The sequence below is a fragment of the Musca autumnalis genome, unplaced genomic scaffold (assembly GCF_047663935.1).
Source record: "Musca autumnalis isolate F117 unplaced genomic scaffold, ASM4766393v1 scaffold_1, whole genome shotgun sequence".
NCBI classification, from domain to species: domain Eukaryota; kingdom Metazoa; phylum Arthropoda; class Insecta; order Diptera; family Muscidae; genus Musca; species Musca autumnalis.
Window position 1 is genome coordinate 220,336,194 of NW_027411644.1, and position 144,179 is coordinate 220,480,372.

General features: G+C 38.6%; 3 protein-coding genes across 3 annotated transcripts; 1 reads left to right on the plus strand and 2 right to left on the minus strand.

Annotated features, from left to right (window-relative positions):
- The first annotated feature begins 14,789 nt into the window (after positions 1–14,789).
- Positions 14,790–15,985, plus strand: LOC141390558 (alpha-tocopherol transfer protein-like). The gene is made up of 3 exons (XM_073963509.1): positions 14,790–15,079; positions 15,136–15,508; positions 15,574–15,985. The coding sequence occupies exons 1-3, from the start codon at positions 14,790–14,792 to the stop codon at positions 15,826–15,828; spliced, it is 918 nt and encodes a 305-aa protein (XP_073819610.1). The 3' UTR covers positions 15,829–15,985.
- Positions 15,986–32,331: 16,346 nt separating this feature from the next.
- LOC141390817 (alpha-tocopherol transfer protein) lies at positions 32,332–38,340 on the minus strand. Its single transcript, XM_073963780.1, has 3 exons — positions 38,108–38,340; positions 32,668–33,040; positions 32,332–32,592 (listed from the first exon to the last, which is right to left on the minus strand). The coding sequence occupies exons 1-3, from the start codon at positions 38,338–38,340 to the stop codon at positions 32,332–32,334; spliced, it is 867 nt and encodes a 288-aa protein (XP_073819881.1).
- Positions 38,341–43,063: 4,723 nt separating this feature from the next.
- On the minus strand, positions 43,064–116,424 carry nau (myogenic-determination protein nautilus). The gene is made up of 5 exons (XM_073964015.1): positions 115,591–116,424; positions 101,893–102,015; positions 101,680–101,754; positions 55,577–55,646; positions 43,064–43,661 (listed from the first exon to the last, which is right to left on the minus strand). Exons 1-5 carry the CDS (start codon positions 116,248–116,250, stop codon positions 43,204–43,206), a joined length of 1,386 nt encoding a protein of 461 aa, XP_073820116.1. The 5' UTR covers positions 116,251–116,424; the 3' UTR covers positions 43,064–43,203.
- Positions 116,425–144,179: the final 27,755 nt, after the last annotated feature.

Sequence of the window (144,179 nt, forward strand, 5' to 3'; positions counted from 1 at the left end):
CCTGAGGATGGTTTTTTCTATAGAAAAAGTCTCCTCAGATCCCTGAGGATGGTTTTTTTCTGTAGAAAATATCTCCTCGGACTCCCGAATATTGTTTTTTATATAGGAAACATTTCTTCAAACCCCCAATGATGGTTTTTACTATAGAAAACATTTCGTCAGACCTCCTGAGGATGTTCTTTTCTATAAAAAGTCTCTTCAGACCCCTGAGGATGGTTTTTTCTATAGAAAACTTCTCCTCAGACCCCTGAAGATGTTTTTTTCTATAGAAAATCTCTTCATAACTCTGAGGAGGTTTTTTTCTATAAGAAATCTTCTAAGACCCCTGAGGATTGTTTTTTCTATAGAAAATAATCTCCTCAGACCCCTGAGCATGGTTTTTTCAATAGAAAAATCTCTTCAGACGCCTGAGGATGGTTTTTTCAATAGAAAAACATCTCCCCAGACCCCTGAGGATGGTTTTTTTCAATAGAAAAAATCTGCTCATACCCCTGAGGATGGTTTTTCCAATAGAAAAATCTCTTCAGACCCATGAGGATGATTTTTTCAATAGAAAAAAATCCCCCCAGACCCCTGAGGATGGTTTTTTCAATAGAAAAAAATCTGCTCAGACCCTTGAGGATGGTTTTTCCAATAGAAAAAATCTCCTCAGACTCCTGAAGATGGTTTTTTAATAGAAAAAATCTCGTCAGACTCCTCGGGTTGGTTTTTTTTTTATAGAAAAAATCTCTTCGGCCCCTGAGAATGGTTTTTTTTATAGAAAGCATTTCCTTCGACCCCCTGAGGATTGTTTTTTTTCTATAGAAAAATCACCTCAGACAGCTGAGTATGGTTTTTCTCTATAGAAAACATCTACTCAGACCCCCGAAGATGGTTTTTTATACAGAAGGTATTTCCTCCGACCACCTGAGGAGGTTTTTTTCTATAAGAAATCTCCTAAGACCCCTGAGGATTGTTTTTTCTATAGAAAATAATCTCTCTCCATGGTTTTTTCAATAGAAAAATCTCTTCAGACCCCTGAGGATGGTTTTTTCAATAGAAAAAAATCTCCCCAGACCCCTGAAGATGGTTTTTTCAATAGAAAAAATCTGCTCAGACCCCTGAGGATGGTTTTTCCAATAGAAAAAATCTTCTCAGACTCCTGAAGATGGTTTTTTTCAATAGAAAAAATCTCTTCAGACCCCTCGGGATGGTTTTTTTTATAGAAAAATCTCTTCGGCCCCTTAGGATGTTTTTTTTTATAGAAAGTATTTCCTTCGACCACCTGAGGATTGTTTTTTCTATAGAAAAATCACCTCAGACCCCTGAGTATGGTTTTTCTCTATAGAAACCATCTACTCAGACCCTCGAAGATGGTTTTTTCTATAGAAAGTATTTCCTCCGACCACCTGAGTATGGTTTTTTTTTATAGAAAAAATCTCTTCAGACCCCTGAGGATGGTTTTTTCAATAGAAAAAATCTCCTCAGACCCCTGAAGATGGGTTTTTCAATAGAAGTAATCTCTTCAAACCCCTGATGATGGCTTTTCTATAGAAAGCATTTCCTCCTACTCCTTGAGAATAGTTTTTTCTACCGAAAAAATCACTTCAGACCTCCTGAGGATGGTTTCTTCTATAAAAAATCTAATCATATCACTGAGTAGGTTTTTTTTCTATAAGAAATCCTCTTAGACCCCTGAGGATTGTTTTTTTCTGTAGAAAAAATCTCCTCAGATCCCTAAGCATGGTTCTTTCTATAGAAAAAATCTCCTCAGATCCCTGAGTATGGTTTTTCCCTATAGAAAACACCCGAAGATGGTATTTCTATAGAAAGCATTTCCTCCGACCCCCTGAGTACGGTGTGTTCTATAGAAGATATCAAACCCCCGAGGATGTTTTTTATAGAAAACATTTCCTCAAACGATTGAGTGTTTTTTATTATTATCTTAGTATGAGAGCAGTAAACTTGAATTCTTTGGAAGATACCCATGGTACCTGTGTGCAGATTTCGCTACTGTTCCTACAGTAGATTGTCATTACGCTGATATGCTATCTTTATGTGTATATATGTGTGTATGTTATGTTAAATTTGTCACATCAATGTATTGATCTGAAACGTTAATAGCCACTCGGCTAACATTTTTAATCTTTAAAAAAATTAAACTCCATCAAAATCAAAATTTCCTAAACCACTATTTCCGGTTACAAGAGTATCATGGGCGGCATTTTTAATTCATTCCGTATGAAAAATTGATTTTCATAATGGTTTAGAAGAGAAAAATTCTTAAATGGATTTTCCCACTTATCCCCGTCGTCTTGACACATACTTCAACTACATGTTTGAAAAAAAAAAAAACAGAAACAAAAAACATTTTATAATCTTGTTCTCCATTTAAATGGCAATGTTTTTGACTTACCCCACCCTTTCTTCGTTAAGCCATACTAATGAGTAGCTATTAATATTAAATACTGGCTGTCATGTCATATTCAAAATTTCATGAAACTAAAAAAAACGACAGTCAAAAACATGACACAACAACTCATCACCAGACAACAAGGCAAGGCAAACCAGTCAGTCCGCCAGCTTGCCAGCCAGCCACTAAACTACAACCCTTCTTCTTAGAGAGTTGAAATGTGATCGTGAAATTGTTGTGAAGGCACTCATTCGCCCATGATCAGCATCATCGTCATATGGGGGAGTGAATGAATTTGAAAAGTGGGGACTTGAAATTTGTAAAAGTTGTCATCGAGATCAAAGAAACAAAAATAAATAACGAAAAATATTATTTACGAAATATGAACATCGATTCATACTTGGATTGATGCGGACAGACAGAATACTACTACAAATACTACAAAGTACATTAATTCGTACATGTACATAAAGATATGGCTTCTGGAATACGCATGGCAACTAATATTCACACTTTTGAATTATAAATTGGAGATTATAAAATTTGATAAATTCGTATCTTCCTGTCACAGTAAAAGATTTTTATACCCTCCACCATAGTAAATCTAGAAATGTTATACCATCCACCATAATAAATCTAGCGTACGCAATAATTGGGCTAGAACGTTATATTTTTGGACCCGAGTATTTCTTCCATAGGCAAGTCAATTTCGAAGATGGCCTACATTGGCCCACGCTTCGGTATAACGTCCATATAACGGTACTTCCCGGTATTTTGAGGATTTTAGCTACATTTTTGGACCGAACTACCTAAAACTTAACACTTGAGTTTCCCAGATGTCACAAAATATCTCTACCAAAAATTGTCAACATAGGTCCATGTATTGGTATATCCCCCACCAGGAATGAACGTAGAAACTCATTTCGGGGGCCCACTAGTAAAAATATGTCATGCCCCCTCCCCCCTTTTGCGTACGTCCCTGGTCCCACACAAAGGTATCTCCTGATTTTCGGTAGGTTGAAGATTTTAGATACCCTTTTTGACGAAAGTACCTGCAATTTGACTTTTGAGATTCCCAGTCGTCACAAAACTACTCCACCAAAAATCGCCAACAAAACTTCTACACCAAAAATTGTCAACATAGGTCCCTGTTTCGGTATAGCTCCCATATAACGGTACCTCCGATTTTCGATATTTTGTGGATTTTAGCTAAATTTTTTGACCGAACTTAATGTAATTTTACATTTGAGCCTCCCAGGTTCATGTTTCGGTATAGTCCCATATAACGACACCTCTCGATTTTCGACATTTTTATGGTTTAGCTACATTTTTTGACCTGTAAAAAACATTTGAGCCTCCCAATGGTCAAAAAAACATCTCCAATTTTTAGTCAACATAGGTCCATGTTTAGGTATAGTCCCCATATAACAGTACCTCCCGATTTTCGGTATTTTTAAGTACCTGTAATTTGACGTGTCACAAAACTACTCAACCAAAAATGTTCAATATATGTTCATATTTATATCTTTGTAGAATTTTAGCTACTTTTTTACGGAACTATCTGTTATTTGACATTTGAGGTTCCCAGGGCTCACAAATCTTCTCCATCAAAAAATGTCGGGATCAATTTAAAGTTCAGAATGTCTTAATTATTATAGGTCACTTTTGTTGAAATGCACCCAACCAAATGGTACAACAACCTGGGACCTGCAGCTTGATTAAAAAAAATGGAAAAATGGGATGCATTACCGACTATTGTGATATCTCCGGTGTTTGACCACCTACGCAAACCTACTTTGCATTGATGTAAAAGTGATATTTTCTTCTTTCATTGGCAACCTTTGCTTTTGGAATACTCTACTATAAGCGGAGACATTCACATAAGAATAAAAGCTTGTATTTTCCCCACATAAGTTTTGTGCTCATTCGACCCCTGAATATTATACGACCGTCATCAAAATCAAAAGACTACTTCCCCTCTGAGACTCCCATCAACACACAAAATTCCGTGACGATCCGATCAAATTTGATTTTGGAAGGCTACCAACCAAAGCCCACCTACTCCAACCCTCTTTACATCGTTGTAAAGGTGATATTTTATACAATCATTAACAAGTTTTTTTCTTTTGGTATCCCCTTATGGAAGCATAAATATTCGCTTTAGAATAAAACGCTGACTTTTTCTCCAAATAAGTTTTTTGCCCATTTCGACCCCTGATTATAATCCGACCATCATCAAAATCAATAGACTTTTTCCCATCCGGGACGATCCGATACAAATTGCGACCTGTAGCGTGATTATAAGGTTTAAATCGACAGACGGACGGATACACATAGCCACATCGACTCAGCTGGTCGAAACATTCATTTTGGTGGTATATACATATGTATAAGTTTAGGTGTACGACCATTATTTCGATGTTACAAACAAACTTTTTGGCCAAACCAACTTATAGTATCCTCTCTACATAATGGTGTAGGGTAAAAAAACGATAACAACTTGGAGTTTGGGAGGGTTTAGCATTTCCGAAGGTGACGAAATGTGTTTTAGAAGTTTCAACTGACAGATCCAATCAACAGAGTCTATTTATTATTATTTATTCCTTTTTACTCCAATGTGGAGCATAGGGCCACAACAAAATTGTTCCATTCTAGTCTATTTAATGCTAAATGTTTAACTTCATTCCAACTTCGACCCGTACTCGACAGACCTTCTCCATGTATTTGCCGGTCTACCTCTCCTCCGGCTACCTTGCGGATTCCACTCAAGCGCTTGTCTGGCAATGTCGTCTCCATCCTTCCGTAGGGTATGACCTATCCATTTCCATTTCCGTCTCGTTATTTCTATGCTAACCGGTTCCTGTTTAGTTTCCAGCCACAGTGAGATATTCGATATGGTGTTGGGGCAGAATATGCCCATTATTCTACGCAAGCACCTGTTTATGAGTCTATTAAAAGTAAGAAAATATCAGTTAGCCGTACTGACAGTCTCGGACCCTCAGTCTCGGACCTAAAGAAAAGAAGTAAACACATTTTTCGAGTTATCGACAAAAAGTCGTTAAAATTAAAATTCTTAAAATTTGGGTAACACGGTGTGTAATTTTTTGAGTCATGGTTTATTAACCATATTCTGACACCGCAGCCTTATAATAATACTAATTGTTCCACAAACATCCCGTACGGGACAAGGGAGACTTCTCTCATATCAATGAGTGCACCCCGATTCATATTACCACAATGACATGGGAACTACTGTTTATCGCCGAGTCCGAACGGCGTGTCTTAAGACACCACTTTGTAGAGAAGTTTTACATGGCTGAAATACTCAGGAAATGTCGCCAACATTACTGAGGGGTATTTTGCCGCCGTTGAAAATTTTGATGTTGACTGGCCGGGGAGTCGAACCCACGACCTTCAGAGATAAAATTATAAAAATCAAATATTTTTAAAAGTTTTTGGCTATTCTCACATTTAAGAACCGATCATAGACATTTCGTATTTTCCAGAAAGTTATTCGCTGATATTTTTGCTACATTATTGTGGTCCATTGTTCTCTTGAATTTTGAACGGTTTAGTATCTATGGATCAGGAACCGAGAAAAGAGCATAAAAATCTCATTTGATTTGCTATTTTGGACCATTAAGAACCGTTTCTACAGAGTTCGTATGTTCTAGAAAGTTGCTTATTGAGGTCTAAGGTACATTTTTATAGTTGGTTGTTTGCTTCAATTTTGATCGATTTAATATCTGTAGACCAAAATCCGAGAAAAAAATAACAGGGAAATATGACTTTGACGAGTTTGACCTTGAAGGTGAGGTTGAATGGATTTTATGTGTTCACAATTATTACTCTTTAAGACGAGAGCTACAACTTTTCCTCTACGAGTAAAACCAAATTCTTAGCTGTTTAAAAGATATGTGCTTGACAAAATGATCCCTTTTGACATCAAGGCTTCAGGTCTTTGGGGGCCCATAACCGCGAAAGTTGTAGTGGTAGAGAAAAACGCCGGGACACGTATCTTCTTATTTTTGGTCTTCTATCACGCAGCGGTATCAGAATATGGTTAATAATTTTCGTGTCGCACAGTGTAATTAAAGACATTTTCTGTAAGTCTCAATTTACATTAGGCCATTTTCCTTGCGGCAATTGTCAGTTCAATGTAGAGAGAGGTTAGGCATATAGTAACCCTTTGCCTCTCAATACCCTCTCTCCCCTACAAACTGACAATTGCCGCAAGGAAAATTTTCTAATGTATATTGGGACTAAGATAGCAACTAAAATGTAGTCGATATCAAAAGTACTGCCAACTTTAATTAAAACTTTTCATTCATAATTTTGGGTTTTAACTCAAAAAATGAGTTATAGAATTCCACTACTGACGTCTATTGGGGTTTTTTGAGTTTTTGCGATGTACAACGTTTGGACCAAACCGGTTTCCCCCTTAGAGGGTTATCTTGCGTACTACCCAGTTTAGTTGGTACCGGTAAGCTTTTTTTGGACAATTTTCTCAGGCAGTATGGATTTGAACCCAAAAAAAATTGCGGCGTCGTAAAAGGCCCGCAAGAAGAAATTGTTGCAAAAAGAAATCAATGCGATCCGAGACGAGCTGTTATGCTATGGCCAAATCGGTTACTCCTCCAATTCGTTACTCGCTCCCATTTTATCAAAATGTTTTGATCTCTTGTGGGGGAGTTACCGGAAGGAATGGACCTGTATGGTCTACCTTCGAACTTCGAATTAAGTTTGGACAAAATATTACGATACCCAAAATATGAACCGAAGGACGGGCGAACATGGCTAAATCAACTCAAAATTGTCTGTAACGAAACTATTATTTCGATGAGGCACAATTTTGGTCTCTTTTAAGGCTATAAGCTAGGGGTATACAAATGTGAACAATTTCGTTATTACGGTTGACATGTCCGTGTGAAAATAATGATATAGTAGGTTGTTTTGGGTGACGTAGGGGATGAAAATACCAAGCAATGGCACTTGAACATGACAAAGCCCAGGACGTATCTTGTAGTTGGTCAGAGGTGAAAATATCTGGTCTCCATCTTCACCCCCGTGAATGAAAGTCTTACTACAATTCGGATAAAAGATACGCGTTTCAACGTCAGTTTTATTTGCGCTTATACCCCAGAAGACACTGAAGACAAGGACGAACAGACCATAGATATATTTTTCGAGCCCATGTCCTGCCCATAACATAAATATTATTCAGGCGATTTTGATGCCAAAATTGGAAAGCAGAATATCTTTGGCTCAACAGTCGGGAAATCCAGTATCCACAGTGAAACGTCTGAATATGGAATGAGACTGATAGACTTCGCAGAGGAAAAAAACGGAAAAGATACAAAATGGAAGTTTGACATCGGTAGGCTGCAATCATAAAATAGCCACAGCATATTGCACTCAACTGGCCCAGTTGCTAAATCAAAGCACTCATCGTCCGATAACATATCAGCACAGATACAAAGTGTTACACTCAATGCGAATAGTCGCAAAACCCATACTTAGATACTAGGGCAGTGTTGCCAAATTTGACCATTTATCGTCATTTTAACGATTTTTTGGCACAAAATTGGAAAATGACGATTTGATGATGTTATGCCCGGAAATGACAACAGGATAATTGTATTTAAGTTAGCTTTACTGTTAGCTGTACATCTTGTAGTCAGTCCCATTGTCCCATATCTAAGTTCCACTCTTCCACTGTGCAACGAACAAATTGAAAATAATGGTTTCGGTTTTAGTATAGCCGATGCTGGTGATAGATATTAGCGGTGAGAGAATGGTGCTGTCGCACCTAAGAGGGAGTGCTGTGATGTCAACACAGCTGACAACGTGTGTCAAGCTAATTTGCCATGTTACAACCGACACTCGGAGGCACTCGAATTTCCTTCAACATCAAATGTTGACAGCTACAATGCTCACTCAGAGTTAGGTAATGCAAAAAAGTAGCAGCATCTTCTTAAGATCTCATATAACAAGAAATTGAAATGTACAGTAAAGTTGTGTGTATATACATTAGGGTGGTCCAACTTTTTCCCATTTCAAACATTTACTGGGAACCACAAATACCTTTGTCATATTGTATATGTTTAAACGAAGTTAGTCGAAGGGTTTCATTGAAACTTTTAGGTATTTATAGGTCGAGTTCTTCACTGCAGCAACTTTATTATATCTCTTGGTATGGAAATCGACCTAGGAACCTTTTATTTCATGATATTGTTTCAACAAAAACTATCTAGTGTGTCCAGGGACTTAAAAACACAGGAAGTTTCAATTAGGTGATTTTCTAATTTGAGAGAGAGAGAGGGAGAGACGATTGAAGCAAAAAGTGACTGTTTTCCTTCCTGATGATGAAAATGTTTGATTCCAAGTTTTAAGTTATATGTCATTCTAATTGCCTCTTGGATTATTCCAGTTGACCCATCCTAATGTACAGAAAAATAAAACCACATCCATTACAGAAAAAAAAACAAAACTCCTCTACAAAAAATAAAGAAACTATTACACATAACAACAAAACTGTGTACAACTGCAACTGTCAACACTTAAGCGATGCCACCCACTGCTACCCAACTCACAGTGTCTGTTGTTGGCAGTGTCGCGTTAAATGAATCCTAATTAAGATCTCAATGTCAGTGTTTGCTGCTACACTACTTGATGTAAGAAGAGCATAGTTGACAGTTTGTCTGAGAGTATTGATCCAATTACAAAAAAGAAAACACCGTTAAATAGCTTCAACTTCTCATTTTCCTCTTTAAGTGGCCGAAGTGGTAATTGTTTCAATGAGTGGCGGCCGGAGTGTAAGGTATGTTTGTCTAGTAAGTAAGCCCTAAAGATAAACAAAATCTTAAGTGATTGACACCTTCCGGATGTAATCACTTAGAAGGTACTTTGGTTTGCCGTGTGTTCTTCTCCTTCAGGATAATACACATTTTCATAAATATTGACATTTATTTAGGCAGACGAACAGAAATAGGAGATTTGACTACTATGGCGTTTGAAAGGGAAACCAATATTAAAAGTAAGCATATTATTTTAATACTTGTACATCTATAGTTGGGTGACGTGGGGAATTAAAAGAATATAGGAATGGTCCTGGCTGACTTTAAAATGGTAAATACCAGGACTTATATTAGTGCCACTTGCATCTAAAGTGAACACTAACCTCACAGTTGCGTCAACTGCCCCAACACAGTGGTTCAAAATTGTCTTTTCCTGGTCAAAACTCTGTAACTTTTGAACGGATAGAGATATTTTCATAATTTTTTTTTGTTCGACAGATAACATAATCAGATTTCCGATGTATTAGAATTTGGTATAGTAGTTGCAGAGGTCAAAGTTAAAAATTTGATTGTTTTCATATTTTGCATCAGAATATGAGTGTTTTGAGTTTTTCGTACATTCTAACTTTTTTAAAAAGCAAGTTAAATAAAACACTGTAAAAAGGTCAGACACCAATAAACAAACCTTAAAAATACAAAAAAATTAAAAAAAAAATCAAAAAATTATTTTTTCCGAAATTTAAAAAATTCTCCTTGGGTTTTCATAAAACTCATATAACTTTTATAAAAATTCATATATTAAACCAGTAAGGAAAGGATCAAAGTCGGGCGGGCCAACTATATGATACCCTACACCACTGTGAATATGTAAAATATATATGGGGATATATAAAAATCAGAACTGATTTCGATATAATATGGTACACTTATTACTAGATCAAATCCCGTCACACATTTTAAGTTTCATTAAAATTTGACAGATATAGAGTGTTTGGTGTAGCAAATACATGAAATCGGGCAAAAATATATATGGGAGCTAATCTGCAGTGATTTCGATATAACTTGACACATTTATTTCTAGTCCGAATTCAGTCACACATTCCAAATTTCAGCGAAATCTACGTATATGGCGTGTTTGGTTGATGTACTTGCGGAAGTACTCAATTCAACGCTGATATTACTGTCATACAGAATTAGTTAGCCGCAACAAATTCAAATATTTGGATATTCATGGAACCGATCAGATCAAGTCAATAGAGAACAAATTCACAGGAAATAGAGAGAAATGGAAAAAGCGGGGGTGTGAAAAAAATGGAGATGTGCAGGAGCCAGGATGAAGTCTGAAAATTCTACCAAGAGGTAAAACATCAAACTGATGGTTTTGGTACCGGCAGATATAGACAGTGTACTCAGGATATGGAAATACCATTTTTCCAAACTGTAGGTATTCAGTACTAGCGAGGACGACGAATATACTACATATCCGACACCAGAAGACGGTATTGAGTGTACCGCCCGGCCAGGACGAGGTGAAGACAGCAATAATCCGGCTGAAAAAATGATAAAGCATCAGGAGCCGATGGTTTAACAGCCGAGCAGTTCAAAATCGGAGTCGGCACGCTGATAAGGTGTATTCATCAGCTAGTTTGCACCATCTAGCAGGAAGAACGAGTACCCGACGATTGGATCCTGAACATTCTGTGTCCCGTCCATTAGATAAAACTGTGTGCTCTAATTATAGGTTCATACATCTGCTCCCTATTGCTTATAAGGGATATTGTGCTAACGACTTAAGCCTATGGTCAAGGAAATAATTGGCCATACCAATGCGGCTTCAGAAGTGGCAAATAAACCACTGACCAGATATTTACTCAGCGGAAATCTAGGAAAGAACCAAGAGATGCAGAACGACTCCTAACATCTTTTTGTCGATTATAGAGCAGCCCCTTACGTTCAAAGGTATTCCAAGCATGTTGTAAAAAGTTATACGAGACGCAGATGTCAAAAGAATTGGAACAATATACATATACACACAGCCACATGTTACTTGCTTATGTCGACGACATTGACATCAGTTGGGCTATTTCAACAACAATTTCATTTGTTTGTTTTGTAGTTGTTACAAAAACAAATGAAATTTTAACAACTTTTCAATCGATAAAAGTAGCAGAATAGACCTAAAAGGGGTCGTTCGGTAAAGTAACTGATACCGTTGCAAAAGTCAAAAGCGAATCGGCTAAAGTCTGTCTGGCAGTAAACGGCGATAAAACCAAGTTGATGGTATCGACGCGTAATACGTCCACAACCGTACGCACGAACTTTGAATGTTGGTACCTACCATTTTGAGGTAGTAAAAGACTTCGTCTACTTTGGCAACCTCATAAGCACAACACACAACATCAGTTGTGAAGTAAGAAGAATAGTGTTGGCCAACAGATGTTACTTTAGGCTAATTTTAAGAACCTCGTCAAACAAAACTAACGCTCTACAAGACACTGAAACTACCACTGGCCCAGTCCGCGTTGTCGGTGAATATCGACGTTTTGTGAACCACGAACTGCATCGGCTATACAACGACGTCAGTACAGTTAAACGTATCGAGTTGCACTGATTGCGTTGGCTAGGCCATGTCTAGAGCGATGATGACCCCACTAAAAAGACGTTTTAATATGGCCCCATGGCTACGATATCCGGAATTGGCAAGACATAGCAACAAAACGAGAGCAATGGATATCTATTCTTATTTCGGCTTATGGGACAGACTAACAATTGCTTCTTTGTGTTAAATAAAAAGATTAAAAACTAAACCACATTCCGTCAAACAATTCTAATAATATGGTTCAGAAGCCTGGGTACTTGCCTAAGCAGTAAGAAAATTTCGTAAGAATGAGCGATATTGAACCCGCTAAAAAGGTGAATGAATACGGGCCGTATGGCGTTACACGCAAAACTGGACGATCAAGGATTTGATGGAGTATACAAGTGTTGGGTGAGTATCGAAAAACACAGTATTCCAAATTTGGAGAAATAGAGCAACAAAAAGAGAGGGAAGGAATCGCTTATTAGTTCGGATTATGGGACAACTTTTCTGTATAGGGCTAACTAAGTAAGAAGTAGTGGTCTTCAATGAAAAAAATCTACTTGTCTTCTATAAGATGAACTAGCGGTCTTCCATATGGTCTTCTATAAGACGAACTATTGGTTTTCTATAGCAAGAATTCCTAGTGGTCTTCTATAAGGTCTTCTTATTCTATACCTAGTGGTCTTCTATAAGAAGACCTAGTGGTCTTCTATAAGAAGACCTTGTGGTATTCTATAAGAAGACCTAGTGGTCTTCTATAAGAAGACCTAGTGGTCTTCTATAAGAAGACCTAGTGGTCTTCTATAAGAAGAACCTAGTAGTCTTCTATAAGATGACCTAGTGGCCTTCTATAAGAATACCTAGTTCCCTTCTATAAGAAGACCTAGTGGTCTTCTATAAGAAGACCTAGTGGTCTTCTATAAGAAGACCTAGTGGTCTTCTATAAGAAGACCTAGTGGTCTTCTATAAGAAGACCTAGTGGTCTTCTATAAGAAGACCTAGTGGTCTTCTATAAGAAGACCTAGTGGTCTTCTATAAGAAGATCAGTGGTCTTCTATAAGAAGACCTAGTGGTCTTCTACAAGGAGACCCAGTGGTCTTCTATAAGAAGACCTAGTAGTCTTCTATAAGAAGACCTAGTGGTCTTCTATAAGAAGACCTAGTGGTCTTCTATAAGAAGACCTAGTGGTCTTTTATAAGAAGACCTAGTTGTCTAGAAGACCTAGTAGTCTTCTATAAGATGACCTAGTTGTCTTCTATAAGAAGACCTAGTGGTCTTATATAAGAAGACCTAGTGGTCTTCTATAAGAAGACCTAGTGGTCTTCTATAAGAAGACCTAGTGGTCTTCTATAAGAAGACCTAGTGGTCTTCTATAAGAAGACCTAGTGGTTTTCTATAAGAAGACCTAGTGGCCTTCTTATTGTGTTGTTGTACTAGGAGAATCTTTGCCTCCTCATATAGATGGTCCACTGAAGACTTGAGGAGGCATCCTGTTGCGGTTCTCAGGGCGGCATTCTGACAAGTTTGAATCTCTTTCCAATGCGTATCAACTAAATTCGGGGACCAAGCTGGCGCCACATAGCTTACCACAAACCGACCTATCACGTTATATGTAGTCAACAAGGTTTCATTATCTGCACCGCAAGTGCTGCCGGCTAGGGACTTGAGAACCTTCTTTCTGTATTTCAGTTTGTCGCCGTCCATGTGGTGAACAGAGTGGCCGTAGTTTTAGTGGCGAATATCTGCATATTCTTCGCTTGGAAAAAGGTGGTAAGATCGGCTAAATAGGAGTTCAGTCTCTCACAGATGTCATCAGGGTAGGTACCTGACGCCAGGATCGTACAATCATTCGCAAACGTTACGATCTCAATTCTGTCTGGGGGGACAGAATACAGGAAAGGTAGAGGTTACACAGTTCCGGAGATATCACCCCACCTTGGGGAACTCCCTGTTTCACTCTACGGGGTTTCGACTTCTTGCTCCTGAATTCCACATACGACGAGGGATGTCTGCTCAATGTCCCCAAACAGCGTGTAGTGCCTGACAGTATCAAAGGCTTTTGGTAAGTCAAGCGCCACCGTTCTATCACACAGCTGATGATCGGCAACTAGATTGCTATTTCTGACACTGGGGAGGACTAAGGCCCCAAGGTTCTTTGCTTTGCGTAATATTTTTTAGCTTATAGCTTATTTTTCAACATCCAGTGACCATAGTTAAAATAGTTAGTAGGGGGATTTGTAAGTAGTTACGACTACCAAAAAGTACTATAAAAACCATTATTTAGTAAGGATTTTTTTGGCTGGGTTCTTATTTCCTTATAACCCATTTTACCTTCCATGTCGAAATTCACTACAGTATTTTTGGCAATAATCTTCAAGTGATTACATACAACAAACAGCGTGTAGTGCCTGACAGTATCAAAGGCTTTTGGTAAGTCAAGCGCCACCGTTTTATCACACAGCTGATGATCGGCAACTAGATTGCTATTTCTGACACTGGGGAGGACTAAGGCCCCAAGGTTCTTTGCTTTGCGTAATATTTTTTAGCTTATAGCTTATTTTTCAACATCCAGTGACCATAGTTAAAATAGTTAGTAGGGGGATTTGTAAGTAGTTACGACTACCAAAAAGTACTATAAAAACCATTATTTAGTAAGGATTTTTTTGGCTGGGTTCTTATTTCCTTATAACCCATTTTACCTTCCATGTCGAAATTCACTACAGTATTTTTGGCAATAATCTTGAAGTGATTACATAGGACATATATTCATACATATGTATGTCACCATAATGCATATTTCAAATATCGATAAAACGAGCCCCCAATCAGCAGCTTATCTCTTAACGGCCACATCAATTATCTGTGACTATCTGGAATTTACATGAATGCATTAGGAAGCTCTTCAAACAGATAAAGAAAGAAAGGCTAGTAAAACCCCATCCGATTCTTATCGTGGCACTTAGTTGAAAATAATTGTTCGTTTCGTTCGGAGGATACTCGTTACGGAAATAAACAGAATATGAGACCATTAACTCCAACATTGGCTGAAATAGCACAGCGTGATTTAAATGAAACTCCCGAACGTATACAACAGGATCTGCACATACTAAGGGAGTGGATAGGCAAACAACGTCATTTGCGGGCCCGTACAAGCGATGAATTTCTTATTGCCTTTTTACGAAGATGCCGTTATAGTTTGGAGGAAACTAAACGACGCATAGACAGATTCTTTAGTTTCTACAATGTGTTTCCCGAGGTCTATAGAAATCGTTGTATTTCGAGACGTATCTTTGATATCAATCGATTGGGGTATGGTGATATTTTACTTAACCTGGGATTAGTTAACATTCTTTGTCTTCTTCCAGTGTTCATTATTATCCAGAATTTCCCAAATGCTCCGATAAGTCGGCCATACTTATTGCACGTTTCGGTCAATTCGATCCCAATCGTTATAGTGCTAAAGAGATCTTTCAGTTCATCATGATGGCAATGGAAATAATCTCGCTGGAGAATGATTATGCCACTGTGGCGGGTGTCTCACAAATTCTAGATTTACAAAATATTCGATATGAACATTTGCAAAGATTTGATCGTACCATATTTCAGCGCTACTATATTTGGCTGCAGGAATGTTGCCCGCTGCGCATAAAAGAAGTCTATATTATTAATGCATCCAAGGAGATCCAAAGGTATCTCAATATGATGCTGATATTTTTAAAAAATCAAAAGTTACAACCGGTAAGAAGGACGACGGTATGGGATAAGTGTTTTGTTACTTTCATATTTCTTTGTACAATTTTCAGGTTCATGTCCTGAAGTCTATGGACGATTTATATTCCCACATACCTAAGTGTAATCTGCCAGAAGAGTATGGCGGTAGTAATGGCCACATTGCAGAATGCATTGCCTATATGGAAGATCTTTTACAAAATTATCGCAGGTACTTTGATGAGGATCCTCTGTACGGATGTTCCGAAGAATTGAGAAGTGGGGATATTGTTACCTACGAAGCGGAATTTGGTTTATATGGTACCTTCCGAATGTTGCCATTTGATTAACAGTCGTGAACATGTACCTATTTAAGTAAATAATAAAAAATTGTTTGTGTGTAATTCATGTGCACCGTGCTGCTCAAAACATTCTACACAAATCGATAAAGAATATTCCAATACGTCATCTCCCAAATTTTTATAACTCTGCCATGTACCGTTACGAAATTAGAGCAAAAACTATTTTGATGTAAGCGCCCTTTTTATTTTGTTTACATTTCTAGGTGACAGCGAAGTGTCGCTTACATCAAAATTCCACATTAACATACCATGTAGTTATTCGATTATATTACAAGAAATACGCTTTAATCTTATAATTGTTCGAATAAATACTTGCTATAAACGTAAGTTGCTTTGTTTTTAAATTGTAGATGTGAATTACACTAAAAATTATTTTTTTCAAACAAAATTCGTTTAATGCAACCGCCACTTTTTAATGTAATTATCTGATTGCGTGACAGCGAAAAGGATGTAAGCGACACAAATTACCGTTATATTGAAGATATTCCACAAATGATTTATTTTTTTTAGTAAATAGGATTTAGTAAGGCAACTATACCAAAATTTAATAAAAAATTTTGGTTAGATCAAAAGTTATTCAATAAAAACAGTCTCCTGTAAAATTTGCTTTTTGTCGCTTACACCTTTTTCGCGGGAAGGGCTCGATTTAAAAGTTTTGAAAAATAGTTATTATTTGATGTTTTACTCATTAATAGAATTTTCAGGCTCCTGTACATCTCAATTTTTCGCACTCTCGCTTTTTCTCACTTTCTCATGCGGAAAAGATGTTTTTCTTCTCTCCCTTTTCCCGATACATCCCTCGTGCGCTACGAGTTGCTACTGATTGTAGAGTAGCCCTATTTGCCGCATTCTTCTCTTCGGTAGCAGCACTGCACTCCTGGTCATACTACGGATTCCTTGGCCTCTGGTATGCAAGAATCGATTATGAGGCTGTTTGCATGTACATCTCAATTTTTCGCACTCTCGCTTTTTCTCACTTTCTCATGCGGAAAAGATGTTTTTCTTCTCTCCCTTTTCCCGATACATCCCTCGTGCGCTACGAGTTGCTACTGATTGTAGAGTAGCCCTATTTGCCGCATTCTTCTCTTCGGTAGCAGCACTGCACTCCTGGTCATACTACGGATTCCTTGGCCTCTGGTATGCAAGAATCGATTATGAGGCTGTTTGCATGTAGTGGGCAATACTTTGCAACTGCACTGTGGGGCCAAAGTTAGGGTTTTAGGGCAAAAAGTCACAGGGGCAAGCTAGACCTACAAAATTTCGTGCAGATATTTATAGTCGGCCTAGAAACGAATCTGCTAAATTTGGTTGATACCGGTTCATATATAGATATAGTTCTCACATACATATATGTTCGTCCGATTTCATGTAATTGATGGACCAAACAAGCAAATTCTGTCCAATTATGATGAAATGTGGACAATGCTACCGAATTCTGACTAGAAAAAAGTTTGGCAAGTTATACTGAAATCGGTGCAGATTTGGATATAGCTCCCATATATATTCGCCCATTTTGAAGTATTCGGTGCGCCAAATACGCAAATTCTGGCTCATTTTGATGTAAATTGGAAAATGTCGCGGAATTCGAAAAATAAATAAGTTTGCCAAGTTATATCTAAAACGGTCCAGATTTGAATATATCGCCCATATACATTTTTCATTCGATTTGAGGTTTATTGTACACTAAATTCGTAAAATAAGTCCGATCCGGATTAAATTCGGTACTTCTGGCCGAAATCAGCCAAGAGTAGAGTCGGTCAAGTTTTGTTATATTCAGTTCAGAGTTAACTATAGCCCCCTTATATATTTTTATTAAAAAATACCTAAATTGTTTAATTACGACTGAATGCCAGAAATAAACCGAATGAAAATTATGACATCTTAGACAGCTTGGCATGTCGCCGTGGGCCGTTGCAAGACTGTATTTTTTGTTTTTTTTGGGAGATTTGAAAGTGTAAAGAATATAATTCCGTTCTTACTTGATTTCGATCACTGACTTGAAAAATTGATTTTTTGCCTCAAAAACTTGTCATTGGCCACATCTTTCATTAAGCAATTGGACTAGTTGAGTGGAATATGCTGTGGATATCTGTTGTGTTTGCAGCTTATCAATGTCCAACTTCCATGTTGTGTTTGTTCGTAATTTATCATCGCTATGATCGCTCCTCATAATGATTGTATATTATGGAGATGTTACATTATGAAGATTTAATTTTCCGACTTTTGGACTAAAGATATTCTCCTTTCCAATTTTATTGCAGGAGTAGTACCAATTTCAGTTATTCCGGCTAAATAAAAATACCGAGAACTGTGAGGGTCCTCCTATGGGGAGCAATACCGAAAAATTTCAGGTGGAAAGTTTTATATCACCAACAGAGACTAAATATTAAATTTCAGCCGTTTTAATGGGATATTGATGGCACAACCATCAAAATACCGAAAAATCGGGAAGTACGCTTCTATGAGGGTTATTTGAAAACATGGACTTATACTGATCATTCTCTTCTGCAATATTTTATACCACTATGGAAGACTAAATACCAAATTTCAGAATACCGAAAACCGATAGGTACGATTCTATGGGATCTATGTGAGGCCACAACTTTCAAAATACCGAAAATCGGGAAGTACCTTTCTGTGGGGGCTATCTGAGGACCTCGACCTATACCGAAAATTTTCAGGTGGAAAGTTGAATACCCGCAGCTCAAATCTTCTACCAAAGTTCGGCCATGTTGGGCCACAACCTTCAAAGGCGAGTACCTATATCAATAACTTTTAGGTGGAAAGCTTCGTACTTCCGACGAAGACTAAATACCAAATTAAATACCTGTAGGATATTGAGGTCACAACATTCAAAATACCGAAAACCGGGAGGTACCCTTCTATGGGGGCTATATGAAGGCGTAGACTTATAACCACAAATTTCAAGTGGAATGTTTTATAACCTCAACGAAGACTAAGTACCAAATTTCAGCCATTTCGGTGGGATATTGAGACCACAACCTTCAAAATACCGAAAATTGAGAGGTACCCTTCTATGGGGGCTATATAAAGACATGGGCCTATACCGACAAATTTTAGGTGGAAAGTTTTATACCCCAACGAAGACTACATAAAAGACACAACCTATGAAGGCGTAGGCCTACACCCACAAATTTCAGGTGGAATGTTTTATAGCCTCAACGAACACTAAGTACCAAATTTCAACCCATCCCAGGAGGGAAGGGAAACTTCTCTCATATCAATGAGTGCACTCCGATTCATATAAGCTCAATGATATGGGACCTACTGTTTATCGCCGAGTCCGAACGGCGTGTCTTCAGACGCCAAGGCTGAAATACTCAGCAAATGTCGCCAACATTAGTGAGGGGTGTTTTATTACCGTTGAAAAATGTTTCATGTTGCCGGTCCGGGGAACCGAACCCACGACCTTCAGCGTGCAAGGCGGGTGTGTATTACATTGCACCACAGTGGCACCCAACCCAACGAAACTAAATACCAAATTTCAGCCATTTCAGTGTTATAATGAGGCTAAATCCTTCAGAATACCGAAAATCGGGAGGTACCGTTCTATGTGGGCTATATCAAAACGTGGACTTGTGCTGACAAATTTCTGGGTGAAAGTTTTGTAGCCCAAAGGAGGATAAAATACAAAATGTTAGCCATTTTGGTAGCATAATATAGCAAAAACCTGTAAAATACCGAAAATCGGGAGATGCCATCCATGGGGGCTATATCAAAACGTGGACATTTTTTTGATAGAAATGTTTCTTAACCTCTAGAAGCACAAAATACCAAACTATAACCGATTATATGATGAAATGTGACTAAAGGCGAGAACACAATTTAACGAAGGCGAAACATGCATGTCACATAGTGGTGGGTGTGTGGGTTCGAGTCGTCGGCTTTCCTTTTTCACTTGCATTATAGATCATACAGCTAGATTAAACAAATTAAAAAATAATACTAAACATGATCTTCGCCTAAAAAGGCAAAATTTTCAAATAAACAATGGATTTTTGTTGCTTATTTTTCGCATCGCTTCAAAGCGCAAGAAGGAAATTGTACTGTTTTCAATACGACAGACCACAGCGAAGCGAGGCTTCAGGCCACAAAGTTGAAAATTGTTGAACTTTTGAATTCTTCGCCTGGCTTCATTTGTTACATTTCGTTTCGACATTGAATTTGATATAATCACGTATTCAATCTGAAATATAGAACTTGGCTGTAATTTTTATGTTCGGTACTAATGTACGAACAATTCATATTAAAAATTGAATTTTATCGAAAATTGAATTTATATCGAAATAATTGTTTATAGCGCCCATGAATTTTACGCTTCAATGTGTGATACCAAGAAATAAGCGGCCTAGTGAAGAAATAAGCTAAGCTGCTAAGAGCTGACTATGTTCTCACCGTAATACATTCAAGATATCTTAAAGTGACGCGTACTATATATGTGGCGTTATATGGGGACTATACTATATACTAAACGTGTACCTATATAAAAAATTTTTGGTAGAAATGTTTTTTAGCCTCTGGAGACACAAAATTTCTAATTACAACCAATTCGGTGGTCAAATGGGATAAATATGTTAAGAAGTTCTTAAAACGACGACGCGTTACGCCTCACTTTGTATGGAGGCTATACCAAAACGTGGACCTACATAGCCCGTTTTGAATACCAAAAGTCCTACGAACATACAATAGATTTTACCAAAATGTTATCCATCTACTTCAACCCTAGCTAGAGTGATTTCCACATGGCTATATCGATTTAGAATTGCACGCTGAATAAAATATATATAGTTTGTAGGGTCGGGTGCAAAAAAACTGTTTTTGAAAATTTTAGCTTTTATGCGAATTATGGCAAGTCTTTCGTCCACCGGGGTGAAACCTGAGACCAGATATTTTATTCTCCGACAAGCTAGATAGCCTATAAGCTTTATGTCATGACAGCTATAACACTGTGCAACATTTTTAGGGTGATCTTGTGCAAACAATTCGAACTGAGGATTTTTTGAAAGTTCAGACCCAAACGACAAGAAAGCCTAGTTGGGTTTTGTTGTGTCAGATCCAGGTCGGATTTTATGGCCCCATCTAAACATGGTTAAATATTGAGTTTTTAAAGAAATTCGGGGCTATATCTCCGAAACCAATGCGAATCTTCTTCTGACCTCTAAAGCAAATTTGTAGACAAGGACAAGAGTAAAATATTTAAAATATTTGGAGAAATAATGAACTCGAGAGACTACATTTATTCCCTCAAATTTCAAAATATATGCAAAAATACCACAGTTTTTATACATTTCGCACCGTATCTCCAAAACCGTTAATTTTTTCTGAATATTTTATTTTGGAAAAATATTCCCTGGAATGTAATACACAATACACATGTCATTGTTGTAAAATGCCTCTATCCCGTTGTTTTCAGTACATTTTTCAACGACGATTTAATAAAAATTTCAATAATGTAGTGAAATCCGAAATGCGAGAATAAACTGTTGGTGTGAACTGTGTTTGAAATACGTGTTGTAAAAGATATGATGGAAAATACCGCTGAAACAACATGAAGTAAGCATTTTAGAGTTTCATAATGTTCTAAAGAATTGTTGAGAACTTTATTTGGAAGATTTTTGCAAAAGGTTACTTGGTTCAACTCCCAATAGTTTAGCCGATACCGACCAGAATTTCAGCAATTATGTAAAATTTTCTATATTTTATAGATTTTGATGCCCTAGATGGAGTTTTTCTTATGTGGTCTCTTCAAAAGATAAGGTCTACTAGTTTAGAGCTACAATATTGCTAAAGACAGCAAGACCAAATTCCTATTCGTTTCTGAGATAAAGGCCTGATAAATGCAAAAAAGTGTAGATTTAGCCCGGTTTAGATGAGGCCATCAAATCCGAACTGGATCTGACAGGACAAAACCCAACTAGGGTTTTTGTAGTCTAAATATGTACTTTCAAAAAATCCATACTAGAAGTTGTTTGCATTTTCAGTGTTGCACAGTGTAATACAATGCGTCACCATTCGGTGTTGTTGTGACGCCTTTCTCAATCCATCGGATTTCCTATATGGCATTAATATCGGCTTGTATTTTTCAGGTACATCTGTCAATGCGTAAACTGCACCTTCTCATGGTCCTTAAAACGTTTGCGGGGGTCGTAAACTTTAGGGGGTTTTTTGTACTAGCACAACGCCCAACCCAAGTTTTTAATCTTTTTCTGGGTGAATTTGCGGCAAATGTTACCACACTACTTTTAACGGGTGTTAAAGACAGCTCCCCATGTGACACCAAGGTGAGGTCAGTGGCCACTTGAAATGAAAGAGGGACCAAGTTAAGTCCTGGGCTTTGTCATGTTAAAGCCGCTCGGGGCCGTTGCTTCATATTTTGCATCCCCTAAGACATCCCAAGACGGGTCCGAATATCAGTTCCGAATATACCCTAGTCCTCGCGGACCCTATTACGACGGTATAATTTTCCTTAGAACAAGTAAGAAGTATCAGCCAATTGTGCAGAACATGTTACCAAAAATTTAAAAATGACCAGACGACTTCTTTTACTACACTCTTGCCGAAGTTTATGTGGGACGTACCCGAAAGAGTGGTCCTATGTAGTCAATAGTCGCACATAATTCGAGTCTGTAGGAAAAAATACGATGTTCAATGTTTGGACAATATCGGGTTTCCCTTCGAAGGTTATCTTACGTACTACCCAAACGTTTTGCAAAAAAATTCAAAACGATCAGAGACGAGCTACTAAAGTGCACATTTCCTAAATTTTGTGTGGGTGGATCCCGAAGGACGTGATCAATATAGTCCATACTCCGACCTGTTACATGACTAGATGAAATAATACCATGTGCAAGTTTTGACCAAATCAGAATCTCCTTGCGAGATTAATCTTGCGGATTTGCCATTTTAGTTGGTGCCGCCAAGGTTTCTTGGAGCTTATACAAAAGAAATTGTACCGTCGTAAAGGAAGCTGCGAGGACAACCTGCTGAAACAATTTCAAAACAATCCGAAAGGAACACTTAAACTTTACTTTACCCGAATTTTGTGTAGAAGGTACCGGAAGTGGACCGTTATAGTCCGTATTGGAAGACGATCTATATCTCAAAGGAATATTACGACGTGCAAAGTTTGGACCAAAACGATTGCACCCTTCGAGAGGCATCGTCCCATCTTCGAACTTAAACTAAGCTTGGACAAAATATTACGATACCCAATGTTTGGTTCGAATCGGTTGATCCGTTCAAGAGCTATCGTGCGCACCATCCAGACAGACAGACGGATGGACATGGCTTAATCAATACTAAATTGGCTGAAACGAATTTCGTTCAAACATACTTGGGGTCTAAAACCGTTATTTCGATGAGGCCCATTTTGGTCGTATAAAAAACATATGGCCACCAACTAAAATGAATAGTGCGCAACATAACACTAGAAGAGAGTATTTACCTGATTTGGTTCAAACATTACGCTTCGTAATAGTTCTTCTTGGTGATGTAGATGATGAGCTAACATGTGCAGCGCGTTCACCCATAAGAACGTTAAAAACTTGGACTTGGACGTCGGGTTAGTAACCCTCCCCTAGAAAAAACAGCCTACTATGAAAAAACGAATGAAAAGAAAAACAAACCCCTCTTAAGTTGACGAACCCCGCAAACGTTTTAAAGACAATGATCCGCGAATCTGCACCTGGAATGTTCGCACTCTTTATAGAGAAGGTGCAGTTTACGCATTGGTAGATGTAACTGAAAAGTACAAGGCCGACATTACTGCCATACGGGAAATATGATGGAACAGGAAAGGCATCACAACAACACCTAAAGGTGACCACTGTATTATAGCTGCCATGACACAAATCATTAAGTTGGTTGCGGATTTGTAGTTGGTGGGAGGTTAAAACATCTGGTCTCCAGTTTCACCCCAGTGAGTAAAAGACTCGCTGCAATTCAATTAAAAGAAAAATTAGTCAACATCAGCTTTCTATGAGCTCCCACTGAAGACAAGGACGAACATACCAAAGATAGAAGAAACTTATGACCGTTGCCCTGCCCATGACATTAAAATTATACTAGGCGATTTTAATGCCAATTTTGGAAAGGAGAATATCTTTGGCCCAACAGTCGGGAAATTCAGTCTCCACAGTGAAACATGTGACAATTATATGAGGCTGATTGACTTTGCAGCTCCGAAGAGTTTTGTACCAAAAGAGGGTTTCAGGCAAGGAGACATCCTTTCGTGTGATCTCTTCAACATCCTGCTAGAAAAGGTTATACGAGAGGCAAACGTCAAAAGAAGTGGCACAATCTATACCAATACCCACATGTTACTTGATGATATAGACATCATGGGACGATCATTAAATAAAGTAACCGATACCTTTATGAAGGTCGAAGGAGAATCTGCTAAAGAGGGTCTGGTGGTAAACGGCGAGAAGACCAAGTTGATGGTGTCGTCGCGCAATGCCTCTATTGAGATCGGACCAACTGTTGAAGTTGGTTCCTATAATTTTAAGGTAGTAAAAGACTTCGTATACCTCGGTACCGCCGTAAACACAACAAACGACATCAGTAGTGTTGTCGCCACTACCAAAATCATCAAAAGATTAGTTAATCTGGCAACATTTTAATTATGTACTAAATTTAATCTATTACTAAAATTAAGTTAACGAAGTTCTTAAATGTCAAAAAGCATCTCAATAATTCGCCATTTCATTTTAAAAATCATTTTGTTTGAAACTAGCGTGGTGATCAAAGTTCAATTTTTGTGTTAAGAAGCTAGTGGTCTCTATACCATAAAGTATGTTTTAATTTTGTGTAATTTTATGTCAGATTCTAAGTATTTGTTTTTTGTTCTATAGGAATTTTAATATAAGTACATTTGTCAATAAACCTCTTTGTTTTGGAACCGAGTGTACTTTATTCAAAATCCGAGAAACCACTAGGCCGGCCGATTAGCCCTAACATTTTTAAAATTCTTTATGAGCACTTCTTTGGACACCTAAAAGCGCTACAAATATCCCTGCCTATCGCAGTAAGTACAAAATGCAGTCACACACAACCGATAGTGAACGACAAAATGAAGGTCAACAACAAACTTGTAACATTTGTTCTAATCCCCCTGACGAAAATATGATATCATGCGGTAATTGTCATAAAGTAATTCACATGCAATGTGTTGAGAATCCAGTTACAACCAATTATACATGCGAAAGTTGTGTTGCCAACAGGCCCCATTCGCCGCAACATAGCATTTGCAGTCGACGTTCTGACGCCTCGAATACATCACAATCCAAAAGGATTCAATTACAGCTTCAGCGACTCGAAGAGGAACGCAATATTAACTTGGCATATGTATCCCAAAAATATAAACTTCTTGATGAAGCTGAAGTTCTTTCAGATACGTCTTCCAACACAACTGAATCCATTTTAAAGTGGCTAAATGATGTCCCTTCTTCCCCAACATCTCAACCATGCCAAACCCAAAATATCTCCGTTGCTGTTCAACCACGTAGCTTACCAGAACCCCTACCGCTTCACACACAAGTTTCAACATTAAATTTGTCAGAACCAGAAAACCAACCGCCAAATTATTCAATGCAAGAAATCAACCAAGAATCCCAACATGTCAATTCACAGAATAAAACAAATTCAAACAATCGGCAAGCCAATTGCTTACCCGACGGATCTTTTAATGTAACTTCAAGAACTATTTATGAAAGCTCTACAAATAACAACAATACAACCAGAATGTGTTATCATATTGATGAAGAACCATCCAGCGTACCACCAGTGATCTTTAAATCTGCCAAGAATTCTATGTCTGCCGCTGTACCAAATTGTCGTGCGGAAGGGCCCACCAATAGTGGGAATAGTCATGGAATGCAGCGAAAGATCGGTAATATGCCAAACTCTAGCTTACCTTTTTCATCTTCCCAAATAGGAATAATGAATAATGTAGCCCCGCAACCATACACAAATCAATCTGGATTACAAAATTCACAAAATTATGGTTATCATCTTTATAACCATTTGCAGGAACCAATAAGAAATGCGGCCAATACAATGCCCAATATGTCTTCTACGCGTTACTCAGCTCCATCTTATTCTCACGAACCTGGTATACTAAATTCAAGTCAAGTACATGCCAGGCAATCCATCCCAAAGGAACTGCCCATCTTCGCTGGAAACCCTGAAGACTGGCCTGTATTTTACTCCAACTTTGAATGGTCCACAACCGCTTGTGCTTTTAACAATGCCGAAAATCTTGTTCGCCTTCAAAGAGCTTTAAAAGGCGATGCTTTGAAAAGCGTACAACAAATGTTGGTTCACCCAGAAAACGTACCAGCTGTTATGCAAATTTTACACATGCTATTTGGACAGCCTGAAAAAATAATAAATTCAATAAAAACAAAGATTAAATCAGCGCCAAAAGTGCATGAAAACAATCTCCAAACTCTTACCTCATTTGCCGTGCACGTGCGGAGTTTAGTTGCCACCATTCTAGCAAGCAACCTTGCTGACGAAATCAACAATTCCTCCCTTCTTCAAGAACTGTTGCAAAAGTTACCGTCATCGTATCAAATGAAATGGGCAAACGAAAAAAGTCATATGATGAACAACAACATAAAACCAAATTTGTACGAATTTGACAAGTGGATCTTTGATATTGGCGTCACAGCAAGCAGTATAACAGTTGAGTACTCAACTAATAAGAGCGAATATGACAAACCCAAAACAAGTAAGAGCATTTTTGTTCACACTCCGAAAGAGTACCACAATTGCATTGTGTGTAACAACAACACATGTAGATCTCTTGCTACTTGCAATAAATATCTCACACTAGAACGTGGGGAGAAATGGAATGTGGTGAGAAAAAATAACCTCTGCAAATTTTGCCTATGTAAACATAGAGATGAGTGCAAACGTAGAAAGAAGTGTGGAGTTGATGACTGCGAATATTTTCACCATCCCTCATTACATCGGTATAATGAAGAAACGTCAAAAACAAATTTAAACAACGTGGAAGGTGCAGAAGTAATAAATTCACACAATACCGATGTGAGTGAAATTTTATTTAAAATTGTGCCGATTAAAGTGTACGGAAAAAATAAAATAGTCCAAACATTTGCTTTCCTTGATGAAGGATCATCAATTAGTTTAATGGATGAATCATTGCGACAACAATTAGAAATGGAAGGCATCCAAAACCCTTTGTGTTTACGTTGGACGGGAGGTATAGAACGCAACGAAAGAAAGTCACAGAAATTAAATATAAGCATTTCAGGTGGTGACAAGAATCCAGTAAATATAACTGTGTGTACCGTGACTTCTATAAATTTACCAGTACAGTCTTTGGATTATAACAAGTTGTGCCAAAAATATCATCACCTTCGTAACCTGCCAGTGGAAAGTTATCAAAATGCGGCACCAAAAATACTTATTGGATTAAACCACTTTGACATAGGCGTATCAAGCAAAATAAGAGAAGGTCGCCCATCAGAACCTGTAGCTGTGTACACAAAACTTGGATGGATAGTCTACGGAATTGTAGCTGCCACAGACTCAAGTAAGCATTTTAATTTTCATACTTGTGATTGTTCTTCGGTGTATGATGACAGGCTAGAAGAATTGATTAAGCATTTTTATGCATTAGAAAGTATTGGCATCAGTTTAAGTGACCCAATCATAGCTGAGGATGAGAAAAGAGCTCTCGATTTACTAAAAATGTACACAAAACAAAAAGAAAATTTTCATTATGAAGTTCCACTATTGTGGAGGACTGATTCCACTCAATTGCCTGATAGTTACCAAATGGCTTTAAAGAGGCTACATTGTTTAGAAAGAAAATTACTGGACAATTCGGAACTAAAGGGCATTTTTGAAAGTACCATCTCAAAATATTTGTCTAAAGGCTATATCAGAAAATTAAATGCGAATGAAGTTAATAGTGTTGATGGGAAGGTTTGGTACCTCCCAATATTTGCTGTATTTAACAGAAATAAACCAGGAAAATCTAGGGTGGTTTGGGATGCAGCTGCAAAATCGTGTGGTGTGTCTTTGAATTCATTCATTCTCAAAGGACCTGACCTATTAGTACCTTTGCCATCAATCCTTTTTAAATTCCGCCAAAAATCTGTCGCTATTTGTGGAGACATCGAGGAGATGTTCCATCAGATTTTCATAAGGCGGGAAGATTGCGACGTACAACGATTTTTATGGCGTGATTGTATCCAATCGAAAGATCCTGATGTGTATGTTATGGACGTAATGATTTTTGGAGCTACTTGCGCTCCTAGTATTTCTCAGTACATCAAAAATATAAACGCTGAAAAATTCAAAGAAACTTTTCCAGATGCAGTTAAATCAATAACAGAAAATCATTACGTTGACGATCTCCTTGATTCTGTGGACACAGTAGATCAGGCTATAAAACTTGTATCAGATATTTCATTTATTCACCACAAGGGTGGATTTCATATGCGTAATTGGGTTTCCAATAGTGCTTCAGTGATGGAAGCAGTCCCAGACATAAGCCAATCTGATGAAATAAAATGTTTGAATTCTAAAGAGGAAAATTCTGTCGAAAAAGTTTTAGGAGTCTTCTGGGATCATAAAAAAGATCATATAACTTTCAAAATTGCAAAATGGTTAATGGAAAGTGATGCGTTATCTTCTGACAGAATACCAACTAAAAGGGAGATATTGCGTTTGATTATGTCGATTTATGACCCTCTAGGTTTAATAGGGCATATCATAATGTACGTTAAGATACTTATGCAGGATGTGTGGCGTTCAAAAATAAGTTGGGATGAGCAAATTCCTTACGAACTACATAACAAATGGCGGCTCTGGGTACAAGCTTTGCCTAACATCCAGAATATAGAAATTCCAAGATGTTATTTACGGCACTTAAAAAATTATGAGGGATTAAATGTTCAACTTCATACTTTTGTGGACGCGAGCAAAGATGGATATGCTGCTGTGTGTTATTTTAGATTCGAAAATGACAATAAAGTTATATGCTCCCTCATTGGGTCCAAAAGCAGAGTAGCACCAATGAAAATAACGTCAATTCCACGTCTTGAATTAATGGGTGCCCTAATAGGAGCACGATTTGCAAAATACATTTGCGAAAACCATAGTATAAACATCTCAAAGAAATTTTATTGGTCTGATTCGAAAACCGTTTTAAGTTGGATCAATTCGGATCATCGAAAATACCACCAATTTGTGGCCTTTCGTATCACTGAGATTCTAGATCTTTCTTCTATGAAAGACTGGAGATATATTCCTAGCAGACTTAACGTCGCTGATGATGCCACCAAAGGAGCAAAAACACCTGCTATTGACAACACATGTAGGTGGCTCCAAGGACCTGATTTCCTTTTGAAAAAAGAGCATGAGTGGCCTAAAACTGAATTAATTCCAGAGTCAACGGAAGAAACCGTGCACAAACTATTTATGGTTAGGAAATTTGAACCATTGATTGACGTGAATAGGTTTTCTAAATGGAGCCGGTTATTGCGAACAACAGCCTTCGTTTTACGTTTTATACGTCGTTGCCGTCAAACGTTTTTGAAGAACTATGAGTTTACTCAGGAAGAGCTAAGAGAAGCCGAGGAGTTGTTATACAAACAAGCTCAGCAAGAGGGGTATGCGATGGAGATTTCCTGCGTTCAATCTAATGTGTCTATTCCCAAAACCAGTGATATCTTCACCAAAACACCATATTTAGAAAATTCAGTTCTTCGTGTACTCGGTAGAATAGACAATGCGGATGTAGAACGGGATCAAAAGAGACCTATAATCTTGCCAAGAAAGAACAGAATTACGTACTTAATTATGATGCATTATCATGAAAAATACCATCACTGTTGCCACGAAACTGCAGTTAATGAAATAAGGCAAAAGTTTGCCATTTCTCGTTTACGTACAACATTCAAGTTTATTGTAAGATCTTGTCAGCTATGTAAAGTGAAAAAGGCGTCTCCAAATGCCCCACAAATGGCCATATTGCCTCGAGCCCGCCTTGCGAAAAACATGGCCCCATTTACGTTTACAGGAGTGGACTTTTTTGGACCGATTATGGTTACGGTGAACCGTCATAAGGAGAAGAGGTACGGCTGTATTTTCACCTGCTTAACTATTAGAGCTGTGCATATTGAAATAGCCCACTCATTAACAACAAGTTCATGCATCTTAGCCATAAGGAATTTTATGGCTCGGCGAGGAATACCTCGGGAATTTTATAGCGACAACGGAACAAATTTTGTGGGTTCGGAAAGGGAGTTGCGCGAAGCTTTGGAAGATGTTGATAGAAACGAATTGATACGAAAATTTACATCAACAACTACAAAATGGATTTTCAACCCTCCAGCCTCACCCCACATGGGAGGTGCATGGGAGCGTTTGGTTCGCTCAATCAAAACAATACTCTATAATATTATGCCTTCGAGGTCTCCAAGCGATGAGCTTCTAGTCGGAATGTTACTAGAAGTTGAAAATATCATAAATTCGAGGCCCTTAGCATACGTGCCTCTAGATGAGGATACGGAAGAAGCTTTAACTCCTAACCATTTCCTCTTAGGAAGTTCTAGCGGGTTAAAGCCAATGACAAAATGTGAAGACAGCGGTATAATATTGAAACAAAGCTGGCTCATTTCACAACAATATGCGAACATATTTTGGAAGAAGTGGGTGGCTGAGTATTTGCCATCATTGACTTGCAGAACCAAATGGTTTGAGAAATCAAAACCTATAAGTCAGGGGGATTTAGTAATAATTGTCGATCCTTCATTACCGCGAAATGTGTGGCTGCGAGGAAGAGTCCTTGAAACCAGATTGGCAAGGGACGGACAAGTAAGAAGCGCCAGAGTGCTGACGCAAACTGGAATTCTCGAGAGACCTGTGGCTAAGTTAGCAGTTTTGGAAGTTGCTTCAAGAGAAGAGTCTGCCGTCGAAAAATGTTCTCGCCATACTGAGGGGGGAATGTTGTCGCCACTACCAAAATCATCAAAAGATTAGTTAATCTGGCAACATTTTAATTATGTACTAAATTTAATCTATTACTAAAATTAAGTTAACGAAGTTCTTAAATGTCAAAAAACATCTCAATAATTCGCCATTTCATTTTAAAAATCATTTTGTTTGAAACTAGCGTGGTGATCAAAGTTCAATTTTTGTGTTAAGAAGCTAGTGGTCTCTATACCATAAAGTATGTTTTAATTTTGTGTAATTTTATGTCAGATTCTAAGTATTTGTTTTTTGTTCTATAGGAATTTTAATATAAGTACATTTGTCAATAAACCTCTTTGTTTTGGAACCGAGTGTACTTTATTGAAAATCCGAGAAACCACTAGGCCGGCCGATTAGCCCTAACAAGTAGTGAAATAAAAAGAAGAATTGTGTTGGCCAACAGATGCTACTTTGGCTTAAGTAACCACTTCAAAAACAAAGCCACAACTCGTCAAACAGAAATAACGCTTTAGAAAATACTGATACTACCCGTGCTGATGTATGGTTCCGAAGCCTGGGTACTTGCGCAAGCAGATAAGGCAGAGCTTGGTGTGTTTGAGAGAAAAAATCTTCGAAAGATCTACCGACCAATCTGCGTTGAGGGTAAATATCAACGTCATATGAACCACGAGCTGTATCTGCTATACAACGACATCAATATAGTTAAACGTATCGAGATGCAGAGATTGCGTTGGTTAGGCCATATAATAAGAATGAGCGATGATGAACCCGCTAAAAAGACGTATAAGTTCGAGCCACATGGCGGTGCACGCAGAATTGGCAGGCTAAAGAATAGATGGCGCAAACAAGTGGATGAAGAGAAAGCGAAGCACTTAACAGAGAGGAATGGAGATATTTTCTTAGTTCGGTCTATGGAACAAATGTTCTGTAATGGGCCAGCTAAGTAAGTAAGTAATAGTAATTCTTAACATAGATCATATTTGAAGACGCACTATGTTGGTCCACTTCCGGTACCTGTTCGCGGATAAATTTTAAAGTGTATTTGGCGTAGTTCTAGCGGTTCTTATCAAAACAGTATAACTTTTTTCTTTATAAACTCCAGACCAGAAAGTTCCAAAAAAAGCTTCAAACCATAATTATGTTTTTATAGTCTCTATCAGTCCCTAGTTGGTAGACACCGTGGTGCAGTGGTAAACAAGTCCGCCTCAAAACGAAGTTCCGCGATTCAATCCTGACCTGAACATCAGAATTTTCGGCGGTGGCAAATTCTTTTAGTGTAATGCTTGCTTACATTTCCTGAGTATTTCAGCCATGAAAACCTTCTTTGCCAGTGATGTTTTATATTATGATGTAAGGGAAGTTTTCCGTGTTCCTTCGGGGATGATGTGGGAACATACATATATACGTTTATGTAAGTTGTTACCTTTAAAATTTTTCCACAGTGTTAGCTTAGTCAATTTTGATTAAAAAAGTTAATATATAATATAAGTTCTTCCTTTATTAATCCACATTTAGTTTGCGAAATGAGCCATTCAAACCGGACAATAATGAAATTTCCTCACTGCTGCCAATACCAATTCGAAGCTTTTCATTCGTTCCATAATTGTCATCGGTAGCAAAATAGCTTTCGTATTTCAGCATTATTGGTTCCCAGTGATTAAGAGCTTCAAACAGATAACCATTGTTGCCACCATATTCCACAGTCATGGCATCGCGTGGTATATGATCATACAAATCTTCTGCCTTTTCATGGACCACAAACTAAAACACACAAAGAAAAAATATGAAAATTCAAAATAACATCTAACAGTATTTCCGTCCCCCAAACCCCAATACCTTCACTGTGATCTTCTTTGGCAGAAATGCTGTTGCAAAATTGAAAATAGCCCTCCCATCTTTGCGCATGTTTATCACATGTATTTCATTAAAACGCACAGGAAAACAATGTTCCATCAACATCCAGGTTTTCTTAAGCAACGACGGATGATACTGCATCATTTGTTCCACGCTAACATCACGGGCATCCACAATGTGGACAATTCCGAATGCCCTCGCATTAGCATCTTCATTGGCCATGATTTCCAGCAGCATAAAGAATAATTTATAAATATCTTTGGGATGGAATATCTTGGGATCATATTTGGAGAATTGGGAGATAACAAGGCGGGCACCATTTGTTGAAATCGCTTTAAGGGGCATTGTGTGAATGCTGTAAAGAGAGGATGTTAAAAGTAAATTAAGAAGGTATTGCTTGTTGAATTTTATTTTTGATATTTATTGACTGAGGACAATAGACATTGCATTTTTGAGGATTTTTATAAGCACCCTCTCTGAACAAAATGCCTGGAGTACCCTCTGATGACAATAGGAGTGAATTTTTAAAGATTTTTAGGGGGACCCTCTAAGGACAACAGGCGTAGTTTTTTAAAGGTTTTTAGGAGGACCCTTTGAACACAATAGACCTTGCAGTTTTAAGGAATTTTTGGAGGACCCTCTGAGGACAACAGACCTGGATTTGTTGATGATTTGTAGGAGGACCCGCTGAGGACAACATACGTGGTTTTTGTAATGATTTTTGACAACAGACGTGGATTTTGATGATGTTTTGGAGTGCTCTCTGATGGCAATAGGTGTGAATTTGTAAAGGACCCTCCAAGGACAACAGTCGTGGATTTTCAAAGATTTTTAGAAGGACCCTCGAGGACAACAATTCTGGATTTGTTGAGGACCCGCTGAGGACAACATACGTGGTTTGTGTAATGATTTTTATGGGGATCCTCTGAAGACAACATACGTGATTTTTTAAAGATTTTAGTAGTGCCCTTTGAGGGCTATAGGAGTGAATTTTTCAAAGGACCTTCTGAGGGCAACCTTTTTGATGATTTTTAGGAGTACCCTCTGAGGACAACAGACTTGGATTTTTAAAGGTTTTTTGTAGAACCATCTGAGTCTTGAATTTTTTTTAAAGATTTTGTGGAGGACCGTCTGAGGGCAATGTACATGAACTTTTAAGGATTTTTAGGAGAGCCCTCCGGGGACGAGAGACCTGTATTTTTTAAGATTTTTAGAAGGCCCCTATGAGAATAATAGTATTGATTTTTTAAAGATTTGTAGGGGGACTCTATGAGGACAACAGACGTGGATTTTTACATTTTTTTTGGAACACCCTCTGAGGACAATAGATCTTGGATTTTTCAGGACAACAGACGTGGATTTTTAAAGGTTTTTAGGAGAACTCTCTGAGGACAATAGGCCTGAATTTTTAAAGATTTTTAAGAGGATCTTCTGAGGACAACGGACGTGCGTTTCTTTGATGATTTTTAGGTGGACGCTCCGAGGACAGTAGACGTGAATTTCATAACGATTTTTAGGAAGATCTTCTGAGGACAATATACTTGAACTTTTAAGGATTTTTAGGATGACCGTCTGAGATCAACAGACCTTAAAGGTTTTTAGGAGGACCCTCTGAGGACAACAGACGTGGATTGTAAAGGTTTTTAGGAGGACCCTCTGAGGACAATAGATGTGCATTTTTAACGATTTTTAGGAGGGCCCTCTGAGAGCAATATGCGTCAATTTTTAAGGATTTTTAAGATGACCCTCTAAGGACAACAAATGTGGTTTTAATAGGTTTTAGGAGGACCCTCTGAGGACAATAGACGTGCATTTTTAACGATTTCTAGGAGGACCCTCTGAGAGCAATATGCGTCAATTTTTAAGGATTTTTAAGATGACCCTCTAAGGACAACAAATGTGGTTTTTAAAGGGTTTTAGGAGGACCCTCTGAGGACAATAGACGTGCATTTTTAACGATTTTTAGGAGGAGCCTCTGAGGTCAACTCATGTGGGCTATAGGATGTTTTTAGGAGGATCCTCTGAGGACAGCCGACGTAAATCGCAAGTGTTTTTGTATAAGGTTATAAATGGAATTATTGACTGCGAATGGTTACTTGAATTAATAAATTTTAATGTCCCCCCTAGGCTTCTCCGTCATTGCAATTTTTTCCACAACGCTATTCACAGAACTAATTATGCTTGTAATGCTCCTATTTCACGGGCCATGAATGAATTTAATAATATATCTTCTCGTGACTTAGATTTTTGCGATCCCCTAAGTAAATTTACTAACACTTTAGATTTAATATACTTTTAGATGTAAGTTTCATATTGTCTGTAAGGAAATAATTGTTCCATAGACGTAATAAATAAATAAATAAATAAATAAATAAATTTTTTAAAGATGTTAGGAGGACCCTCTGAGGACAACAGGGGTAAACTTTTAGGAGGACCCTCTGAGGACAACATATGTGAATTTTTTTTAACGATTTTAGGAGGACCTTCTGAGGACAAGAGACTTGGATTGTTTGATGATTTTTACCAGGACCCTCTGAGGACAATATGCGTGAACGTACTTTTATGGATTTTTAGGGTGACCTTCTGAACACTACATACGTGGATTTTTTAAAGGTTTTTAGGAGGACCCTCTGAGGACAATAGACGTGCATTTTTAACGGTTTTTAGGAGGACCCTCTGGACAACAGACGTGGATTTTTTCATGATTTTTAGGAGGACCCTCTAAGGACAACAGGTCTGGATTTTTAAGGATTTTTAGGAGGACCATCTAAGGACAACATACCTGAATTTGTTAAAGGTGTTCAGGAGGACCCTCTGAGGACAATAGATGTGAATTTTTAACGAATTTTAGGAGGATCCTCTGAATACAACTGACGTGAATTTCTTGATGATTTTAGGATGACCATCTGAGGACAACAGACGTGGACTTTTATACGATTTTAGGAGGACCCTCTGTGGACAATGTACGTGAACCTTTAAGCATTTAGGGGGACCGTCTGAAGACAATATACTCGAACTTTTAAGGATTTTTAGGATTACCCTGTAAGGTCAACAGACGTCGATTATTTAAATTTTATTAGGAGGACTCTCTGAGGACAAAAGACGTGAATTTTTTAAAAGTTTTTAGGAGAACTCTCTGAGAACTATAGATGTGAAACGTTAACGATTTTTAGGAAGACCTTCTGAGGACATCATACGTGGATTTTTTGATAATTTTTAGTAGGACCCTCTGAGGACAATAGACGTGAATTTTAAAAGATTTTTAGGAGTACCCTCTGAAGAAAACAGCCGTGGATTTTTTGATGATTTTAAGAGGACCCTCTGAGGACAAAAGACGTGAGTTTTTAAAGATTTTTAGGAAGACAACGGATGCGTATTTTTATAGGTTTTCAGGAGGACCCTCTGAGGACAACATACGTAGACTTTTTGATGATTTTTAGGAGGACCCTCTGAAAACAACAGACGTCAAGATTTTAGGAAGACCCTCTGAAGACAACACCCGTGAATTTTTTGATGATTTTTAGGAGGACTCCCTATTTAAAAGATTTTTTGCAAGACCCTATAAGGACAACAGACGTGAATATTTAAGAAGACCCACTGAGCACAATATACGTCTACTTTTAAGGATTTTTTGGATGACCTTCTGAGGACAGAAGGACCCTCTGAGGACAAATTACGAGAACTTTATAGGATTTTTAGGAGGACCCTCTGATTACAATAGATAGTGAATTTATAAACATTTTTTGGAGGGCCCACTTAGGATAACAGACGTGGATTTTTTTTATTTTTAAAGATGTTTATAGGTTTTTATGAGGACGTTCTGAGAACAACAGAATCAGATTTTTTAAAGGTTTTTAGGATGGATTTTGTAAAGGTTTTAGACCTTCTGAGGACAATAGACGTCAATTTTTATGAATTTTTAGGAGGTCCCTCGAGGACAAGATACGTGTAGTTTTTGGTGAGTTTTAGGAGGACCCTCTAAGGATAAAAGAAGCGTTTTAGGAGGACCCACTGAGGACAATAAACGTGGACGTTGAGGTCGTCTTAATAGACGACGTTGAGGTCGTTTCAATATATGACCTTTAGGTCGTCTGGGGGCAACCAAAGTGTTAACCTCTTTAGACAAAAAATCCTAAATTAAAAACAATTAAGTGGGCAAATCGGACCAACGCGTTCAAAATTCCTGAAAGTGACTCGTCGCTTTATATGGCCCGTATAGCAAAACAATGGACCTATATAGTCCATTTTATATTCCAAAAATTCTACGGACCTACCATACATTGGAACAAAATGATATAAACCTACTTCAATCCGTTGGGACGCTAGAGTGATTTTAAGCGCGTGCAGACGGAAACGACTTTATCGATGTAGAATTTCACACTGATCATGGATGTAAAATGAGCGTAAAAAAATTGGGCCAGTTTGAAAGAAGATTTTTTATAGGCCTTCTGTCTTTAGTAAAACTTCTAAAGGTGTGAGGGTTTCTAAAAACCTCTATAAACAGAAGTCTTTCAATATGTTTTCTATATATTTCTTCTAATTGTCTTGTAAAAAGAAAAGTCCATCTAAAATCTTCTATAGATCGAAGATTTTTCCAAATGTCTTTAACAGAAAGAATTCTTCTGAAGATTATCAATTCCTTAAAGGTCTCGTATTAACAGAAATCTTTTCAAAAAAATCTGCATACAGAAGCCCTTCAAAATGTCTTTATAGACAGAAGGCTTCTAAAGGGCAAAACAAAACAAAAGTCCTTCCATATATCTTCTACAGTTAAGGTACAAATTTCCTTCTAAAAATTCCCTACGGAGAGAAAATTTTCTTAAAGCCTTATAAATTCCTTCAGAATTCCTTCTAAAAATTCCCTACGGAGAGAAAATTTTCTTAAAGCCTTCTATAGGCAGAAAGAATCTTCTTGAAGTTTTCAATATTTTTAAAGCGCCGCCTAAAGCTAAACGTATAAACCTAGTAAAAGTCGGTACAAACAGAAAGCTTCTAATGCGCTTTAAATTACTTCTTTGAAGGGATTTCTACAATGTATCCCATATTACAATTCCTTGTAAAAATATCCTATAGGAAAGCGTTTTTTAAGGGCCTTCAATACCCAATATCTTTGAAAACATACCCATCATCCACTATTATTTCTCATCAATATTTTTTTAACTTAAGCTCTGTACACATTTCGTTCCGCATACCCTACCCGTTGCAAATGCTGTAATTTTATGCGCCTAATTGATCGTACGAAGTATACCCACAGACAGGAACATATATAGAAACTTTTTGCTAAGGCCAAAACAGATCTGTTCGCTTTTACGAACATTTTTTGGTGGCTATCAGAGTGAATTTAAGGGAAGACTTGTTCAACGGCAAAAAAAAAGTAACTATCACAATTTTTTTTTAAAAATATTCTTATGTATATTCTTACCCATGTCTATAAAGGGCCATCAGATGTTCATCCAAACGTCGCTGCATTAAAACTTCTGGAAAAACAACTTTCAACGAATAGAATGCATCCAAACGTTTTTTCGTCTCTTCCAAATCGAAGTGGCAATAGTGGAGGAAAGCTAGCAACCAATCACGATTCAAACGGACCTTTAAATGCGGTGTCTTCTTTAGCCAACTTTGTAAGGATACCAAACTGCTTTCGCATACTTCCATATTTTCATTATTCCGTGTCGTTGCAGTTTTTTCCAATTTTAACGGCAAGTTAGGCATTTGTTTCGTGTAGATATTTTGTTTTGTAGTATATCCTCTGGCGCTGGTAGGTTGATTTCAACTGATAATAATTCCCCTTATTTCGCATTTCCATATCCAACATAATGTTTTTGTTTTTTTTGGCTGATAAGAGAAAGTCAGACTATGTTAAATAGAGAAACAGCCGGTCAAGTGTATAGCAATTGATAAAGTGAGAATATCAGGCGATATTAGATATGTGCAAATCGCTGAATCACAATTGCCACCCCAAGTGAACTGATAAAGACTTATCATCGGGATGACAGTTTAATGTAATTGGCGATTACAACACACCAATTACTCCATTCATTGTAACATTTACGTGACAGTAGCACTGCAAGCGGGAATGTATATTTTTTTTCTATAGGAACAATGAAGTGATAAATAAAATGTTCGGTTGATTTAATTAATATTGGATTATTCGGTAATTCTAGACGATATAAAAAACAAGTAAGAAGGTATTAGTCGGTTTTGTCGACAGCCCTCATAAAAACCGAAGTGATTTACCTAAATATCACATGAACAGAAATATATTCAGATCCGAAATCTTGTTTCTTATATTGCAAGAATGTCGCTTGTGCGGGTTTTTGCAACATTTCGAACATTATCAAGAAAACTATGGAGAACATTTTAGGGTTGTAACAAAAACCACAAAGACTGCTAAAAATTTTAAATCCCACGGCGGCTGGTTCTATGTACTCAACATCAACTCAATATGTATGCGTTTGTGTTCGGAATGTCTAATTCAGTTCGTGCCAGAATAGAGAAGACCCCTGGCCAATGGATCTGTTTCGTTAGCCAGACCCGCATCCACCACATGTCAACATCGTTGAGATATAATGAATGTAGGGAATGTGTCCACTTCCGAGACTATTCTGGCCTTATCCGCCTCCATGAATACTGCGATAGAAGTTATATTACTACTCCAGAACATCTCTCAGCGTGTCTCCCCGCCGTCTCCCCAACAAAAACAAACTCACCACATGTTTTTTATTCAACACCACATGTTGTTATTCAACGCCTGCGGAATGTATCATCCCGGCAATTCAATTTCAATGGTCTCCACAACAAAGTTAGTGGAATTGTAGACTTATGAGTCGAAGAAACATCATGGTCACCGATACCCAAGAAACAAAGCTCAACATCATTAGTAGCTTGTAATGTTGCGATGGTTACAACATTTTACAGAAGGATCGTATAAAAAGCGGAGGATGAGGACTTACCCTTGTCCTATACATCAGCATGTTCAGTAGAAGGCTATTTCATTTTAGCTTTACCCTAGTTTTCGCTCTTGGAGGACAATAACCGTCCGGTTCTAGGGGACTTCAATGTCCACCATGAAATTTGGCATTCCGTCCTAGATAATGGCCAATGGCCTAGACTACCCTAACTACCGTAGCATGTTTAAGTCGTCCGCCACAGCTATTTGCGACAATATCAGTAGTAGGAACAATGCTCTCAATTCGCTGGCCGGCAGCACTTCGGTTTCAGACAAAGAATCCTTGTTGACCCTAACAAATCAATAGGCCATTCTGTGGTAAGTTATGCGTCGCCAGTGTGTTTTGCAAATGTTACCGTTACTCAGTGAAAGAATATTCAATCCTGCCGGAATGCTGCCCTGAGGACTGCGACAGGGTGACACCAGAAGACCACATAATGAGGAGACGCAGATATTACCGGTGCATAACAAGCACAACATGATGTCGACGATGCAGTACCTGCTTGGGCGTTAATACCGTGAGTATCCTCGGCACAATCTAGTTCCTTCAGAGGTACAAGAGAGAACCTCAAAATCAACGAGCGTATCAGGCAAGCTTGTATAGCAATAACACTGATGCAGTTGCGCCATCAGACAAAAATACATGTCCTGCATGTTGATTGGGACCGGACGACACTCTGCATTTGTTTAACTGCAAAGCTGGAACCACTCACCTGTCTCCTGATCCTTTATGGACAAAGCAAGTCCAAATAGCAGAATATTGAGATCTGAACACAGAGGAACCAAAATCAGATAACTGAAAAGATATGTGAAGGAACATATTTGCGTCGCTACAACAACAACCAACAATTTTGGTGAGAGACGTATATGAAGGAGAAGCCCTAATATTGGAATATTTCGGGACTCATATCTCAGGAAGTATTGCCTGTAAAGTAAATGGTCCATTGGGACGTCTACTGTATAGTTTGGGTCGTCTACTGTAGAATAGATGGCCCATTGGGTCGTCTACAGTAGAGTAGATAGTCCATTGGGTCGACTAGAGATGATGGCCCATTGTGCCGTCTTCTGTAAAGTAGATGGCCATTGTGTCGTCCACTATAGAGTAGATGTCCCATTGCGTCGTCTACTGTAGAGTAGATGGTCCATTGATTCCTGTCCTGTATATTAGATGGTCCATTGCGTCGTCTACTGTAGAGCAGATGGTCCACTGTAAAGTAGATGGCCCACTGCGTCGTCTACTGTAGAGTAGATGGAGCATTGGGTCGTCTACTGTAGAAAAGATGGTCCATTGAATCGTCTACAATAGAGTAGATGGCCCACTGGGTCGTCTACTGTAGAGTAGATGGCCCATTGGGTCGTCTACAGTAGAGTTTATGTCCATTGGGTCGTATACTGTAGAGTAGATGGCCCATTGGATCGTCTACTGTAGAGTAGATGGCCCATTGGGTCGTCTACTGTAGAGTAGATGGCCCATTGGGTCGTCTACTGTAGAGTAGATGGCCCATTGGGTCGTCTACTGTAGAGTAGATGGCCCATTGGGTCGTCTACTGTAGAGTAGGTGGCCCATTGGGTCGTCTACTGTAGAGTAGATGGCCCATTGTGTCGTCCACTGTAGAGTATGTGGCCCATTGGGTCGTCTACTGTAGAGTAGATGGCCCATTGGGTCGTCTACTGTAGAGTAGGTGGCCCATTGGGTCGTCTACTGTAGAGTAGATGGCCCATTGGGTCGTCTACTGTAGAGAAGATGGCACATTGGGTCGTCTACTGAAGAGTAGATTTCCCATTGGGTCGTCTACTGTAGAGAAGATGGCCCATTGGTTCGTCTTCTGTAGAGTAGATGACCCATTGGGTCGTCTACTTTAGAGTAGATGGCCCATTGGGTCGTCTACTGTAGAGTAGATGGCCCATTGGGTCGTCTACTGTAGAGTAGATGGCCCATTGGGTCGTCTACTGTAGAGTAGATGGCCCATTGGGTCGTCTACTGTAGAGTTGATGGCCCATTGGGTCGTCTACTGTAGAGTTGGTGGCCCATTGGGTCGTCTACTGTAGAGTTGATGGCCCATTGGGTCGTCTACTGTAGAGTTGATGGCCCATTGGGTCGTCTACTGTAGAGTTGATGGCCCATTGGGTCGTCTACTGTAGAGTTGATGGCCCATTGGGTCGTCTACTGTAGAGTAGATGGCCCATTGGGTCGTCTACTGTAGAGTAGATGGCCCATTGGGTCGTCTACTGTGGAGTAGGTGGCCCATTGGGTCGTCTACTGTAGAGTAGATGGCCCATTGGGTCGTCTACTGTAGAGTAGATGGCCCATTGGGTCGTCTACTGAAGAGTAGATTTCCCATTGGGTCGTCTACTGTAGAGAAGATGGCCCATTGGGTCGTCTTCTGTAGAGTAGATGACCCATTGGGTCGTCTACTGTAGAGAAGATGGCCCATTGGGTCGTCTTCTGTAGAGTAGATGACCCATTGGGTCGTCTACTTTAGAGTAGATGGCCCATTGGGTCGTCTACTGTAGAGTAGCTGGCCCATTGGGTCGTCTACTGTAGGGTAGATGGTCCTTTCGACTGGTAACTTTGGAATGGCATGTCTGATGTTTCCCCCAAGACCGGAATCGAAGCGGCTTTATCTGCAGTCAGAAAAAAGTCTAACGAAGTGTTATAAGACGATCTTGGTGGTCAATCGACTGGTCCAAAACGTGCTCACCAAAGTGTTCTTTCCACAAATTCATTGATTGATGCGATGTGTGGGAAGTGGCGCTGTTTTGTTGAAATCAAATGTCGCCGAGATTACATGCAGAGAAGATATATTGTAGGAGCAATCATATTCTAAGAACAAAATAGTGTATTGTAAAAATCCGAAAATATATATTGTTGGTACAACACACAAAACGTTATTTTTTTGGGTGAAGTGGTAGCTCTTGAATCTCTTCAAGCTGCTCTTCTTCCTCCCAAATGTGGAAATTTGGCTTCTTTACATACCTATAAAGCCAGAAATGTGTCTCATCACTAAACAAAATTAGGCTCGAAACGCACTCCCCACATGACGGGAAATTTCGTAGCTAAGTTGAACGATTTGTAAACGTTGTAGAGGCGTAAGCTTATGCATGATAAAATGTCAAACAGTACTTAACAAAAATAACATGAACACGTGACTCTCGACTCTCGCGTGATCTGTCAAAAAAGTCTGTTGAAAAAATTACCTCTTGTTGGATCACCCGTAATTGCCAAGCTAAGATCACCAACTTTATAACATATTGAAAAACAACATCATAGAAACTTCTATTTATCTTAATCTTTTATTATTATTTTTTATCTTAAATTATTCCTACATACATACATGTTTACAATACATACATATCTTCTAAATGGTACTTAATCTTTGGTTTGTTCATTTTGCTTCTTTGGTTTAATCTTTGGTCCTAAAGTCTACATGAATTGTTCTTGCTTTTACTATTTGGCCACACACGCACTTTTGCTTCAACGCTGGGCTAAAGGGGTAGAGAACATCTTCCGGCTCGTCTTTGTGCTCCTAAAGGTCTACAAATCGTGTTCTTATTCTTCTCCTCCTCCTTCATGTGGTACATTTTTGTTTAAATGTTGCATTCAATGATGAATGTGATGTTGTGACTGCTGCTGAGGATGACGATGATGAGGATTGTGTTGTTACATTTGCCGCTGCTGCTGGTGTTATAGCACCCATGGCTGTTGTTGTTGATCCGTGATGTCCTCCTAGTCGTGTACTTGTCACATTATTTAATGCTACACCACCACCACCTCCTCCTCCCACTAGCATGCCATTGTAAGTATTGTTGCTGGAAATTGTGTGTCTGCTGCTAATATTGTTGTTAGTGTTGTTGTTGAGATGTAAGTTGTTTGTATGATTTGTTGTTGTCGCTCCTTGTAAATTTGTTGTTGCTGTCTTAATGCCAGTCGTTGCCGTCATCGTACATTTATTGATATTCTGTACAATCAAATTGAGACAATCCAAACTGGAACCATTCGGTGATGAGGAAGAATCGTATGACGAATCTGTGTGGAATAAAAAAGTATAGGAAAAGAAATTGTGAAATTAGTTTGAAAGTTACAGAAAAGAAGGTATGAAAGTTGTCTATGTGTGTTTATTAAATCGTGCAATACAAGGTCAAACATATTTCGATCTATTGATCCAACATCTATATAAATACATACATACATATGCATGTTCACACAGCATCCCCGAATAGACAAGGGAGACTTCTCTCATATCAATGAGTGCACGCCGATTCATACTTGCTCAATAATATGGGACCTCTATTGTATCGCCGAGTGCGAACGGTGGGTCTTACGACTCCACTTGTAGAGAAATTCTCAAGAAATATAAGCCGACATTAAACTGAAGGGATTTACCACCGCCGAAAATTTTGATATTCTGGTCAGGGATTGAACCGCAGAACTTCTGAGTGTAAGACGAACGTGCTTACCACTACACCGCAGTGACTCTATCATATAGTAGACTAGGTGTTGTCATAGAAGACCTCCACGGTGGCTTTATATAAATATACCAATGTTATTCAACGGATATAGTTATAAAGTAAATCGGGATATGCATATTTTTGGATCGGAATGGAAACGCCTCTGACGATGTTATCAAAGTCATCGTAGGTAGTTTATAGTAATATCAATGGTGAGATTTCGCCACCCATCGGATATTCTCAGAGTACTTCTATCCTTGAATGTAGTTTTTAAAAAAATATTTATGTGCTGATATCATCTGTGTTAACTTATGTTTTAGCTTGAGCGGTTTTCAGTGACTTCTAATCGTTTCGTACTGCCAGAAAGTCGGAAAAGGGCGATTTTTATTTGGGATGACGGTTTTTTCGTTTTTCAATATAATTTCGGGACTACAGTTGTTCGCTTTTGGGAGTGCCAAAGAACTACTCCTCAGATGTAATTGGAATCATTTTAGTTGTAATTCGAGAATTCTATATGTAATTCGTAACATTTTACTTGTAATTTGAGAATTCTATTTGTAACTCGAAACGTATCATTTGTAATTCGAATTATTCCATTTGAAATTTGTATTAGCTACAACATTTTCTTTAATCCCACTTCGAAAGGACTTGTGGTTTCCAAGCAAAATCGTGAATCGTTGCACCATGCAGTGCAACCAAATTTTTTTGTTTCGAATTTCAAATGGAATCATACGAATTTCAAATGCAATGATTCGAATTACAAATGGAGTAATTCGAATTTCCAATGGAATAATTTCAATTACAAATGAAAGAATTCGTCTACTGTAGAGTAGATGGTCCATTGGGTCGTCTACTGTAGAGTATATGGCCCATTTGGTCATCTACTGTAGAGTAGGTGGCCCAATTGGGTCGTCTACTGTAGAGTATATGGCCCATTGGGTCGTCTACTGTAGAGTAGATGGGCCATTGGGTCGTCTACTGTAGAGTAGATGGGCCATTGGGTCGTCTACTGTAGAGTAGATGGCCCATTGGGTCGTCCACTGTAGAGTAGATGGCCCATTGGGTCGTCCACTGTAGAGTAGATGGCCCATTGGGTCGTCTACTGTAGAGTAGATGGGCCATTGGGTCGTCTACTGTAGAGTAGATGGCCCATTGGGTCGTCCACTGTAGAGTAGATGGCCCATTGGGTCGTCCACTGTAGAGTAGATGGCCCATTGGGTCGTCTACTGTACGACCCAATGGGCCATCTACTCTACAGTAGACGACCCAATGGGTAATCTACTCTACAGTAGACGACCAAATGGGCCATCTACTGTAGAGTAGAGTAGATGGCTCATTGGCCAACTCTACAGTAGATGCAGTAGACGACCCCATGGGCCACCTACTCTACAGTAGACGACCCAATGGGCCATCTACTCTACAGTAGTCGACCCAATGGGCCATCTACTCTACAGTAGACGACCCAATGGGTCATCTACTCTACAGTAGACGACCCAATGGACCATCTACTCTACAGTAGAGTTGGCCAATGAGCCATCTACTCTACTCTACAGTAGATGGCCCATTTGGTCGTCTACTGTAGAGTAGATTACCCATTGGGTCGTCTACTGTAGAGTAGATGGCCCATTGGGTCGTCTACAGTAGAGTAGATGGCCCACTGGGTCGTCCACTGTAGAGTAGATGGCCCATTGGGTCGTCTACTGTAGAGTAGATGGCCCATTGGGTCGTCTACTGTAGAGTAGATGGCCCATTGGGTCGTCTACTGTAGAGTAGATGGCCCATTGGGTCGTCTACTGTAGAGTAGATGGCCCATTGAGTCTTTTACTGTAGAGTAGATGGCCCATTGGGTCGTAGATTAGAGTAGATTTCCCATTGGGTCGTCTACAGTAGAGTAGACGGCCCATTGGTTCGTCTACTGTAGAGTAGATGGCCCACTGGGTCGTCTACTGTAGAGTTGATGGCGCACTGGGTCGTCTACTGTAGAGTTGATGGCGCACTGGGTCGTCTACTGTAGAGTAGATGGCCCACTGGGTCGTCTGCTGTAGAGTCGATGGCCCACTGGGTCGTCTACTGTAGAGTAGATGGCCCATTGGGTTGTCTACTGTAGAGTAGATGGCCCACTGGGTCGTCTACTGTAGAGTAGATGGCCCATTGGGTCGTCCACTGTAGAGTAGATGGCCCATTGGGTCGTCCACTGTAGAGAAGATGGCCCATTGGGTCGTGTACTGTAGAGTAGATGGCCCATTGGGTCGTCTACTGTAGAGTAGATGGCCCATTGGATCGTCTGGGTCGTCTACTGTAGAGCAGATGGCCCATTGGGTCGTCTACTGTAGAGTAGATGGCCCATTGGATCGTCTGGGTCGTCTACTGTAGAGCAGATGGCCCATTGGGTCGTCTACTGTAGAGTAGATTACCCATTGGGTCGTCTACTGTAGAGTAGATGGCCCATTGGGTCGTCTACAGTAGAGTAGATGGCCCACTGGGTCGTCCACTGTAGAGTAGATGGCCCATTGGGTCGTCTACTGTAGAGTAGATGGCCCATTGGGTCGTCTACTGTAGAGTAGATGGCCCATTGGGTCGTCTACTGTAGAGTAGATGGCCCATTGGGTCGTCTACTGTAGAGTAGATGGCCCATTGGGTCGTCTACAGTAGAGTAGATGGCCCACTGGGTCGTCCACTGTAGAGTAGATGGCCCATTGGGTCGTCTACTGTAGAGTAGATGGCCCATTGGGTCGTCTACTGTAGAGTAGATGGCCCATTGGGTCGTCTACTGTAGAGTAGATGGCCCATTGGGTCGTCTACTGTAGAGTAGATGGCCCATTGGGTCGTCTACTGTAGAGTAGATGGCCCATTGGGTCGTCTACTGTAGAGTAGATGGCCCATTGGGTCGTCTACTGTAGAGTAGATGGCCCATTGGGTCGTCTACTGTAGAGTAGATGGCCCATTGAGTCTTTTACTGTAGAGTAGATGGCCCATTGGGTCGTAGATTAGAGTAGATTTCCCATTGGGTCGTCTACAGTAGAGTAGACGGCCCATTGGTTCGTCTACTGTAGAGTAGATGGCCCACTGGGTCGTCTACTGTAGAGTTGATGGCGCACTGGGTCGTCTACTGTAGAGTAGATGGCCCACTGGGTCGTCTACTGTAGAGTAGATGGCCCATTGGGTTGTCTACTGTAGAGTAGATGGCCCACTGGGTCGTCTACTGTAGAGTAGATGGCCCATTGGGTCGTCCACTGTAGAGTAGATGGCCCATTGGGTCGTCCACTGTAGAGTAGATGGCCCATTGGGTCGTGTACTGTAGAGTAGATGGCCCATTGGGTCGTCTACTGTAGAGTAGATGGCCCATTGGATCGTCTGGGTCGTCTACTGTAGAGCAGATGGCCCATTGGGTCGTCTACTGTAGAGTAGATGGCCCATTGGATCGTCTGGGTCGTCTACTGTAGAGCAGATGGCCCATTGGGTCGTCTACTGTAGAGTAGATGGCCCATTGGGTCGTCTACTGTAGAGTATATGGCCCATTGGGTCGTCTACTGTAGAGTAGATGGCCCATTGGAACGTCTGGGTAGTCTACTGTAGAGTAGATGGCCCATTGGATCGTCTGGGTCGTCTACTGTAGAGTAGATGGCCCATTGGGTCGTCTACTGTAGAGTAGATGGTCCATTGGGTCGTCTACTGTAGAGTAGATGGCCCATTGGATCGTCTGGGTCGTCTACTGTAGAGTAAATGGCCCACTGGGTCGTCTACTGTAGAGTAGATGGCCCATTGGGTCGTCTACTGTAGAGTATATGGCCCATTGGGTCGTCTACTGTAGAGTATATGGCCCATTGGGTCGTCTACTGTAGAGTAGATGGCCCATTGGAACGTCTGGGTCGTCTACTGTAGAGTAGATGGCCCATTGGATCGTCTGGGTCGTCCACTGTAGAGTAGATGGCCCATTGGGTCGTCTACTGTAGAGTAGATGGCCCATTGGGTCGTCTACTGTAGAGTAGATGGCGCATTGAGTCTTTTACTGTAGAGTAGATGACCCATTGGGTCGTAGATTAGAGTAGATTTCCCATTGGGTCGTCTACAGTAGAGTAGACGGCCCATTGGTTCGTCTACTGTAGAGTAGATGGCTCACTGGGTCGTCTACTGTAGAGTTGATGGCGCACTGGGTCGTCTACTGTAGAGTAGATGGCCCACTGGGTCGTCTACTGTAGAGTAGATGGCCCATTGGGTCGTCTGCTGTAGAGTCGATGGCCCACTGGGTCGTCTACTGTAGAGTAGATGGCCCATTGGGTTGTCTACTGTAGAGTAGATGGCCCACTGGGTCGTCTACTGTAGAGTAGATGGCCCATTGGGTCGTCCACTGTAGAGTAGATGGCCCATTGGGTCGTCCACTGTAGAGTAGATGGCCCATTGGGTCGTCTACTGTAGAGTAGATGGCCCATTGGGTCGTCTACTGTAGAGTAGATGGCCCATTGGATCGTCTGGGTCGTCTACTGTAGAGCAGATGGCCCATTGGGTCGTCTACTGTAGAGTAGATGGCCCATTGGGTCGTCTACTGTAGAGTATATGGCCCATTGGGTCGTCTACTGTAGAGTAGATGGCCCATTGGAACGTCTGGGTCGTCTACTGTAGAGTAGATGGCCCATTGGATCGTCTGGGTCGTCTACTGTAGAGTAGATGGCCCATTGGGTCGTCTACTGTAGAGTAGATGGTCCATTGGGTCGTCTACTGTAGAGTAGATGGCCCATTGGATCGTCTGGGTCGTCTACTGTAGAGTAGATGGCCCACTGGGTCGTCTACTGTAGCGTAGATGGCCCATTGGGTCGTCTACTGTAGAGTATATGGCCCATTGGGTCGTCTACTGTAGAGTAGATGGCCCATTGGAACGTCTGGGTCGTCTACTGTAGAGTAGATGGCCCATTGGATCGTCTGGGTCGTCTACTGTAGAGTAGATGGCCCATTGGGTCGTCTACTGTAGAGTAGATGGTCCATTGGGTCGTCTACTGTAGAGTAGATGGCCCACTGGGTCGTCTACTGTAGAGTAGATGGCCCATTGGGTCGTCCACTGTAGAGTAGATGGCCCATTGGGTCGTCTACTGTAGAGTAGATGGCCCATTGGGTCGTCTACTGTAGAGTAGATGGCCCATTGGATCGTCTGGGTCGTCTACTGTAGAGCAGATGGCCCATTGGGTCGTCTACTGTAGAGTAGATGGCCCATTGGGTGGTCTACTGTAGAGTATATGGCCCATTGGGTCGTCTACTGTAGAGTATATGGCCCATTGGGTCGTCTACTGTAGAGTAGATGGCCCATTGGGTCGTCTAATGTAGAGTAGATGGCCCATTGGGTCGTCTAATGTAGAGTAGATGGCCCATTGGGTCGTCTAATGTAGAGTAGATGGCCCATTGGGTCGTCTACTGTAGAGTAGATGGCCCATTGGGTCGTCTACTGTAGAGTAGATGGCCCATTGGGTCGTCTACTGTAGAGTAGATGGCCCATTGGGTCGTCTACTGTAGAGTAGATGGCCCATTGGGTCGTCTACTGTAGAGTAGATGGCCCATTGGGTCGTCTACTGTAGAGTAGATGGCCCATTGGGTCGTCTATTGTAGAGTAGATGGCCCATTGGGTCGTCTACTGTAGAGTAGTCGTCTACTGTAGAGTAGATGGCCCACTGGGTCGTCTACTGTAGAGTAGATGGCCCATTGGGTCGTCTACTGTAGAGTAGATGGCCCATTGGGTCGTCGTCTACTGTAGAGTAGAAGGCCCACTGTAGAGTAGATGGACCATTGGGCCGTCTACTGTAGAGTAGATGGTCCATTGGGTCGTCTACTGTAGAGTAGATGGCCCATTGGATCGTCTGGGTCGTCTACTGTAGAGTAGATGGCCCACTGGGTCGTCTACTGTAGCGTAGATGGCCCATTGGGTCGTCTACTGTAGAGTATATGGCCCATTGGGTCGTCTACTGTAGAGTAGATGGCCCATTGGAACGTCTGGGTCGTCTACTGTAGAGTAGATGGCCCATTGGATCGTCTGGGTCGTCTACTGTAGAGTAGATGGCCCATTGGGTCGTCTACTGTAGAGTAGATGGTCCATTGGGTCGTCTACTGTAGAGTAGATGGCCCACTGGGTCGTCTACTGTAGAGTAGATGGCCCATTGGGTCGTCCACTGTAGAGTAGATGGCCCATTGGGTCGTCTACTGTAGAGTAGATGGCCCATTGGGTCGTCTACTGTAGAGTAGATGGCCCATTGGATCGTCTGGGTCGTCTACTGTAGAGCAGATGGCCCATTGGGTCGTCTACTGTAGAGTAGATGGCCCATTGGGTCGTCTACTGTAGAGTATATGGCCCATTGGGTCGTCTACTGTAGAGTATATGGCCCATTGGGTCGTCTACTGTAGAGTATATGGCCCATTGGGTCGTCTACTGTAGAGTAGATGGCCCATTGGAACGTCTGGGTCGTGTTCTGTAGAGTAGATGGCCCATTGGGTCGTCTACTGTAGAGTAGATGGCCCATTGGGTCGTCTACTGTAGAGTAGATGGCCCATTGGATCGTCTACTGTAGAGTATATGGCCCATTGGGTCGTCTACTGTAGAGTAGATGGCCCATTGGAACGTCTGGGTCGTCTACTGTAGAGTAGATGGCCCATTGGATCGTCTGGGTCGTCTACTGTAGAGTAGATGGCCCATTGGGTCGTCTACTGTAGAGTAGATGGTCCATTGGGTCGTCTACTGTAGAGTAGATGGCCCACTGGGTCGTCTACTGTAGAGTAGATGGCCCATTGGGTCGTCCACTGTAGAGTAGATGGCCCATTGGGTCGTCTACTGTAGAGTAGATGGCCCATTGGGTCGTCTACTGTAGAGTAGATGGCCCATTGGATCGTCTGGGTCGTCTACTGTAGAGCAGATGGCCCATTGGGTCGTCTACTGTAGAGTAGATGGCCCATTGGGTCGTCTACTGTAGAGTATATGGCCCATTGGGTCGTCTACTGTAGAGTATATGGCCCATTGGGTCGTCTACTGTAGAGTATATGGCCCATTGGGTCGTCTACTGTAGAGTAGATGGCCCATTGGAACGTCTGGGTCGTGTTCTGTAGAGTAGATGGCCCATTGGGTCGTCTACTGTAGAGTAGATGGCCCATTGGGTCGTCTACTGTAGAGTAGATGGCCCATTGGGTCGTCTACTGTAGAGTAGATGGCCCATTGGGTCGTCTACTGTAGAGTAGATGGCCCATTGGATCGTCTGGGTCGTCTACTGTAGAGTAGATGGCCCATTGGGTCGTCTACTGTAGAGTAGATGGCCCATTGGATCGTCTGGGTCGTCTACTGTAGAGTAGATGGTCCATTGGGTCGTCTACTGTAGAGTAGATGGCCCATTGGGTCGTCTACTGTAGAGTAGATGGCCCATTGGGTCGTCTACTGTAGAGTAGATGGCCCATTGGGTCGTCTACTGTAGAGTAGATGGCCCATTGGGTCGTCTACTGTAGAGTAGATGGCCCATTGGGTCGTCTACTGTAGAGTAGATGGCCCATTGGGTCGTCTACTGTAGAGTAGATGGCCCATTGGGTCGTCTAATGTAGAGTAGATGGCCCATTGGGTCGTCTAATGTAGAGTAGATGGCCCATTGGGTCGTCTACTGTAGAGTAGATGGCCCATTGGGTCGTCTACTGTAGAGTAGATGGCCAATTGGGTCGTCTACTGTAGAGTAGATGGCCCATTGGGTCGTCTATTGTAGAGTAGATGGCCCATTGGGTCGTCTATTGTAGAGTAGATGGCCCATTGGGTCGTCTACTGTAGAGTAGTCGTCTACTGTAGAGTAGATGGCCCACTGGGTCGTCTACTGTAGAGTAGATGGCCCATTGGGTCGTCTACTGTAGAGTAGATGGCCCATTGGGTCGTCTACTGTAGAGTAGATGGCCCATTGGGTCGTCTATTGTAGAGTAGATGGCCCATTGGGTCGTCTACTGTAGAGTAGTCGTCTACTGTAGAGTAGATGGCCCACTGGGTCGTCTACTGTAGAGTAGATGGCCCATTGGGTCGTCTACTGTAGAGTAGATGGCCCATTGGGTCGTCGTCTACTGTAGAGTAGAAGGCCCACTGTAGAGTAGATGGACCATTGGGCCGTCTACTGTAGAGTAGATGGCCCACTGTAGAGTAGATGGACCATTGGGTCGTCTACTGTAGAGTAGATGGCCCATTGGGTCGACTACTGTAGAGTAGATGGCCCATTGGGTCGTCTACTGTAGAGGAGATGGCCCATTGGGTCGTCTACTCTAGAGTAGATGGCCCATTTGGTCGTCTACTGTAGAGTAGATGGCCCATTGAGTCGTCTACTGTAGAGTAGATGGCCCATTGTGTCGTCTACTGTAGAGCAGATGGCCCATTGGGTCGTCTACTGTAGAGTAGATGGCCCATTGGATCGTCTGGGTCGTCTACTGTAGAGCAGATGGCCCATTGGGTCGTCTACTGTAGAGTAGATGGCCCAGTGGGTCGTCTACTGTAGAGGAGATGGCCCATTGGGTCGTCTACTGAAGAGTAGATGGCCCATTGGGTCGTCTACTGTAGAGTAGATGGCCCATTGGGTCGTCTACTGTGGAGCAGATGGCCCACTGGGTCGTCTACTGTAGAGGAGATGGCCCATTGGGTCGTCTACTGAATAGTAGATGGCCCATTGGGTCGTCTACTGTAGAGTAGATGGCCCATTGGGTCGTCTACTGTGGAGCAGATGGCCCATTGGGTCGTCTACTGTAGAGGAGATGACCCATTGGGTCGTCTACTGTAGAGGAGATGGCCCATTGGGTCGTCTACTGTAGAGGAGATGGCCCATTGGGTCGTCTACTGAAGAGTAGATGGCCCATTGGGTCGTCTACTGTAGAGTAGATGGCCCATTGGGTCGTCTACTGTAGAGCAGATGGCCCATTGGGTCGTCTACTGTAGAGCAGATGGCCCATTGGGTCGTCTACTGTAGAGGAGATGGCCCATTGGGTCGTCTACTGAAGAGTAGATGGCCCATTGGGTCGTCTACTGTAGAGTAGATGGCCCATTGGGTCGTCTACTGTAGAGTAGATGGCCCATTGGGTCGTCTACTGTAGAGCAGATGGCCCATTGGGTCGTCTACTGTAAAGGGATGGCCCATTGGGTCGTCTACTGTAGAGGAGATGGCCCATTGGGTCGTCTACTGTAGAGAAGATGGCCCATTGGGTCGTCTACTGTAGAGTAGATGGCCCATTGGGTCGTCTACTGTAGAGCAGATGGCCCATTGGGTCGTCTACTGTAGAGCAGATGGCCCATTGGGTCGTCTACTGTAGAGGGATGGCCCATTGGGTCGTCTACTGTAGAGTTGATGGCGCACTGGGTCGTCTACTGTAGAGTAGATGGCCCACTGGGTCGTCTACTGTAGAGTAGATGGCCCATTGGGTCGTCTACTGTAGAGTAGATGGCCCATTGGGTCGTCCACTGTAGAGTAGATGGCCCATTGGGTCGTCCACTGTAGAGTAGATGGTCCATTGGGTCGTCTACTGTAGAGTAGATGGCCCATTGGGTCGTCCACTGTAGAGTAGATGGTCCATTGGGTCGTCTACTGTAGAGTAGATGGCCCATTGGATCGTCTGGGTCGTCTACCGTAGAGTAGATGGCCCATTGGGTCGTCTACTGTAGAGTAGATGGCCCATTGGGTCGTCTACTGTAGAGTAGATGGCCCATTGGGTCGTCCACTGTAGAGTAGATGGTCCATTGGGTCGTCTACTGTAGAGTAGATGGCCCATTGGATCGTCTGGGTCGTCTACCGTAGAGTAGATGGCCCATTGGGTCGTCTACTGTAGAGTAGATGGCCCATTGGGTCGTCCACTGTAGAGTAGATGGTCCATTGGGTCGTCTACTGTAGAGTAGATGGCCCATTGGATCGTCTGGGTCGTCTACCGTAGAGTAGATGGCCCATTGGGTCGTCTACTGTAGAGTAGATGGCCCATTGGGTCGTCTACTGTAGAGTAGATGGCCCATTGGATCGTCTGGGTCGTCTACCGTAGAGTAGATGGCCCATTGGGTCGTCTACTGTAGAGTAGATGGCCCATTGGGTCGTCTACTGTAGAGTAGATGGCCCATTGGGTCGTCCACTGTAGAGTAGATGGTCCATTGGGTCGTCTACTGTAGAGTAGATGGCCCATTGGATCGTCTGGGTCGTCTACCGTAGAGTAGATGGCCCATTGGGTCGTCTACTGTAGAGTAGATGGCCCATTGGGTCGTCCACTGTAGAGTTGATGGCCCATTGGGTCGTCTACTGTAGAGTAGATGGCCCATAGTAGAGTAGATGGCCCATTGGGTCGTCTACTGTAGAGTAGATGGCCCATTGGGTCGTCTACTGTAGAGTAGATGGCCCATTGGGTCGTCTACTGTAGAGGAGATGGCCCATTGGATCGTCTGGGTCGTCTACTGTAGAGTAGATGGCCCATTGGGTCGTCTACTGTAGAGGAGATGGCCCATTGGATCGTCTGGGTCGTCTACTGTAGAGTAGATGGCCCATTGGGTCGTCTACTGTAGAGTAGATGGCCCATTGGGTCGTCTACTGTAGAGTAGATGGCCCATTGGGTCGTCTACTGTAGAGTAGATGGCCCATTGGGTCGTCTACTGTAGAGTAGATGGCCCATTGGGTCGTCTACTGTAGAGTAGATGGCCCATTGGGTCGTCTACTGTAGAGTAGATGGCCCATTGGGTCGTCTACTGTAGAGTAGATGGCCCATTGGGTCGTCTACTGTAGAGTAGATGGCCCATTGGGTCGTCTACTGTAGAGTAGATGGCCCATTGGGTCGTCTACTGTAGAGTAGATGGCCCATTGGGTCGTCTACTGTAGAGTAGATGGCCCATTGGGTCGTCTACTGTAGAGTAGATGGCCCATTGGGTCGTCTACTGTAGAGTAGATGGCCCATTGGGTCGTCTACTGTAGAGTAGATGGCTCATTGGGTCAGTGACTAACTAAAACTGCTGGTTGGTTCCATAACTGTCGAAACGAATGTCAAGTCCCAAAATTGTATCCAGTTCTAAAGTCGTCTCTATTCTAATCTATATAATTCATTCAGGTACTTCCTCCGCAAAAGTTCAACACCTTTCTCTTTTGTAAACACCTACAATTTTACGCAGGAAATTTCCAAACTTCTTTCGTCACACACCAAAATTCGGTTTACGTTTTAAATTAGAGATATTTTTTTGCTGTGATAAACTCAAAAATTAGTCCCCTCGAGCTTGATCAATTTATTTCATTTTAAGTCCACAAAGTGTTTAAAAATTCATTTGAAAAAAAAAATCTTAAAATTTTGTTTTGCTATAAAATCTTAACACCTCCTCCCCAAAATGTTGTCCCCATGGAAATGTGTCGGGGGAAAATTTACGACAGTCATTTTGGGAAAGCCAATTCCCATTAGAATCTGGGAAAGAATTTCATAAATTTTGCCATAAATTGGGAAAATGGACCAATAAATCTAAATATGTAGCATGCATATATGTGTTTATGTATATACCTTGAAACCTATCGCATGCACGATAATAGAAATTCAATCTGTCACAGATATACGCACCTGTATACGAATTCTGAAATGAAAAAGAAAAACAGAAAAAAAAACAAATAAGTGTGTGAAATAAACAAATTGAAGTATTAGCCAATGAAATAAATTAAATTAAGTAGATGATGATTCTTTATTTGTTTGAAATTTAATGTGATCTGTTTGAGTGTTGTTTTTGTTGTTGGATAATGTGTTTTCATTGTAGTCATCGTCACGTTGTGAACGATGATAAAAATAAAGCAATTAAGAATTAAATTTTATTATTATTTTTTTTAGTGGCATCACAAACAAACGAATGAAACTAAACGAAGGCAAGAAAACATAACTGAACGATCCCCCGTGCTTTAAAAAAATGCCTGCCTGCAGGAATTACGACAAATGCATATCATTTAAAATCTTATTTATGGCAGCGGGAAGTTGGAATGCAATTTATTTTCATTTTACGTCTCTTCCCTTCTTAATAGGTAATAGGTGGCCACAGTTATCCTTCGTTATTTGAGGCAATGCGAACTTTTGCATCGGCATTTAGTATTCAAAAATTTGGGGAGAGAAAATATCTGTTTAATTGTCTAAATGTTACAATCTTGAAGGGAAAAAACTTAGAATACCAACTATGGAAACAGAGCGATTTCATCACCGCCTTAGCATCACCGTCATTGAAAGACAACGTCAATTGTGTTTTTAGTTACATCACACAAACAACAATGAGTGAGCGATACAGGCATATAACATTTTCATAAAAAACTAACATATGGGGTCCCCACCATATGTCTTGTTGTGGATTACGTATTAGAGTGCAACTAATAGAATGGGTAGTGTGTTGTCATGATAACTATTAAGGGCATATTAAGGGCATATGAAGACCAAGTCTCCGATGGCCGCATCCAGGACTACTGCAACAGAAATTATGTTGATGTTTGATGCGCCAGACCATCTTTCAGTGTGCCTCCAACTTCGTCGTCGGAATACGAAACACTCACATAAAACAATCACGTTATGTTACACCCCATTCCTTCACAAAGGGTCTACAGAAGCACACTTTCCTTCAGATAGGCTCTACAGAAACAAACTTTTATTCAGATAAGCTCTACAGAAGCACCATTTCCTTCAGATAAGCTCTACAGAAGCACTCTTTCCTTCACAAATGCTCTATAGAAGCACCCATTCCTTAAACTCTACAGAGGCACCCTTTCCTTTAAAAAGGCTCTATAGAAGCGCCTTTTTCTTAGGAAAGGCTCTATAGAACCCTCTCCTTCAGACCGGGTCTGTAGAAGCACCATTTCTTTCAAACGGGTATATAGAAGCACCATTTCTTTAAGAAGCATCCTTTCTTTCAGAAAGGGTCTATAGAAGCACTACTTCTTTCTAAAAGGGTCTACAGAAGCACCTCTCCGTCAGAAAGGGTCTACAGAAGCACCCTCTCCGTCAGAAATGGTCTACAGAAACACCCTCTCCGCCTCTTCGTCAGAAAGGGTCTACAGAAGCACCGTCTCCGCCAGAAAGGGTCTGCAAAATCACTTTCTCCTTTAGAAAGGGTCTATAGAAGCACCCTTTCTTTAAGAAAAGGTCTATAGAAGCACCCCCTCCTTCAGACTGGGTCTATAGAAGCACCCTTTCTTTCAGATATGGTGTATAGAAGCACTATTTCTTTCAAAACGGGTATATAGAAGCACCATTTCTTTAAGAAAGGGTCTACTGAAGCATCCTTTCTTTCAGAAAGCGTCTATAGAAGCACTATCTCTTTCTGAGAGGGTCTACAGAAGCACCCTCTCCTTCAGAAAGGGTCTACAGGAGCACCCTCTCCTTCAGAAACGATTTATAGGAGTACCCTTTCCATCAGAAAGGGTCTATAGAATTACCGTCTCCTTCGGAAAAGGGCTTACAGAAGCATCCTTTCATTCAAAAAGGTCTATGGAAGCATTCTTTCTTTCGGAAAGTGTCTACAGAAGCACCCTTTCATTGAAACAGGGTCAATAGAAACAACCTTGCTTTCAGAAATGGTCTACAGAAACAACCTTTCTTTCAGAAAGGGTCTATAGAAGCACCAGTTCTTTCAGAAAGGTTCTATAGAAACACTCTTTCTTTCTGAAAGGGTAAAAAGAAGCACCCTTTCCGTCAGAAAGGGTCTACAGAAGCACCCCCTCTGTCATAAAGGGTCTACAGAAGCACCCTCTAAGTCAAAAAGGGCCTACAGAAGCACTCTCTGCGTCAGAAAGGGTCTACAAAAGCACTTTCTCTTTTAGAAAGGATCTATAGAAGCACCCTTTCTTTTAGAAAAGGTCTATAGAAGCACTCTCTCCTTCAGACCGGGTCTATAGAAGCACTCTCTCCTTCGGACCGGGTGTATAGAATCACCCTTTCTTTCAAAACGGGTATATAGAAGCACAATTTCTTTAAGAAAGGGTCTACAGAAACATCTTTTCTTTCAGAAAGGGTCTATAGAAGCACTATCTCTTTCTGAAAGGGTCTACAGAAGCAACCTCTCCTTCAGGAAGGGCCTAAAGAGACACCCTCTCGTTCATAAAGGGTCTACAGAAGCACCCTCTCTTTCAGAAAGGGTCTATAGAAGCACCCTCTCCTTGAGAAAGGGTCCACAGAAGCACCTTTCCCTTCAGAAAGGATCTATAGAAGCACCCTCTCCTTGAGAAAGGGTCCACAGAAGCACCTTTTCCTTCAGAAAGGGTCTATAGAAGCACCCTCTCCTTCAGATAGGGTCTACAGAAGCACCCTTTCCTTCCGAAAGGGTCTATAGAAGTACTCTTGCTTTAAGAAATGGTCTACAGAAGCATCCTTTCATTCAAACAGGGCCAATAGAAGTACCCTTTCTCAAATCTCACCGTCACTTGTAGCTTGCAAAGTTCCGATGGTTACAACGTTTTCGGAAGCGTCGTACAAGAAACCCTGCTTCTAGCAGTCTGTCCTATACAGTCCAAATTCACTTGGGCTTAACTCTAATGAACCATACATGAAGGTAGCATTAATCTGATAAATGTTGTATTCTGCCAACTCTGTCCCTTGGCTCAGATCATCTTCCGATCGTTGTCTTAACAGTCCACCTGACTTTACACCCTGTCCGCGTACTTTTCTGAACAATGGAAGGGTTCAGAGAGTTCACTAATCACCGCTACCGAGATCTACCCTACCCTTCTGATGTTCGGGTAGCAGATAGGGCGTTCGAATACCCGTCATAATACCACATTTTCCAGCAAATGCGACAGGATTGGCAGCTGATTTGGTCCATACTTTGCATATTGTTATATTTCTGCCAGACATATATCAAGTTCGAATTTGGACTATATTGGTCCACTTCTGCGGTTACCTCTCACACAAAAACTTCGGAAAAGTGCAGTTAAGGACCTCCTATCGAATCGTTTTCATTTTTGTTGTAACAACTGGTATTCGCTGCCCCATTACGATGGTGCAAGTCTTTTTCAGGGGCAAGTTTATACTCCCTGAGAAAATGGTCCGAAAGGAACCATACGTAGTAGATACAGCGCACGATAACACTCCAACAGATAAACCAATTCGATTCAAAATTTGGCAGTCGCAATATTTTGCGTAAACTTAAATCATGTTCTGAGATGAGCCATATCGGTCCAGTCCTTTGTGTACCCCCCCACAATTGCATATCGTTTTATTTCTTCGAATATTAGATACAATTCGAAGGTGGTGCTTATAGGGCCACTTCTTCCGTTACCTCGATGCGCGATATCTTATAAACCGAGCAACCGATTTGGTTCCAAATACTGTGTCTAAACTTAGGGCCCTATCGGCCCACTACTTGCGAAACCACCCACACTAATGTTCAACATTTTTGTTTAAGTAATCGGGAATCCTTTGATATTTTTACCGAACGTACTCCTAGTGTCGCTGTTTACAGCGATAATATGATTTTCGTGGGCAAATCTATGTTTCCTTATATAGTGGTCTAATTGTATGGTGACTAACTTAAGAAAACCTGGTGTGCGCGGTATCTATCGAAACGAATGGGGTAATAGGTACATACCCCGCAAAACTTTTCAGCTGTAATCCAAATCCATATTTTTGTCGGCAAGTTCATACGCCCAAAATTCTGAAAACCCCCTAAATACATAGGTTTTTTGGGTAAAGAAGTGTTTCAATTCACACAGGCTGAGTGTATATCTCTGTAGGCAAAGCCGACTGATACTTTTTTACTTGTTTTAGCTATTCTTTTCTATTCCCTTCACTGTTAACAATTGAAAAAATACAAGTTGAAAGTGAAAATCATAATGCAGTGACCCATATGCATGGATGCCACTACATATTATCTCGTTGTAAATCTGTAATGAGATACAAACATATAAATATGTATATTTTTAAGTGATTCTAAACAAACAAAATATTTAGTCTAATGATGAGATTAAGCCAAAATTTATGTTTTTTAACTGTTGGCCAAATTAGATAAACACATTGCTTGGTCATTAAGTGCAGTGGCTGGCTGGCTGGTTGACTGTCTGCATGAGACACTGTACAACTCGTGCATAGAAGTCTAAAAAACCTCAGATCAAAATGTCTAACAAAAGGAAAGGTCCTCTGTCTGTCCTTTTGCCATTGAGCAAAAAATAACGAAACATCCAACAATTGCATTTGCCCGAGTAGCACATACATACATACTTCTACGTACTTGTGTAAATATGTCGGCATGCTGCGATTTTGAGATCATTATATGCTCAACACTAGTCAAGTATTTTGCATGGTATTTAGGTGTTGTTGTTGTTTGCTCTTTGGCCAAATGCGAATCCAATTAAAATTCATTGAACCACAAACAAGATGCCAACAATTGTCTAAATTGGTTTTTTTGTTTCGTTCACGTCTTGTTGTTGTCTAATGATCTGGCGAAATATCTTGTAGACGCCGCCTTTATATACATATGTAGTGCAGCCCTTTTATATTTTGATTTTCAAACAAATGCAGCCGAATGAGGAATTCTGTTTAGATGAATGTTAGAAGTTGTTTTAATTTAGGTTAATTTTTAGGTAGCCGTGGATCTACCTGAGGAACTATCTTTAACACACTTTTAATAAAAAGGCATCCTATTGAAAAGCAAAGAAAAAGAAATAAAAATCCTTCTAAAGTTGACCCCGCAAACGTTTTAAGGGCCAGAATGTGTGAATCTGCACCTGGAATGTCCGGACTCTTTGCAGAGTAGGAGAGGTTTGTGTATTTGAGGATGTACTTGGTATGTACAATGCTAATATGATTGCCTTAAAGAGAGTGCAATGGAATTGGGCCGACGTAAAGATCCAAACGATTGCCATAACAAATGAAACATGAGGTAGCTGCTGGATTTATGGTCAATCAAAGTGATGTAGGGCGTGGAAGATACCAAGCAACGGTCCTGACTAGCTTTAACAGGAAAAAGAACAGCACTTATCTGGGCCCTTCTTTCATTTGAAGTGGTCATTAAGCTCCCCGTGGTGTCACCTGGAGAACTGTCTTTAATACCCTGAGCCTATGTGATTTCAAACTTTCATCTTCGGACAGATCGAATGTATTTGTGATCTTTTTGGACATTTGAACTTGCCGACAAAAATGTGAATTAGCATTAAAGTTCAAAAGTGTTGCGGAGGAGGTACTTAAAGGAATGGACTGACATTGTTCATTATGGAAGTGGATTTTATTTTGAGATTCATATCCTTTCGATACATATTGCGCCCACATAATATAGCTGTAAACGGGGCCACAACGAACAGCATTGGTATACACAAATGTTGAACTTTTGTGGGGGGGGGGGGGTACCCTAAGGAGAGGGACGATGTGGACCATTTTAGAACTAAAACTTAATTTGGACATAATATTAGGAGATCCAAAATTGAAGAGATATCGTGCATACCATTTTAGCGACATTTTTATACACTACACCACTATGTGGAAAGGGTATTATAAGTTTGTTTTGGTAAAAATTCATGTAATACCGCGAAATATTCGTCGGAGACCCTAAATGTGGTATACTAATCGTCATATCTCGGCGAGATAAAGCGATTTTGAGATGTGTGTCTGTCCGTGTGTCCCTCTGTCCATTATAAATTGTAATCAAACTCCAGGCCGCGATTATGGACCGATCGTCACGAAATTTGGTGTGGAGGTCGGTTTCACATCAGAATAGTACGCTATTTAAATTGGTGATGATCATGAAATATTTAGCGGCTGAAATGGACCAAAAACATAATTTGTTTCCGATTTTGTAGCTACTCTATAGGTCGCAATAATAGTCCGATCGAAATTTTAAATAAGGTAAGAGTATATGACAAAGAATAAGCTTGCAATTTGAGATGGCGATCAGATAATATTTAGGGGTAGTTTACACAATATGTAAATGTCATATGACATGAAATTTTCCATTGTTGGGGATTTTCCTTACGCCATTTACTTTGTGCGTCCACACCAGCAAAAATGTAATAAGAATGTGTTTTCACATTGCCTGCGTGGGTAGATATGGAATGCTTTTAGTTCGTGTCATATGATATTGATAGATAGTGTAAACGGCCCTTTACAGGGTTAAATGGACCAAAACTTTTGTGTGAAATTTGTGAAAAATTTTAATATACAGCTTATATCTTTGTTCGTGGAAGAGACATTCCGGGCAAGTAAGCTACACTTGGAAGACGATCTCTTGACTTTTCCATTGATGTCAATTATGTTGATTTACGTGCTCAGATAACAGAGTTACAGCCTAATATATCCAGTTACAGTCGAAATCGCTTATAACGTCGTCGTTTATAACGTCATATCGCTTATAGCGACGAAATACAAAAGTCCCGAATTTCTGCCCTTTATATTCCACACAAATAAATATCGCTTATAACGTCATCGCTTATAGCGTCATATCGGTTGTAACGTCGGTTTTTTGTGAAATATTTGAATTTTGCTATCGGTTATAACGTCGAATCATACGAAGAAGGAAATTGTCTCTTAATAATTTGTTGTATGTATATTTTTTCAAACTCAAACAACAACAAAATACCAAACTTATGCACAACATGTTTGAAGATGGCGGTCTCAAGTCAATTAAGCTTGAATGTTTGTCACCCAATGTCACATCTGTTTTACAACCCATGGACCAAGGTGGAATATAATCATTAAAATAGCATTGCCGGATAAGCAAATATCCACTATCCTGTCAAGAATAGAAAAGGATCAAAGTACGAAATTAAATGTGTTGGATGCCGTGTTAGTGTTAGATGAGTCATGGAAAAATGTAACGTCTTCTGTCATTGATAATTTTCTTCATCTTGCGGGATTGTTAATGGACCTTAAAAAGTTTCTGAAGACATTTATCTTCGTTCTAATTTCTCCCAACACGTAGAAGATATTCATGAATTATTTGCCATCGATGACAAAGTTTTCACATCTGCCTTATATAATGACGACGACATAATTGGAAGTTTTAGATGGAGGCAATTCTAATGAACAGAGTTTCAAATGCTGTAAGTGTCAGAGGCGTGTCTAGCTGTAGAAACTCTTCAAAAATTTATTTACTCAGAAGATGTTACAAACAAAAATGTGTTTTGGAAACCCTTTCAAAACTCAGATCTGAGTTAAATTTAAAACTTATGTCGGAATTCAAAAGCACAAACTAAAATAACAGACTCTTAGAAATAGAACCATATCCTATTTAAAAGTGATCAAAATATCAGGCGATCTGCTGAAGAATGAATTTAATATCGTTATTTTTTATTATTTTGTCATTTATAGAATGCAAAAGTAAACAATTGAATTGATTTTATTTATTTACTTAATAAAACAACGTATTTATACCCAAATGTCACTATACATAATATTATACAACCTCTTTTATAAATATCGTTTATAACGACTATCGCTTATAGCGTCCGATTTTGGCCGGTCCCTTGACCGACGTTATAAGCGATTTCGACTGTATTTGTTTGTAATATAATCAGAATCACGCTAGAGGGCGCAATTATAGCTCAATAGTCACGTAATTTTGCACGATGTAAGAGTTTAGGTCTAAGAACATGCCCACAATTTTGAATGATGCTCTCATATTACCTAGCGTTTTAAATGGACCGTTACTTTTGTATGAAAAATATACAAATCTTATTTTTGGTCCATATTTTAATTCCTGGTTTTGTGTAGAGAATCACAATTTCCTTTCATACTACAAATTGTCTCTATCATGACAGAGAAATTTTCAGTTCAGTTGCCCAATTGGATTTTTATACAAATATTGCAGCATGGGGTCGCTTCGCCACCTCTTTTATACCCTCAGCATTTAGGATAAAGGGAATATATACAAACCAGTAAGGAAAGGATCAAAGTCGGGTCGGGCCGACTATATAATACCCTACACCACTGTGAATATGTAAAAAATATATGGGAGCTAAGTCCAAATCAGAACAGATTTCGATATAATTTTTCACATTTATTTGAAGACCAAATTCCGTCACATAGTCCAAATTTAATCAAAACTGGACATATATAGCGTGTTTCGTGCATCAAATACCTCTAATCCGTCGAAGATATATATGGGAGCTATATCCAAATCTAAACCGATTTCGATATAATTTGGCACACTTATTTCTAGGCCAAATCTCTTATATTGAAATCGGATATATATAGCGCGTTTCGTGCATCAAATACCTAACATCGGTCGGGAATTTATATTGGAGCTATATTAAAGTTTGAACCGATTTCTATATAATTTGGCACACTTATTTCTAGACCAAATTCCGTCGCACATTCCAATTTTCATTGAAATCGGAGAGATATAGCGTGTTTTCGTGCACCAAATGCCTGAAATCGGCCGAAGATATATATGGGGGATATATCCAAATCTGAACCGATTTTTACCAAAATAAATAGCGTTCGTAGATGTACCTTATCGAAATAATGGTTTTAGACCCCAAGTATGGTTGGACGAAATTCGTTTCAGACAATTTGGAGTCGATTTAGCCCTGTCCGTTCATCGTCTCTCTCGCTGACAAATATCAGAGATATGGCAAATTGCATTGTATATATATATTTATTTATATTAGGTGCATTTCAAAAAAGAACCTGATATTTAAAGATGTAGCAGGAGATGCTAATCAATGTGAAAATTCACAATGTTGGCATATTGTTTAGAAATGTATAATTTATATAATTGTTCCACAAATATGCCAGTAGTGACAAGTAAGGCTTATCTTATATCAATGGATTCATGTTATGTCATTGATATGTGACGTAGCTTTTATCGCCGAATCCGAAAGTCGTGTCCTAAGTTGCCACTTGTAGAGAGATAAGTTTTTCATGGCTGAAATACTCAGGAAATATCGCCAACATTACTAAGGGGTATTATGCCACCGTTGAAAATTTGATGTGGCCAGGATTGGGAATCGAACCCGGACATTCAGCGTGCAAAGTGGTCGCACATTGCTAATTCCTAGAGGTTGTGGTGTATATTGAGGGGAAGTACCGGAAGTTGTGGTCCGGTATTGGCCATCTTCGAACTGAAACTATGTTTGGGCAAAACATAACGAAGACCAAGTGTTGGACAAAATCGGTTGATCAGTTCGAGAGTTATCGTGCTCTCCAGCCACTACATATGGTGCCATAGGGTTTTTTTGCTACTTTCAGCCTATTTTCTCAGGAAGTATGGACATGTCCCTGATGAAACTTGTACTGTCGTATGGGGGTGCAGTGAACACAAGTTGTTACAATAAAAATCAAAACGATTCGAGAGCAGGTCCTAAGCTTAACTTTTCCAAAATTTTGTGTGGGCGGAACCGGAGGAGAGGACCGATTGAGTCCATATTGGAACCTCATCTAAGTCTGGTAGAAATTTCTCGATGTGCAAAGTATGGACCAAACTTTTATCTTCTTTCAAGAGTTATCGTGCGCACAAATATTCCGAACATTTTCGAATTTTTGTGGGGGAGGTACCCATCTTCGAACTTAAAGTAAGTTTGGACAAAATATTACGAAAGCCAAATTTCGGAACGAATCGAATCCAGGCAGGCTTCTGGGACAAATGTTCTGTATGGGGACTACCTAAGTAAAGTTACAAAAACCACACTCAAGTGGTCTTCCTGTAACACCGTCCGACAATTTTCAAAAAATTGTGTTACACTTCAACCGGACTATATACGTTTGAAAGTATAGACAAAATGGAGTATAATGGTACATATTTTTAATTTTTCGTTTTCTCATCGTTTTGACCTTTTAGAGGTCAAACAAATTGCAAAAGTCAACATTTTTCAAAAAAATATTTTAAATACTTGTAATAGTCGTACGATGCTGGTATTGGTGTCATATTAAAGAGGAGAGTATAGGCTTTATATTATAACTAGCAAATGCCCGCTACTTCGTATGCGGAAAGGAAACGAAATATATATAAACAATATTTAATACCGGAATGGTGAATACTGCAGATTCTGTTGTACTAAGACCTATTTTTATTACCAATATTTTTTTCGATTGTAGTCAGAATTTACAAAAAAAAATCTGCCGTATCGCATCCCTACACAACTACCATATTTTTTATTTCGAATTTCCAAAACTAAGTATCATATTGCAAATTTCAGATTTGACTCCTGGTTTTAACCCTTCACTAACACAGCATTCCCTTCCAGTACGAATTTCCAAACACTAAACTTTATCTCACCCTTTCGCCCAGAACCCGAATAGGTCCGTTAAATTTTCGGCATTCAAAATGGTCATAAAAATCCACGTTTTCGTATATCCCCGTATAACGGTACCTCTCGACTTAGTGTATTTTAAAAGAAGAACAAATCTATATTGTCCAATTTTCTTTAAATTTGGACCTTGAATACTCAAAGGATATAAAAGTTTAATTTAAAAAATCTCCACTTCAATCCACGTTTATTAGAAAAGATGTTTTGAAGATTTAGAGTATTTTGAAGATCTTCTGCACATTTTCCAACCGAAATTCGGAATTTGTGGCATGAAGGGCTAGAAAACTTCTTTACAAAAAATTGTAGTTAATGTGCACGGGTAAGTCAACCGTATATAACGGAAATTTTTTTGGAGGCATTTCAATTTAGGATTTTTTAATATCAGGGGGTAAATACCTTCTAGTTAACAAAATTGTCGCATTGGACCACGTTTTCAAATTTACATACCAAAGCGGTCAGAACAATAAACATTTTTTGAAAAGATACTTCACGTTTGACTACTTAATCTCAGTACATTATTTAGAATCTCCTTGGCGTTAACATCAAATCAATGGAACAATATTCAGTACAATTTTTCAAACTCAGAACTTTGTCTCAAATTTTAGATTGACCTTCATAACAAATATTTTTCCATTTCGTATTTTTTGTACAAATAGGTACCCAACTTTTCGTACACATAGGTAAACGTTTCAAAAATTACTTCAACATATATCCTAACCCTAATTCACTTTTCCAGTCTTACCAGTTCCCCTGAAACCCATTTGAGGACTATTTAGTAGTTTTTGTATAAATAAGTACGAATTTTCAAAACGTCCTTCCTACCTCTACTCTAAACACCAATTGCTACCCTAATACCGAATTTCAAAATTCCAGTTCTACCCTTTACAAAATCACAAATTGTACAAAATTCTATACCATATAGCAACTACCAAAAGGTACAAAATGTTGTACCATTTAGCACTTTTCGTACACGATTTTCCAAAATGTATTTTCATATCTCAGCTATATTCGTTCACCTAAACGCAAATTATAGCGAATGTAGTTCCATTTAGCACTTTTCCATAAGTACGAATTTCCAAAACTACGTCAATCCTACACTCCAACAATAATCTGTTCACGCAAATACAAATTATAGTGAATTTCGTACCATTTAGTACTACTTCGTGCACATTAGTACGATTTTCCAAGGCTACCTCTATATCTCAATTCTATATTCCAACAGTAATCTTAATTCCAAATTTCAGGATTCCAGCTCTTCAAATCCAAATCATACTAAACTCACTACCATTTACGACTTTTCGACCTTTGGCACATCTTTCTTACTCTTCATCAGTGACCCCCATTCCAAATTTCAGGATTCCAGCTCTATTCGTTCACCCAAACCCAAATTGTACTAAATTTAGTACCATTTAGTATTTTTCATGCACTTATAGTTCAAATTTCTAAAAACCTTTCTTTGTTACTCTCCATCAGTGACCCTCATTAGAAAATTCAGGATTCCAGCTCAATCTATTCACCCAAATCCAAATTGTACTAAATTTAGTACCATTTAAAACTTTTCATGTACTTATAGTTCGAATTTCCAAATTTCTTTGTTACTCTCCACCAGTGACCCTAATTTCAAATTTCAGGATTCTAGCTCCATCCGTTCACCCAAATCAAAATTGTACTAAATTTAGTACCATTTAGTACTTTTCGTACCCTTGTAATTCGAATTTCCAAAAACCTTTCTTTTTTACTCTCCATCAGTGACCTTCATTCATAATTTCAGGATTCCAGCTCTGTTCGTTCACCAAAACCCAAATTGTACTAAATTTAGTACCATTTATTACTTTTTGTAACTTATAGTTCGAATTCCAAAAACCTTTTATTTTTACTCTTCATCAGTGATCCTCATTCCAAATTTCAGGATTCCAGCTCTATCCGTTCACCCAAATCCAAATTGTACTAAATTTAGTACCATTTAGTACTTTTCGTGCACTTATAGTTCGAATTTCTAAAAACCTTTTTTGTTACTCTCCATCAGTGACCCTCATTACAAATTTCAGGATTCAAGCTCAATCCGTTCACCCAAATCAAAATTGTACTAAATTTAGTACCATTTAGAACCTTTCGTGCAGTTTTAGTTCGAAATTCCAAAAACCTTTCTTTGTAACTCTTCACCAGTGACCCTAATTTCAAATTTCAGGATTCCAGCTCTATCCGTTCACACAAATCCAAATTGTACTAAATTTAGTACCACTTAGTACTGTTCGTACCCTTATAATTCGAATTTCCAAAAACCTTCCTTTTTTACTCTCCATCAGTGACCTTAATTCCAAATTTCAGGATTCCAGCTCTATTCGTTCACCCAAACCCAAATTGTACTAAATTTAGTACCATTTATTACTTTTCGTACACTTATCGTTCGAGTTCCAAAAACCTTTCATTTTTACTCTTCATCAGTGATCCGCATTCCAAATTTCAGGATTCCAGCCCTATCCGTTCACCCAAATCCAAATTGTACTAAATTTAGTACCATTTAGTACTTTTCGTTCACTTATAGTTCGAATTTCTTAAAACCTTTCTTTTTTACTCTGCATCAGTGACCCTCATTCCAAATTTCAGGATTCCAGCCCTATCCGTTCACCCAAATCAAAATTGTACTAAATTTAGTACTATTCGTGCACTTATAGTTCGAATTTCCAAAAACCTTTTTTGTTACTGTTCATCAGTGACCCTAATTTCAAATTTCAGGATTCCAGCTCTATCCTTTCACACAAATCCAAATTGTACTAAAATTAGTACCATTTAGTACTTTTCGTACCCTTGTAGTTCGAATTTCCAAAAACCCTTTGGTACATCTTTCTAACTCTTCATAAGTGACCCTCATTCCAAATTTCAGAATTCTAGCTCTTACCGTTTGCCTAATACAAAGGGTACCATATTTAGTACCTTTTAGTACTTTTCGTACACTTCTAGGTCGAATTTCCAAAAACCCAGCCTTATCTCACCCCTACACACCAACAGCAACCTACACCCAAAATTTCAACTTTCTAGCTTCAGCGGTTTCGTCTGGGCGTTGATGAATCAATCAGTCAGTCAGTGAATCAGTCACTCTACTCTTTTATTAATATAGATTATAAATTATTGCATTCCAGGATAAAAAGGACATCAAAAATATCCTTGAAAAATTAAGTCAAAAGTGAGCATTTTGGCAGGCGCATATCTCCTAAACCGCGAAGAATTTTAATTTGCTCATGGAGGCAAAGTTGTAGCTCTTGTCATAAAGAACATCAATTCTGGACAAATAAAATCGACCAAACCTCATTTTCAAGATCAAAATCGCCAAGGTCAAACCCCTAGAAAAACTTATAGAAGATGATGAAGATGAGGTTTGGTGGATTTCATGTGTCCAGAATATATATTCTTTATGACAAGAGCTACGACTTTGCCTCCATGAACAAATTAAAATTCTTCGCGGTTTAGAAGATATGCGCCTGCCAAAGTGCTCACTTTGACTTAATTTTTCAAGGATATTTTTGATGCCCTTTTTATCCTGGAATGTAATAATTTATAATTATTATATAAAGCCTATACTGTTCTCTTTAATATGACGCCAATACCAGCATCGTACGACGAGTACAAGTATTTAAAATATTTTTTTGAAAAATGTTGACCTTTGAAATTTGTTTGACCTCTAAAAGGTCAAAACGATGAGAAAACGAAAAATTAAAAATGTCATTTTATCCATTTTGCCTATATTTTCAAACGTATATAGTCCTGTTCAAGTGTAATTTTGGCTGTCGGACAGTGTAATAAGTGAAGGATGATAACACTTTCAATTTGATTGAATTTAGCTTTCGTGTTAATTTATTATAAACTTATTGCAGATTTAGAAGGTGTGGCAACCAAAAGCCAATTACTTTTTTCCATAATGTGATTTATTGTAAAGAGTGATCCACTTAGAAGTTCCTGCTTTCTTTGAAGAAAAAACACAGAAAAATTAAATTAAACGGGGAATGTATATTATCATTTGAAAGAACATTCGATGGCATTTAATTTTTTTTTTTCAGATTATCCCCAATTATTACAAGTCTTCTTTTGTTATATTTTGAATTTACCGAACAGATTTAGAGCGTCCCGCTTAACTTAAAGTTAAAAGTGATGATTGAATTTCAAGGAGGAACTTCTTGGCATTAACTTTCAATGTAAAAATTATATTTTTAATGCCTCCAAATTGGTTTATTTTGCGTTTTCAAATCCATCAGATAGTAAAAGAACACATTTAATAATGACCCTATGTCTAACAAATATTGGCCGAGGCTACGTCTCAGACATCATCATCATCCATCCATCCGTTGAGTCCAATTTTCAATGACTTGTTCAAGCTTTTCGACTGGTAACTGGCGAATGGCACGTCTGATGTTTTCCCCCAAGACCGGAATCGAAGCGGCTTTATTCGCACACAATTTTGTCACAGGAAAAAGTCTAACGGAGTGATATGAGACGATCTTGGTGTCTAATCAACTGGTTCAAAACGTGCTCACCGAAGTGTTCTTTCAATAAATCCATTGATTGATGCGATGTGTGGGAAGTGGCGCCGTTTTGTTGAAACCAAATGTCGCCGAGATTAAGAACACACTTCCCATATAACGCGAATTTTCGTACTAAAGTTGAACGATTTGTAAACGTTGTAGTGGCGTAAGCTTTTCCATGATAAAATGCCAAACAGTACTAAACAAAAGTAACATGAACAAGTGACATGACTCACGGGTGATCTGTCAAAAAAAGCTGTTGAAAAAAGTTCTTCTTGTTGGATCACCCATTACAATTCAATTTCCGTACTCAACTCAGATGGTAACACAAATTTCTTAAATTTGTACCGAACTAATTTACAAACATTACACAAAATTATATTGAGATATTGATATAATTTTTTTAATAACATCTTCATACTCATATTGTCACTTTCAATATTGAACACCGTCTATCCTTTGAGGTTGTGGTTGGCGGCGTTAGACACCAACGACTCGATGTTTAATTCACACCTTTTTTCACAAAACATTTACGTTTACAAATGTAATGTGAGTGTTAATTTTTCAATACCGACTGCCAACCATAGAAGAGCCACAGGCGGAGAGCCACTTTAAAATAATTGACTTCGAGCGAAAAGTTACAAATGCACTTTAGTGAATGAATTTGAAATTTGCATGAAAAAAGAGAAATTTAAAAAAATTACGCCGACAGACATGCGGACATACAATTATGGCCCCTCAGTGTTACACCACCACAAGAAATATTATTTTTATGCAGTACTAAATGCTTCGCTGATTATTGCGCCTCATGTGCATACGGGGAAGTTGGTGTTGTTCGTTTTAAATGCACTGAAATCTCAATGAAAATCATAAATGCAAGAATATCCATTTTCGAATAAATCATATTTTTCCTTATGCTGCCTGCTATGCTGAGCCCTATGAGATCTGCAGCATAGGTGATCGTTGCGATCGTTTCTTGAAATATACAAATTTGCTAATTTACCATAAAACTTTGAATATTTATTTAAGTTAAAATGAATGTTGTAGCTGCCTTTTGGCAGCTATAGTTGTCATGCATGCACGCACTACAACATAGCACTGCATGAAGTTGATCGGTGCTACAAGATTACTTTATATCGGAGTTTTTGTTGGATGCTTCATGTTTATTGAAATCATTTTTGAAATTTTGATTAAATTTTGGCTCTGGGCCAAAACACGGAAAACGAAAGAGATATAAAAAGAGAAATAAATGCTGTATTTGGATATTATCAATGCGATTTTTAAAACTTCCACGGTGGAGGGAGGAAGGTTTAGAAATCAAATTACTAACAAACGCCTAATATTGCGGTATTGTTTGATTGGAAACAAAGATGAAACAAATATTATTAAAAAAAGTTTGAATAATTCGAAATAATTTAATTTTAAATCTTCATAGAGAAAAGTTTTTATTTGCCAGAACTCATACGAGAGTTGGTTAGAAAACTAGAAACATCAGTTTTCTTTGCGCTAATACTCCCACTGAAGACAAGGACAAGCAGACCAAATATATATTTTACGAGCGCTTTGAAGAAACATATGACCGTTGTCCTGCCCATGACATTAAAATTATTCTAGGCGATTTTAATGCCAAAATTGGAAAGAAGAATATCTTGTCAGGAAATTTAGTCTTCACAGTAAAATATCTGACAGTAGAATGAGGCTGATAGACTTCGCAGCGGTAAAAAACATGGTAGTTAGCATTACCAGATTTAAGCATCTCGACATTCATAAGGGCACCTGGCTGTCACCAGACAAAAATACAAAAGACCAAATTGATCACGTTGTGATAGATGAAGACATTCTTTGTTGTTGTTGTAGCAGCATAGAATCCTATGTAAAGCACAGTTTTGATGCTGGGTTGGTAGCCGCTGGCCAAAACATTATGGTTTCGGGTCAATCCGGTACGAAAGAAGCCGCTGCCGTGGGATTTTTGAAGCGTGTTGTATGTACGTTCGTTCTGAGGAGCAAACATAGACTCGGACCACCATCTTGTTGCAGCAAAGGTACCCGGATAAACGTAGCAAGTAAAGTACGAACAGGCACAAAACGAAAGTTAGACATCGGTAAACTGCAATCACAACAGATAGCAATAGCATATTCCACTCAACTGACCCAATAGCTTAATCAAAGCACTCCTCGTCCCGATAACATATCAGCACAATGGCAAAGTATTGCCCACTCCAAGCAAACAGTCGCATAAACCATACTTGGATACCAGAGACCTCTACCAAGGAATCCATGGTATGATCATGGGAGTCGTACTGCTACTGAAGAGAAAAATGTGGCATATAGGACTACTCTATAATCAGTAGTAACGCGTAGAACACAAGAGAGGTATCGGGAGAAAAAGAGAGGGGAGAAGCAGGAAAGAGAGAGAAATGGAAAAGCAGGAGCCAGAATGAAATCCGAATGTTCTACCCAGCAAAATGTTCGATGCCAAAGAAGCTATTTAATCATGGGTGCAAGTGATCTGGCATGTCATATTTTTAGCATCTTCATCGATAAATTTTATATGAGCGTGGACCCCAAAAGATGCTATTCATTTTTGGATCCAAAGCATGTCATTTATATCAATGCGTTGATATGTCATTTTCACCAATGCTTTGGCATGACATTTCCACCAATGCTTTGACATGTAATTTTCACCAACCCTTTGCAATGACATTATCATTAAGACGTGAGTTTTAACAACGTTGGTAGTAATTTCGAGTCTCCGACAACATAGTAAATACATAATAAATCTTATATATTCAGAAAAATGTGGAATGGGTTCAAATGCTGATGAAAAGATTGGATCTTTCACGACTTCCTTTGCATTGGTTCAAATGCTAATGAAAAGATCGGATCTTTCACGACTTCGTTTGAACCAATGCATAAGGAAGAACGAGTACCCGACGATTGGAACCTGAGCATACTGTGCCCTGTCCACAAGAATGGAGATAAGACTGTATGCGCTAACTATAGGGGCATAAGTCTTCTCCCGATTGGCTACAAGATAGTGTCAGGAATATTCTGCGAACGACTAAAGCCTATGGTCAACGAAATAATTGGGCCGCACCAATGAGGCTTTAGATCTGGTAAATCCACCATTGACCAGATATTTACCCTGCGGCAAATATTTGAGAAGACCCAAGAGATGCAGACCGACACCTATCACCTTTTTGACGATTATAAAGCAGCTTTCAACCCTTGCGTTCAAAGGTATTCCAAACCATGTCTGAATTTGGTATCCCAGCAAAGCTTGTTCGACTTCGTAAGATGACACAAACTGATACCTGGTCCTTAGTTACAATATGAAATAACTTTTCCGAAGTGTTTAGTACCAAAAGAGGTTTCAGACAAGGAGACAGCATCTCGTGTGACTTATTCAACATTCTGCAGGAAAAGGTTGTACGAGATGCAAACGCCAAAAGAAGTGGCACAACATATACAAACAGCCATATGTTACTTGCTTATGCCGACGACATTGACATCATAGGTCGATCGGTGAAAGAAGTAACTGATACATTTAAGAAGGGCGATTTAGAATCTGTTAAATTGAATCTGATAGTAAACTACGCATAAACCAAGTTGATGGTACCCACGCACAATGCGTACATATAGTAATTCGGACCAAATGTGAAAGCTGCTACCTATAATTTTGAGGTAGTTAAAGACATAGTCCACCTAGACACCTCCACCTGTAGCTTACGTTGTGATGGTTACAACGTTCTGCGGAAGGATCGCACATGAAGCGGAGGAGGAGGACTTGCCTTCCTAATACACCAGTCTGTCCAGTACAGACCTATCTCGCTTGAGCTTGGCTCTAGTGACCCATACATGGAGTGTATGGGGGTAGCAGTAAATAGATACCGCCAACCATGCCAAGCTGTTCGAGGATATAGAGAAAACTAATCTCCAGCCAAGTTTAAAACGTTGGGTAATCAATCCAAAACCCGTAGAGTGAAACAGGGAGTTCCCCAAGGAGGGGTGATATCTTCGGAACTGTTTAACCTCTACCTTTCTGAAATTCCACACCCTCCAGACGGCATAGAGATCGTGATGTATGCGGATGATTGTACGATCTTGGCGTCTGGTCCTATCGTTGATGATATATGTGATAGGTTAAATGTCTACATAGCTGACCTAGTGCAGTTCTTCCATCTGAGGAATATGAAAATATCCGCCGCTAAATCCACAGCCACGCTGTTCACCACATGGACGGCTGAGATGAGGCTCCCACTGAACATATTGGTCGATGGTGCACTGATCCCGACTGCTAACTACCCTAAAATACTGGGTGTAACGTTCGATAGCATGTTCACGTCGTCCGCGCATGCCACAGCTATTAGCAATAAGATCAGAAGTAGGAACAAGGTTCTCAAGTCGCTGGCCGGCAGCACTTGGGGTGCTGATAAAGAAACCTTGTTGACCACCTACAATGCAATAGGCCGGTCTGTGGTAAGCTATGCGGCGCCAGCGTGGTCTGCAAAGGTTAGCGCATCGCAGTGGAAGAAGATTCAAACCTGCCAGAATGCCGCGCTTAGGACTGCAACGGGGTGCCTCCTCATGACACCAGTGAACCATCTTCATGAGGAGGCGAAGGTTTTACCGGTGCGTCAACACAATAAGATGTTGTCGATGCAGTACCTGCTTGGGTGTTACCGCAGTGAGCATCCCTGTCACGATTTAATGGACAGGCTCCCCCCACCCAGGCACGTCAGGAGAGACCTTCATGATATAGACAGAGAGGTCCAAAGGTATAAACGAGAACCGCTAGATCAACGAGCCTATCAGGCAGGCTTAAATCGCATTCACACCAACATGGTTGCGCAAGCAGTGCGAAGATATAGTGTGAATGCCGTACTTGGAGTCCATCCCCCATCCATCGCAGCAGAAGAACGCCAGCTGCCAAGGCAAACACGAGTGGTTTTAGCTCAGTTAAGATCCGGACAATGCAGCCGCCTCAATTCGTATTGGGCCAGAATTGACGCCACGATACCCAACATATACCCAGCATGTGGATTGGGACCACACGATACTCTGCATTTATTCAACTGACCAGCTAACCCCACTCACCTGTATCCTCATTCTTTATGGACGCAACCAGTCGAGGTTGCAGAATTCTTGAGTCTGGATACAGAGGAACTTGATAACTGAAATAATACACGAACGAACATACATGCGTTGCTACAACAACAACACTACGAGCAGTTCAGTAGCTAAAACCCTCAAAATACCGAAAATAGGGAGGTAAGTTATATGGGGGCCTATACATGGACCCATGTTGACAATTTTTTGTGGAGAAGTGTTGTGACCGTTAAGGAGATGTCAAATTACAGCTAGTTCAGTTAAGAACTGTACCTAAAATCCTCAAAATGCCGAAAATCTGGAGGTGCCGTTGTAAATGGGCTATACCAAAACATTCGCCGATAAAGCTCATCTTCGAACTTGATCTGCCTATGGAAAAAAGATACTCGGGTGCAGGGACGTACGCAGGATTTCATTTCGGGGGGGGCACAACTTGACCAAAAATCATGAAAATTAAAAATGTTATGTATGGTTACGTAAAGCTATTTTAAAGGGTTTTTGATGATTTTATGCACGAGGGGCACTAAAAACCTTCTGTAGTGGGATTCTGTAACTCATTTTTGCTGTTACCGACAAAAATCGGTAAAATTGAATCGCAAAATTATGACGAAAAACATAAAGAAAAGTTGGCATCACTGTTTGTGTCGATAGAGGCTAGCGACTACTTTTTATTCATAGTTAACTTACCGAAAAATTTCGTTAATTATCTAAATTATAAGCATTTTACTTTTACCGACAATTATCGATAACAGCAAAAATGAGTTACAGAATCCCACTACTGGTCTAGGCAACACGCAATGTCGCCAAACGTCATTTGACATTTTTTTGGAAAGTTTGTCAGTGTTTAGCCTAAGCAAACTCAGGACAGTTTGACATACGACCATGTGTTGTGTTGTTGTGGCTATTAGCATAAGTTTTAAAAATATCGTCACTAATATGGATTCTGGAAATCCGTTTGGTGAAAGAACTTCCATGCAAAACGTGCGAATATGTCGAATAGATACATATATACTGTGTTTGGATGATATAACCAGTTTGACCCGAACATAACGCCGTTTCTTCTTTAAAGGGCATATATTACACACTAATTTCCGTGCCATTAAATAAGTTTTGTATTATTGTAAGAAAATAATATTCGTTACTTGCAAAAAAACACCAAAGCTTTACTATTTTACCAGAAGTGATAGAGTCAATGAAAGCCAACTAAGCTATATCCTGAAAAAATAGGTTGAGTCGAAAAACTCCGTCTGATACATCAATGGTTTCCAATGACCAATCACTTCTGTCGGCACAGCGGAGGCAAAGTTATGAAAATTCATAATTTTTGATTTCTGGAAAACAAGAAAAAAGTAGCAGTCGGGTTTGCCTACATATATAGGCATATAGAATTTTTGTTCTGTAAATTGTAAAGCCAGGATGTTTCCGAATTTTGTCTCCATTTTTGGAAGTATACATTTTCCGACATTACTTCGAAATATTTTGGGTGTACAACTTCTCGATTATTGGCGTTACCCAGCAAAATTTATTTGAAGTTGTTCTATGTGAAGTAAAGATTGAATAGCTTTTTAGAAGCAATCTACGCAGAGTCATGAAAAATGCATTCCGTTCTTCACATTTTGACAATGTCCGATTTTAATCCATTTCATAAAATTTTCACATTTTAGCAATGCATAGATTTATAATAACTTTTTGCAAAAAAAAATTCTCAAGAACACAAGAATCAATTTATTTCATGGTATTTTAATTATTCAGCAAAATGATTGTATCCAAGAACATAATCATAGGTGCAAGAAATATCAGACTGTATATTTGTTTGTAGCCTAAATTAGTTAAATCATGAGTGCAAGTAACTATGTCTTTTTAAGTGAAAGAAGTCATGATTTTTACAAGGGCATGGTGCAGCTAGGATGCAATCAATTTTAGATGTTTATCACCTATTTTGCATGACTCTATGCAAGAAGCGTTTTAAGATGTTTTTGGGTATTTTTAAGTAATAAAAGCTACCTTTCAAGAATAAAATTATTTGATTTTTATTTGCACTCAGTCGCTTTTTAAAATGATTTATTTGAGATATTCCATTGTTTTATATTCATTATATTTCAATTTCATTAAGACTATCGAACTATTATCAAACAACTGTTTTTTCAAACAAAAATGTTCTACAAAAACATGAGTTTGTTAGTAATTTGAACGAAATTAGAGAAAGAGGCCATAAATATTAATTAGAAGTTACCACAACACTTTTAAATACTCTTTTCCAAATGGCCCTGAGGTCTCAAATCAATGAAAAATCCGCGCTTAATAGATTTTAACTTCTCCCATATCCTCAAAATACATGCTTGCGAATCAATTTTTAAATTAATCGAAAAATCAATACAAAATACATTCCATGAAATGTATATTTACCCACTACAAAGAACTAATGCAAAATGTGTGCTTAAGAAGCAAATTAGACAGTATCCTCACTGCACCATGCCCCTGTAAAAATCAAGACTTCTTTCACGTAAAAAGATGTAGTCCGAAATCACTTGAACTCATGATTCAACTACTTCTTTAGTCCGGTCAAAATAGACATTGAAATAACAAAAATTCCCACAGAGCTGAATTTTGGTGGAGAGCTAGGGTTTGCCATTAGAAGCAACGTCCTAAAAGTCCCCATCGATCCCATGTGTGCAAAAAAAATTATTCGGGGTCAAAGGTCAAATTTTAAGGGTTTTTATGTTTTCGGATTTATTTTTTGATAACGGTTGATCTAATCAAAAAGTGACTAAAGCAAATATTGTAGACAGAAAAATTATCTACAAGTTTAACCTGTATAATTTTTTCCTAGAAGGAACCATTCTTGAGATATAGCTGTTCTAAAAAACACATGATTTTTATGCACTTATAAGGGAAATATGCACATATTCAGACGAACCGGCTAAAATAAGCGAAGTAATCGGGTCTGTCCCCCAAAAAATATATATTTTCTTGAGGAGCGAAATTATAGCTATCTTCTAAAAAAAATCCAACAAAATCGGAGCGTGTTTAGTAGAGTTATTCAATGTTAGAGTCATTTTATGCAAAAATAGCCCATTTAACCCACATGTATAATCGAAAGCCCAACGGGAACGACCCCAACGAAAACTCTCCGATTTTTTTCACGTTTTGCCCGAAGGTAGGGTATGTTGCGCTGATTACGGAAATGTATAATTTTCAACGGTTGCTGATCCGGTTCGCCGGTTATTCGACCCGAAAGGCCAAATTTAAAAACCGGGTTAGACCCGTTTCTACTGAACCGATTACTGCAAAGTGGATATCGTTTGAAAGCTTACGGAAGTATCTAACACATAGTGTCGTTACTTTAACCGGTTCGCCGCATAATGTACTTAGGCGGCTAATTTTTTATTTGACCTTTAGATCGCGATATCTCGAAAATGGTAGTCTTTTTTAAGAACCATAAAGACAACTCTTGTAGACAATTATTAAATCTACAACTATTACTTTAGCCGGCTTTTGCTAAGTCTTACCGTTTTTGAGAAAAATTAAAAAAACTGAATAATGCCTCCAAAAATGACCTTTGACCCCGAATAACTTGTTTTGCACACATGGGATCGATGGGGACTTCTAGGACGTTGCTTCTAATGGCCAACCCTAGCTCTCCACCAAAATTCAGCTTTGTGGGAATTTTTGCTATTTCCCCCTTATACGCGTGTCTATTTTGACCGGACTACTTTGGCTACACACATTTTGCTGGGTATGATCAAAAATGTGACTTCGATGAAAGCGCAAAAGTTTTGTACTTTTGTACAGACGATACATGAAAGGATAGACTGATATAGTCCATTTTGGAAGTGGAGCTAATTTTGGAAGTCAAACTAGTTGGTCGGCGTAAGATTTAGAGCTTTTGGACCAATCCTGTTATAACCATTGACTCACCCACGAAAAGTATAATATCGCTGTTAACAAGACCTCAAGTGAATCGATCTATATTCGAACCTACTGTAGGTCTCGAAAAAATCGAATTGGACTTTGCTCAAGATTTTAGAGAAATATTTTGAAGTCTGGCAAGGGAAGTGTCCAAAATATTGTGACATCCAAATTTTGGACAAAATCTGTAGATCTGTTCGAGAGTTATAATGGTTTGGGAAATTGCAGTCATGACCTTGTTTTATAAGGAAACAATACAGTCAGTGAATTGCCCAATTTGAATTTCTATATCTCAAAAACAGTTTTTTTGCTAAAACATTTTTGCACAACAATAAATTTTTCTCCATTATTTTCTCCCACTATTTAGCAATAAGTTAATATAAAATAGGAATACAAAATATTGATTAAGGCAGTAAATCAATTTTCTAATTGGTTTTCGAGATATACTCCACGTAAAACCCTTGATATGTCGTACATATTGTCCAATAGATACATCATTTTATGTACTTCTAAACCGCACGATAATGAATTTGTAATCCTTTTGAATACGAATTCCAAAACACAGGCATGGCATAAGGAAGGAATTCAGTTTTACTGGAAGTTACTGGAAGTACGCTCTTTACTCAAACAAAAAAATTTTAAATATTTCTTCAGACAGTTTGTTGATAAAGTAAATTTTCAGTACAGAACCTTCAGAACAATATCAGTTTTCATTTGAAATTTAAAAAAAAAAAATTCTAGAGAAAAAATCGTAATAATTTGTTAAAGTAGCTCAAAAAATTTTGTCGGACCAAACCATTTCGGGGGGGGCCCGGGCCCCCCGTGCCCCCCCCCCCTTGCGTACGTCCCTGCTCGGGTGCAAAAATATAGAGGTCTAGCTCAATTTTTTGTGGACGCTAGAGTGATTACAACAGACGGGCATGGGTTAATCGACTCAGAATTTTATTCTGACCAAGAATATATATACTTTATAGGGTCCCAAATTATTATTTTAATGCGTTACACGTTACGTTAAAACTTATTATACCCTACATACTATGGTGGAGGGTATACAAAAGAGAGGAATAGAAATCTTTTGTTAGTTCGGCTTATAGGACAAATGTTCTGTAGAAGTCCAACTAAGTAAGTAAGGTAAATAAATATTACGTTATGCAAAGATTGGACCAAAGTCAGATACTCCTTTCGATAGTTATCGTGACCACCAGCAATTTTAGTTGCTCGCCATAGCTTTTAGAGCTTATGGGTCATGGACACCAAGAAGTACTCTATAAATCCGTTATTTGGTAATGGAAGTTTTTGCTGGGTATATTTAACACTAAAAATATCTTACCCTAATATATGTTCATCATATTTCTTTAGGCCTTATGCAATGCTTATTACAGAATACCATTTCTTTTTATAGAATTAGATCGGACCACACACACGAGCGTCCCTTCCCCTTTCCACATAAAACCATAGAAATAATTTAATGGAATTAAGATAAATTTTTGTTTTCAATAGGCCACATAATGGATATTCGATTCATTGACACATTGTTTATGTTCACACTCACACCCACATAAAATAAGAAGCTGTGCACAATTTAATTTGATTGTGGATTAAGTGTTTGTCACAAAACATTATTTTCAAAAAGAAGAAAATAAATCGAAGTAGTTAAGGAAAAGTTGCTAATTCTAATAACAATCCTTATACAAGGTGGCGCAATTGTACAAAAAAAATCAAACAAAATTTTTGCTAATATTTGTTTTGGAATCAAATTTGGTTTCATTTCCATAGATTGTTTTTTTGGAAATATTTCCGTCTCTTCATTATGTCGAGGGGATGTGGCATTAAAATATTGAATCATCATCATTGTGTTGTGTAGAACTAGCAGTCACGCGACCAGCCAGTGTCGCAGCAGCAGCAACAACCGAAACATTCTTATGCGCCATTAAGGTATGCGCCGCCAATGGGGAAAGGGTTAATGGGCCCTAGTCTGAGTTACGGTGTCATTGAAATATACACGTTCTTGTTTTATGTCTGGTTGACAAATTGAACAGGAAAATAAAACACGACATTAAAAATTGTCATTTGAATGTTGGGAAACGTAAACACGGAAAAACCAGACAAGAAAAATATTACACACTTTTCCATAATAAAAAAACATGCACGGAAAACTCAAGAAATACAATCCAGTACCTATGTATATCCGCCTTTTGTCAGAATGGAGAAAAAATGGTAAGTGTCGATCTGCGGTCTTTTTCAGGAATTTCCGCAAGGCCAACCAATATCTGATCAATGGTGGATTTCTCAGACCTAAACCCACATTGATGTGGCCTGAGTATTTCATTGGCCATATGCTTTAGTCGTTCACACAATATCCCAGATATTATCTTATATTCACTAGGGAGCAGACTTATGCCCCTATTATTTGAACACATAGTGTTATCTCTTTTCTTGTGGACGGGACATATCATGATCGCGTTTCAAGTATCGTCTACGCGTTCTTCCTGTGTGGGTGTTTTATACACCCTTTCTGAAAAAAGGGTGCTTCTATAGACTCTTTCCGAAAGAAAGGGTGCTTCTATAGACCCTTTCTGAAAGAAAGGGTGTTTTTTACACCCTTTCTGAAAAAAGGAAGCTTTTTACACCCTTTCTGAAAAAGGGTGCTTTTTTACACCCTTTCTGAAAAAAGGGTGCTTCTATAGAAACTTTTCGAAAGTAAGGGTGCTTCTATAGATCCTTCTCTGAAAGAAAGGGTGCTTCTATAGACCGTTTTTGGAAGAAAGGGTGCTTCTATAGACGGTTTTTGAAAGAAAGGGTGCTTCTATAGACCGTTTTTGAAAGAAAGGGTGCTTCTATAGACCATTTCTGAAAGAAAGGGTGCTTCTATATACCTTTTCTGGAGGAAAGGGTGCTTCTATATACCTTTTCTGGAGGAAAGGGTGCTTCTATAGACCTTTTCTGAAAGTAAGCGTGCTTTTCTATAGACCTTTTCTTTTAAAAAAGGCTGCTTCGACATACCATTTCTGAAAGAAAAGGTGCTTTTATGGACCCTTTCTGAAAGAAACGGTGCTTCTATGGACCCTTTCTGAAAGAAACGGTGCTTCTATGGACCCTTTCTGAAAGAAAAGGTGCTTCTATGGACCCTTTTTGAAAGGAAGGGTGCTTGTTCTTCTCTGAAAGGAAGGGTGCTTCTTCTTCTCTGAAAGAAGGGGTTCTTCAATAGACCTTTTCTGAAAGAAAGGGTGCTTCTTTAGACCTTTTCTGAAAGAAATGGTGCTTCTATAGACCTTTTCTGAAAGAAAGGGTGCTTCTATAGACCTTTTCTGAAAGAAAGGGTGCTTCTATAGACCTTTTCTGAAAGAAAGGGTGCTTCTATAGACCTTTTCTGAAAGAAAGGGTGCTTCTATAGACCTTTTCTGAAAGAAAGGGTGCTTCTATAGACCTTTTCTGAAAGAAGGGGTGCTTCTGTAGACCCTTTCTGAAAAAAGGCTGCTTCTATAAACCCTTTTTGAAAGAAAGGATGCTTCGACAAACTCTTTCTGAAAGAAAGGGTGCTTCTATAAACCCTTTCTGAAAAAAGGCTGCTTCTATAAACCCTTTTTGAAAGAAAGGATGCTTCGACAAACTCATTCTGAAAGAAAGGGTGCTTCTATAAACCCTTTCTGAAAAAAGGCTGCTTCTATAAACCCTTTTTGAAAGAAAGGATGCTTCGACAAACTCTTTCTGAAAGATAGGGTGCTTCTATAAACCCTTTCTGAAAGAAAGGGTACTTCTATAAACCCTTTCTTAAAGTAAGGGTGCTTCTGTAGACCCTTTCTTAAAGAAAGGGTGCTTCTGTATACCATTTCTGAAAAAAGTGTGCTTCTATAGACCCTTTCTTAAAGACATGGTGCTTCTATTGACCCTTTCTAAAAGAAAGGGTACTTCTATAGACCCTTTCTGAAAGAAGGGGTGCTTCTGTAGACCCTTTCTGGAAAAAGGCTGCTTCTATAAACACATTCTGAAAGAAAGAGTGCTTCGACAAACCCTTTCTTAAAGAAAGGGCGCTTCTATAGAACACTTCTTAAAGGAAGGGTGCTTCTGTATACCATTTCTGAAAAAAGGGTGCTTCTATAGACCCATTCTGAAAAAGAGGGTGCTTCTGTAGACCCTTTCTTAAAGAAGGGGTGCTTCTATAGACCCTTTCTTAAAGAAGGGGTGCTTCTGTAGACCCTTTCTGATAGAAAGGATGCTTCTATAGAACCTTTCTTAAAGAAAGGGTGCTTCTATGGACCCTTTCTGAAAAAAGGGGTGCATCGACAAACCATTTCTGAAAGAAAGGGTGCTTCTGTGGACCCTTTCTGAAAGAAAGGTCGCTTCTATAGACCCTTTCTTAAAGAAGGGGTGCTTCTGTAGACCCTTTCTAAAAAGAAAGGTTAGTTCTATAGACCCTTTCTTAAAGAAAGTTTGCTTTTATAGACCCTTTCCGAAATAACGGTGCTTTTATATACCCTTTCTGTAGGAAAGGGTTCTTTTATAGACCCTTTCTGAAAAAGCGTGCTTCTACAGACCCTTTCTGAAAGAGAAGGTGATACTATTAAAAGAAACGGTGCTTCTATAGACCTATTCTGAAAGAAAGGGTGCTTTTATAGACCCTTTCTGAAAGAAAGGTTGCTTCTGTGGACCCTTTCTGAAAAAAGGGGTGCATCGACAAACCATTTCTGAAAGAAAGGGTGCTTCTGTAGACCTTTTCTGAAGGAAAGGGTACTACTATAGACCTTTTCTGAAAGAAAGCGTGCTTCTATAGACCCTTTCTGAAAGAAAAAGTGCTTCCATAGACCTTTTTGAAAGAAAAAAATTCTTCTATAGACCTTTTTTGAAAGAAAAATAGACCTTTTTCGAAAGAAAAAGTAGACATTAGACAGTAGAAAGAAATGATGCTTCTATAGATCATTTGCCTTTCTGATTTTAGAGTAACCCTACATGCTGCATACTTTTCTTCTTTTGTAGCACAACCCTCATGGTCATACCATGTGTACCTTGGTGGAGGTCTCTGGTATCCAAGTATGGGTTTTGCGGCTGTTTGATGTAGTGGGCAATATTTTGTCATTGTGTTGACATGTTATCGAAACTAGCAGTGCTTTGATTAAGCTTTTAAGCCAGTTGATAGGAATGTGCTGTAGCTATCTGTTGTGATTGCAGCTTGGCGATGTCCATCTTCCGTGTTGTGTCTGTTCGTACTTTATCTGTTATGTATAATCGTATATGTACCTGCAACAAGATGATTCTCCGAGTCCATGTTTGCTCCTCAGAATGCTCGAGTGTTTTCCATCTATCAAAACGTGATCAATTCGGTTTCTTTTTTTATGACTGTGTAAAAGCCAGTTGCACATATGAATGTATGAGTACCATTGTGTTGCTTCCGCTGCGAAGTCTATCAGCCTCAATCCATTATCAGATGTTTTACTGTGGACACAGAATTTTCCGACTGTTGTGCCAAAGATATTCTCCTTTCTCATGTTGGCATCAAAGTCGCCTAGAATAATCTTAATGTCATGGGCAGGACAACACGGTCATATATTTCTTCTAATCGCCCGCAAAATATATCTTTGGTCTGTTTGTCTAAGGCCTCGATGGTAGCACAAGCGCAAATAAAATTTATGTTGAAAAATTAAGCTTTTTCCAAATTGTAGCAAGTCTTTCATTCACCGGGGTGAAGTTGAATACCAGATGTTTTACCCTCTGAACAACTACAAGTCCGCAACCAAACGTATACTTGTGTCATGGCAGGTAGAATACAGTGCGTCACCTTAGGTGTTGTTGTGACGCCATTCCCAATCCATCGTATGTCTTGTATGACAGTAATATCGACATTATACTTTGCAAGTACATCTGTATGTAAACTGTTCCATTTCTATAAAGAGTTCAAACATTCCAGCTGCAGATTCTTATATCCCGCAAACCTTTTGCGGATATCGTCAACTTTAGAGGGGTTTGTTTTTTTTTTTTTTGAATTACCAAGTTTTTATCGTTGTTATGGGTGAATACTTAGCACATGTTACCTCACTACCTTTAACGGGTCTAAAAGGCAGCTCTGATAAGTTAGTAGTCAGAATTGTTTGGAATTTAGAATTCTATAATATATTCACCAAAAACATTTGTTAAATCCTCTATACCGCTGTGCCCAAAATTATTTTGAACATAAAAATATGATTTGGCTGTTACAGAAGGCTATCTCAAGACTTTGTCAATACTAAAAAATATTGGAAAAACATGAAAATCCACTTAATATATGCATATAGATATTTTTTCTTTAACTTAACAAATATCGAAATAGATACTGACACCTTCAATTAATTTCTTGTTTTTCCGACGGCGAAAAACACCTTCATTTTTCTTTTGAATAGGTGCATATTCATGTTTATTAACACTCTCTGTGTTTTGAGAATTTCAGCATTCCTTTGCGATTTGCAAAACATAAATTCTTGTATTGAAAATATTATTTTGATTTATACAAACCATTAAAATTAATAAAAAAACATAATTAATATGTTGTTTTGTTTTTTGTTTTAAATAAAACATATTTTTTCAAATTCCATTAAATGACACATTCTGCAGACTTCATCTTCTAACATATTGAGAACAATCACAAAAAAAGATATTTGAAAAACATTAAAAAATATGTGTATACATACATATGTATGTATGTATATTAAGAGCAAACATTTTTTCCACCGCGTATGCAATGCAATGAGGGAGGCGGAGGCAGACAATCCATCCAACCATCAAATCTATGGCATTTATTAAGTTGTTGTGTGTTACGCTGATGGTCAAAGGAAAGGAAGATAAACGTAAATTTGCTAATAGCCAATTTTCAAAATAAACGCATAAATATCCATGTTAATCGTTTAATACGAATTCGTAATATTCCTATATTGCAAAGTTATTTTCTTGTGTCGCATATTAATTTCATATTATAGAGGGAGGGTAAGCCAAATTGGTGTAATAAATATTTTAAAGAAACAAATGAAAAGCGTTATGTTAGACCAGTGATTAGCACTACCAGGTCTAAGCATATCGACATTCATATGGCTATCATCAGACCAAATAACAAGAGATCAAATTGATCACGTTGTGATAGATGGTAGACATTCATCGATCATGTTTGATGTACGATCGTTCCGAGTAGCAAACATAGACTCATATCACCAGCTTGTTGCAGCAAAGGTCCGTATCCAATTAAACCTAGCAAATAAAGTACGAACAAACACAACATGGAAGTTTGACTTTGGTAAGCTGAAACCACAACAGATAGCCCCAGTATATTCCGCTCAACTGGCCCAATTTTTAATGAAAGTGAAAAGGAGAAAAATAGAGAGAGAGAAGAAACATCTTTTCCGCAGGAAATAGAGAAAAATGGATAACCATTAATGTGAACAAAAATCGAGAAGTACAGGAGTCACAATGAAGTCTGAAAATTCTACCAAGGAATGAAACATCAAATTGATGGCTTTGCTACAGGTACATCCATGATAAGGAAATAGCGTGTTTTCAAGCTGTTGGTATCCAATACTAGCGAAGACGACACAAATACAACAGATTCGATAACAGAAGATAGTATTGAAAGTATGCCGCCCGGCCAAGATGAGGTAAATACCGCAATAAACAGGCTGAAAATTGACAAATCAACAGGGGCCAATGGACTACCAGCCGAGCTGTTCAAAAGCGGAGGTGACATGCTGATAAGGTGTATGCTTCAGGTAGTTAGTTGGCATGCGACCGCTCCCTATTGCACATAGGATAATTTCAGGGATATTGTGCGAACGTCTAAAACCTAGGGTCAACAAAATAATTGAGCCATACCGATGCGGCTTTAGACCTGGCAAATCTGCCAGATATTCACTCCCAGAAAAGACCCAAGAGATGCAGATCGGCACTAACCATATTTTTGTCGACACACGGTTAAAATAGGAAAGAATCTCTCTGAACAGTTCAGTACCAATAGTTTCTGACAAGTAGACATTATTTCGTGTAATCTCTTCAATATCCTACTGGAGAAGGTTATACGAGATGCAAACGTCAAGAGGAATGGCGCAATATACACCGAAGTTACGTGGTTATGTCGACGACAATGACATAATGGGTCGATCAGTAAAATATGTAACTCATGAGATAGGGAGATGAGATAGGGTGACAGACAAGATGAGTTGACGATAGCAATAAACCGGCTAAATCAGAATAATAACGCAACAGAAGTCGATGGCTTACCAGTCGAGGTGTCCAAACCGATGGCGACATGCAGCTAAGGTGTAGGCATCAGCTAGTTAGCATCATCTAACAGGACGAACGCGTACCCTCCGATTGGGGCATGAGCATCCTGTACCCCGTACACAAGAAAGGATTTAAGACTGTATACTCTAACTATAGGAGCATATATCTGCAAGTTATTGTTTATAAGATAGCGTCAAGAATATTGTATGAGATTGTTTAAGTCTTCGATTACCACGTCAACGTCATAAACACAACAAACAACAAGAAAAAAGTATCAATCTGCTTTCCGACATACCCTTTTCAGAATTTTGTGGCCTTTTTTGAACATTTAAACTTGCCAAAAAAATGTGGATTAGGATTAAAGTTCAAAAGTGTTGCGGAGGAGGTACTCATAGAAATGGACCGACTTGGTTCATTATGGATCTTATTTTGGGGACATATATGTTCGATAGAAATCGCTCCCACTAGTCATTTCAGTGGGTCATCGTATAACTTTTGGACCAGTATGCCAGGAAGCATGCACTTGTTCACGGAAAAAATAATATCGCTTTAAACAGGACCACCACGAGTAGCATCGGTATAAATTTCCAAAGGATCTTCGAACACTTTGATCACTTAAACAAACATGTTGAACTTTTGTCGGGGAGGTACCCTAAGGAGGAGGCCAATATGGGCTGTTTTCGAATATTAGGAGATCGGTTAAGTATTTTTTTCTTAATTTTTTTGGGGGGAGGGGTGTTCAGGAAGTTGTGGATCGGTTTTGCCCACCTTTGAACTGAAACTAAGTTTGGAAAAAATATGACAAAGGCCAAATTTTGGACCAAATCGGTTGATCAGTTCGAGAGTTATCGTGCTCTCCAACCACTATATATGGTGCCTTTCGGGCTGTTTTCTCAAGAAGTATGGACTTGTCCCTAAAAAAGGAGTGGACCGATATGGTTTATCTTCGAACTGGAACTAAGTTTGGACGAAATATTACGAAGGGCAAATTTTGGACGAATCGACTTACTCGTTCCAGAGTTATCTTGCGAAATAACGAATTTCAGCCATTTCGGTTGGATATTGACGTCACAATCTTCAGTATTACGAAAATCGGGAAGTACCGTTCTATGGGGGCTATATCGAAACGTGGACCTATACCGACGAATTTTAGTCAGAAATGGGGCAATATAAAAGCGTGGACCTATACAGACATATTTCTGGCGAACAGTTTTATATCACACTAGCAGACCCCGGTCCGCGTTGCTGGCCCGTCGTAATGAGTTTTAATGACAACTTTTAATCGACTTTATGCTTGAAAATTCAAAAATAGGTATTTTCTACCTCACTTCTTCGGTCTATTGTCAAATCGAGAAGGATTTTTTGTCTGTAACCTTTCTTTTCTCTTACGGACTTTGTCGGATTTTTTCGCCAATTTATGCTTTTTAGGATTTATTATCGTCCATGTCCCTGTCTTTATCCTAAAGCGATCTAATTTTAAAGGTTAAAAAGTTTTGAAAAATAATGTTTTGAAAAGAGTGGGTCATCAGTTTTCAAGATATAACATATTAAGAAAAAGTAGGCCTGGTCCGGTATTTTGGCTCCAAATACATATGTACCTAGGGTGCACACAACTTCATTGCCTACCAAAATGTATGCTGAAACCGATATAATCATACATTTGGCTTATATATAGCGTTTAACAGAAAGGCATGGGGAAGGTACCCCACCTCTTCCGAAATTCATAATATATACATAACAACGGCAAACATTGAGCTTTTGTCGCAAATTTTATGGAAATCCCTTCAGTAGTATTGGAGTTATGACATATTTAAAAAAACAGGCGTGTTCGGGCCTATAGGCCCTAAAGAAGTACCTAGATTGTAGATTAATCCGTAAATTTTTAATCCGATACATGCATATTTTTTGCAAATATAACGTTTTTAAAAAATATTGCATAGGGGAGGTACCCCGTTCCCTCTGGAATTCAATAAAATATGTAACCTGTTTTCGGGGGGCGAGTAAACTTTTTTTTCCAAAAAACCTAAGTTGGGTTATGACAGCATTTGATTTTTATTCATAAAAGTAAGGCGTTTTTTTCAAATATGCCCCCTTCAAAATTCAAGAAAATATGCCCGTACATTCCCTGACATTTTCAGGAAAATCGGTTCAGTAGTTTTGTAGATGTAACATATTTTAAAAAGTGGGTGTGGTCGAGTCATTGGATCCTAAAAAAGTGGGTAAGGTCTTCCGAAATAGATACATTCGTATTTATTGTAAAATTAACATTTTTAAAAAAGTAGGGTATAGGGGAAGTACCCCGCCCCTTCCGAAATTCAACTGAATTTGTAGCCTATTTTAAGCGGGGGCCATCCTTGTACTTTCCCTGGCAATTTCAGGAAAATCGGTTCAGTAGTTTTTGTAGAAATGATAAAAATTAAAAATTGAAAAAAGTGGGCGTACATTTTCTTTGCATAAAAAATATCGAAATCGGTCCAGCCGTTCTCAACTGATGCCATGACCAACGAACGACATTTGATTTTTATTTTTAAAGATTTAAATGTTTAGACAAATCGCGATTTCCTTGAAAATCCCTTCAGTAGTTTTGTAGATATAACCTAATTAGAAAGTGACGTGGTCGGATCTTAAGTCCCAAAATAAGTACGTAAGGTTGGAGACACAATCGCCATTGACTCGCAAATAAATTCCGAAAACGATACATTCGTATTTGTTGCAAATATTGAATTTTTACAAAAATAGGGCATAGGGGAAGTACCCGCTCGATCCGAAAGTCAAAAAATATGTAGCCTATTTTTATCGGATACCAACCCTGTACATTCGCAGAAAGTTTCAGGAAAATCGATTCAGTAGTTTCGTAGATGCCCCAAAGTCTTAATGCCCCAAATAAGCACGATCGCCATTGACTCGGAAATTAATTTTCAAAGCGATATATTTGTAATTGTTGCAAATATTGCATTTTTACAAAAATAGGGCATAGGGGAGGTACCCCGTCCGATCCGAAATTCAATCAAATGTGTAGCCTATTTCAACACGGGGCCATCACTCTACGTTCCCTGAAAATTTCAGGAAAATCTGTTGAGTAGTTTCGTAGATATAACATATTTATAAAAGTGGGCGGAAAAGTGGGCGTGACCAATTTTTCTTTGCATAAAAACCTAAACTGGACTATGACTAACATTTCCACAAAAAATTATCCAAATCGCTCCAGCCGTTTTCAACTGATTCAATTACCAACAAACGACAATTGAGTTTTATATATAAAGATTGAAGACTAAATACCAAATTTCAGCCATGTTGGTGGAATATTGAAGACACAACCTTCAAAATACGAAAAATCGGGAGGTACCTTTCCATGGGGGCTATATGAAGGCGTGGACCTATAGCAAAAAGTGTAAGGGGGAAGTTTGAGTACCACCAACAAAGTCTAAATACCAAATTTCAGGTAGGATAATGAAGCTAAAACATTCAAAATAACGAAAATCGGGAGGTACCATTCTATGGGGGCTATATGAAGGTGTGGACCGATACCGACAAACTTCTGGGGGAAAGTTGTATACCCCTAATGAAGACTACATACCAAATTTCAGCCATTTTGGTAGGATAATGAAGCTAAAACTTTAAAAACACCGAAAATTGGAAGGTACCGTTCTATGGGGGCTATATCAAAACGTGGACCGATATATCCCATGTTCAATACCAACCATCCTGCAAGTAATAAAAACGTCTGTACCAAATTTTGACTCTCTATCTTTAAAATTGCGAGCTGTATCTTGATTTCAACAGACAGACGGACGGACAGACAGACATGGTCAAATCGACATAGAATTTTATGCTGATCAATAATATATATACTTTATAGGGTCTCCGACAAATATTTCGATGTGTTACAAACGGAATGACAAATTTTATTATACCCTCCATATGGTGGAGGGTATAAAAAGTACATAACAGAAACATATCAAGAAACTCCACCAAAAATGTTTTTCGCCAATATCGTAGAAACTATCGTCAATTTATTCGCTAATAATATTATTAACGATATTCGAAAACGAAGGTTTTCCTACCACAAACTGAGCGACGAATGAATCGTTTTCAATTCATTCTCGTGTGTAGTTCTCGAACAAAATATCCGCAAAACTATCGAGAAACATTCGACAACAATATCGTGTTCGATACCAATGGTATGGTGGGAATGTTCCGGAGAGAGCCACCTAAGTAAGTAATTATAGGCCTTCTGACGCGGATTGAAGATGTGGTGGTTTTACATTATAATCCGAGTTTCCAATCGTTTGCCATGAATCCCTGCAGCTGAACGGTACTGCATTTTTATTCTTCAGTGCGTTAATTGATAGCTTTATTTTTTTCTTAATTTGGTTTTTTTTTATTTTCCATCATTCCATTGTTTGAATACCCTTTGGAAAAATTTCCCATAACATTTAAAGAAATCTATCAATGTACAACAACAATGTTGAAACTAAATAAAAATAAAAGAAATGCCACAACGATATACTAGAAATAAAGACAACGTCACCAAAACAAACCAAAAGAAATAATTCATGTCAAAACTTTTGAAACCAACAAAAAAAAATCTGCCAAAACAAACAGTAGCAATATTTTCTTGTTGTTATTTTAGGGGTATCATATATTCTTCTCTGATCACACTACGCATTTCCAAAGTGTGAAGTGAACTCCATATGTAGACATTTCCCAAATATATATTAAAGAAATAAGTGGTATATTCTTTCAAATACATGGGACCAAATAAAATTTAGCGCGGGTAGTTAGGCAATTCTATAAAAAAAATCTTAAAAATGTCTTAAGTGGCTTTATTTATTCACCTGCCTTGATTTTTTATAAAGTAGTAGTATTGTTCGTTCTTATTTAAAACTCTCTTGCAACTTGTACACAAGTCTAAGATTCAATATTGATTCTCAACTACCGATAATAAGAATCCCGATATTCATCAAATAAATAGGTATGTCTTTTTTGGTCTTCCCTTTGAAAACAAACACCAAATTTGTTTGTTTGGCTAATTTTAGATACAATATTGCTTTCAAACAATCTAAGGGGAGATGACGACGATATCCACCAAACCAACAACAACAAAAATATTGTTGAGGAAAATTCTATGATATCTAAGTGAAAAATCTGTTTAATGTCAAAGCTATAAATCATGAAATGCTTTGTTTTTTCATTTCATATGTTAGTGTTCTGCTGCGGAAGGGGAGGAAGATATGGTTTTTGAGAAACAGCACCTACATAGGTACATACGTATGTATATACATATGTATGTACATTCATTTGTATGTCAATTTGTATGCATGTTACTTGTTTGGTGGTCTCCTCAAAAATGAATGATAATGGAAATAGAAATTGGCAGGACTGCAGTAAAAGATAAAAATACAAAAAATCACCCATTGTCATAAGCTTAAAAGCTTAGAGGCATCCACTTAAAGCCCTTTAATCCAAATTAAAATCTATGATATGCTCCGTAGCATTTAATCTTTTCTAAAATATTTCCAAAGGAAAATATTTTTCATCCATTCACCCTTCGCAGATGCCATTATTCTTGGGTGTGAATGTTTTTACAGTCGGGTGCGCGTAAATGAAACTGCATTTTGTAACACAAAAAACCTCCTCTACAGTTTTGACAATTAGGTTTCCTTTAGAAAAATAAAACAAAACAAAGGAAACAGTGGGTTTAGCCAACAGCTAAATACTCTCAGACTGAACCGAACACAACAATAATAGGAGTTGTGGACCAAAATACTATAAGATCCCTAATGTAAACAAGTAAGTATTAAAGTAAAATGGAACAATTAGTTTCCTTTCGTTTATGAAAGTACTAAGCTCTTCCCCAACCCTCTCTAACGTAAGAATATAGCTATCTTTTAAACAAGGTTTAAACCAATGAGACTTTGATGTATTCTACCCATTCAAAATTCGACATACCATTTTACAGTCATTCCTGTTAAAATGCATAAAATCTGGAGGTACCTTCATATTGCGAATATACCATAATATGAACCTATATTCCTCACTTTTCTTCGTGTAGCTTTTCTACATAGTGACCCAGCAAAAATTCGGATCCGTTAGTCTTTATTTTACCCATTACAAAGTAATGTAAACAAAAATAACTACTTATGTTAATCCTTACTAAGGGGTAGTTTACACTATATGTAAATATCATATGACACGAAATAAAAACACTCCATATCTACCCACGCAGGCAATGTGGAGACGTAATTTTATTACATTTTTGCTGATGTGGACGCACAAAGTAAATGGTGTAAGGAAAATCCCCAATATTGCACGTATTAGCGGCTATATAATGATGGAAAATATCATGTCATATAACATTTACATATAGTGTAAACTACCCCTAAGTTAGGAGTACGGTGGCACAGAGCGTGTGTGTCCGACTACAAATCAAATGGTTGTGTGTTCAACCATCACCGCCGGCCGGGTACTTTTTGTTAAACAAAACAAAGAAAAAAGGCAAAATTATCAAATAAAAAAAAAACAAAGAACAGTTAGTGGTGCACATGTAAGCGCTTAAACAACCCTTAATGTTCGTACGCGTGGCCTGGTGTGTAGTGTGTTCTGCTACAAATCAGTAGTTCGCAAGAACAAATCCAGCAGACAGCGGAATAAAATATAATAAAAATATGAAGTGTGTTGAAATTAAAAACAAATTTTACCCAAAATATTCTTAAAATATAACATATGTTTTTATACCCTCAGCATTTATGCTAACCAGGGTATACACTCTTTCATACGGGCAAAATGTGCCTCATCGAAATAATGGTTTTAGACCCCAAGTATGTTTGAACGAAATGTGTTTCAGACAATTTGGAGTCGATTTAGCCATGTCCATCTGTCTGTATGTCTGGCTGGCTGGAGCTCACGATAACTCTCGAACGGATGAACCGATTCGGTCCAAAATTTGGCTTTTGCAATATTTCGTCCAAACTTAGTTTAAGTTCGAAGATGGGTTATATCGGTCCACTCCTTCCGGTACCCCTCCACAGAAGTTTGAAAATGTTCGGAAAATTTGTGCGTCCGATTACTTTTGAAGGGAGTAACCGATTTGGTCCATACTTTACACATCGTGAAATTTCTACTAGACATAGATCAGGTTCCAATATGGACTCAATCGGTCCACTCCTTCGGGTACCTCCCACACAAAATTTCGGGAAAGTTCAGTTCAGTTTAGGACCTGCTCTCGAATCGCTTTGTTGTAGCAACTTGTATTCATTGCCCCCTATACGGTGGTATAAGTTTCATCAGGGGCAGGTCCATACTTCCTGAGAAAATAGCCTAAAGGTTACAAAAAAACCCTGTGACGCCGTTTGTAGTTGTTGAAGCTCAATATAATTCTGGAAAGGATCTGCTGATTCTGTCCATAATTTGACTTAAGCAATATTTCGTCCAAACTTAGTATAAGTCCGAAATGGGTTATATCGGTTCACTCCTTCGGGTACCTCCCACTCAAAATTTCGGAGGAGTTCAGTTTAGGACCTATTCTTGAAGCGCTTCGTTTTTTGTTGTAGCAACTTGTATTCACTTTCCCCCATATGACGGTACAAGTTTCATCAGGGGTAGGTCCATACTTCCTGAGAAAATAGCCTAAAAGTTACTAAAAACCTCTGTGACGCCGTGTGTAGTTGTTGAAGCTCAATATAATTCTCGAAAGGATATGCTGATTCTGTTCATAATTTGGCTTTCGTAATATTTTGTGAAAATATAGTTTAAGTTCAAAGATAAGCCATATCGGTCCACTCCTTCAGGTACCTCCCCCACAAAAGTTCAAAAATGTTCGGAAAAATTGTGCGCAATATAACCCTTGAATGGAGTGACCGATTTGGTCCATACTTTACACATCGTAATATATCTACCAGATATAGATCATGTCCGAATATGGACTGTATTTGTCCACTCCGTCGGGTACCTCCCACACAAAATTTCGGAAAAATTCTGTTTAGGACCTGTTCTCGAATCTTTGATTTTTGTTGTATTGTTGTTGTATTCACTGGGCCGCATACGACGGAAAATGTCTCATTAGGGGCAAGTCCATACTTCCTGAGAAAATAGCCTGAAAGTTGCCAAAAAAACCCCTATGACACCGTGTGTAGTGCTTGGACCGCAAGACAACTCTTGAACGGATCAACCGATTTGGTCCAAAATTTGGTCTTCGTAATATTTTGTCCAAACATAGTTTAAGTTCGAACAAAAGCCATATCGGTCCACTCCTTCAGGTAACTCCCCGATATAGATCAGGTTCGAATATGGATTATGCTTGTCCACTCCTTCGGGTACCTATCACACAAAATTACGGATAAGTTCACTTTAAGACCTACTCTCCAATCACTCTCCAATGCTGTTGTTGTCCTGCTTAGAACGGTATTATGTTTTCCGTGCACAAGTCTATGCTTCCTGGCATACTGGTCCATAAGTTATACGATGACCCACGAAAATGACTAGTGGGCAGGATATCTATCGAAAAGATATGACTCCCAAAATAAGGACTATATCGGTCCATTCCTTCAACAATAGTTACATAATGGGTTATTAAGAGGTCTTGTAAGTAGTTACGACTACGAAAAAGTACTATAAAAACCCATTATTTTGGGAAGATTTTTTTGCTGGGTGAGAATCCGAAATACAAAGTTACAGTTACTAAAGTAAACTAATTCTTTAAAAGACTTCACGTCTAGAGGTATCGTAAGCCTCTCTTAAGGTATCTTCTGCCCATAGAAGCCACTCTAAATAGATCTTCTACACATAGAAGCCATTCTAAAGGGGACTTCTTATTTACATAAAACCTTTGTAAAGGTGTCTTCTATACAAATAAGTCCCTCTCCACATCGAGCGGCATCGTAAGCCTCTCATAAATGGTCTTCTACAGACAGAAACCACTCTAACTGGATCTTCTACACTTAAAAGCTTCTCTAAAGGGGGCTTCTATACACTTAATCTCTTATGAAGAGGTCTTCTTTACATATAAGATCCCCAAATGGTGACTACAGTAAACTAATTCTTTAAAAGTAAAGTATTTTAATCGAGCGTTATCGTAGTACCTTAAACTCTGAGGACGCGCAATACCACAATTCCTGTTGACATGTTTTATACCCCAAATAAAGACTAAATTCTAAATTTCAGGCTTTTCGGTGGGATATTGAGACCACAACCTTCGTAATACCGATAATCGGGGTTATCTTTCTATGAGGGCAATATGAAAGCGTGGACCTATACCAACAAATTTCAGGTGAAAAGTTTTATACCCCCCTCGACGAGTAAATACAGATCGGCCTAACGTATTATATGCGGTTCACAAGGTTTCTTTGTCTGCGCCCCAAGTGCTGCCGGCTAAGGACTTGAGAACCTTTTTTTTTCTATATCTCAGCATGTCGCAGACAGATATGGCATCCGTCGACTATCTGAACATACTGTCGAATGTTACCCTAGAATCTGAGAGTAGTAAGCCGTCGGAATTTTTTTACCATTGACCAGGACATTCAATTCTGTGCTCATCTTCGCATTCTATGTGGTGGACAAATATGCCGTAGACTTAGTAGCGGAGATGCAAATCAGATGATCAATTCGTTAGTTATCGTGCCAAACTGTCGTTTTTGTTGGTGCGGATAGTGGTTTTTGAGCTCTTGTGTCATCGTAATAGAGGCCGACTCGGTAACATTTTGCAAAAAAATTCAAAACTATCCAAGACATGTCCTAAAACAGCACGTTAGCGAAAATTTTTGAAATGTTGTGTTGGAAGTACCCAATGGAGTTAACCGTTGTAGTGCATATTCGAATCTAATTTAGGTCTGGAAGAAATATTATGTTGTACAAATTTGGGACTTATTTGACTTCTATTAAAAGGCCTATTGTTTTTCTGTTATTACCCCTATTGGTCTCCTATGAGAAAACTTATTTGTTTATTTTTCTTCTTAGAGAAGATTTATCTATTCTCTATGAGAAGACCTATTGGTTACGGGCAGGTGTATGGGCCTCTATAGGTAGATCTATTGGACTTCTATATTGGCTTCTCTGAAAAGACATATGGTCTTCAATGAGAAAATTCATTACTCATCTCTATGAAGACATATTGCCGGACCTACTGTGATAACTGGATTGGCAGATCGAGTGTTTTCGATAAAAGCTAAATTCGTTAACGTCAATCTTATCATCGCCCGAAGATATAGTGTGCAAATATATGATCGACAACCCCACATTAAAATTATTCTGGTTGATTTTACTGCCAAAACTGTAATAACGAAATGAGTCGGTGTCATGCTTAAGTGTTCCATATGTAATTTCTAAATTTTTGAGATATAGGTGGTTTCTAGGGTTTTAGCATATGCTCTTTCTAAATGTTCTATCTGCTCTAGTTTTCGAGATAACCATGTTTCGGCCAAATCTTATGATTTTTTTTTTCAGGTATGAAATTAGTATTATAATAACTTAGAAATTTAAAAACACATTCCAAAAATCAGAACTTTAATTTTCGATTAGAAGGTTTGAATTTATTGAGGCAAAGATGGGAAAATTTTTTTGTCACTTTGTTCTATGTGATTTACAAAATTTTGCACTTGTGTCATAAGTCTGGATATGGAACAACTCGACAAAAAATTATATTTTTAAAAAAGTCGCTATAACTTGTATATTCCAACAGATATTCCTCTAACTTTTGGCAAAGATGTTCTATATACTATTTCTATTAAATCTAGTCAAAAATATACATATTTTCTTCAGTCAATTCCAAACAGTTGTGACGCAAACATTAAAATGCGATTATCTCAAAACGGGAAAGTGGCGTATGGAACACTTAAGCATTACACCGGCGATATGTACTTCGATGCGCAAAAAACTATGGTAAGGCCGAAGGGGGTAGGGCCAAATCAAATCAATAAGGAACCCAATCGATCATATCCATCATGGAAGTCATACGTTCGATTCGAGTAGAGAGGATTTCTACCTTGTTGCACAAAATATTCGCACCTGTTTTAACGTAGCGAATATTGTTCGAACTAGTAGAAGAGAGAATTGGAATCAAAACTGAAAATTCGACTAATGAGTGAAACATCAAACTTAAATCAAGAAATTAAAAAAAAAAACACTATACGAAGATACCATAGAAACAATCCCAGGAGATAGTATTGATTGATTGCCAGAATGAGATCAAGACAGCGTAAAGTCGGCTGAAAACTAATGAAGCAGCAGAAATCGATGGGTTACCAGTCGAGCTGTTAGCACCATCTGTCAAGAAGAACACATATCCAATAGGAGCTATATCCAAATCTGAACCGATTTCGATATATTTTGGCACATTTATTTCTAGACACAAATTAGTCACACATTCCAAATTTCATCGCAATCGGAAATAAATAGCGTGTTTGGTACAGAAAATACGTAAAATCGGCCGAAAATATATATGGGAGCTATATTCAAATCTGTACCGATTTCGATATAATTTGGCACATTTATTTCTAGACCGAATTCAGTCACACATTCCAAATTTCATCGAAATCGGACATATATAACGTGTGTGGTACAGAAAATACGTGAAATCGGCCGAAAATATATATGGGAGCTATATCCAAATCTGAACCGATTTTCACCAAAAGCAATAGCGTTCTTCCTATGGCTAAAAAATTGTTGTTCCCAATTTTCAGCTGAATCGGACAAAAAATGCGACCTGTACGTTGCGAACAAAAATACATGGACAGGCGGACGGACGGACATGCATAAGTAGACTCAGAAAGTGATTATATGTATATCCCCAAAAGGAACTATGGGTCTATTTCGTTTCCTTTTGTATGTTACATACAAATGCACTAGGACATAATACCCCTTACCACTGTGTGGTGTATGGAAATAAATCCATATTTGACTATTACAAGGAGATCCGCGTCGCCCCTATCGTTTATAAAATCGTATGGAGCTTTACTCGTTCACGCGGTACCAACGTTTATGTATGGCCAATGAAATAACTGGGTCTTATCAAAGCGACTTAGACTTGATAATTTCACAATTGACCAAATCCTATGCTCAGGAGAAGCAGATCGATATTTAACTTATGGGTCTTCTATGAGATACATCTTAGTTATAGGGTATCTTAGGTATTTCGTAATGGTCTCCTATACATAGACATTGTATTCTCTCATAAAAAAGTAGTGTTCTTATATAATATGGTCCAGTAGGCCCATTAGTCTTTTTGATAAAAATTTTAGTATTATATAATAAGTGGCGTTCTTTATGCGGGGATTCATTCAATAATAGATGCGTTCGTTTACTCAATAATTTGTAAAAATTTATACAAGTCCAGTAACTTCTTGTAAGCGGCTAAGGTCGTTTGCAATATACTGTAGGGAAAACGAAAAACATCCAGTAACAATTTGTAAAAATTTTGAGTAAACGAGCACACATACTATATCAAATGCGAAAAGTATGGCAGACCTCCCGTTGAAATTCCCTGCTCGAAACTCGTATTAAGAATCAATTAATATTATGAAAGCATTTACAATACGTTGGTACATAAAATGTTGACCCACAATTCAGCAAAACTATTGTTGGAATTTTATATCACAAACACACATACATGCACACGTATAAACGTTTTACACCATTTCATTTTTCATTCCTTATAAAAAAATCACACTTCTCCCCTACTCTTTCAATTTACCTCTTCCATATTTCATAGACAATATACAGACCAACTATGCCGACAAATAGACAAACATATGGCAGCGGTAGCATCATCAATGTGTGATATTCTTCTCCATCTTCTCCTTGTTACGTACGTCTTCTCCTCTCCATCATGGCTAATTTAACACCAAATACTTGGATAATCACCGACGACAATGCCGCCGACAGTATTAACAACAACAACATCAGCAGCAGCAATAGAAAGACATTCAAAATATCCAATAACAATAAATTTGGATACAAATCAAAATTAATCGCATCGTGTACCAGCATATTTGTTTTATTGGAAGAATATTATTTAAAATAAATTTTCAATTTATGATGTCTTCCCGAAAATCAAAAAACCAAAAGATTCTTTCCATACAGTCGACTCGGGTTAATTGGGATTTGTTTTTATAAATGTTCTTTGAGTGAGTAAAATTTTACAATATTGGAATGATAGTCCTTATTTACATAAGGTAATATTTGGCCAGTTGGTGGGAGATGTGAGTAAAAGATGTGAAAAAGTAGTTATTTTCGGCCACTAAAAGTCGACGAATAAATAGTTATATAAGTAGTTACGACCATTAAGTTAGAATTAGTTATGACATAGCCGATAAGGCCATAACCATAGAAAACCAAAAACCATTTGGTTCTTATGGTTATGGCTATGGCGTTATGTTATGTCACTACTAATCCATGGGTTTAGTTCAATCAGCTGGTTGATGTGACGTTATGGTTATGTCATAACTAATTCTACCTTTATATTGTCGACGTTCAGTGGCCAGAAAAAAACTAATAATTTCTTTTGAAAATTATGGGTTTGTACGGTCATTTGAATGAGTTTTTTTGCCGGCAAAGTTGCAGGATCACATTACAAATCTTTAAATAATAAATAACAATTTTTTTAAGAGCAATCATTATTTTTAGTTCACCTATAAACACTTACCAAGTAATCCTGATGGCATGATTTCCCACTTATCGAATCCGCTATATTGTCAAGGGTACGGATGGGAGATGATTCCTAAATTAAATTAAAAAACAACGATTAAAGACGTCCTTCGATAGGAAGTTTAGAATTATCCGGGTGGTTTCTGAACATAGTTCCAAATATCTTGTCAGCCATAATTCGACTATGACATCCTCACTGCCCCCAACTTACCTGCAATAAATCCTCTAAACTTTCAATATATTCAATGGCATTTCGTAGTATTTCAACTTTGGGCAAACGTTGATTTGGATTTGAAGAAGTACGTCTTTTCAACAATTCAAAAGCCTCATTAACCTGCAACAAACAAATGAAGCGATGAATAACGTAAATAAAACTGCAACAAGAAAAACGACAAAAATAAAATTTAAACGTGCAATGACAAATTGGCTTTTCTATTCGCATGTAAACGAATGTTGTGAGAAAAATTACAGATCATTTATAAAAATTCATATAATTTATATTTTATTTTTTTGTTTTATTTTCTAAAGGCGTTTTAAAAGAAACACACAGTGAGTGATAGATAGTCGAAGAATTAAATTTGGATTTTGTTTACCAGTTAATTGCTGTGGCTAGAACACAAATCCTAGAAAAAAATACCAAAATCGGGTAAGATTTTGATATTGTTCCAATGTATACCGATTTTTAAATTTTTTGTAGGATTTGTTGTTAAGCCACAGAAATTAACTGGTAAAATTTTCTCATCGATTGGAGAATAAATGTGCGTTTTCGTGAAAATTCACCTTTAGCCCCATACAAATTACAATGGACACTTTGAGGCCCCAGTTGCACGTGTTAACTTATTCCGATTGTGCTCAAACTTTACCAATCTTAAAATCTAACAAAAACAAGTGTAAAAAAGTATCAGTCGCCTTTGCCGGCAAATATATACCCTCAGCCTGTGTGAGTTGAAATACTTTTTTTCAAAAAAAAAACTTATGTATTTAGGGGGTTTTTAAAATTTTGGGCGTATGAACCGACAAAAGCTCAAAAATTTGCGGGGGATATCGATAGATAGAGCTTTTTTATCACACTAGCCTACGAAAAACATAATATCGCTTTAAACAGGGCCACTAGGAAAACCTTCGGTAAAAATGTCCAAAGGATCCTCGACAGACCCTTAACCACACAAAAATCTTGAACATTTGTGTGGGTGGTACCACAAAGATTGGACAGGTAGGGCCCAAATTTGAACACAAACTAAGTTTCGACAATATTTAGAGATCCAAAGCTTGGACCAAATCACTATTTTAGCGAATATTTTCGAACTTTTGTGGGAGAGGTGCCGGAAGGAGTGGACCTATAAGCACCACCTTCGATTTTCATCTAATATTCGAAGAAATATTACAATATCCAAAGTGTGGACGAACACAGTATTCATTCGGTTCGAGCCCTCTAGCCACTATATATGGTGCCATAGGGTTTTTACACCTTCCGGACTGTTTTTTTCAAGAAGTATGGACTTGCCCCTGAAAAAACTTTTACTGTCTTGATTGAGGCAGTGAATGCAAGTTGCTTCAACAACAACTAAAGTGATTCGAGAGCAGGTCTTAAAGTGAACTTATCCAAAATTTTGTGTGGGAGGTGCCCGAAGAAGTGGACAAATGTAGCCCATATTCGAACATATAGCTGGTAGATATAAGGATGTGTAAAGTATGGACCACATCTATCACTCCCATCAAGATTTATCGTGCGCACAATTTTTCCGAACATTTTCGAACTTTTGTGGGGGAGGTACCTGAAGGAGTTGACCGATATGGCTTATCTTCGAGCTGAAACGGCAGACCCGTTCGAGAGTTATCTTGCGCACCCACCACAACACACGGTGTCATAGGAGTTTTTTTTTTTTGAAACTTTCAGGCTATTTTCTCAGGAAGTATGGACTTGCCCTTCATGAAACTTGTTCCGTTGTATGTGTGTCAGTGAATACAAGCTGCTACAACAAAAATCAAAGCTATTCGAAGGCAGGTCCTAAACTGAATTTTTCCGAAATTTTGTGTGGGAGGTACCCAAAGGAGTGGATCGATTGAGTCCATATTGGATCATCATCTATGTCTGGTAGAAAATTCACGATGTGCAAAGTATGGACCAAATCGATTAATTCCTTCAAGTGTAATCGTGCGCACAAATTTTCCGAATATTTCCGAACTTGTGTGGGGGAGGTACCGGAAGGAGTGAACCGATATAACCCATCTTCGAAGTTAAAGTAAGTTTGGACAAAATATTACGAAAGCCAAATTTTGGACCGAATCGGATGATCCGAATCGGTTGAACGAGAGTTATCGTGCGCTCCAGCCAGCCAGACAGACGGACGGACATGGCTAAATCAACTCCAAACATATTTGGGGTCTAAAACCATCATTTCGATGAGGCACATTTTGCCCGTATGAAAGTGTATATACCCTCGTTAGCATAAATGCTGAGGGTATAATAAACACTTTAGGTGGGGGTACCGCATAAAAAAATCCGACATTGATTTTTAAAACCACCCTATCGTGTACATCAGCTCGAAGGGAGCAATCGATTTTGCACATCGTGTTATTCCTTCCAGATATAGATCGGGTTCGAATATCTGTCCACTCCTTCGGGTACCTCCCACACAAAATTGGGATAAAGTAAAGTTTACGAGCCTCTCTCGGATCGTTTCGAAATTTGTTTCAGTTGGTTGTCCTTGCGGCTCCCTTTGTCCATATTTACATTCGGCAATTTTCCTTGCGGTAATTTTCAGTTTTATGGAGAGGGAGGTAAGGCATATAGTAACCCTTTGCCTCTCAACACCCTCTCTCACCACAAGGAAAATTGCCTGAGATATTTGCTTAATGTTCTAAGAAACCCTGACGACACCAAATAAAATGGCAAATAATTCTCGCACAGAGTTTCTGATTGGTGCAGACTTTGCTCATCGTATTATTTCATCCAGTCATGTATTAGGCTGAAATATGGACTCCCGCACAAAATTCGGATAAAGTGAAGTTTAAGAGCTCATCTCGGACCGTCCTGAAATTTGTTCAGCAGTTTCTCCTTGCGGCTCCCTTTACAACGGTACAATTTTTTTCTGGCGCAAGTCCATACTTCCTGAGATATTTCCCTAAATGTTTTAAGAAACTCTGACGTCACCGAACAAAATGGCAAATCCGCAAGATAATTTTCGCAGAGAGTTTCTGATAGTACAACATATTATTTCATACAGTCATCTATCAGGTTGGAATATCGGCTATATCGATATATATAAATTCGAAAAAAGTGAAGTTTATGATCTCCATTCGCATCGTTTAGATTCTTTTTTCAGTAGGTTGTTCTAGCGGCCTCATTTACAACGGTACAATCATTTTCAGGAGTAAGTGAATACTTCCTGAGATAATGGTCCAAGCTCCAAAACCCTACCGGCACATACCCAAATGGTTATTGTGCAAGATAACTCTAAAACTTTTTCAAAAATTTCTTTCAAACTTAGTTTAACGTAATTTAATATTTCGAGTCCACTATGAAGAAGTTTGGTTACTAAAAATTGTTGGTATATGTCAATGATTTGGTATAGCCCCATATTACGGTACATACAGATTTTAAATCAGACTCGTGATATAAAACGAATATTTTTTTATATACGGCATAATTATTCAGCCCAATCACGAATGAAAATTCCGTGCGGAATTTCTCTCTTTCCTCTTCTCTCCTATCACAAACAAAAAATCCGCACGGAAAAAATTCCGATGGAGAAAAAGTAGGTATCATGAACGCTCTCAAACATGTGTTTTCCTCCAAAAAAATCTCCCTTGCAAAACTGAAGGGAGATTACAAAAAAGTTGGTATTTCCCAAAAATTTTGTACAGAAAATGCAAAATAAACAGTTTTCTTGGATTTTTATACTAAAATCTTCAATTCGCGGTTGGAAATTTATTAAAAAATGAACATATTTCACAAAATAACATTAGTTTGCAAACTCGGTCACTCTCAACTTTTTGTACCGATCAACGAAGGATGGCAGAATTTTGCACAAACAAAACACCGCTTCATTATTCTTGAAAAACACTGGATAAATGCATATTTTCAATTATTTTTATTTCAACATTCATATTTTTTCAATTTTTGCCACCTTTTTATTAAAAACACTTGTTTTTGATACATTCATGATAGTGTCAGTTCCATAGCACAATACACTGTTTCCTTGGAATTTTCCAATCTTATTTGATGATTTTCATAACAAGTAACATCTTCTGAATATCTTTGATGTGTAAAAGTTTAATTTATTTGATTAAAGTTCTTTATTTTGTCTAAAAACACAAACATTTAACATTTTCTCTTTGTTTTCACAACAATTAGGGAACACAAGGTATGAAAACGACCGTTCAGTGCTGCCAAATTCAATGATTATTTTTCTCACATTATTTATGATAGGAGGAATGTTCTCTCGAGAAAAATCTATTCCGCGAGAGTTGTATTCCGCAAGAATATTCATGATTGGGCTGATTGTGTTTGGTTTTGTTTTTGTTTATCAGTGGCTGAGGGTATATGAGGCGCTCAGCGCCAAAACGGCCTAACCCACATTTTCAAAAAATCAAACTGACCGTGCTGATCGAACCGGAACCTTTTGTAATATATACTTAAAAATCCCCAATTGCATAGGTTAACCCTATGTTATTATACATGCCAAAAACTGTTTTCCCTTTACTGAAAGTTTGAAAAAATATGGACTCCAAAATGGCCCAAGCCACATAGGCAAAATCGAATACTGGAAATAAAAAAATACGTGTGGTTTAGGCCAAAAACGCATGTTTCGAATTGAAAAAAAATATATAAAAATAAATTTTCGAGAAGAATTTGTAAGTAAAAACCAAAGGTTAAGTAATAAAGTTGACTTACGCCCTGTAGAATTTAAGAAGTTAATAATGTATAGCCAACAATGTGGTGGCCAAAACCGTGACATAAGAATGAACACTATTTACACATACATACATGGTCAATAATTCGACCTTCTCAGTGGAACGGATAGACAACAAATTTTTAGTGTCTTGCCATTCATGCCTACCATGCGATCAAGATTTTGGTCTCACGACAAAAAGGGAACCATTTCACTTGGTAAAGATGACGACAGATGAAATAAAAAAGCATATCCTCAATCAAATAAAAAAATCTCCGAAGAGAAGACTTCAAAAGTTGAATGGCGTAAGATTCAGTGCCTTCGATTCCAAAATGCGAAGCCATTTATAATTTAGTACAAATATTCAAATGACATAAATGTTTTATTTCAAGAAGTTGATATTTTAAAAAGGATCTCCAGCAAGTACGTAAATTTTGAATTGGAACCGCTTTATCCGGGAGGAAGATTCATTGAAGCTGCAAAGTTAAAGGATTTACAGAAACTCAAAGGGTTCATACTTCCTATAAATCATGCATTTTATAATAATTTAAAAACAAATTCGAGAGCCGAAGATGAAGATATCCAGGAAGGTGACCAATAATTATTATTAATATGTATCAATTAAAACGCTCACAGTTATTTTTATTATTCATCTGAAGAACTTTTGTTGTTTTAATAAATGGAATGGCCTAACCCTCAGTTCCTATCAATATATTTTTTAAATGGATGCCAAAACGGCCTGAGCCACTTTAATTTTTTTATTAATTGTTTAAAACAGTCTTTATCTATGTAAACTAATACCTAATGATTAACCTAAAACAAATATTACAATTAATATATATTTATAAATAATAAAAAAATTATAAAAATATTTGAAAAACTTGTTTTCTTTCAACTTCGTTTTTCTCAGAATCATTTCTATGTGGGTTAGGCCGTGGTACAGACCATACCTGACATTTCACAAATCTAATTTCTGTTTGAAGCCCGATATCACGACTTGTTAGTTACTTATTGTATTTATAAAACGCTCCTCTGGCCATCTCTATTCGACATCGAATTTCATGTGATATACAACGATATTGGCAAAGTAAAGCGTATCGAGTTACAACGATTGCTTTAGCTAGGCTATGTCATTAGAATGAGAGTGGCTGTACAGTGTACACGCAGAACTGTAAGGCCAAGGCTTCGATGGAATAAACAAGTGGATAGCGAAGCTAAAAAAGCACGATATTGCAAATTGTGAAAAAACAAGTAAGAAAGTATCAGTTAGCTGTGCTCACAGATATATCCTCAGCCTCATATCTAAATAAGTAAACACAATACTTCTGACATCTATTGGGGTTTTTGAGTTTTTGGACAATTTGTCAAAAATTTCTACTTCTTAACTAGAGCCGCTAACATGTTGCCAAAAATTAAAAGAAAAACCTATCCCAGACGAGTTCTTAAACTGCACTCTTTCCAAAATTTGTGGGGAAGGTAGCCGAAAAAGTGGTCCGATGTAGTCAATATTCGGCCATAATTCGAGGTTGTAAGAAATAATACGATGTACAACGTCTGGACCAAATAGGTTTCTACCTTGGAGGGTTATCTTACGCACTACCCAGTTTAGTTGGTAGACTTTTTGGGACCTTTTGACCCTTTATCTTAGGTAGTACTTACTTGCCCCCGAACAAAATTGCGCCGTCGTAACAGGGAACGCATGAAAAATATGCAGCAAACAAACGACAAACAGACAGTTGTCTAAATCAACTCCTAATTTTTTGAAACGGATTTCGTCCAAACATACATGGGGTCTATAACCGTTATTTCGATGAGGTAAAATTGTGTTTGTGTCAAAGTGTATATGGAAAGTTGGGCTTAAGGCTGTGGCTATAAAAACAACAACAAAAAGAGTGCAATAGAAGTCTTTACATAGTTCGGCTTATATAACAAATGTTCTCTAAAGGTTCACCTAAATAAGTAAAATAGATACGCACTATCTTTACATGGATTCCAAATTTGCCTTCGATACTCCAGTAAAATATAACTCATTTGAAACCATGTCATTATATAAAGTCCCCATAAAGTAACCGAGAGTCCTATGTAAATGGGCCTAAAGAAAATTTTGTAGCTTTGAAAATTCTCCACAAGATTGACATTTATGATATTTTCGTAGGTTTTACCGTTTTTGAGATATAGAAGTTCAAATTGAGACAATGCACTGACTTTTTTCTTGACTGACTTTGTTTCTTGATATTTCTCAAGAAAATCGTGAAAACCTAAAGAACCCCTAAAAATGTGAACTTAAATCGCGATTTATTTTAAAATCCCTCCGGCAATTTTTTTGTTTCTTGATATTTCTCATCTATGAGCATTGTAGTTTCAGAATCAGCAAAAACTTCCGAGGTGTAAGCACCTTCCATTTAAATTTGTTAAGGCACACCGTGATAGAAGTCCGTTTGTATGTATTCTAATGATAAAAATATACGTATATAAAATTGAAAATTTGTAATTTTTTTATTTGAAATTAATTATCCAAATTTCCTTTTTTTATTGACTGTTAAACATTTGGTAAAAAGAAAAAATTGCTATCTCACCGATCGTAAACTTTTTTATGGCTTTTTAAGGTGTTCGATGGTGTACCTAACATAACTATGTGTGGTAATACAATTTTCTGGGTGTTAATCCCATCAATGTGTTTCCTTTCTTTCTAACATTTATTTTTTTAAACTAACAGTGGGTATTTGTGTAATTTGTAGTCAATGATGGCTTTCCCCGTTTGGCTGCCCATTTATATATTTGTCTACACAGTTGTCATTTCATCCTTGTGGATATTTTTGTGTGGTCTTTCCAGCAATTGGATTTTTATGATCTTCCACTGAAGATCGCTAGCGTTTGTTGTGTTTTGTCTGTCTGTCTCTTTTTTTTTGGGGTTAACTTAAGATTTACCGATTGTTGAGTTTTACGACCTGCAACAATTTTAATGTATTGTCTCATGATATTTTTTGCAGATCATAAAAATTAATTTATGGTCCCGCAATATTGTTTGTGCTAGCTTAGTTATTTGGTTACACAAACTTGGCTATTTTTATGCGATTCCATGTCTTGGCTTATTTGATAGTGACATCTTTTGTGACATTTATGTTTTTTGAAATTAAAATGAAATAAATTTTCATTATTTGTCAAACTGACAATGAACTTTCATTGGCGGATAAATTCTGGAGTGTGTTGCGTAGACACATTTAGGCAATATCACAGCCATCACATGGATTTTTTAAACAATATTTCTGAGGGACTATCACAGCCACGAGCGTGAGTTTCTTAAAAAATATTTCGTAGGGAATATCACAGCCATAAACGTGAATTTTTTAAACAAAATTTTTGGGATTTTTTAAACATTATATATTCGATACAATCACAGCCACAAGCGTGAGTTTCTTAAAAAAAAAATATTTTGTAGGGTATATCACAGCCATAAGCGTGGACTTTTAAAGAATATTTCTGATGTACTCTCACAGCCATATGCGTAGATTTTTTAAACAATATTTCTTCGGGAGTTTCACAGCTATAAGCAAGGATATTTTAAAAAATATTTCATAGGGAATATCACAGCCATCAGCATGGATTTCTTAAAAAATATTTCGTATGGTATATCAAAGCCATAGGCATGGATTTCTTAAAAAATATTTCGTATGGTATATCAAAGCCGTAAGCTTGGATTACTTAAAAAATATTTCGTACGATATATCACAGCCACAAGCGTGGGAATATCACAGCCATACGCGTGGATTTTTTAAACAATGTTTCAGAGAGAATATCTCAGCCATAAGCGTGGAATTTTCAAAAAATATTTCTTAGGGAATATAACAGATGTAAGCGTGGACTTTTAAAACAATATTTCCGAGGGACTATCACAGCCATACGCGTGGATTTTTTAAACAATATTTCTGAGGGTCTATCACAACCATAAGCGTGGATTTTTCAAAAAATATATTTTCGGGACTTTCACAGCCATAAGCGTGGATTTTTCAAAAAAATATATATTTTCGGGACTATCACAGCCATAAGCGTGGATTTTGCAAAAAAATATATTTTCGGGACTATCACAGCCATAAGCGTGGATTTTTCAAAAAATATATTTTCGGGACTATCACAGCCATAAGCGTGGATTTTTCAAAAAATATATTTTCGGGACTATCACAGCTATAAGCGTGGATTTTTCAAAAAATATATTTTCGGGAATATCACAGCCATAAGAGTGGATTTTTCAAAAACTATATTTTCGGGACTATCACAGCTATAAGCGTGGATTTTTCAAAAAATATATTTTCGGGACTATCACAGCCATAAGCGTGGATTTTTCAAAAAATATATTTTCGGGACTATCACAGCCATAGGCGAGGATTTTTCAAAAAATATATTTTCGGGACTATCGCAGCCATAAGCGTGGATTTTTCAAAAAATATATCTTCGGGACTATCGCAGCCATAAGCGTGGATTTTTCAAAAAATATATTTTCGGGACTATCACAGCCATAAGCGTGGATTTTTCAAAAAATATATTTTCAGGACTATCACAGCCATAAGCGTGGATTTTTCGAAAAATATATTTTCGGGACTATCACAGCCATAAGCGTGGATTTTTCGAAAAATATATTTTCGGGACTATCACAGCCATAAGCGTGGATTTTTCAAAAAATATATTTTCGGGGCTATCACAGCCATAAGCGTATATTTTTCAAAAAATATATTTTCGGGACTTTCACAGCCATAAGCGTGGATTTTTCAAAAAATATATTTTCGGGACTATCACGGCCATAAGCGTGGATTTTTCAAAAAATATTTTCGAGGGACTATCACAGACATAAGCGTGTATTTTTTAAACAATATTTTGTGGGACTATCACAGCCCTAAGCGTGTATTTCTTAAAAATATTTCTTTGGGACTATCACAGCCATAAGCGTGTATTTCTTAAAAAATATTTGCGATGGACTATCACAGCCATAAACGTGGATTTTTTAAACAATATTTCCGAGGGACTTTGACAACCATTAGCGTGGATTTTTTAAACAATATTTCCGATGGACTTTGACAACCATTAGCGTGGATTTTTTAAACAATATTTCCGAGGGACTTTGACAACCATTAGCGTGGATTTTTTAAACAATATATCCGAGGGTCTTTGACAACCATTAGCGTGGATTTTTTAAACAATATTTCCGAGGGACTTTCGCAGCCAAAAGCGTGGTTTTTATAAACATTATTTCAGAGGGTCTATCACAGCCATAAGCGTGGATTTTTAAAACAATATTTCCGAGGGACTATCACAGACATAAACGTGGATTTTTTAAACAATATTTCCGAGGGACTATCACAGCCATAAGCATGGATTTTTTAAACAATATTTCCGAGGATCTATCACAACCATAAGCGTGGATTTTTCAAAAAATTTTTATTCGGGACTATCACAGCCATAAGCGTGGATTTTTTAAACAATATTTCCGAGGGAATATACCAGACATAAGCGATATCTTTTAAAGCAATATTTCCGAGGGAATATCACAGACATAAGCGATATCTTTTAAAGCAATATTTCCGAGGGACTCTCACAACCTTAGACGTGGATTTTTTAAACAATATTTCCGAGGGATTGTCACAACGATTAGCGTGGATTTTTTAAACAATATTTCCGAAGGACTATCACAATTATTTATTAAAAAATATTTCCGAGGGACTGTCACAACGACTAGCGTGGATTTTTTAAACAATATTTCCGAAGGACTATCACAATTATTTATTAAAAAAATATTTCCGAGGGACTGTCACATCGATTAGCGCGGATTTTTTAAACAATATTTCCGAGGGACTGTCACAACGATTAGCGAGGATTTTGTAAACAATATTTCCGAAGGACTATCACAATATTAATTGCCACCGTGGTGCAATGGTATGCACGCCCGCCTTGCAGAAGGTCGGGGGTTCGATTCACCGGCCAAGCAACATCAAACATTTTTCAACGGTGGCAAAATACCCCTCAGTAATGTTGGCGACATTTCCTGAGTATTTCAGCCTTGAAAAACTTATCCACAAGTGGTGTCTTAAGACACGCCGTTCGGACTCGGCGATAAACAGTAGGTCCCATATCATTGAGCTAAATATGAATCGGGGTGCACTCATTGATATGAGAGAAGTCTCCCTTATCCCGGATGGGATGTTGTGGAACAATGTTTTTTTATCACAATTATTTATTAAAAAATATTTCTTCGGGACTATCACAGCCATAAGCGTGGAATTTTTAAACAATATTTCCGAAGGACTATCACAACCATTAGCGTGGATTTTTTAAACCATATTTCCGAGGGACTATCACAGCCAATCGTGAGTTTTTTAAACCATATTTCCGAGGGACTATCACAGCCATTAACGTGGATTTTTTAACAATATTTTCGAGGAGAAGACGATCAAGATAATCTGGTAAAATATGCAGATGGTGTGCTCAGGATATGGAAAGATAATTTTACCAAACTGTTGATATCCAATACTAGCGAAGACGACGAAGATATCACAGATCCAATACCAGATTGTGGTATTGAATGTATACCACCCGGCCAAGATGAGGTAAAGGCAAGAATAAAACGACTGAAGATTAATAAGGCAGCCGAGCTGTAAAAACGAATGGAAATCTTTTCTTAGTTCGGCGTATAGGACAAATGTCCTGTAGAGAGCCAACTAAATAAGTAAGTAATCCGTTAGTTATCATGTTCATCCATTGGGATCGGGTTTTTTTTTTTAACTTTTGGGCCAGGAAGTATGGACCTGCTATGAAAAAGCAAACTATCATTGTCTCATATATCAATCCAAAGGATTGGATTGATATAGGCCATATATGATATAGGCCAGACGTAATACAAATTTGGAAGAATTATTACGATACAACGTTTCGACCACATCGGCTACTCTCTCCTGAAGTTATGGTGTTAACAAGCCAGAGAAACAAACTAACGAACATGACTAGATGATCGACTTCAAACAGAATGGTTTTTAACATATGTGGATTCTAAACCCCTTTTTTTAAATTGCCTCTGTAGCCTTAAGGCTGAGGGCATAATAAGAGGCACCCAAATTTAGTTAAATACCTTTTTATATCCTCCACCATAAGAAGGAGGGTATAATTATATTTGTCATTCCGTTTGTAACACATCGACATATTAGTCGGAGACCCTATTTTTGATCTATTCTTCTAAGTCGTAATAATTATGTCCGCTGTCCGTCCGTCTGTGTGTTTGGTGAAATCAATATAAATTTAAGACAGAGCTTGATAATTTGATACATAAGTTTATATTACTCCTAGGATGTTTAGTATTGAAAATGGGCTATATCGGTCGACTTTATGATATATCCCTTATAGGACGGCACCTTCGGATTTTCAGTATTTTCTAGGTTATAGCGTCATTATCACAGCGAAATGGCTGAAATTTTGTATTTAGTCTTGGTAGGGAGCCCTGAACTTTCATCCAGATCTTTGATGTAGGTCCATGTTTTGATATACCTCCTTAGAACGGTACTTTCACCCTGAAATTTTAAATGGCTGAAATATTGTATCTTTTCTGTCTTGAGAGCGTGGAATTTTCCTCCATAAATTTGTTGCTATAGGTCCTAGCCTTGATATAGCCCTCATAGAACTGTATCTTCCGATTACCGGTATTTTCAAGGCTTTAGCCTAATTATCACACCGAAATGGCAGAAATTTTGTATTTTGTCTTTTTTTGGGAGTACACAACTTTACTCCAGAAAATTTAGTGGTATAGGTCCACGTTTTGATATATCCCCCATAGAATATGACCTCCTGATTTTTGGTATATTCAAGGTTGTAACCTCATTTTCACACCGAATTTCGTATTTAGCCTTTATTGTGAGCCCTGAACTTTCGGCCAGAAATTTGTTGCTGAAGTTTCAGGTGTTGATATAGCCCCTATACTCGTAGAGCGGAACCTTCAGATGTTCTCTATTTTCAAAGTTTTAGCCTTATTAGCACACTGAAATGGCTGAAATGTCGTATTCTGTCTGCGTCGGGAGCGTTGAAATTTCCTCCAGAAATTAGTTGCTAAAGGTTCACGTTTTGATACAGCCCCCATAGAACGGAACCGTTGAATTTTTGGTATTTCCAAGATTTCAGCTTCTTTATCACACACAAGTGGCTGAAATTTCGTATCTAATCTTCGTAGGGAGCCCTAAACGTTCACCCGGAAAATTGTTAATGCAGGTCCATGTTTTGATATAGTCTCCATACATCTATACCGATTCCGATTTTCGGCATTTTTAAGGTTATGGCCTAATTATCACACCGAATTGGCTTACATTTCATATTTAGTCTTCGTTGGGAGCCCTGAAATTTCACCTAGAAATTTGTTGCTATAGGTCCACGTTTTGATATACCCCGAATGGATCGGAATCTTCCGATTTTGGGGTATTTTTAAGGTTTTAACTTCATTATCACAACGAAAAGGCTTACATTTCATATTTAGCCTTCGTTGGGAGCATTCAACTTTCCCACAGAAATTTGCTGCTTTAGGTTCATGTTTTGATATAACCCCCATTGTACGGTGCCTTCCGATTTTCGGTATTTTCAAGGTTTTAGCCTCATTATCACACCAAAATGCATTTTGCCTTCGTTTGGGAGTACAAAATGTTACCCTAGAAATTTGTTGATACAGGTCCAATTTTATATAGCCCCCATATCTCTCGATTTTCGGCATTTTCAAGGTTTTAGGCTCTTTATTACGTCGAAATGTCTAAAATTCGTATTAAGCCCTGAACTTGTCTCCAGAATTGTATTGATATACGTCCACGTTTTAATAAAGCCCCATAGAACGGAACCTTCAGATTTTCTTTAGTCTTCGTAGAGAACCCTAAACTTTCACCCTGAAATTTGTTGCTATAGGTCTACGTTTGAAATCGCTGAAATTTCGTATTTACTCTTTGAACCTTTATTATTTTGTACATACAACTTTTTGGCTGTCGATCAGAATTTCTTACCTTTCTTAAACGTCTGCGTTCACGCATAGTGGCCGCTTTGCGACGGTCCACTGCAACCGACTTCTTTTTGCACGCCTTACAGGCCCATGTAAGGCAGGGTCGTGACGATTGGGCATTGGCACAGACTAAAGGTGCCAAGACATGCTCCTCTGAACTTAAACTATTCTCATCGTAATCCGTAAAGATGGGCGAAGGTGTCAAATTATGAGATTCACTTGGGGTGTCATTAAAATTACGAAAGTTGCAGCTATTTGCCGATGAGGAGTTGTGGGAATTTGTCAGAGATTCACAGTTATTTGAGGCGGTGTGTAAGCGGCTTAAGAACGAATGCAGTTGTTGCTGCTGCTGTTGTTGTTGTTGTTGTTGATACTGCTGATTATGAAGTTGTTGTTGTTGTTGATGATGATGTAATTGCTGCTGTTGCTGGTGATGAACAACATTTTGTTGTTGCTGTTGCATTCTTGAATTAAATTGATATTGAATCATTGATTTAAACACTTCTTCTTGTTTTAATTCTTCTTCTTGTTGCTCTTGTTTTATTACACCAACACCTACAACTCTATCACTGTTATAAACACTTTCACTTGCACTATGGCCCGCTGGCGTATTCAAGGGATTTGTGGTTTTGCACTGAAAATTATTTCGATAATATTTGGTCATAATACTTTGCGATTTTTTTTCTAATTCATCTATTATCTTTAAAACAATTGACTTTTTAATTTCTTTATTTAATATACACTTTTCCCGTTAGCAAATTTTCCGTCGTCGCCAAAACATAAAATATCCGCGTACCGTTCTTTTGTATCTTTTCGTCGTCTATCATCGGCGGCACTCATTTAACATTTGGTGACAACATCTTCGTTTTCGTTTTGAATATTTTGGTTTTGTGTGTGTTTTTCGAAAATTCTGAGTGAAATACTCAAAAAAAATATTGTCACAAAAGTGTTTTGAGTTGTTGTTATTTTTAAATCGTTCGCTTATTCGTTGTTTCTTCTAATCATTCGAATCATGAATGGTAGGGGTGGTGGTGGTGTATCACCAGATGCTGTGTGTAGGATCCCACATATGCTAGGATGTGTGTGTGTGTGTGTTTGTGCGATCACGCCCCATTACGTAGTTGTTGTTTTTGTTTCTGATTCCTTTTGATACTTATTGAGTAACAAATAGCAAGTGGTAAATTTAATGTGTCTTCGACATATGCTTGTCCGACATTTTGTTTCTTTTTATTTTTTAATAACAAGAAAAACAGATTAAGTTCCGCATAAAACTTTTGTATCCACATTTTGGTACAAAAATGTGACAATGAACCCCCGAAATAGCGTTACCAATGAATACTAAATACGAAATTTCAGCCATTTCGGTGTAATAATGTGGCTAAAACATTGAAAATACCGAAAATCGGAAGGTACAGTTCTATGGGCGCTGTACCAAAACGTGAACCTTTAGCAAACATATAGCAACAAATGTCTGGTTCAGCGCTCCCAACGCAGACTAAATACAAAATTTCAGTAATTTCTGTGAAACCTTGAGAATACCGAAAATGGGAAGTTATCCTCGTTCCATGGGGTCTATATCAACAAATTTCTGGAGGAAGGTTCAGCGCTCTTAATAAAGACTAAGTACGAAATTTCAGTCATTTCTGTGTGACAATGAGGCAAAAACCTTGAAATACCGAAAATCGGAAGATACAGTTCTATGGGGGCTATATCAAATCGTGGACCTATAGCAACAAATTTCTCCCGAATTCTTAATGCTTCCAACGCAGACTAAATGCGACATTTCGGTGTGATATTGAGGCTGAAACCTTGAAAATACCAGAACTCGGAAGGTACAGTTCTATGGGTGCTATATCAAAACTTGGGAATATAGCAACAACGTGGACATACAGCAAGTGAACCTTAAGGGCTCCCAACGAAGACTAAATACCAAATTTCAGCCGTTTCAGGCTATAACCTTGAAAATATCAAATCCCATTTGCAATACCAAACATCCTAGAAGTAGTAGAAACATCTGTATCTTCTGGACGAGCGGGCATGGTTACTTCGACTTTTATGCGCATCAGTAACACTGTACAACACAAAAATAATTACAAGATAATTCGGCCAGATTATGAAAGAGGATCGAAATGAAGAAGACACGTGTGTCGGCGTTTTGGAAGTTTACGTCGGGAAGTAACCTAAAAAGGTGTGGTAAGTTCCGCCCATTTCTACAGGTTTTGAATTATTCAACATCAGATTCCTTGGAATCCTTGCATTTTTGGTATAAAGTGTCTTTGGCAATAGTACTCAATTTTGTCAGAGCAGGAGTAGCTACCAATATTATAGTATTTAGGACCATGCCAAAATCATGGATGTTAGGACTCGTATGTCAGAATTATTCACTGGAGAATAGCCGTAGACTATCTCCGCATTTTCACATACAATATCAGTAGACAGCGGAATTTTATGCAACCCCTATTTTTAGTCCGATTCATGTCAAATTTTGAGACTGGGCATATTTTTGGCTTCTGATTACATTGCAATCGAAACATACGACATATGCAAAATGCATAAATTTTTGCATATGCAAAATATATGCATTTTACATATTTTTTTTATGCAACAAATATTTCAATAATAGGTACAAAAATGTTTATGTGTACAATTTTTCTGTTTAAAATTCTCTTCAGAAAAGTCAATAAAATAGAGAAATGTATAACCAGAGCCACAACCTTCAAAATACCGAAAATCGGGAGGTATCGCTCTATGGGGCCTATATGAAAGCCTGACAAATCGACAAATTTTAGGTGGAAAGTTTTTTACCCCCAAGGAAGACTTAATAACAAATTTCAGCCATTTCGGAGGGATATTGACACCACAACCTTCAAAATACCGAAAATCGGGAGGTACCGTTCTATGGGGGCTATGTGAGGACGTGGACCTATACCGACAAATTTCTGGGGGAAAGTTTTATAACCACATCGAAGACAAAATGCCAAATTTCGGTCATTTTGGTGGGATATTGACGCCACAACCTTCAAAATACCGAAAATCGGGAGCTACCATTCTATGGGGCCTATATGAAGACGTGGACCTATACCGATAAATTTCTGGGGAAAGTTTTTTACCCCCAACGAAGACTGAATACCAATTTCAGTCATTTCGGTGGGATATTGAGGCCACAACCTGCAAAATTCCGAAAATCGGTAGGTACCATTCTATGGGGGCTATATTAAGACGTGGACCTGTATCGAGAAATTTCAGGTGGAAAGTTTTATACCCCCAAGGAAGACTTAATACCAAATTTCAGCCATTTCGGAGAGATATTGAGGCCACAACCTTCAAAATACCAGAAATCCGGAGGTACCGTTCTATGGGGGCTATATGAAGACGTGAACCTATACCGAGAAATTTCTGGTGGGAAGTTGTATACCCCCAACGAAAACTAAATATCAAATTTCAGTCATTTCGGTGGGATATTGAGGCCACAACCATCAAAATACCGAAAATCGGGAGGTACAATTCTATGGGGGCTATATTAAGACGTGGACCTATATCGAGAAATTTCAGGTGGAAAGTTTTATACCCCCAAGGAAGACTGAATACCAAATTTCAGTCATTTCGGTGGGACATTGAGGCCACAACCTTCAAAATACCGAAAATCGGGAGGTCCCATTATATGGGGGCTATATGAAGACGTGGACCTATGGCGACAAATTTCAGGTGGAGTGTTTTATACCCCCAACGAAGACTAAATACCAATTTTCAATTTCATTTTCAATTAATACCAAATTTCAGCCATTTCGGTGGGATATTGAGGCTACAACTTTCAAAATACGGAATATGGGTAGGTACCGTTCTATGGGGGCTATATGAATATAGGTCCAGGTCACCTATGCGGACAGATTTCAGTTGTAAAGTTTCATACCCCTAACGAAGACTTAATACCAAATTTCAGCCATTTTGGTGCGGTATTTAGACCACAAATCCTTGAATATATTTCTGCATATGGTTTTGAATATGCTTATTTTATGCAGATATGTACAAATATGTCAAAATATGCACGATATGCAGAATATGCAAAAATTTCTGGGCCTAATTCGTTTTAGTTTGTAATAAAACGAGTTTCTGTCTAATCAGATTTTCTCTACGACCACCCTAACCATATATGCATTTGCATAAGATTCCGCTGTCTAAATATCTGGAAGCTATGACTTATACTGATGACGTTATTTTAGTTTATAGTACTAAAATACATACTTTTTCAAAGTCCGATCTGGGTTATCGCTATTTTCCCTATATATGTATATTCACCATAGATATTTAGAAAAATTTTTTGGATCGATCACACATAATCTTCTGAATGAATTTATTATGAAAAAAAAAAAACATCAAAAACATGGTGTATGTCGTCGTGAACATATATCTAGTTATGTTCAGAGTTTTTTGGGTGTTGATTTCGAGAAATTTGTCAATTGTAAGCTGTTGTGCACTTTTCACAAAATAATTAAGACTGGTACACCTGCTTCATTGGCTGGCATGTTTAGCTTTATCTTTTCAACGAGGAATACACAACTTTTTATACCTAGAATACGCAACTCTACTTTTGAGAATTCGTTCTTAATACGCGTTGCAAGATTATGGAATTATATACCTCTCGATGTGAGAGTTTTTTTCACATTCCAATAATGCTTTTCGGCTTAAATTGCTGAATCATATTACTTATCAACGTGAAATATAGACTTGCTCACAATGTTTGTGCTCAATGATCGATTTTCTTTTGTCTTCCATGACGTTTGCTATGTAACAACAATTTACCCGCTTTTTATTAGAGTCTATGAAAGTCTATTAAATGACTTCTATTGTGTTTGGTTGCAATATTGAAACTCGACATGTACCTTGCTTATTGTACCGTAATTATGTTTGCTGCTGGGGAGCCAATTATATCAACACGCATTAAGAATTAGATTTTATAATTATTTCTACTCGGATTTTAATATTTTGTTAATACTATTTATTGGCCTTGAAGGCTTTTGTATTAGTATATGGATTAAATGGGTGACGTAGGGGATGAATGATACCAAGCAACGGTCTTGACCGGCTTTAACATGGCAAAGCCCAGGATTTATCACGGTCCCTCTTTCATCTCATGTGGACACTGACCTCCCCGTGGTGTCACCTGGGGAGCTGCCTTTAACATCCGTTGAATGTAGCGAGCTAACATGTGCCGCGCGTTCACCCATAAGAACGTTAAAAACTTGGGTTGGGCGTTGGGCTAGTAACTCACCCCGTCAAAACACCGCCTACTATGAAAAAACAAAGAAAAGGAAGAAAAACAAACCCCTCTAAAGTTGACGTAAAAATAACAAACGATTACGCACTGTATTATAGCTGCCATGAAACGAAACATGAGCTAGGTGTTGGATTTATGGTAAATAGGAGGCTTAAAAATCACGTCTCCAGCTTCACTCCTGTTGATGAGAGAATTGCCACAATCCGAATAAAAGCAAAGTTTTTTAACATCAGTCTCATCTGCGCCCATGCCCCGACCGAAGAGAAAGATGAACAGACCAAGGATATATTCTACGAGCGCCTAGAGAGAGTATATGACCGCTGCCCTAGGCACGACATTAAGATTGTTCTAGAAGATTTTAATGCTAAAATTGGAAGGGAAAATATATTCGGTCCCACGGTCGGCAAATTCAGTCTTCATGAGGTAACATCTGACAACGGAATGAGGCTGATTGATTTTGCAGCGGCAAAGAACATGGTAGTGAGCAGCACCAGATTCCCACACCTCGACATACACAAGGCTACGTGGATATCCCCGGATGGGAAAACAAAAAATCAGATTGATCATGTTATGATAAATGAAAGACACTCGTCCAGTGTGTTAGATGTCCGATCGATTCGAGGTGCGAACATCGATTCGGATCATTTCCTTGTGGCAGCCAAGGTACGCACTCGTCTTAATGTTGCGGCAAAAGTGCGATCTAACACAGGACGGAAGCTGGATGTCGAGAAGCTGCAAACACAACAGACAGCACAAGCCTACTCCGCTCAACTGACTCGCATGCTGGAAAACAACACTCCTTGTCCCGATAATGTAGAAGCACGTTGGCAAAGAATAGCCCACTCCCTCCAGACTGCCGCAAAAACCATACTTGGGTACCAAAAACCTCCACCTAAAAACTTATGGTACGATCAGGAGTGTCGTAAAGCTACAGAAGAAAAGAACGCGGCATATAGAGCAACACTGCATTCAGTAGCAACACGAAGAACGAAAGAAACTTATCGGGAGAAGAGGAGAGAGGAAAAGCGTATTTTCAGAAGAAAAAAGAAGGAGCAAGAAAAACGTGAGCGTGAGAAACTCGAGATGTTCAGGAGTCAGAATGAAGTCCGAAAATTTTACCAGAGTGTAAAACACCAGACTGAAGGATATGGTGCAGCACATTCTCCTGCAAAGATGACCAAGGGAATCTGGTAACTGATACAGATAGCGTACTGAGGATCTGGAAGGAGCACTTTATGAAGCTTTTGGTATCGAATATGGATGGCGATGAAGATACCCCAGAACCAATTGTAAATGACAATGTTGAATGTCTACCACCTAGCCAAAGCGAGGTTACGACAGCCATTAATCGGCTGAAAAGCAATAAGGCAGCAGGAGCTGATGGACTTCCCGCCGAATTGTTTAAGACCGGTGGCGAAATGCTGGTAAGGAGTATGCATCAGCTAATTTGCGAAATTTGGCAGGAAGAAAGCATACCCAACGATTGGAACCTCAGCCTACTATGTCCCGTACATAAGAAAGGAGACAAAACAGTTTGTGCAAATTACCGAGGTATAAGTCTCCTTCCCATCGCATATAAAGTGTTGTCGAGCATACTGTGTGAACGGTTAAAACCCATGGTCAATGAAATAATCGGGTCATACCAATGCGGTTTTAGACCTGGTAAGTCGACAATTGACCAAATCTTCACACTGCGCCAAATATTAGAGAAGACCCACGAAAGACAAATCGACACATACCACCTATTCGTCGACTATAAGGCCGCGTTCGACACCCCAATTAGAGCAAAGGTGTTTCAAGCCATGTCTGAGTTTGGCATCCCTGCAAAACTAATTCGACTATGCAGGATGACATTGGCTGACACAAGATCAGCGGTTAAAATAGGAAAGAACCTCTCCGAGCCTTTCAACACAAAGCGAGGTTTCAGACAAGGTGACAGTCTATCGTGTGACCTATTTAATATACTACTGGAAAAGGTCATACGAGATGCTAATATACATATATACGGCCAGAGACAAAAACAGCACGATATACAATAAAGATGTAATGTTGCTTGCATACGCAGATGACATAGACATAATAGGTAGATCAGCGCGAGCCGTAACAGCCACCTTTGGAAAAATTGAAAAAGAGTCTGCCACAGTGGATCTGGCAGTCAACGGCGATAAGACGAAGTTTATGCTATCAACACGCAAGTCGTCCAGTAGACTCGGACCAACTGTGGGTGTTGATAATTATAAATTTGAGATAGTAAATGACTTTATGTACCTCGGCACCGCCATAAATAAAATCAACAATATAAGCCTTGAAATAAAGAGAAGAATAATATTGGCCAACAGATGCTACTTTGGTCTAAGTAAACAGTTTAAAAGTAAAACCACCTCTCGTCAAACAAAACTTACGCTCTACCAGACACTGATACTACCCGTACTTATGTATGGATCTGAAGCATGGGTACTTGCGAAAGCAGATGAGGCAGAACTTGGTGTGTTTGAGAGAAAAATTCTTCGAAAGATTTTTGGACCAATATGCGTTGACGGTGAATACCGACGTCGTATGAACCACGAGCTATACCAGCCGACCGACATCGATATAGTAAAACGTATCAAACTACAACGATTGCGTTGGCTTGGCCATGTCAGCAGGATGGATAAAGATGCCCCCGCCAAAAAGGCATTTGAATACGAGCCACTCTACGGTATACGCCCCAAGGGAAGGCCAAAACTCCGATGGAAGGACCAAGTTGAAGAAGATATCACAGAACATGGCATCCAAAATTGGAGAAGTAAAGTAAAAGATCGGTGCGATTGGAAATCTATTCTTAGTTCGGCTTATGGAACAAGAAGTTCTGTTTAATACAAAAGCCATCTAAGTAAGTAAGTAATATGGATTGAATAAATAAAGAAAAAATAAATAAAATATATTTTGTGACCGCAGATAACCAAAATATGGCCCTAAATCATATATAAAAAGCGAAAGCTTCTGGAGATGTTAAATAGTATAGCTACAAATTTCTTTTGTTTAGAGACTCATAATGAAGTTTGATTTGAAACATTTCTTCTTTTGACACAATCCCCAAAAAGTGAAGTATGTATTTTAGGAGATTTTGACTCAGTATGGAATAAATTTTAATTAAGAGTCTAAAAGTTTAATAAATAATTTCTACCTATAATATCTAATTTTGAATCGTAATTTTCTTAACAAAGTGTTTTGCTTAGATATATGAGCTTCGTTCCCGTACTTTTTAATAGTAAAACTCGTAAAAGAGAGAACTGCAAAAAATTTGTTGTCACACACAAGTTTCTTGAAATAGTTCGGGAACGGAAAAATGGAAAATACGTCAAAAAAACTGGAACAAATGTCAAAGTCGGTGTATCAGCCAATCAGACGCCGGCAACCATGTTACTATTTTTTTACTCGACCAAATTTGTCGTGTAAAAAGTTTTTAAAGAGAGCGTCATTCAGCGCCATTTTTGTTTAAAGAGAAGTGAACATTTTACAACTTTTTTGTGTACGGGAACGCTTTTTCGAGTAAAATGTGTAAAAGTCGTAAAAATTGTAAAAACTTTTTAGTTCTGGAACACAGCTATGGTTTGTTCTGGTACTTATAGTGAAATGTTGTGTAGAATATTTCTTCTTTTAACACCTTTCGTCTAAACCTAAATTTCATGTTACTTTCATGCATCAACCCGAAAAAAGAACAAAACAAATTAAAAAAATATTTAGGTGTTTTGTTGGCAAATTTTATGTATATGTATATTGTTTTGATAGATATTGTAAATACATATTTCGTTTATTCGGCGAATTATATTAAAATTTTATGGATAATATTTTTGTCTTTGACGTCTTCTATCTAGAATGAAGGTCTGTGGGGCAAACCTTAATAAACTCAGATAAAGTGCAACATTAACCCTAAAACGTGGTTTTACTTTTGGCAGATTCCTGGCGTTTAGGTACGATTTAGAGTTTTGGTGTATTCGGGAACCTATGGTAAAATTTTATGACAAATAATTTTGTAGAATATTTTGATCTGAGACGATCAGCACGGTGCGCCTTAACTAATTTTAAATGAAAGGTGCTTACACCTGGGAAGTTTTTGCAGATTCTGAAACTACAATGCTCATAGATGAGAAATATCTAGAAACAAAAAAATCGCCGGAGGGATTTTCAAATAAATCGCGATTTAAGTTCACACTTTTAAGGGTTCTTTAGGGTTTCACGATTTTGCTTCGAAACCGCGCGTCCTATGTAAATGGGCCTAAAGAAAATATTGTAGCTGTGAAAATTCTCCACAAGATTGACCTTTATGACACTTTCGTAGGTTTCATCGTTTTTGAGATATAGAAGTTCAAATTGAGACAATGCACTGACTGTATCGCCTCCTTATAAAACAATGTCATTACTGCAATTTCCCAAATAAAACTTATATATCTTGAAAATGGTACAATCTAGGAAAAAATAAACCATCCAGTCTTGTTGAGAATTTTCACAGCTTCAACATTTTCTTTAGTCCCATTTTGATATGACTTGCGGTTTCCAAGCAAAATCTTAAAGACTTAGGATAAAAACCTTAAAATTTTAACTGAACCTCTATATCTCAAAAATGGTAAAACCTACGAAAAAACCTAAAGGTCAGTCTTGTAGAGAATTTTCACAGCTACAAAATTTTCTTTTAACTCATTTCGATACGGCTTGCGGTTTCCAAGCAAAATCGTGAAAACCTAAAAAACCCTCAAATTGTGAATTTTGATCGCGATTTATTTAAAAATCCCTCTGGCGATTTTTTCTGTTTTCTTTATTTTTCTTATCTATGACCATTGCTGTTTCAGAATCCGCGAAATTTTCCCATGTGTAAGCGGTTTTCATCAAAAGTTAGTTAAAACGCACTGAGCATAATATTGTTTTATAAGGAGGCGATACAGTCAGTGCATTGTCTCAAGTTGAACTTCTATATCTCAAAAACGGTAAAACCTACGAAAATATCAGAAAGGGCAATCTTGTGGCGAATTTTCACAGCTACAACATTTTCTTTAGGTCAGTTTACATAGGGCTCGCGGTTTCCAAGCAAAATCGTGAAAACCTAAAGAACCCCTAAATATGTAAACATAAATCGCGATTTATTTGAAAATCCCTCCGGCGATTTTTTTGTTTCTTGATATTTCTCATCGAGGATCATTGTAGTTGCAGAATCTGCAAAAACTTTCCAGGTGTAAGCACCTTTCATTTAAATTTGGTTAAGGCACACCGTGTCACATTTTAAAGGATTTTTTAAACGTTTTTGAAAAAAGGGACCAAAAAGACCCGTTTAGTGACTCGCATTATGAAAACCTGTAGAATTTGGCGGAACTTGCCGCGCCTATTTAGGCTACTTCCCGACGTCAACTTTCAAAACGTGGGGTTTCTTGTCATTTAAAAAACAGTTCAATTGTGTTGTACTGTGTAATATATATGCTTTAGGGTGCCACCGTGGTGCAATGGTATGCACACCGGCCTTGAACGCTGAAGGTCGTGGGTTCGATTCCCCGGCCAGGCAACATCAAAAAATGTCAACGGTGGCAAAATACCCCTCAGTAATGTTGGCTACATTTCCTGAGTATTTCAGCCATGTAAAACTTCTCTACACGTGGTGTCTTAGGACACGCCGTTCGGACTCGGCGATAAACTGTAGGTCCCATATCATTGAGCTAATATGAATCGGGGTGCACTCATTGATATGAGAGGAGTCTCCCCTGTCCCCTATGGGATGTTTGTGGAACAATTATTATTATAGAGGGTCTCCAACAAATATTTCGATGTGTTACTAATGGAATGACAAAGTTAATTTTATGATGGTGGGGGTATAACTAAACTAAATAAAATTGAGTACCTCTAATTATGCCCTCAGCATTAAGGCTACAGACGCAATTTAAAAAAAAATGTTTAGAACCCATATATGTTGAAATCAAATCAGTTTCACACAATTTGAAGTCGATCATTTAGCCATGTTCGTCCGCCTGTTTGTCTGGCTGGTAACACGATAACTCCAGCATGTGGTCCAAACTTTGTACATCGTAATATTTCTTCCAAACTTGAATTATGTTTTGCAATGGCCAATTGCAATCGTTTAGGTAGATCATCCTTAAACATTTCGCTCATGTTCAAATCATTTTCATCGGCAAGTCCATACTTCCTGGTCCAAAAGTTTGAAAAAGCTTTGCCGGTACCCATTGATTAACACGATAACCAACGGATTACTTACTTCTTTTATTTATTTATATATTTATTTAAATATTTATTACAATTAAAAATTATAATAAACTTATAGCTAAAAGCACTAGCGAATACGGCTATCGGCTTTACTTACTTCTTTAGTTGCCCCACTACAGAAAATTTGTCCTATAATCCGAACTAAGACAAGATTTCGATTCGTCTTTTTTTTGCTTTATTTTTCCAATTTGGAATATCGTCTTTTTCGATCTGGTCTTCCACTTGTTTACTCCATCGAAGCCTTGGACTTCCAGTTCGGCGTGTACCGCCATGGGGCACGTATTTATACGCCTTTTTAGCGGGTTCATCATCGCTCATTCTTATGAAATGGCCTATCCAACGCAATCGTTGTATTTCGAAACGTTTAACTATATCCGATACAGCTTGTGGTACATACGACATCGATATTCACCCTGAACGCAAGTGCACCAAACACTGCCTTATCTGCCTCCGCAAGTACCCAGGTTTCGGAACCATGCATTACCACGGTTTGTATACTGTTGAAGTGATCACACGAAAGGCTGTCTTCTTGTCTGAAACCTCTTTTGGTTGTGAACAGTTCGGAGAGGTTCTTTCCTATTTTAACGAAGGACCGGTTATCAATCAGTTAATCATTTTAGAAAGTCGAATGAATTTGGCGGGGATACCAAATTCAGACATGGCTTGGAATACCTTGGAACGTATGGGATTCCTAGTTCTAGTTGCGTCTGTAGTCTTGAACGTGTGCTTCCTGCCAGATGCGGGTAACTAACTGATGTATATACCTTATCAAGGTGTCACCTGCGGTTTTGAACAGCTCGACTGGTAAGCCATCGGCTCCTGTTGCCTTATTATTTTTCAGTCGGTTTATTGTTGTCTTCACCTCATCTTGGCCGGACAGTATGCCCTCAATAGCATCTTCTGGGAATGGAGCTACAAAAATGTTCTTTCCATGTCCTGAGTACACTATCTCTATCTGTTAGCAAATTACGTTGCTGCTGCTGAGGATGTACCTGTACCAAAGCTATCAGTTTCACTCTTTGGTAGAATTTTCGGGCTTCATTCTGGCTCTTGTGTATCTCGACTTTTTCATACTTCCGCTTTCCTATTTCTCTCTTTTTCCTGAAGAAAAGACGTTTCTCCTCCCTTCTTTTCTCCCGATATCTTTCTCGTGCGCTATGCGTTGCTTCTACAGTCAGTAACAACACGTAGCCCCATATGCCGCATTTTTCTGTTCGGTTGCAGCACGAGACTCCTGGTCATACCATGGTTTCCTTGATAGAGGTCACTCGTACCCAAGTATGAATTATGCAGCTGTTTGCATGGAGTGGGAAATACTTTTCTAGCTAATGAATAGCTATGTAATCAGAACGGAGTGTGCTTTTATTAAGCAATTTGGTCAGCTGCGAGGAATATGCAGTGGCCACGGTATTTAAAATCCCAGTTTCTTCTTTTAGGATTGCGAAAACATACGGATGTTCGATTTGTCCCCCCTTATGCCAATGAATAGATTGTTTCCTAGTCTATTCAGGGCCTTTCCATTAGCCTCTGTTATCGACAGAACTAGACTTATGAAGTTGTTGTTGTGTGGAACGATATCTCATTGGGATTTCCTGGGCTGTGATCTGACTCAGGCTGATGTCATCCCAATCATCGCTGAGCTTATAATAAATAATTGTTCCACAAACATCCCATAAGGGACAAGGGAGACTTCCCACATATCATGGAATGCACCCCGATTTATATTTACTCAAAGATATGGGACCTACTGTTTATCGCCGGGTCCAAACGGTCTGTCCTACAACACCACTTGTAGACAAGTTTTACATGGCTGAAATACTCAGGAAATGTAGCTGGGCTGATGGTGACTGGCCTGGGAATCGAACCTAAGCTTAGCTATGAATCCCTTTGAGTACTCGTTCATGCATTAAATGGCCCTGTAACCACCTCGATGGACCTCGCTAGAATCGAAATGGGACGCTGGAGAATTTTCGTTAGTAAAAACGTATTCCACAACTTGTTCAGACAACTTAGTTACTATTACCTAATTCCGCTATGATGATGGCGGACAACTTTCCCTTTACGTCGATAGCCACATCCACCATCAGGTTGTCCTTAACGACTTACTTCAAGGGTTGCTTTATTGTTGAACAATCAGTTGTGTTGTGCTTTAGTTTCTTTCCCTTAGCGGGAACGTTCTCGCTTGGAAGTCAATAGACGATCGTCTCGACAATTTTAGTATAAGTGAGCTTGTCCGACTCATACTGTTCGTGAACTGTACCATTTGTAGTATTATTGGCGATTTTGCCGACAATGAACTTTGGCTTTGGTGTAGTTCATTCCGAACGTCGGACGGATTTTTTTTTTGCTTTCGTAGGTTGCCCATCTTTCGGAACGGACAGAGCCGATGCTTTTGTTGTAATTTATTGACGAGTGTATTTGTCAGTTCTCCTACAGGGGGAGTACCCACCGGCGTATATGGGGAAGTGGATGATCATACTACTCTACCATAAAGGAGGGAAATCACTTGTTACATGACCAGACTGGGGTAAATCGGTATGATCACCTACCTCGTCATCAAGTGATTGTGTGCAGACATCTCCAACAGATGTGGGTGCCTTGGCATCTCTGGTCTAAGGTACTGCTACAAATACACAACCTAAAAGAAAAAGGGAGGAGGAGACAGGGATGCTTAGGTAGAGATTTATTTGATCCAAAGGTTAGAGACTGGACGACCCTGACTCCGAATCCGGCAGCAACAAGGTAATAAATACCACCATTGTCAAAAACCTTAATAAAGTGGATATCCACAAGATGGTGAAGTAAGCGAAAGTGTCGCAAAACTCACAACGAAAAAGGTGCAGTGCTCAACGACGAATGTTCGAAAAGAAACAGGCGCGACTAAATAAACAGCAAGAGGTTTCAAAAGATATCGAAAATAACCCCTCCACTTCTTCGAAAGCTGCGAAGAGGATAAGATCTCTGTCGTCTATATGGTTTTTTAGTTTTAGGGCCAATTAATTAGGATGTATGGACATGCCCCCGAAAAAAATACAACATGTTGCCAAAAATTCAAAACTATCCCAGACGTGTCCTTAAACTGCACTATTTCCAAACCTTGTGTGAGCGGTACCCGAAAGAGTGGTCGGATGTAGTCAATTAGTTGGTGCCGATAGGCTTTTTTTGGAGATTTTGGGCTATTATGTGAGGTAGTATGGACTTGGCCCCGTAACAGGTCCACCAAGAAGAACTTGCTGCGAAAAATTGCTTTAACATGGCAAAGCCCAGGATTTATCTTGGTCCCTCTTTCATCTCAAATGGACACTAACCTCCCCGTGGTGTCACCTGGGGAGCTGCCTTTAACACCCGTTAAAGTAGTGAGCTTACATTTGTCACGCGTGCATCCATAAGATCGTTAAAAACTTGGGTTTGGCGTCGGTTTAGTAACCTTCCCCTTGAAAAAGCAGCCTACTATGAAAAAATGAAAGAAAAGAAAAACAATCCCTTCTAAATTTGACGACCCCTGCAAAGGTCCATGACCTGACAATCTTCACTTGGAATGTTCTCACTCTTTATAGAGAAGGTTCAGTTTACGCCATTGGTAGATGTATTTGTATAAGGCCGACATTACTGCCATACAGGAAATACGATGGATTGGGAAAGGCGTCACAACAACACCTAAAGGTGACGCACTGCATTATAGCTGCCATGACGTAAAGCATGAATTGGGTTGCGGATTTGTAGTTAATCGGAAATTAAAATATCTGATATCCAGCTTCTCTCCAGTGAATGAAAGACTTGCTACGATACGTATAGAAGCAAAGTTCTTTAACATTAGCTTTATCTGCGCTCATGCTCCAACCGAAGACTTAGAAGAAACATGCGACCGTTGGTCTGCCCATGACATCAAAATGATTCTAGGCGATTTTAATACCAAAATTGGAAAGGAGAATATCTTTGGCCCAACAGTCGGGAAATTCTGTCTCCACAGTGAAACATCTGACAACGGTATGAGGCTGATAGACTTTGTAGTGGAAAAGCCGCACCAGATTTAAGCATCTCGACATTCATAAGAGCGCCTGGCTGTCTCCGGAAAATGAAATTGATCACGTTGTGATAGATGGGAGACTTTCGTCGGGCGTTTTGGATGTACGTTCGTTCCGAGGTGCAAACATAGACTCGGACCACTACCTTGTTGCAGCAATGGTAAGTACAAGATTAAACGTAGCAAACAAAGTGCGAACAGACACAACACGAAAGTTAGACATCGGTAAGCTGCAATCACAACAGATAGCCACAGCATATTCCACTCAACTGTCCCAATTGCTTTATCAAATCACTCCCCGTCCCGATAACATATCAGCACAATGGCAAAGTATTGCCCATTTCCATGAAAACAGCCGCAAAATCCATACTTAAATACCAGAGACCTCCACCAAGGAATCCATGGTATGACCAGGAGTGTCGTGCTGCTACCGAAGAGAAAAATTCGGCATATAGGGCTACTCTACAATCAGTAGCAACGCGTAGCGCACGAGAGAGGTATCGGGAGAAAAGGAGAGAGGAGAAACGGGAGTGTGAAAAAATCGAGACATACAGGAGCCAGAATGAAGTTCGAAAGTTCTACAAAAGAGTGAAACATCAAACTGATGGCTTTGGTACAAGTACATCCCCTTGCAGAGACCAGCAAGGTAATTTGGTAACTGATACAGATAGTGAGCATTTTTCCAAACTGTTGGTATCAAATAGTAGTGAAGGCAACCAAGATACCACAGATCCAATCCAAGAAGATGGTATAAAATGTATACCGCCCAGCCAGGATGAGGTAAAGTCAGCAATAAACCGGCTAAAGAATAAAAAGGCAACATGGGCCGATGGCCTACCAGCCGATCTGTTCAAAACCAGACGCGACATGCTGAAATTCATCTGCTAGTTAGCATCATCTGGAAGGAAGAATGAGTACCCGACGATTGGAACCTAAGCATCTTGTGCCCTGCTCTAACTATAGGGGTTAAGTCTTCTGCCTATTGCCTGCAAGATAGTGTCAGGAATATTATGCGAACAACTAAAGCCGGTGGTCAATGAAATAATTGGAGCATACCAATGCGGCGTTAGACCTGGCAAGTCCACCATTGAACAGATATTTACCCAGCGGCAAATCCTGGAGAAGACCCGAGAGATGCAGATCGACACCTACCACCTTTTTTGTCGTTTATAAGGCAGCCTTCGACAACCCCCTACGCCCAAAGGTATTCCAAGCCATGTCTGAATTTGCTATCCCAGCAAAGCTCATTCGGCTTTGTAAGATGACGTTAGCTGATACTAGGTCCTCAGTTAAAATAGGAAAGAACCTCTCCGAACAATTCAGTACCAAAAAGGCTTCAGACAAGGAGACAGCCATTCGTGTGAACTGCTGGAAATGGTTATATGAGATTCAACTGTCAAAAGAAATTGCACAAACTACAGCAACAGCCACATGTTACTAGCTTATGCTGATGATATTGACAGCATATAACGATCAGTAAGGAAGTAACTGATACATTTAAGAAGGTAGAAGGAGAATCAGCAAAAGTGGGTCTGGTGGTAAACGGCGAAAAGACAAAACTGATAGTGTCGACGCGCAATACGTCCGTAGAGGTCGGACCAATAGTGGAAGTTGGTTCCGATAATTTTGTGGTCGTAAAAGACTTCGTCTACCTCGGCACCGCCATAAACACAACAAACAACACCAGTTGTGAAATGAAGAGAAGAATTGTATTGGCCAAACAAATACACCGCTTTACAAAATACTGATACTACCCGTGCTGATGTATGGTTCCGAAGCCTGGGTACTTGCGCAAGCAAATAGGGCAGTTCTTGGTGTGTTTGAAAGAAAAATTCTTGAAAGATCTACGGGCCAGTCTGTGTTGAGGGTGATTATCGACGTCGTGTGAACCCCTTTATCTGCTATACAACGAAATCCGTATAGATAAACGTAACGAGATGCAACGATTGCGTTGACTAGACCATATCATAAGAATGAGCGATGATGAACCCGCTAAAAAGGCGTATAAATACGTGTCACTTGGCAGTACACGCAGAACTGGCAGACTAAGGCTTCGATGGGGCAAACAAGTGGAAAAAGAGATGGAAAGACGAGGTGTTCCAAAAAGTGAAACAACTAATAGAGAGAATTGGAGATCTTTTCTTAGTTCGGCTTATGGAACAAATGTTCTGTAATGGGTCAGCTAAGTTAGTAAGTAAGTTATGCACCATAATCGCGAAACTTTTGTGGGGGAGGTACCTGAAGGAGTGGACCTATATGGTCTATTCTATGGCCAAAATTTGAACCAAATCGGTTAATCGGTCGAGAGTTATCGTGCGCACCAGTCCACCAGACAAACAAACGGTCATGGCTAAATCAACCCGAAATTGTCTGAAATGAATTTCGTCCAAACATATTTGGGGTCTAAACACAATTTTGGTCGTATTACAGTGTATATACCCTCTTAAGCCTAATGACTGAGGATATAAACAGTGAACAACAAAAATCTTCAGCAGGGAAACTGAATTGTCGCGGAAATTTTCAATATTTTTTTCATTTTTCTCGATAATTTATTGCTGTCCAAATAGAAAATATATCTTCTTCGATGATCTCTAAATCTTTCGGAATTGTTTTGTAAATCTTACAGCAGTGATTTGTTGTGGTTGTAGTTTAACATATTAGGCCGTTTGTCGTCTTCAATGGAACCCCCGCACCCCACCTTACATCATGCCACACACTAGCTCATCATCACTTTTCAACCCAAGAAACACCAAAAACCGCCCACCTTTTGTTTATTAAATGCCGGCTGAGGTATTTATCATTGCTTTCATAGCTACATACATACATACATACATATGGACATATGTATGTTTAGCTGTTGTAGTCCAAAATCATACGTCTATATAATTTACAATGATGTTGTTATTCTTTGTGGTGTTTTGTATAGACTGTTTATCAGTTCTATCTCTCTCTATCGTTCTCCGGCTCTCTTTCTTGGCAATGATTAATAACTTTGATTTATTTCTTTCATTCGGAAAGAAGTGGTCATTTGTTTGGGTACAAATAAATGTTTTGATTTGTACTGCTAAATTACCCGTACCGGCGATTTTTGGTGAAAATCAAAACAATAGTTTTTCAAATTAAATCTCTGAATTGATTTACGTATTCGAAATGTTATGGGGGACGTAAGGTTTGAAAGATACCAAGCAATGATTTTGACTGGCTTTAACATGGCAAAGCCCAGGATTTATCTTGGTCCTTCTTTCATCTCAAGTGGACATTGACCTCCCCGTGGTGTCACCTGGGAAGCTGCTTTAACACCCGTTGAAGGTAGTGAGCTAACACGTGCCGCGCGTGCAGTCATAAGAATGATAAAAACTTTGATTAGACGTTAGGCTAATAACGCAACCCAGGCTGAAATGAAGATTTCCTACGGAAACCTTAATTCAGCCAGGCTGAAATGAAGATTTCCTACGGAAACCTTAATTCAGCCAGGCTGAATTGAAGATTTCCTATGGAAACCTTAATTCAGCCAGGCTGAATTGAAGATTTCCTATGGAAACCTTAATTCAGCCAGGCTGAATTGAAGATTTCCTATGGAAACCTTAATTCAGCCAGGCTGAATTGAAGATTTCCTATGGAAACCTTAATTCAGCCAGGCTGAATTGAAGATTTCCTATGGAAACCTTAATTCAACCAGGCTGAATTGAAGATTTCCTATGGAAACCTTAATTCAGCCAGGCTGAATTGAAGATTTCTGAATTGAAGATTTCCTATGGAAACCTTAGTTCAGGCTGAATTGAAGATTTCCTATGGAAACCTTAATTCAGCCAGGCTGAATTGAAGATTTCCTATGTAAACCTTAATTCAGCCAGGCTGAATTGAAGATTTCCTATGGAAACCTTAGTTCAGGCTGAATTGAAGATTTCCTATGGAAACTTTAGTTCAGCCAGGCTGAATTGAAGATTTCCTATGGAAACCTTAATTCAGCCAGGCTGAATTGAAGATTTCCTATGGAAACCTTAATTCAGCCAGGCTGAATTGAAGATTTCCTATGCAAAACTTAATTCAGCCAGGCTGAATTGAAGATTTCCTATGGAAACCTTAATTCAACCAGGCTGAATTGAAGATTTCCTATGGAAACCTTAATTCAGCCAGGCTGAATTGAAGATTTCCTATGGAAACCTTAATTCAGCCAGGCTGAATTGAAGATTTCCTATGGAAACCTTAATTCAGCCAGGCTGAATTGAAGATTTCCTATGGAAACCTTAATTCAGCCAGGCTGAATTGAAGATTTCCTATGGAAACCTTAATTCAGCCAGGCTGAATTGAAGATTTCCTATGGAAACCTTAATTCAGCCAGGCTGAATTGAAGATTTCCTATGGAAACCTTAATTCAGCCAGGCTGAATTGAAGATTTCCTATGGAAACCTTAATTCAGCCAGGCTGAATTGAAGATTTCCTATGGAAACCTTAATTCAGCCAGGCTGAATTGAAGATTTCCTATGGAAACCTTAATTTAGCCAATTCACCCAGACTGAGGGTATGTATCTGTCGGCAAAACCAACTGATACTTTTCCAGTTGTTTATAAACAAGACAGCAAAAAACACTTACATTTTAAAACATCTACAGTTTTTATTGGGGAAAACCCCTTAATGTTGTTTGGAAATACAACAAGTAATTGTACATACATATATACAATATATATATATGTATGTATATCATGCACACCTACGTTATGCATAAAAATCGTTATCAAAGTGTTGATTGCAGCTAGGGAAATCTCCCAAATAAACAAAGAAATTCTTTCGTATAAAGTATTCTCACACGTGCTCTCAGTAAAGTTTGATGAGTAAATACAATCGATGTGAGAATGATTGAGACCCCTACAGAAACGCCATAGTACCCACATGCAAACAGTACTAGTTATGAATCAGAAAGTCTTTTATGGAACAGAGAATAATTTATTTTTACACTGCTTAATAATAGCTATGCCGTTTTAAAAGCTAAACAATTTACTGAATAAGTTTTTAACTACACAAATTGCTTAAAAAAGACAACATCAAGAAAAAATTGTGAGTAAAAAGTATTGAGTAAAAAGACACATAAGCTTCGTTCCCGAAAAAAAACATCGAAAACACCGGGTATTGTGGAACATCCATTTCATTTTGAAAACATTTGTTTGACACCTTGCATTACATGTTATTTTTGGTTTTCATTATTGTTGTGGAACTACGTGTGTTAATGTTTTTATTTATACATTCCATCTTGTTTCAAACAAGTCGATCAACTAATTTTGGCAAATAATCCCACATTTTATCACAACTATTACATCCCTTTAAGGGGTGACGCCTACTTGTAAATTTCAGAAAATTTAAATTATTCTATTGACTTATCTTAAAGTGTAAGTAGCATAGAATATGTGGTAAAATGGTCAATTCCGTCGGAACAATATTGCCTGAGACGCTCATATCTGGAAGGGAAAAATTTATGTATGTGTTTTGTATGTTACAGAGAAACTAAAAATGTGTTTTTCTCAAAATGACATTTTGACATCGGTGCCAACTCTACCTCGAAAACTAAAATAAGCCTACAAATATATGAGATCGGTTAACTAGTTTTCGAGCTAGAGTTGGCACCGCAAAACGCTTTTACAAAAGCAATAGGGAAAGGATCAAAGTCGGACGCGGCCGACTATATGATACCCTACACCACTGTGAAACGATTTCGATATAATTTGGCACATTGATTTATAGACCAAATTCCGCCACACATTTCAAATTTCATCATAATTGGAAATATAAAATATGTTTGGTGCATCAAAAACCTCAAATTGGCCAAAAATATACATATATGGGGGTTACATCCAAACCTGATCCGTTTCCATATGATTTGGCACATTTATTTCTAGACCAAATTAGACGGATATAGGGTGTTTGGTACATCAAATACTTTAAATCGGCCAAAAATATATATATGGGACCTATATCCGAATCTGACTCGATTTCGATATAATCATTTGCCATTTTAAAATAATTTGGCACATTTATTTCTAGACCAAGTTAGACGGATATAGGACGTTTGGTGCATCAACTACTTGCAATCGCCAAAAATACATATGAGAGCTATATCCGAATCTGATTCGACTTCGATATAATCATTTGACATTTATTTCTAGGCCAAATTCTAAATTTAAATTTCATTGTAAATTTCATCAAAATTGGACAGATAAAAGTTGTTTGGTGCATCAAATTCCTCAAATCGGCAGAAAATATATATGGGGATCGTATCCAAATCTGAACCGATTTTAAAATAATTTGGCACATTTATTTCTAGATCAAATTCCGTCAAACATTCCAAAATTCATTAAAAACAGCAAATATGTGATATCGGCCGAAAATATATATGTGAGCTTATCCAAATCTGAACCGATTTACACCAAAAGCAATAGCGTTTGTCCTATGGCTAAAAAAAAAAACAAGTAAAAAAGTATCAGTCGGCTTTGCCGACAGAGATATACCCTCAGCCTGTGCAAATTGAAACACTTTTTTCACAAAAAACTTATGTATGTATTCATGTTTCAAAATTTTGGTCGTATGAACCGACAAAAATTTTGATTAGGATTAAAGTTCAAAAATGTTGCGGAAAAGGTACTTAAAGGAATGGACCGACATAGACCATGGATGTGCCATAGGCGGTTTTTACACCCTTCTGGCTGTTTTCTCAAGAAGTATGGACTTGCCCCTGAAACAACTTTTACCATTGTAATTGAGGCAGCGAATGCAAATTGTTTCAACAAAAATCAAAGTGATTCGATTGCAGGTCTTAAAGTGAACTTATCCAAAATTGTGTGTGGGATGTACGGGATGGAGTGGACAAATATAGTCCATATTCGAACCTGATCTATATCTGGTAGATATTATGAGAATGTGTAAAGTATGGACCAAATCGGTCACTCCCATCAAGAGTTATCGTGCGCACAATTTTTCCGAATATTTTTGAACTTTTGTGGGGTAGGTACCTGAAGGAGTGAACCGTTATGGCTTATCTACGAACTTAAACTAAGTTAGGAAACAATATTACGAAGGCCAAATTTTGACCGGAATCGGCATTTCCGTTCGAGAATTATCTTGCGCTTCCACCCATAAACATGGTGTCATAGGCTTTGTTTTTCAACTTTCAGGCTATTTTTTCGGGAAGCATGGACTTGCCCCTGAGGAAACTTGTACCTTCGTATAGGGGAAAGTGAATACAAGATGTAACAACAAAAACCAAGGCGATTCGAGAGCAGGTCCTAAACTGAACTTTTCCGAAATTTTGTGTGGGAGGTACTCGAAGGAGTTTACCGATTGAGTCCATATTGGAACCTCATCTAAGTCTGGTAGAAATTTCATAATGTGCAAAGTATGGACCAAATCGGTTACTTCCTTCAAGAGTTATCGTACGCACAAATTTTCCGAACATTTTCGAACTTTTGTGGGGGAGGTACCGGAAGGAGTGGACCGATATAATCCATCGTTGAACTTGAACTAAGTTTGGACAAAATATTACGCAATCCAAATTTTGGACCGAATCAGTTGATCCGTTCGAGAGTTATCTTGCGTTCCAACCACTACACACGGTGTCAGAGGGTTTTTTGTAACTTTCAGGCTGTTTTCTCTGGAAGTATGGACTTGCCCCTAATGAAACTTACAGCGTCGTATAGAGGACAGCGAATTCAACTTGCGTAAACAAAAATCAAAGCGATTCGAGACCAGGTCCTAAACTGAACTTTTCCGAAATTTTGTGTGGGAGGTACCCGAAGGAGTGGACCGATTGAGTCCATATTGGAACCTCATTTAAGTTTGGTAGAAATTACACGATGTGCAAAGTATGGACCAAATCGGTTTTTCCCTACAAGAGTTATCGTGCGCACAAGTTTTGCGACAATTTTTGAACATTTGTGGGAGAGGTATCCGAAGGAGTGGACCTATATGGCCCATCTTCGAACTTAAATCGAATCTGGACAAAATAATTCGATACCCAAAATTTGAACCGAATCGATTGATCCGTTCGAGAGTTATCGTGCGCACCAGCCAGCCAGACAGACGGACAGACAGACAGACGGACGGACATTGCTAGATCTACTCAAAATTGTCTGAAACGGATTTCGTACAAACATACTTGGGGTATAAAACCATTATTTCGATGAGGCACATTTTTGGTCGTATCAAAGTGTAAATACCCTCTTTAGCCTAAAGGCTGAGGGTATAAAAATGGTCATCCATGTGTTTGAAAAGTGTTTATAATTATGTATCTTCTGATCATATTTTGAACAGATAGGTGATTAAATACTGATTGTTTTGTTTTATTTTTGTTTTGTTGAAAATAATTCTCATATACACTTTCTACAAAACTTTGATATAAATGTAACGTATAATATTAAGAGTATAGACAAACACAACACATGTTCAGGTAAAGGGGATAATTAAAAGTCATAGCAAAGCAGAAAAGACAACACAACAAAGGAAAGAACAAAAAAAGAAGAATAAAAAGAAAATTATTTTAATGTTTTCGTCTAATAAATAGACTCATAAATGACTCCCTAAAGACTCATAAACGATAATAAACATGACTCAAAAAAGACTCGAAAAAGAGTCCCAAATTAATCAACAAATCACCAATAAATGATAAAAATACGACTCGAAAAAGACTTTATATACCATCAGAAAATGGGCTAAAATGACTCGAAACTAATGCAGAGGAAGACTCATTTGTGATTTGTTTAGAAGAGTCGCCTGAAGTTACGTTTTCCTCCCGACAAAGGAGTCATTTATGATCAGAAAATGAGCTCATATTCCAGCTTTTTAATCGTGCAGTCGGATCAAAAAAGACTCGAATTTGATTAAAATTTTCAAAAAATGCTGGCTGGGTACATACAATTGCACAAAGACATAATACCTTTTAACACAGTTTGGTGTAGGGTATAAAAAGGGTTTCGTGGAAGGCCATTTCCCACAAAACTACGTAATATTTTCCAACAACGAAAATTCAGAAAGTAGATAAATATGTGTCCTTTCAGATAAAAAAGAAGCCTTTTGGGCTTTACAAGTGGGGGGCCACCCCCTAAATTTGATATACAACTTATTTATTGACATTTAAGTGGTGTGCGTTTAAACGAATGTCGCATAATTTTTAAGGTTTTTGGAAAATTGTCCACGATTAATCGCATCTGTGTCACTACTGAATTTATTTTTCTCTTAGTTTGTTAAATCATAATAAAACTAACTGTTTTGTAATGAAAAACCTAATAACATTTATTTAGTTCGCGAGTATATACAAATACATGTACACAAAAATTTGTCTTGCGCTTAAAAGAATGTCGACCACTGTATAATAAATTTCACCCCTTCACAGGGGTTCCGCCCGTGGGCAAAAATCGAAAAATTGATGGCGACAAATTTGATTACGATTGAAATAAATATTCTCTAAACATATCAAATATTTAACATCTAGGTCTGTAACCGACGGTTTACGTAGGTTGTATGAGGACATACAATAAAACACCAGATGTTTTGGTTTAGGAAGAATATTTTATTCACTCTCTGTATTGCGGATGATGCTCTGCTATCAGTTTCAACTACTTAAGGAAGCACTCAGGTTGATGTACAGAGTTCAAGTTGCTCAAGAGGAATGAACGAATTAATCGAATTTTATTCTCCTTAGCTTCTACTTTTGAGAAGCGACAAGTCGTCTAGTCATGGATGATACAATTTAGTAGAAAACAGTTGCTTAAAGTAGTAGTATTAAATATATTTACAGAGGTGTATTTTTATCTGTTAACTTTAACAGCGTGTTTTTGTAAAAAGTTTTTGCCCATTCGTTCGTCGATTTCATGAACGAAGACACAATTTGGTTTTCATAGCGGTTGACGTTTGTATTCGTGTGACAAACAAATGAAAGCTTTTTATTTTCGTAATTTTTTTGGTTTTCGTAACAAAATCAGACGAACGAATACGTCAAAAATAAACGAATGGAAAAGACTCATCGTTTTGAAAGAAAATTAAATAATTTGAGTAATTAATGGCACAAAACACACGAAAACTGGAAGGGAATGCAATTTTATTTATTTCCATAGAAGCACACGCGTATATGTACATCCGTTTCTTCATATTATCACAATTATTTTTGGACAAGTTTGATTGCATTTTTTTTCTTATTTTTTGTTTTTCATCTGTTTATCGGGGTTGCCATCAAGTAACACATTTTACGTGTAGATCTATGCAAAATTCACAAAATAAGTATCATGGAAGCCCTGAAATATAAAAGCTTTTATGAAATAGACGAAAGCTTTCAGATAAAAACGAATGGTTCGTAAAATTTTACAAGAACCTAATTTTGAACGTATACGTTTTAGTACGAACGGTTCGTGTGACAGCCAAGCATTTTTACAAAAACAGCCTGTAAATTTAAAGATCAATCACAATAGGAAATATGAAAAGGTATAAAATCACAATGACAAAAGTACAAAAGCTTAAAAATGTTACTATTGGAATATAGAGGGCGTTGAAACAGTAATTATTAAAATGTTGATTGCTTCAAGTCCGTCCGTCTGTTGAAATCTAGATACAGCTCTCAATTTTAAAGATAGAGCTTTGCAATTTGGTATAGAAGTTTCTATTAATCTATTAATTTTGTCGGTATAGGGCAACGTCTTCACATAGCTCCCATTGAACGGTACCTCCCGATTTGCGATATTTTAAAGGTTGTGGACTCAAGATTCAACCGAAATGGCTGAAATTTGGTACTTAGTCTTCATTTGGGGTATAAACCTTTGCATATGAAATTTGTCGGTATAGGTCCACGCCTTCTTATAGCCCCCATAGAACGGTTCCTACAGATTTTCGGTATTTTGAAGGTTGTGGTCTCAATATTCCCACAAAATGGATGAAATTTGGTATTTACTCTTTATTTTGGGTATAAAACCACAACCTTCACAATACGGAAAATCGGGAGGTACCCTTCTATGGGGACAATATGAAGGTCCACGCCTTCATATTGTCCCCATAGAAGGGTACCTCCCGATTTTCCGTATTCTGAAGGTTGTGGCTTCATTATTCCACCGAAATGACTGAAATGTGGTATTTATTCTTTATTTGGGGTATAAAACTTTCCATATGAAATTTGTCGGTATAGTCTTCATTTGCGGTATAAAACTTTCTATATGAAATTTGTCTGTATAAGTCCACGCCTTCATATAGCCCCCATAGAACAACACATCCCACTTTGAAGGTTGAAGGCCTCAATATTCCACCGAAATGGCTGAAATTTGTTATTTAGTCTTCGTTGGGGTGCAAAACTTTGCATCTGAAATTTCTAGGTATAGGTCCACGCCTTCATATTCCCCCCATAGAAGTGTACCTCCAAATTCTCGGTATTTTTAAGATTTTAGCTTCATTATCACACCGAAATGGCTGAAACTTGATACTCAGTCTTCGTTGGGGGTATAAAACCTTTCCTCAGAATTTTGTCGGTATGGACCCACGCCTTCACATAGCCCCCATTTAATGGTACCTCCCAATTTGCGGTATTTTAAAGGTTGTGGCCTCAATATTCCTCCGAAATGGCCGAAATTTGGTATTTAGTCTTCGTTGGTTGTATAAAACTTTCCTCTCAAAATTTGTCCGTACAGGTTCACGTCTTCATATAACACCCATATAACGATACCTCACGAATTTCGGTATTTGGAAAATCAGCCTCATTGTTTAATTTCCGGAGTTTGGTATTTAGTCTTCTTGCTAAACGAAAGGAAACTACTTTTTATACCCTCAGCCTTTAGGCTAAAGAGGGTATTTACACTTTGATACGACCAAAAATGTGCCTCATCGAAATAATGGTTTTAGACCCCAAGTATGTTTGTACGATATCCGTTTCAGACAATTTTGAGTAGATCTAGCAATGTCCGTCCGTCTGTCTGTCTGTCCGTCTGTCTGTCTGTCCGTCTGTCTGTCTGTCTGGCTGGTGCGCACGATAACTCTCGAACGGATCAATCGATTCGGTTAAAATTTTGGGTATCGAAATATTTTGTCCAGATTCGATTTAAGTTCGAAAATGGGCCATATAGGTCCACTCCTTCAGGTACCTCCCCCACAAATGTTCAAAAATTGTCGCAAAACTTGTGCGCACGATAACTCTTGTAGGGAATAACCGATTTGGTCCATACTTTGCACATCGTGAAATTTCTACCAAACATAGATGAGGTTCTAATATGGACTCAATAGGTCCACTCCTTCGGGTACCTCCCACACAAAATTTCGGAAAAGTTCAGTTTAGGACCTGGTCTCGAATCGCTTTGATTTTTGTTTACGCAAGTTGTATTTGCTGTCCTCTATACGACGCTGTAAGTTTCATTAGGGGCAAGTCCATACTTCCTGAGAAAATGGACCTGAAAGTTACAAAAAACCCTATGACGCCGTGTTAGTGGTTGGAGCGCAAGATAACTCTCGAACGGATATGCCGATTCGGTCCAAAAATTGGCTTTCGTAATATTTTGTCCAAACTTAGTTCAAGTTCAAAGATTGATTATATCGGTCCACTCCTTCGGATACCTCCCACACAAAATTTCAGAAAAGTTCAGTTTAGGACCTGGTCTCGAATCGCTTTGATTTTTGTTTACGCAAGTTGTATTCGCTGTCCTCTATATGATGCTGTAAGTTTCATCAGGGGCAAGTCCATACTTCCTGAGAAAATGACCGGAAAGTTGCAAAATCCCTTATGACACCTTTTGTAGTGGGTGGAGCACAAGATAACTCTCGAACGAATCTGTCGATTTGGTCCAAAATTTGACCTTCGTAATATTTTATCAAAACATAGTTTAAATTCGAAGATGGGCTATATCGGTCTACTCCTTCAGGTACCTCCCCCACAAAATTTTCGGAAAAATTTTGCTCACGATAACTCTTGAAAGCAGTGACCGATGTAATCTATACTTTGCAATATATCTACCAGATATAGATCAGGTTCGAATATGGATTATATTTCTCAACTCCTTCCGGTACCTCTCACACAAAATTTCGGATAAGTTCACTT

What these genes read in the sequence shown, in the direction of transcription:
- LOC141390558 (XM_073963509.1), top strand. Translation starts at nt 14,790, where the DNA reads ATGAGACCATTAACTCCAACATTGGCTGAAATAGCACAGCGTGATTTA. An exon ending in TTTGATATCAATCGATTGGG is followed by an intron (nt 15,080 to 15,135) that starts GTATGGTGATAT and finishes GTCTTCTTCCAG; the next exon opens with TGTTCATTATTATCCAGAAT. An exon ending in AAAATCAAAAGTTACAACCG is followed by an intron (nt 15,509 to 15,573) that starts GTAAGAAGGACG and finishes TACAATTTTCAG; the next exon opens with GTTCATGTCCTGAAGTCTAT.
- LOC141390817 (XM_073963780.1), bottom strand. Translation starts at nt 38,340, where the DNA reads ATGGAAGTATGCGAAAGCAGTTTGGTATCCTTACAAAGTTGGCTAAAG. An exon ending in ATGGCCCTTTATAGACATGG is followed by an intron (nt 33,041 to 38,107) that starts GTAAGAATATAC and finishes CTCTCTTTACAG; the next exon opens with CATTCACACAATGCCCCTTA. An exon ending in CAAAGAAGATCACAGTGAAG is followed by an intron (nt 32,593 to 32,667) that starts GTATTGGGGTTT and finishes TGTGTGTTTTAG; the next exon opens with TTTGTGGTCCATGAAAAGGC.
- nau (XM_073964015.1), bottom strand. Translation starts at nt 116,250, where the DNA reads ATGACCAAATATTATCGAAATAATTTTCAGTGCAAAACCACAAATCCC. An exon ending in CATGCCATCAGGATTACTTG is followed by an intron (nt 55,647 to 101,679) that starts GTAAGTGTTTAT and finishes TTTTCATTTCAG; the next exon opens with AATTCGTATACAGGTGCGTA. An exon ending in TGCATGCGATAGGTTTCAAG is followed by an intron (nt 43,662 to 55,576) that starts GTATATACATAA and finishes TATTCCACACAG; the next exon opens with ATTCGTCATACGATTCTTCC.